Consider the following 144,179-nt stretch of genomic DNA (forward strand, 5'->3'; position numbering starts at 1 on the left):
TCAAGTTCTGATTCAGTCCCTTATTCTACTGATGTGCTATGCAGTGACTCATTCCTCTTTCACAAATGGAGAGTAACTACGCAGCAGGCGTTTCGAGAATGACGATGATTCGATTATCTAGGGAAACATTTCCTAATTGCAGACTCTGCAACCGAAGTCGCGGTCAGGGCATCCATCTCTGGGGAAAAATGAGTCGCATTGGATATGTAAAGAAGGACTAGCACCATAGCCATCACCAACTTTCATGATCGCTGCTTGATTTGTAAAACGGGAATGTCAGGTTGAGGGTCGAAAAAAGTCGACTTTATTTTATTACGGAATTCGCATGTACGAGTATACACACTTTGAAGAATTATTACCAAGAGTATTATGGGCGGTCTCCAAAAAGTAACGACTCTCTGAGCGTTTGAAGCCGAGTGTGCACAACACAAAACGCCATTTCCAGAAGTCGCTATCGATGCCATCACCCCTATTCATACCGCTTTTTAGTAAACTTGATTTGCTGGAGTGTTATTTGTGCGGTTTTACTCAAAATGTTAACGAAAGTTTCAATAGTCGCATTTGGAGATACGCTGCAAAAATAACATCCAGCCGAAGCGAAATTGCCAACATTCCTTCAAATTTGGACGTATGTGAATTCAGTGTAGGCCAGACTGCATTAATGTACGTGGCAAACGCCCTTTAAATCAAAATCGACGATGACACGCTCCAATTCTGTGATGGTAGAGGCGCCAGCGGCGATGCGGTCAGTTACGAAAAGGGCTTTGAGGACGAAAATGAGGGCTTATCAGGTCAAAGTAGCAGACAGTGGCCATCCACTAGCAGGGGCGATAGTTATTATGGACCAGGGGTCAATGATTTCCCGTAAGTTTCAAGCTTTGTCCCTTTCTTATATGATAAATACATGTCACACTTTAAACACGTTTTTCTCAAAACCAGTTTTGCGGCATAGTTGTCGTCGGCCACGCTGCAAATTTTCATACGGTTTCAATGGATTTTGGTCTCCTATGAAGCAAATGTAATTCTCATCAATTAATTGTAGCCGACGTTTTTTACGTTGGTATTCAGCACTTTTTCGACCAAAAAGGAGGGGTCCAGTATCTATAATTTCGCCAAACATTTTTCTTTTTTTTTCCAAACCTCTACGTCGAACTAAAATTACATTTGTAAGGATCAGGGTGATATGATAATTTCATGTTTCAGATAACCACAACAGTAGTCTACCTCCATTCAGTACTGCCTCTGGAAAATCGCAATTACACAGTGAAGATATTAATATTTTTTGATAAAAAATGCCCATAAAAACTTCAATGTATGCTTTATTCATTGCAGAAAATCCCATTTGTCTGCTTTAGTCCTGTAGGGAGAAAAGAAATCCTGAATTTGCGCAATGTTTTCGTCCGTCACCGTGTCGTCCCCCCTTAAAGGTAATGGTTGAGATTTAATACTATTGTCATATTTCTAAGTACGCCGTATGACATAGATTGACTCTTACATACAAGGTTACTACAACCAGCCAATTGTTACAATGCTGTTTATTTATTTAAACAGCGCCGTTACCGGTTTCGAACCGACAGGTTCATCTTCAGACGGCCAGTCAACGTTTTACATTAGCTTTCGCCTTCTGTTTCCCCAACAGACGAAAGTTCCTTCAGGTGGCGGTGGTGCCCTACAACCGAACCAAGATGTGAGGCAATGTCTTTGTAACTGTAATTGTGCCTCACAACGATTTTAAGTGATGGAAACAAATTGTTAAACATGTCCCCTTTAATAATTATTAAACATCTTCCCTTTAACAATTTGTTTACATGACTTAAAATCGTTGTGAGGTACAATTACAGTTAAAAAGACATTATCTCACATCTTCTTTTGGTTGTAGGACACCACCACCTCAAGGAAATTTCGTCGACTGGTAAAGCAAAAGGCGAAAGCTAATGTAAAGCGTGAAATAGCCGTCTGAAGATGAACCTGTTTAAATAAATAAATACGAGGCGTGTTTTTAAGTAAGTACCGTTTTGAAATTAAAGAAAGACGTACTAATATATCTCAGTAATTTTATTTTTACATGAAAGCCTGTACCTTAATCTACGCACTGACGCCATTACAGTCTAATTCTTCTTTGTTTACATTGTGTACTGAGTGTTTAAGATGCCTCCAATAATCGTGAGTCCCGCCGACTGTGAAGTACCGACTGTTATAAGATTTCTTAGTGCTAAAGGCCTAAAAGCGATCGATATTCATCGTGAGATCTGTGCAGTTTACGGAAAAAACATTATGAGTGATGGAATGGTAAGAAAGTGCGTGAGAGCATTTAAAGATGGCCGCACAAATGTGAATGATGAACAACGGAGTGGGCGTCCTTCAGTCGTTAAGGAATGTTTGGTGCAGGAAGTGGACAATAAGGTGAGAGAAAACAGACGCTTTACGATTTCCTCCTTGCGGGATGACTTTCCTAAAGTTTCTCGTAGTGTTTTGTATGGCATTGTGACCGAGCATTTGAATTACCGAAAATTGTGCACCCGTTGGGTACCGAAAATGTTGACGGATGTGCCCAAAACCAAACGTTTAGACAGTGCATTGACTTTCCTTGAGCGCTACCACAACGACGGTGATGATTTCTTAAGCCAAATTGTTACGGGCGATTAAACATGGATGGCCTACGTCACTTCAGAATCAAAGCAACAGTCCATGGAAGTTGAGCAAGGGCATCGTTTTGCTGCAAGACAATGCCCGTCCGCATTTGGCGAATCAGACCATAGATCTCATCACATGTTTTCGATTGGAAACTCTAGTTCATCCTACGAACAGCCCCGATGTAGCGCCCAGTGACTACCATCTGTTCCTGCACTTGAAGAAACACCTGGGCGGTCAGCGTCTTCAACACGATGACGAAGTCAAAACAGTGGTGATACAGTGGTTAACAAGTCAGGCGGCAGACTTCTATGAGGAGGGTATTCAAAAACTGGTACAACGTTATGACAAGTGCCTCAATATTGACGGAAATTATGTAGAAAAGTAGTTTAAGGTACAGGCTTTCATGTAAACATAAAATTATTGAGATATCTTAGCAAATCTTTTTTTTAAATTTCAAAACGATACTTATTTAAAAAACATGCCTCGTAGCATTATAAAAAGTGGCTGGTTCCTGTAATCTTCTGTGTAAGTCAACCTGGTGAAAGGGTACAGTACCGCCCGACATTGAAAATAGGTACAACATTCTTCGTTATTCTTGTCAGAACGACATATTTTTTGTAATAATAACTCAGTTTCACTTAATACACCGAAGCCGGATACCAGTGTAGGAGAGAAGGACAATTTATTTATTTAATTGATCACATGTGCACTCCCAAAAAATAAATCCCTACATCCAATTTGGTGAGATCTGTGAAATGAATGAATGAATGGTCGTCTGATAACCGCAGATAGTGAATGTGCAATATATGATCATCTTTGAGACGGTCCAGCAGAGAGATGAAATTTACCTGAGCTTTAAGCGCCTGAAATGTTGCTGGCCAATACGGTAACATGGTGGTCCCCCACATTGAGGGAGGTGCGAGATGACCTGAAGAACGGCCATGTTTCAGCACTCTGGCGCTGGATCTTGTGTTGGTAAGACCTGTCTTAGGTGTGCTCCGTAAAGACAAAAGAGTAGAGAAAATGGTATGCATGTGAAATACTTAAGAGTAGTTTGGAATAATTATTTCTCTATTTCAGTAACTTTTGGGAGGAGAATTAAATGACAGGCAGGTAATATTAAGGGGATCGTAGTAATCTTCGGAACTGACCAACGGTCACAATGAAACAACGTCTAGCAATAAGTTGAAATACTTGCGAGTGCTAGTGCTAAGTTGAAATACTTCCGAGTGCTAAAGTTAAGCTGAATTACTGGCGTGTGTACTAGAAGTTGGAAATATTTACGAAATGGCGTGTGCAGGACTTGAAATTAGAGACGAGCACTTCCACGTGGTGAGTACTGTGTGAGTCTCAATCTGTGTATGAGACAAAGGATAAAGAGAAGTACTGGTCCAAGGTATCAGTTGAGGAATCGCGTGTGTGACGAATATGATCTTAATATTACTTTGCGTGTTACGTTTCCATGTGACGCTAGATTCAAACTCTAATACTCTGAGAGTGAAGCAAGGTGAGTCAGCCGTCTATCCAGCAACGCCACTTGGCTTGCATTGCACAGGAAGACGTGCATATATCCTCCAGAGTTCGTAGTAGGAAAGAAAAGTTACGAAGTGGGGCAGTGTCGTGTGAAACTGGCATGAATACTAACTGAAGTGAGAAAGCTGAATGTGAAGTGATTCTAACGTTGTGACTATTCTTTGTGATGTATTGTATGTTGCCAGTGGATGTATTTCATGTAATTTAAGTATGTTTGCATGGGAGAGTAGCAAGATAGGTTCAGAGGCAGTGAGTTATGCATGTTCCTTTTTGTACCGCTCGGTCTATCCGCGCCGTCTATCCAGCAACGCCACTTGGCTTGCACTGCACAGGAAGACGTGCATATATCCTCCAGAGTTCGTAGTAGGAAAGAAAAGTTACGACGTGGGGCAGTGTCGTGTGAAACTGGGATGAATACTAATTGAAGAGGGAAAGCTGAAAGTGAAGTGATTCTAACGTTGTGACTATTCTTTGTGGTGTATTGTATGTTGCCAGTGTGATGTATTTCACGTAATTTAAGTATGTGTGGTTTGCATGGGAGAGTAGCAAGATAGGTCCAGAGGCAGTGGGTTATGCATGTTCCTTTTTGTACCGCTCGGTCTGGAGTAAATTTGCGTGATGATGGGTGTGAGAGTCGAAGTGTGAGACGTAGCAAAAGATCCACCATCCTATCCAGAAAGTGCACTCTAGTGTTAGATAATTACGAGACCATAAGATAGAGAATCACCAATGTAAAGCCATGCCCACTGGGCGGAGTTTCTCATGTGTAACTGTTGCATAAAATGTAATGGTGTGTTTAGTTTATCTTTGAATCATAATAGAATTTATCTTAATAAAAAAGATAGTGAAAAGAAATAGATTGGTGGTGTGTAGTCATGATATCCAGAATTTATAATATGTGCGCCATTCATATTCAGTGCGATGGCCACGTGTTGATCAAAGCCGTTGGGTAAGAAAGAAAATGTGTTATTGCCAGTGCGTAGTGAACAATCAGAATTGTGTAAATTACTAATAGTCAGATGTGCGTTATCCGTTTCCATTGCGTAATATTCAAACAGGAGAATAATTTGTAGCTTAATTGTGGGTACTAGAGCTCATAATCAGTCACTGATGTAACTCGATCGAGAAATAAGAATGAATCCACTCGCTTGGCAGACCACTCATCTTGCAGGCCTGACTGCTCGATGCCACAGTATGAGCAAGGCATGTTGGTGCCTCTCACTATATTTTGTACACAGCCACGGAATCAGTTTTTGACAAAATAGCACGCAGTGTGATATTAGATAAATCAGACAACTTGGGCTGTACGACGGTTGGAACTGGTATATCCTGATGAAACATGTTGAGTGCCTTCAGCAGCAGACCACTCCAAAAAGTAACGAAAACAGTGGGCCACATATCGTCTGCCAATTGAGCCCAAGTTAATCGTTGGTATGCTAGATCTGGCCCAGTGTTACAGGGAAACGGCCAGAGCGACGGAGACAAAAGCGAGAGAACGGAGCGCCCGTGTACTCACTGCAGAACTGGATGAGCAGCATGAGGGCGAAGCCGAAGGCGATGGCGGCCAGCTGGAGGATGCCGGCGTTGTCGGAGGAGCGCTCTCGCTGCAGCACCTCGAAGAAGACGACGTAGAGCAGCGTGCCGCCCGCCATGGCCTGCAGGATGGCGGCGGCCGGCGTGGTGACGCTGCCCTGGCCCAGCTGCTCCAGCAGCAGCCCCAGCCCCACGCCGAACGGCGTCACCGCCGCGAACACCGCCATGTACAGCAGCACGAGCGGGCCGCGCGTCTCCGCCGCCACCAGCTTCACGCCCACGCAGAACGTGATCACCAGCTTGTGCATCGCCACCGCCGACACCAGGATCCACATGTCGCCCACCTGCAACCGACACCCACCGCCCTCTTAGCTGACCCACTTCCCTCCACTGCCGCGTGCATACCAGGTCTATTCAAACAAATTCGGAACCTTGCCCACAACATCTTTCTACGCTTATCTTTTACTAATTGTGCATCGCCTCCTTCTAAATACTCTCCCGCACAACTGATACACGGCTCCCAAGCCGCTTCCACTTCCGGAAGCAGTCTTGGTACGCCTCTTGCTAGATCGTGCGGATTGCCGTCTGCGAATCTTCTTTTATCTCGTCTATTGCTGCAGATCTTCGTCCTCCCATGTTCGTTATCGAGTATCAGTCCCGCATGGTAAATATTTTATGAACCAGTTCGATTTAGGCGACTCTGTATTTGGCCGCAACCGTACAGGGGACTCGTCTTGTAAAGACTGGATACAAAATTCATTGCCACAAAATCAAAATGAGCTTCAGACATACAACACATATCCATAGCAAAAAAAATCCATCTCGAAATACACAAAACTCAGATACTACGAGATACCCGCCAGAGAGTCTTTACAACACACATTTTAAACAGAAAGAGGGACATTGGAGAAATCCAAAAAAAAAGGACGAAAAGTAATCAGGAAAATTTTGGATCCGAAATATAATGAAGTTGGAACATGCAGACTACGAGCAAATAGAGAACTTCATGTCTGCTAAAGTGTATTTCTATAAAGCATTGGTCTTAATTTTCGGCAGAAATTTCTGAGAATAGAAAATACATTTCCTTTAACTAGACGGGCACTAAATTATTATACACATTTTAATTTTTTTTAAACACAATCACTGTTTTGTCACACAATCGTAGTTGGTTTTGGTTGCAATAGCCATCTTCAGATTTTGTAAAGACAAGCTCGTTCGTAGTCAACCTTAACGCTTCGACACGTGTTAACCGCTAGCCGCGGTGGCCGAGCGGTTCTACGCACTTCACTCCGGAACTGAGCGACTGCTAGGTTCAAATCCTGCATCGGGCATGGATGTATGTGATGTCCTTACGTTAGTTACGTTTAAGTTGTTCTAAATTCTAGGGGACTGATGACCTCAGATGTTAAGTCCCATAGTGCTCAGAGCCATTTGAACCATTCTGAACACGTGTTAACCAAATCCGTCTTTTAGGATCTGAAGATGGCCGTTGTGGCGGAAATCAGTTATGACTGTGTCACAAAATGTTATTGTGTCATAAAAAAATAGTTTTCTGAGATTGAGCATCTGCAGAACAGAAATGTAGGCAAGTGAAGCATGAACTGTGAGGAAACCCGAGAATATGACAACTGAAACGTTTAAGACATGGAGTTATAGAACGATGCTGAAAATTAGGTGTACAGATAAGATAAGGAGGTTATGAGCAGAACAGGGCGAGGACAAAAATATGTAGAAAGTACTGACAAGAAGAAGGGACAGGATGGTAGGACATATGTAAGACATCAGGAAGTAGCTTCAGTAGTACTAGAGAGCCCAAGCTTGGAATACATCCAAAAAATAATTGAGGACATCGAATGAAAGTGCTACTCTGAGATGAAAAAGTTGGCACAAGAACAGAATTTGTGGCGGTCTCCATCAGATCAGTCAGTAGACTAATGCCACAAAAAAAGTATACCAATATTTATTTGGATACGAAATAACTCATGCTAAAGTTCTATGGCTATATTAAAAGATTGTAATCAATCAGATCAACTTGGCAAGTTGTGGAATTTTCAAAAGCAACAGTAAAGCTAAAATTGAAATAATAAAATGGAATGATGCAGTAAAAAAAGACCCACAGGAAGTAGAAATAATAAAATTTGGTGAAGATGAAGTGCAAAGATCGATTAGTAGGCGCCGGGTCAAGTGCGTCTATCACGAGAGAGGCTAGAGACACACCCACAAGCAACACGCTGCCAACGCCCTCTCGACATCATGTATTTAGACTGGCGCCGCTGACTGGAGGGTCTCACTCAATCATCCAGTTTTTCGTCTATCAGTTTACTTGCAGATCGGGTTTAGTTTGTCACAGGCTACGACAGAACATAGCGACCAGATTATTGACCATAGTGGGACTGGTTTACCTCAATCAGAATTGTTCTTTAGTAGCAGTGAGAGAATAAAATTTGTAATAGCAAGATTACCGATTTTGACACTACATCATCTGACAAGAGGACTATTACTGATGAGCTTGTACAAAAAAACAATGACTCTCTTCAAGTTAAGTAAATGTTTCCGGTTCATGTAAATAAAGAACCGTATTAATCCGCGTGTGCATTTGTGTTGCAGAAAGAGGATATCGGCTGCCCATAACAACATTGTCTCCCTTGCTTCCTTGCGGTACAAGGAGCATCACTGGTACATTAGAATGTAACAATTTTAGGCAGAAACTTCGTCACTGGACATTTGGCCTTATAAAGAAACTCGAGAAGAGCAGAAGAATTTTGTCGAAAGGACCAGATTCTAAGGGAATGTAATTAATACGGGCACAGAGAACAAACAAGAGAAAGATTCCAGAAATGCCCCTTGTTGTACACCGTGCAGTTCTGTAGGGCTGAAACGTGAATAATAAAAATAATCTAAGGCCACTGCCGCAGGCTGCGCCACAGTGGCCCCCCTCTCTGTTAAGTCTGCTTACACCGCCGGACGCTGATACCTACACTACTGGCCATTAAAATTGATACACCACGAAGATGACGTGCTACAGACGCGAAATTTAACCGACAGGAAGAAGATGCTGTATTATGCAAATGATTAGCTTTTCAGAGCATTCACACAAGGTTGGCGCCGGTGGCGACACCTACAACGAGCTGACATGAGGAAAGTTTCCAATCGATTTCTCATACACAAACAGCAGTTGGCCGGCCTTGCCTGGTGAAACGTTGTTGTGATGCCTCGTGTAAGGAGGAGAAATGCGTACCATCACGTTTCCGACTTTGATAAAGGTCGGATTGTAGCCTATCGCGATTGCGGTTTATCGAATCGCGACATTGCTGCTCGCGTTCGTCGAGGTCCAATGACTGTTAGCAGAATATGGAATCTGTGAGTTCAGGAGGGTAATACGGAACGCCGTGCTGGATCCCAATGGCCTCGTATCACTAGCAGTCGAGATGACAGGCATCTTATCCGCATGGCTGTAACGGATCGTACAGCCACGTCTCGATCTCTTAGTCAACAGATGGGGACGTTTGCAAGACAACAAACATCTCCACGAACAGTTATACGACGTTTGCAGCAGCATGGACTATCAACTCGGAGACCATGGCTGCGGTTATCCTTGACGCTGCATCACAGACAGGAGCGCCTGCGATGGTGTACTCAGCGGCGAACCTGGGTGCACGAATGGCAAAACGTCATTTTTTCAGATGAATCCAGGTTCTTTTTACAGCATCATGACGGTGGCATCCGTGTTTGGCGACATCGTGGCGAATGCACATTGGAAGCGTGTATTCGTCATCGCCATACTGGCGTATCACCCAGCGTGATGGTATGGAGTGCCATTGGTAACCCGTCTCGGTCACCTCTTGTTCGCATTGACCGCACTTTGAACAGTGGACGTTACATTTCAGATGTGTTACGACCCGTGGCTCTACCCTTCATTCGATCCCTGCGAAACCCTACATTTCAGCAGGATAATGCACGACCGCATGTTGCAGGTCCTGTACGGGCCTTTCTGGATACAGAGAATGTTCGACTGCTGCCCCGGCCAGCACATTCTCCAGATGTCGCACCAAATTGGTCAATGGTGGCCGAGCAACTGGCTCGTCACAGTACGCCAGTCACTACTCTTAATGAACTGTGGTATCGTGTTGAAGCTGCATGGGTAGCTGTACCTGTACACGCCATCCAAGCTCTGTTTGACTCAACGCCCACCCGTATCAAGGCCGTTATTAAGGCCAGAGGTGGTTGTTCTGGGCACTGATTTCTCAGGATGTATGCACCCAAATTGCGTGAAAATGTAATCACATGTCAGTCATAGTATAATATATTTGTCCAATGAATACCCGTTTATCATCTGCACTTCTTCTTGGTGTAGCAATTTTATTGGCCAGTAAAGTATGTTGTTACGACGGTCACTGTAGTATGTCACAGCGCTATCACTCACCCCCTTCTCGAGGCCGACGGCGAGGCCCTCGAATATGGCGTGGAAAGAGAGGGCGACGATGGTGAAGAGCCAGCGCAGCGAGCACGACGAGCTGGCGCGCCGCCGGCCAGGCGTGCCGGGCAGCCCGTCCCCGGGGGCGGCGCCCGGGGGCGGCATCGGCCCGCCTCCCTGCGCCCCCAGGCCGGCCGGCGGCCCGAACGGGAACGCGCTGTTGACGCGCACGCCCGCGTCCAGCAGCGACGACTGCTTGTCCGTGATACCTGCCGACAAGGAGCGCCGGTCCGTCAGCGGGCAAAGCCTGGGGCGACGGCCTACAGCAGGGGTTCACAACAAAAATTCGCACAAACAGAGGATAAACCACATGAAAACCAGATCGGCCGCACACTGCCAGAACAATCTCTTAAAACAGAAACGGGGTGAAAATGTAGCATAGTGGTCAATCTCAATTACTACAATACTGAAAATATGTCATGAGGAAATCAGTTCAGTCCTATGATAACCATTTTGGCAATACTATCTAAAACTGAAACTTTCTTCACCTCCTTCTGCATCTTTCCAAAGTAGTTAACTGCTGCTAACAAAATGCTTTCAATTTCCCCGGGGGTTAAAATAACAAAAATTGTTCTCTCTCAACTGCAAATTCTGCACAAAGTTCTATAAAACGCAGTAATATGGCCTGGATATTTTTCGACCACATATCTAAAATTACATGTAACTAGTTACCCACAGCGGTTGTGCTCTCGCTGCTCTCACAGCCATCGAAAGTTAAAATCCTGCAATGTTCACTCGGTAAGGCAGCTTCGAGGAACACTTCCAACTCATAAACCAGTGGTAGATATTGAAATATATTGTACCACGAACTCAAAACATGGGTCACACTGTTCGGTCTTGAACTGTCATATAATTGTCTCAATCATTGGTTGTGACTCTCCCACCTATACCATGTGATCAAAAGTATCCGGACACCTGGCTGGAAAGTTCGTGGCACAATCCATCGATAATGCTGCAATTCAGTATGGTGTTGGCCCACCTTTAGCCTTCAAGCAAGCTTAAACTCTTGCAGGCTTACGTTCAATCAGTTTCTGGAAGGTTTCTTGGTCAATGGCAGCCCATTCGTCACGGAGTGCTGCACTGAGGAGAGGTATCGATGTCGGTCGGTGGGGCATGGCACGAAGTCGTCGTTCGAAAACATCCCAAAGGTGTTCTGTAGGATTCAGGTCAGGACTCTGTGCAGGCCACTCCATTACAGGGATGTTATTGTCGTGTAACCACTCCGCCACAGGCTGTGTATTACGAACAGGTGCTCGATCGTGTTGAAATATCAATCGCCATCCCCTAATTGCTCTTCAACAGTGGGAAGAAAGAAGGTGCTTAAAACATCAGTGTCGGCCTGTGCTGCGATAGCGCTACGCAAAACAACAAGGGGTGCAAGCTCCCTCCATAAAAAATGCGACCACACCATAACACCACCACCTCCTAATTTTACTGATGGCACTACACACGCTGGGAGATGACGTTCACCGGGCATTCGCCATACCCACAACCTGGCATCGGATCGCCACATTGTATACCGTGATTCGTCACTCCACACAACGCTTTTCCAATGTTCAATCATCCAATGTTTACGCTACTTTCACCAAGCGAGGCGTCGTTTGGCATTTACTGGCGTGATGTGTGGCTCTTGAAATCCAAGTTTTCTCACCTCCCGCCTAACTTAGTACTTGCAGTGGATCCCGATGTAGTTTGGAATTCCTGTGTCATGATCTGGATAGATGTCAGCCTATTACACATTACGAGCCTCTTCAACTGCCGGCGGTCTCTGTCAGTCAATAGACGAGGTCGGCCTGTACGGTTTCGTGCTGTACGTGTCCCTTCACGTTTCCACTTCACTGTCACATCGCAAACAGTCGACCTAGGGATGTTTAGGAGTGTGGAAATCTCGCGTGAAGACGTATGACACAAGTGACATCCAATCACCTGACCACGTTCGAAGTCGGGAGTTCCGCGGAGCGCCACATTCCGCTCTCTCACGATGTCTAATGACTACTAAGGTCGCTGATATGGAGTACCTGGCAATAGGTGGCAGCACAATGCACCTAATAAAAAAAAAACGTATGTTTTTGGGGGTGTCCAGATGCTTTTGATCAGTTAGTGTAGTCTGTTGAAGTCATGGACATATACTGTCAGAGTAGTAATTACTGAATTGAGTTACTTGGAGCATAAAGATGTAAAATTCACCGTAAAAAGAGGCTGCTAAACTTTACACATGTGGTCAGTTTCTTTCAGTTAATATTAATCCATCCTAATAGTATTACCGATTATTCTCTCGAGCATATTATAGTTGATAGCTGATGGTTGGAGAGATAACATCACAGTTACAGGTAGTCTGCGTAAATCAGTTATGTTGGCCACTGATTAATCGTGTATGAGGATGGTGTTAACCCGTTCAGCATCAGCTAAGGCCTGAAGATGGTGCACTGAAGGACCGAAACTGGTAACCGTACAATAAATGACATGGTAAGGACGGCTGTAGGTGTTTCATTTTATTACAACAGTGAGCGGCCGTAGTCCCTCATACTTCCCGTGACAAGAATGGACATAGAAAAACAGATGACATTTAGTCAGTCTGATTATATGTCCCTCTTCACTTAGAATGTTCTGTCAGGCTTAACCAAGCCCATGTTATTTGTCCCATAATCGTAGAAATAACTCACTTACACCGGACTGTCAACTTCGACGTTGTATACGCGACTGCGCCGGCTACGGTCGCAGTTTCGAATCCTGCCTCGGGCATGGATGTGTGTGATGTCCTTAGGTTAGATAGGTGTAACTAGTTCTAAGTTCTAGGGGACTAATGACCTCAGAAGTTGAGACCCATAGTGCTCAGAGGCATTTGAACCATATACGCGACTTCCGTGGTACAAAGTCTAATTAATTCATCAAAACATCTCAAATCGCAGTTTTGCAACCACGGCGTGGGCACTGCATCTGACACGCACGACGTAAGCTAACTGCGACTGCTCTACAATGGCGTTCTCGCTGGCAACAGAGGCAACTATTGATACTGCGTCAGTACAGTGCACTGGTTAGCAATGTTTTCACCCTGCTTCTGTATTCTCTACATTGCGCTATTAGAACAGTAAGTGGTTTTTGCAACCTATTCAATCCCGGATTAGTGGGATTTCTGTTTCCTAGTTTGCCTCCTCCAATACACAATCTAATGATATTTCATAAAATCGCACATGTATGAATACCAAGAACGTTCTCTGCATCTACAGTGCATAAAGTCTGCACGCTATGCGGAAAAAGACAGCGACGAGGATGCTCGTAGCGTGCAGGTCGGCGGTCACAGTCGTCTAACTTCGGAACAATGGGCGCTCGCGACGTGAAATCGATTCCCCATACGGGCCAAGTTATATTTAGATGCCTTTAATTTGTCTGCAAGGGATCAGTGGAAATTTATGGATGTCAGAAATCGTGGAGACAGTAGGTTTAGCCAGTCCGCTGCAGGGAGCTGTGTCTATGTCACGTGACCGCCGGCAGCGAAGGTCGATTGCGTTCGAAAATGGCCGTAATAATAGTATTCAGAACAGGCAGAAGTCAGTTCTCTTCAGACAGCCACTCATTCGCTACGCCACCGTCTCCTGACCACCGCTTCCAGGAGTGCTAGTCCAGATAGGTATGCAAAAGAACCTCTGTGAAGTTTGATATGTAAGAGAACTGGTACAGGCAGAAGTAAGGCTGTGACAGCGGGTCAGTGGATCACTTACGGCGAAAAGCGAAGTCCCCGTCCTCGGCTCCTGATAGGGCACAAGTTTTAACCTCCAGGAAGTTTGCCATCAGCGCACGCTCCACGACTTAGTGAAAGGAGGAGGAGGAGATTAGTGTTTAACGTCCCGTCGACAACGAGGTCATTAGAGACTGAGCGCAAGCTCGGGTTAGGGAATGACGGGGAAGGAAATCGGCCGTGCCCTTTCAAAGGAACCATCCCGGCATTTGCATGAAAGGATTTAGGGAAATCACGGAAAACCTAAATCAGGATGGCCGGAGACGGGATTGAACCGTCGTCCTCCCGAATGCGAGTCCAGTGTGCTAACCACTGCGCCACCTCGCTCGGTCACTTAGTGAAAATTCATTCTGAATACGTGAACAGTATTGTAGAAACACGCATCCCTTCAATGTCGATGTCTTACTTGATGGTACAGGCATCTTTCAACAGGATAACTGTTCGTGACACAAGGCTAGAATCGTACTGAAGGATAATAATACACTCTCTTTGATAACCTGGGCAGCAAAATTCACTTTGTCTATACCTGATGGAACACATCTAGGACATTATCGGGCGCCGGATCTGCGCCCGCTATTCAGCTGCTTCTCGTAATTCACGAGAATTGCATGATTTTTTCGCGGATATCGGGTGCCACATACAGGGCGCTGAGAGAAAACTATGCAAACACCAAAAGCACAACGAATTTCTACGCTTAATACGGTTGAGGAAACCCGTTGGCATTCAAAATAGCTTCCAGACGTCTCGTAATTGATAAATACAGGTCCTGTATGGTTTTCAAGGGAATTTTATACCATTCTTACTGCAAGATATCTACATCTACATACATACTCCACAATCCACCATACGGTGCGTGGCGGAGGGTACCTCGTACCACAACTAGCATCTTCTCTCTCTGTTCCACTCCCAAACAGAACGAGGGAAAAATGACTGCCTATATGCCTCTGTACGAGCCCTAATCTCTCTTATCTTATCTTTGTGGTCTTTCCGCGAAATATAAGTTGGCGGCAGTAAAATTGTACTGCAGTGAGGCTCATATGCTGGTTCTCTAAATTTCCTCAGTAGCGATTCATGAAAAGAACGCCACCTTTCCTCTAGAGACTCCCACCCGAGTTCCTGAAGCATTTACGTAACACTCGCGTGATGATCAAACCTACCAGTAACAAATCTAGCAGCCCGCCTCTAAATTGCTTCTATATCCTCCCTCAATCCGACCTGATAGGGATCCCAAACCCTCGAGCAGTACTCAAGAATAGGTCGTATTAGTGTTTTATAAGCGGTCTCGTTTATAGATGAACCACATCTTCCCAAAATTCTACCAATGAACCGAAGACGACTATACGCCTTCCCCACAACTGCCATTACGTGCTTGTCCCACTTCACATCGCTCTGCAATGTTACGCCCAAATATTTAATCGACGTGACTGTGTCAAGCGCTACACTAACAATTGAGTATTCAAATATTACGGGATTCTTTTTCCTATTCTTCTGCATTAATTTACATTTACCTATATTTAGAGTCAGCTGCCATTCTTTACAACAATCACAAATCCTGTCCAAGTCATCTTGTATCCTCCTACAGTCACTCAACGACGACACCTTCCCGTACACCACAGCATCATCAGCAAACAGCCGCACATTGCTATCCACCCTATCCAAAACATCATTTATGTAGATAGAAAACAACAGCGGACCTACCACACTTCCCCGGGGCACTCCAGATGATACCCTCTCCTCCGATGGACACTCACCATCGAGGACAACGTACTGGATAGTGGCAAGTTCAGGTAACGATGATGGTTATGGCCAGCGATCAAACACCTTTCTGTCCAACGTAGACCACAAGGGCTCAAAAATATTGAGATCTGGTGACTGTGGCGGCCAAGGGTGATGCACCAGTTCATCCTCTTGTTTCAGGTATCCATCAAAGTCCGTATGTGCTCCGTCCGAAGGCTGTTCCTTCGTTGTCAAATATAAAGCTCTTAACCTGGCGATAGAGTCATTCCGGACTTCCCACCGTCATTCGGATACCTGACAGGCTTTCTACATCTACATCTACAACTACGTGATTACTCTGCTATTCACAATAAAGTGCCTGGCAGAGGGTTCAACAAACCACCTTCATGCTGTCTCTCTAGCGTTCCACTCTCGAACGGCACGCGTGAAAAACGAGCACTTAAATTTTTCAGTGCGAGCCCTGATTTCTATTGTTTTATTGTGATGATCATTTCTCCCTATGTAGGTGGGTGCCAACAGAATGTTTTCGCAATCGGAGGAGAAAAGTGGTGATTGAAATTTCATGAGAAGATCCCGTCGCAACGAGAAACACCTTTGTTTTAATGATTGCCTCTCCAATTCACCTACCATGTCTGTGACACAATCTCCCCTATTTCGCGATAATACAAAACGAGCTGCCCTTCTTCGTACTTTTTCGATGTCATTCGTCAGTCCCACCTGATGCGGATCTCACACCGCACAGCAATACTCCAAAATAGGGCGGACAAGCGTGGTGTAATCAGTCTCTTTAGTAGACCTGTTGCACCTTCTAAGTGTTCTGCCAATGAATCGTAGTCTTTGGTTTGTTATACCCACAATATTATCTATGTGATCGTTCCTATTTAGGTTATCTGTAATTGTAATCCTTAAGTATTTAGTTGAATTTACAGCCTTCAGATTTGTGTAACTTATCGCGTAATCGAAATTTAGCTGATTTCTTTTAGTACTCATGTGAATAACTTCGCACTTTTCTTTATTCAGGGTCAATTGCCACTTTTCGCACCCTACAAATCATTTTGCAAGTCGTTTTGATCATCTGATGACTTTACAAGACGGTAAATGACAGAATCATCTGCAAACAATCTAAGACGACTACTCAGATTGTCTCCTATGTCGTTAATATAGATCAGGAACAATAGAGGGCCTATAACACTTCCTTGGGGAGCGCCGGATATGACTTCTCTTTTACTCGATGACTTTCGGTTTATTACTACGAACTGTGACCTTTCTGACAGGAAATCACGAATCCAGTCGCACAACTGAGGCGATACTCCGTAGGCACGCAGTTTGATTAGAAGAAGCTTGTGAGGAACGGTGTCGAAAGCCTTCTGGAAATCTAAAAATATGGAATCAATTTGACATCCCCTGTCGATAGCACTTATTACTTCATGAGTATAAGGAACTAGTTGTGTTTCACAAGAACGATATTTTCTGAATCCGTGCTGATTACATGTCAATAAATCGTTTTCTTCGAGGTTCAAATGGTTCAAATGGCTCTGAGCACTATGGGACTCAACTGCTGAGGTCATTAGTCCCCTAGAACTTAGAACTAGTTAAACCTAACTAACCTAAGGACATCACAAACATCCATGCCCGAGGCAGGATTCGAACCTGCGACCGTAGCGGTCTTGCGGTTCCAGACTGCAGCGCCTTTAACCGCACGGCCACTTCGGCCGGCTTTCTTCGAGGTACTTCACAATGTTTGAATACAGTATATGTTCTAAAACCCTAATGGAAATCGACGTTAGTGATATAAGCCTGTAATTCAGCGCATTACTCCCACTTCCTTTTTTGGATATTGGTGTGACTTGAGCACTTTTCCAACCTTTAGGTACGGATCTTTCTGTGAGCTAGTGGTTGTATATAATTGCTAAATATCGAGCTATTTTATCAGTATACTGTAAGAGGAACCTGACTGGTGCATAAATTATCACTCTATCAGCGTTTAAGTCAACATTTTTAGTCTTAGTGGCTATTTCGCTTGCTTTAGCGCAATGAATGTCTCACAGCCTTAAGTTACCTACGGTTTTTTTCGGTGTCTCTAGAGACCAGTGAAGGAGATTCTTCGGAATGTGCCTTAAGTAAATAAACGCTCTATGAACTAAGTATAAATAGAGAGCGCGTAACAATTCTCTCTTAAAAGTTCTGCAGAGAACAGGTTACCATGGACTTTCTAAAGCCGTTCTGGCTGAGAAAAACTTCAGGGACACATTACCATGCTGCTAACCTTTTGCGGTGTGGGTAATTAAAATGCAACGTGAATGAAAGGAGAGCTAGCCTTGGAAATTAAGCTGTACGCAGCTCATAATAGGTTTAGGAAATTTTTTCCACACAAATTCAGACATCACTTATTCTTCTATCTCATCTTGAAACTATAACACTTTGTTCTCAGACTATTATGAAACCCGCACGTATGTAATATGCTGCGATTTGCCGGGAAAAACATGTATGCTGCAAGATAAAAAAAAGACGCACCCTGAAAGAATAATCTGATCACGTGCACAGACAAACAAATGATTACATTTTCAGACTAATTGAATGATTTATTCAAAAGAAAGAGCGTCACAAATTGAGCAAGTCAGTAGCGTGTTGGTTCAGCATTTATTCGGCTTGGCATTGATTGACAGAGTTGTTAGATTTCCTTCTGAGGAATATCGTGCCAAATTCTCTGCAATTGGTGCGTCAGATCGTCGAAATCCTGAGCTTGTGGGAGGGCCCTGAGTATAATGCTCCAAACGTTCTCAATTGTGGTTAGATCCGGCATATTTCTGGCCAAGATGGAGGTTGGCAAGACGAACACAAACAATAGAAAAATTCTCCCCGTCTGCGGGCGGATATTATCTTGCTGAAATGTAATCCAAGGATGGCTTGCCATCAAGGGAAACAACATGGGGAGTAGAATATCATGGACTTACCACTGTGCTGGAAGGGTGCTGCGGATGACAACCAAAGGGGTCCTGTAATGAAATAAAATGGCACCCCATATCATCAATCATGGTTGTTGGGGCCCCATAACCGGCGATAATCAGGCTGGTATCCCACCGTTATCCAGACCCTCTCCAGGCACTTTTTCAGTGATCATCGGGACTCAATTCAAAGTGGGACTCAACCTGAAAGCAATTCTACTCCAGTCAATGAGATTCCAGGCCAAAGATGTGTCTGGAGACGCTCCAGACAGCGGTGGGATTCCAACCGGCTGTAGCCCAACATATGGTCCGAAAATCAGGAGTAATGTTCTGAGGTGCCATTCCTTTTACAGTGGCACCCCTTCGGTTGTCGACCGCGCCACTTTTACAGCACACCCTTATGTCGACATTCCACGCCTCGTTTTGTTGCTTTTCATGGCAAGCAGTCCTGGGATTACATTTGTGCAAGATAACGCTCGCTCGAACAGGCAAAAATTTCTGCTGATTGCCTTCGTGCTTGGCATGCCCTACCTTGACCAGCAAAGTCGGTGGGTTTCTCCCCAACTGAGATTGTTTGGAGTATTAGGGACAAGACCGTCCAGCCAGCTCGGGATTTTGACGAACTAACGTGCCCGTTGGACAGAACTTGGCACGATATCCCTCAGAAGGACTTCCAAAACTCAATCAATCAATACCAAGTTTGCACAAGTGCCAGAGCTGGACCAACGCGTTACAGACTTGCTCAATTTTCATGAAAATGTAAGCATATGTTTGTCTGTACATCTACAGAACATCTACTGATTTCCGTCCCACTCGGGTAACTCCTTAACTCCTTCGTGGTGTGTTGTCTTTTTTTTTTTTTTTTTCTTGCAGTGGTATACACTACTGGCCATTAAAATTGCTACACCACGAAGATGACGTGCTACAGACGTGAAATTTAACCGACAGGAAGAAGATGCTGTGATATGCAAATGATTAACTTTTCAGAGCATTCACACAAGGTTGGCACCGGTGGCGACACCTACAACTTGCTGACATGAAGAAAGTTTCCAACCGATTTCTCATACACAAACAGCAGATGACCGGCGTTGCCTGGTGAAACGTTGTTGTGATGACTCGTGTAAGGAGGAGCAATGCGTACCATCACGTTTCCGACTTTGATAAAGGTCGGATTGTAGCCTATCGCGATTGCGGTTTATCGTATCGCGACATTGCTTCTCGCGTTGGTCGAGATCCAATGACTGTTAGCAGAATATGGAATCGGTGGATTCAGGAGGGTCATATGGAACGCCGTGACGCATCCAACGGCCTCGTATCACTAGCAATCGAGATGACAGGCATCTTATCCGCATGGATGTAACGCATCGTGCAGCCACGTCTCGATCCCCGAGTCAACAGATGGGACGTTTGCAAGACAACAACCATCTGCACGAACAGTTCGAAGACGTTTGCAGCAGCATGGACTATCAGCTCGGAGACCATGGCTGCGGATACCCTTGACGCTGCATCACAGACAGGAGCGCCTGCGATGGTGTACTCAACGACGAACCCGGATACACGAATGGCAAAACGTCATTTTTTCGGATGTATCCAGGTTCTGTTTACAGCATCATGATGGTCGCATTCGTGTTTGGCGACATCGCGGTGAACGCACATTGGAAGCGTGTATTCGTCATCGCCATACTAACGTATCAGCCGGCGTGATGGTATGGAGTGCCATTGGTTACACGTTTGGGTCACCTCTTGTTCGCATTGACGGCAGTTTGAACAGTGGACGTTAAATTGCAGATGTGTTACGACTCGTGGCTCTACCCTTCATTCGATCTCTGCGAAACCCTACATTTCAGGAGGATAATGCAAAACCGCATGTTGCAGGTCCTGTACGGGCCTTTCTGGATACAGAAAATGTTCGACTGCTGCCCTAGCCAGCACATTCTCCAGATGTCTCACCAATTGTAAACGTCTGGTCAATGGTAGCCGAGCAACTGGCTCCTCACAATATACCAGTGACTATCCCTGATAATCAGTGGTATCGTGTTGAAGCTGCATGGGCAGCTGTTCCTGTACACGCCATCCAAGCTGTGTTTGACGCAGTGCCCAGGCGTATAAAGGCCGTTATTACGGCCAGAGGTGGTTGTTCTGGGTACTGATTTCTCAGGATCTGTGCACCCATATTGCGTGAAAATATAATCACATGTCAGCTGAAAGTTTTCGAATGAGGGATCTAGTTATTTCAATTTACCTTTACAGTTCACGACGTATACTTCGTGGGAACAGATGCTATACTACTAGTTCCTTTCAAACTGGAACAAACGATCCATCCTGCAGACTTTCTCAGCGAAAATGGTTGTTATATGTTTTTGACTTTGCTGAGTCGTCACTGAGAACTGAAAATGTCCTGGACACCTGATAACGACAACTAGATAAGTCGTCAAAATATCGTGTACAGATAAAGTGACAACTCGGATGAAAACCAAAAATTTGCATGTATTGCCGACAAACATGTGGCCTTAACTGACGATATAAATGTTAACGCAGTTCGCACAGGTTGGGTGACACTTCAAGAATGCCGCAACCACCGGTCCAGCAATACGATTCACCACCTCAAGAAGTAATCAGACTCATGGATGGAAGAAGGGGAACCAAGAATGCTGTGTAGTAGATCTGTAGAATTGTTGGTTTCCCTTCTTCCAACTTTGAGTTTGATTGTTTCTTGTGATAACGAGTCGTGTTGCTGGACCGATCGTTGCGGCAGCTGCCTGGTACTGGAATACTGCTGGCAAAGCGCGCTGCAGGGCCACAGTCCGTCGCAGAGGTGGGCTGAATTTCCACAAGACGTTGTACAACGCTGTGCTTCCATGGTCAACTGCTTGACCAGAGGGGCTACACTGTCACGACATAGCTGTGCACAGCGACTATAAATAATCGCCACTCGGCCATTAGCATTCACACGACGACTGCTTCCAGACTTCAGACTACAGCTGATTCTGTCTCCACGGTCCTACGTGCGGGCCAAGCAGCTATGTAGCTCCAGCTTCAACTACCAGCGTCATCAGCCAGCTGTCACTAGACCTCATGGCTTCCGATCTCAAGCAAGTGGCGCCAAGGTGTCTTGATCTGGCACTACGAGCTTCTCCGAGCACCCAGAAGAGTTGTCGCCAGTGGTGGCATTGGTGGAGAAACCCCCAGAGGAGGTTCAGGGGCGTCTTGTCGTCGGGTCTTGGTTTTACCTTTCTGTTCCCTCCACTGCCTCCACTACTTTCGCATCAGTGAATTCATGAGTGGGTGGAATTGACAGGCAGCACCAGGACCCCACTTCCGGGCCCCGCCAAAGCTGCCCCCGCTACCTCATTACAGGCCATTACATTTCCTCTGGAGCACACTACTGGCTCACCTTCGCAGTGGAATCTAAGGTCCAGAAGCTATAAAGGAACAAATTCGACACGATCCCAACACCTCGCGTGAAAACGACAAGTAGGAAACCAGTCGAAACGTTGTATCAACGGGATGCCGTGACTCATAACCCGAGAAGATTGTATCAGAGTAAGATCATTGTCCATGAACGGCAAAATTTCTGGTTTATATAACATAGTCGTTCGGGACCTTTGTCAATAAAGTTATAGGTGAAAGAAGTAAGTCATCGATCCACTAGTTTGCTAGACATGCACAGATGTGCACAGTGTGCAGACTGCAGGATCTTGCACTGTATAGGCACGAATCACACCTACACACAGCAGTTTTACACTAACACTTCATGTATCCCAAAGCGAATGAACACGTCTGCCGTTAGGGAGAAATCCCACCACTACCGCTGTCCCCTCCCATGTCTGAGTAGCTACGGGACAAGTTATTTCGTGCACACTGTATCTGGCAGCCGGCGCTGCGAGTGGAGACTCACCTATAGCGGACTCGGTGCGGATGAGCCCCTGGGTGGAGACGTTGCTGCCGCTGCCGCTGCCCGCGGTGGCGCTGGCGGCGGCGGTGGGCGGCAGCTGCAGCTGCAGCGGCACGGGCAGCGGCGACGGCGGCTCGCGCGCCGCGGGCGCCGGCGTGGGCGGCACCGTGCCGTCGCCGCCGCTCCCGCCCCCGCCGCCCACGGCGCGGGCGGGCCGGCCGCCGCGGCGCGAGCAGCGCAGGCTCATGGTGCGCGTGAGCACCGCCTCGTCCGCCTCCTCCTCCTCGTCGTCCTCGGCGGCGGCGGCGAAGTCTGCGATGGCGCCGCTGTCGTGCGCCGAGCACTCGGCGCTCTGCTGGTGCTGCTGGCGGCGCTGGCGCTTGCGGTCCTGCCGGCTGTCCAGCAGCAGGTGCACCATCTCCTCCACCAGGTACACCGTGAAGAAGCCGGCGCAGAACGCCAGGTCCGCCAGCGGCAGGCCCTCGCGGCTCTCCCACAGGTAGCCGCAGCTCTCCAGGTCCCTGAAGCTGTCGCGCACCTGCCCAACGCACACCTTTCGCTTACTATCTCACATGTCATTATTTGTCAATAAAACCACTGATCAACATAACAGTATTCAATATCCAGATCTGCAAAGTGTTGCAGCATCCCGATACGACGGCTAGGTGTGTTGCTACTGTCACTGCTCTTGTATCGATTGTAAAGGCACCTCTGACGTGCAAATGAAACTGTAACATTCCAGAGACGTTTTTCAAGTCTCAAACATCATGTAGACTGCAGCGACTAAATAAAATTTGAGCGAGGGTCACGATTCGAACCCAACTCACGAGGCATATGCGCTAGCCACTAGGCCATCCTAGCACACACTTCTAGCATGCCTTGCTCCTCAGTCGACATTCCCATGCACGCCACAGCCTCAAGGATAGTCCACGCAGTCGGACGAAGCCCTGCGCCAGGGTGCCATAGTGGAGATCTGGGTTCAAATCCCGGCCTTGATACAAATTTTCATTCGTTGCTGCAGGATGACTTCACCGTTTGGTCCTGTCCTTCAAATCAATCTCTCTTTCTCTCAATTACTTTGACACAAAATGTATATAATATATAATTGACACAAAATGTATAATTGACAGAAATGGGGATTTGAAACCTGAAATTTTTCGTCGAATTAAACTGGGTTGGAGGGCATACGGTAGGAATGCAACAGTTTTCAAATTTAACGTGCCAGTCTGCATAAAGAAGAGAGTTTTTGATCAGTGCGTCCTACCGGTTTTAACGTACAGGTGTGAAACTTGGACTTTAAATGAATTTTTCAAAAGGAAACTTAGAACTGCTCAGAGAGCTAAGGAAAGGTCAATGTTAGGTCTCACTAAGAAAGATCGACAGAAAAGTGAGGACATTCGAGCAATAAGAGGAGTAAAAGACATTATAGAACGGGTTAAGACTCTAAAATGGCAGTGGGCAGGAGTACCAAAGGAAAAAGAAGACCACCAGAGAGACCACTTGATCGCTCAGATAAGGAACTCAGGAAAGTTGCGGGCTTCAACTGGCAGAAGATAGCAGCGGACAGAGATGCATGGAAAAAGCTCTTAAATATGTATTTAATAACTTAAAGAGGCTACATCGTGAATAAGCTGAATTAGCTGAACAATAAATAAATAAATATATACAATTCTTGAGACGTAAAAGGTCTCCTGAGCAATGTACTGTCATTTGATTATCGATAATTTAAGAAAATTTAAGGCTGAAATTTGAAATAAACACTGAAAACTAATTATTAATATTTCACATAAAATGGAGGCACAGAACCTTTGAACTATGTCTTGTAAATGTACCTACGCAAACCGGCATGTGAAAATTGTGGTGTGAGTACCAAATGTTGGTTTTTAAGAATGCGATTAAAATAATTTAAAACTCGAATCCTAATTGAGGTATGGACTTCAAAACTTGGGTGTTCCTACAATTTTTGATAATATACATTATTTTAAAACTTGGTTGCTATGGGCAAAGGAGAAGATAAATTAAATTTCTGGTTGGAGTCTTCCCTCTAACAACGCGTCGTGTAACTGTATGTCGTATCTAAGGCTAGGCGCAAATTGAGAAGCGTATAGCACGTGTAACGTGACACGACACTACAGCGCGACACGCACGTGCCGCACGGGTCGCGCGGGTGCAGCGCATATCGCGACGCGTACAAAATACTTCTGCGCTGACTGAACCGAAGCGCGAGCAACCTCTTATCTTTCTCAAACGATTTTACAGAAACTATTCTCTGAAAATATTTGATTCTTGCCTTACTTGTAGCGTTATATGTCACCTTCGTGACGAAGAGCCCATCACCTCGCTAATGACCATTCTAATTGTGATGTACACATTTTAGTAAGACACTACGGAAAACTCAAAAAGTTTGCAACGAAAATTAGGGGTCGCTATGATTTTGCGTTTGACGCGTGTTACAACATATGTTGCTGCGTATGAAATTTAGCTAACATGCTCAATTTTTGTTTAGACGTGGGAGGAGATCTCTATCTGCCTCCGATCTCGAGAAAATGGATTCCATGTAGCGCGCTCACTTCCGATCTCACGCCCCCGAGAATGAAATACTCGCAACATTTCTCGTATCTCCTAAACCGCTCGAGACATCGAAACGAAAGTTTGGCGAATGATAGCACACAAGGAGGAGAGTGTTTTGCCAGTTATTAAACACACGGAACTTTCTTATCTATGGCGATTTACCACTACTTATACTTCTTTTTTTATTTATTTCACTCCAGTGACTGTAATTTTTTAAGAGTTATCGACAGCTAGCGAAACAAGAGCTTCCTAGTATGAAAATAAACATGAAGTTTCTTCTTTTATGTTACTGCAAACCGATACTACGAGGTTTTTCGTAAGCTATTGAGCTCTGTGATTGCCAATTAGTTGTTTAATGAGGCCCTCCGTTTCGGAATTCTGTCTCAATAGCTGATGCGAGATGATTTGGCAAATGACATTGTGACAAAGGAAGTACAATTAAACCAGTCACCAAGAGAAATATGGCCTTTACTCATAAATGGTGATGCTTCTTCGAATGAGAAAAGGTTAACAACTCACACAAAAACAGATTGGCAATTCTGTTGGAATTTTGGTGGAATCCCCGTAACCCATCGTATTTTTAACACGTAGCGACTGGACTGGATACTTACTAAAGGATTTTATTCCTTCTCTTGATCTGAGCAGTATTAAAATAATGACGAGCGTTCCTTCAGGCGGAATGATAGGCACATGCCAGATACTGTTTACTCACCTAGTGCTTGCCAAACTGACAATGCGTGATCGCGAATAAAATAGTTGTTATTGAGAAAAATAAACAATTGATTTGTCGCACAACACAATGGTCAGTGTATTGTCAGCAGCGAAGGATAATGCGCGCGACAGGAATGCACAAGTTAGCGATGTGTGCCTTGTGAGATGGAGTTCGAAAAACGTTGTCATGAAAGTAGATCTGCCTTCGTCAGCAGCACATTTCAACAAATTAAATATATCTAATCATAACACTCTTTTAGGATATCCCTACTTTCGTAATAATACCGACCATTTTCTTCATTTGTGTAGCCTGTTGTTGTATAATTAGTTTATTAATTCTGATAATGTCCATGCAACAATTGAAATGCTTTTTCTCATCACGGTGAACTAATTAAAACATTGTTATTTGTGACTGCTTTTCGACTGTTTCTAGCTTGCAGTGGAAATATGTTGTTCACATGATTGTAGTACAGTGTGTCGTATTACATTATTACATCCATATCAGAGTAATCACAGTGAAACGTCTATACTTCAGATCTTGGACGCTTTTTACCAGATGCACAAAGGGATTACACCTGTGGAGATTATCCCTTTTTAAATTTTTGTAACAGATCGTACAGATACGCTAGCTTACTAGGCAGCGAGAAGATAACCTTGCTTTACTTTCCTGCCTTGATTCTTAATCACATGATTTTATAATATTCCTTGCTTCCTTATTCACTACCCTCTGTCCCTTCTAGCGATCTGAAAACATCTCGGAGGCATATGGTGCAATTCCAGCATCCAATGGCTCATCAGTTACTGAAGTATACATTTTTCTTGACAGAAGAAAAACAAAACAAAACTATGCACATATATATAACAGAAAAGTATAACGTGGTAACGAAGAAAGCTGGAGCGTTTAAGTGGCAAAAAACGAAACACTACCCAAAGGCAATAAAATTCAGTACACAGTAAGGCAAAATTTATCGTATGGGCAGTATTACCACTGCTCATATGCGCCGTTCCGATGTGAGCATATGGCCGGGCTACTTTTCCGCTCCCTGCCTCAGATTTCCCACGGTGCTAGCGAGGCAAGTGCTACGTGCGGCGTAAGAAACTGTGCCTCAACCACAACGCCGCGCGACCTGGCGCAGGCGCGTGTCGCGTCCCAGTCGCGTCGCGTCGCTATTTGAGCGCAGCGCGTGTTTTTGTAACATCACAGGTTCAAATGGGACCGCGCAAATTGCGACGCGGCGCGACTGGGACGCGACACGCGCCTGCGCCAGGTCGCGCGGCGTTGTGATTGAGGCAGAGTTTCTCGCGCCGCGCGTAGCGCTTGCCTCGCTAGCACCGTGGGAAATTTGAGGCGGGGAGCGGAAAAGTAGCCCGGCCATATGCTCAGATCGGAACGGCGCATATCAGCAGTGGTAGTATTGCCAATACGATCAATTTTGCCTTACTGTGTACTGAATTTTACTGCCTTTTGGTACTGTTTCGTTTTTCACCATTTAAACGATCCAGCTTTCTTCGTTAGCACGTTATACTTTTCTGTTATTTATATCTGCATAGTTTTGTTTTCAAAAATGGTTCAAATGGCTCTGAGCACTATGGGACTTAACATCTTAGGTTGGTTGGTTGGTTGGTTTGGGGAAGGAGACCAGACAGCGAGGTCATCGGTCTCATCGGATTAGGGAAGGACGGGGAAGGAAGTCGGCCGTGCCCTTTGAAAGGAACCATCCCGGCATTTGCCTGGAGCGATTTAGGGAAATCACGGAAAACCTAAATGAGGATGGCCGGGCGCGGGATTGAACCGTCGTCCTCCCGAATGCGAGTCCAGTGTCTAACCAACATCTTAGGTCATCAGTCCCCTAGAACTTAGAACTACTTAAACCTAACTAACCTAAGGACATCACACACATCCATGCCCGAGGCAGGATTCGAACCTGCGACCGTAGCAGTCGCGCGGTTCTGGACTGCGCGCCTAGAACCGCGAGACCACCGCGGCCGACCAGTTTTGTATTGTTTTTCTTCTGTCAAGAAAAATGTATACTTCAGTAACTGATGAGCCATTGGTTGCTGGAATTGCACCATATGCCTCCGCGATGTTTTCAGATCGCAAGAAGGGACAGAGGTTTGAATAAGGAAGCAAGGAATATTATAAAATCATGTGATTAAGAATCAAGGCAGGGAAGTTAGGCAAGGTTATATTCTCGCTGCCTAGTAAGCTAGCGTATCTGTACTATCTGTTACAAAAATTTATAAAGGGATAATCTCCACAGGTGTGATCTCTTTGTGCTTGTGGTAAAAAGAGTCCATAATCTGAAGTATAGAAGTTTCACTGTGATTACTCTAATATGGATGTAATAATGTAATACGACACACTGTACACACTAGCCTAAGGCTAGGCGCAAATTGAGAAGCGTATAGCACGTGTGACGTAACACGACACTACAGCGCGACACGCACGTGCCGCACGGGTCACACGGGTCCAGCGCATATTGCGACGCGTACACCATACTTCGCACGCGCCGACTGGCGACGCTCTGCGCTGACTGAACGGAAGTGCGCTCAACCTCTCATCTTTCTCAAACGATTTTACAGAAACTATTCTCTGAAAATATATGATTTTTGCCTTACTTGTAGCGTTATATGTCAGCTTCGTGCCCATCACCTCGCTAATGACCATTCTTATTGTGATGTACGCATTTTAGTAAGACACTACGCAAACTTCAAAAAGTTTGCAACGAAAATTAGGGGTAGCTATGATTTTGCGTTTGGTACGTATTACACCATATGTTGCTGCGTATGAAATTTAGCTAACATGCTGAATTTTTGTTTAGACTTGGGAGGAGATCTCTATCTGCCTCCGATCTCGAGAAAATGGATCCCATGTAGCGCGCTCACTTCCGATCTCACGCCCGCGAGAATAAAATACTCGCAACATCTCTCGTATCTCCTAAACCGCTCGAGACATCGAAACGAAAGTTTGGCGAATGATAGCATACAAGGAGAAGAGACTTTTGCCAATTATTAAACACACGGAACTTTCTTATCTATGGCGATATATCACTACTTATACTTCTTTTTTTATTTATTTCACTCCAGTGACTGTAATTTTTTAAGAGTTATCGACAGCTAGCGAAACAAGAGCTTCCTAGTATGAAAATAAACATGAAGTTTCTTCTTTTATGTTACTGCAAACCGATACTATGAGGTTTTTCGTAAGCTATTGAGCTCTGTAATTGTCAATCACTTGTTTAATGAGGCCCTACGTTTCGGAATTGTCTCAATAGCTGCTGTGAGATGAGTTTGGCAAATAACATTGTGACAAAGAAAGTACAATTAAACCAGTCACCAAGAGAAATATGGCCTTTACTCATAAATGGTGATGCTTCTTCGAATGAGAATAGGGTTAACAACTCACACAAAACAGATTGGCAATTGGTTCAAAATGGCTCTGAGCACTATGGGACTCAACATCTTAGGTCATAAGTCCCCTAGAACTTAGAACTACTTAAACCTAACTAACCTAAGGACATCACACACACCCATGCCCGAGGCAGGATTCGAACCTGCGACCGTAGCAGTCCCGCGGTTCCGGACTACAGCGCCAGAACCGTTAGACCACCGTGGCCGGCGATTGGCAATTCTGTTGGAATTTTGGTGGAATCCCAGTAACCCATCGTATTTTTAACACTGAGCGACGGGAATGGAAAGTTACCAAAGGATTTTATTCCTTCTCTTGATCTGAGCAGTATTAAAATAATGACAAGCGTTCCTTCAGGCGGAATGATAGGCACATGCCAGATACTGTTTACTCACCTAGGGCTTGGCAAACTGACAATGCGAGATCGCGAATAAAATAGTTGTTATTGAGAAAAATAAACAATTGATCTGTCGCACAACACAATGGTCAGTGTGTTGTCAGCAGCGAAGGATAATGCGCCCGATAGGAATGCACAAGCTAGCCATCTGTGCCTTGTGAGATGGAGTTCGAAAAACATTGTCATGAAAGTAGATCTGCCTTTGTCAGCAGCACATTTCAACAAATTAAATATATCTAATCATAACACTCTTTCAGGATATTCCTACTTTCGTAATAATACCGACCATTTTCTTCATTTGTGTAGCCTGTTGTTGTATAATTAGTTTATTAATGCTGATAATGTCCATGCAACAATTAAAATGCTTTTTCTCATCACGGCGAACCAATTAAAACGTCATTTGTGACTGCTTTTCGACTGTTTCTAGCTTGCAGTGGAAATATGTTGTTCAAATGCATGTAGTACAGTGTGTCGTATTACATTTTTACATACATATCAGAGTAATCACAGTGAAACTTCTATACTTCAGATCTTGGACGCCTTTTCCCACAAGAACAAAGGAATCACACCTGTGGAGATTATCCCTTTCTAAATTTTTGTAACAGATCTTACAGATACGCTAGCTTACTAGGCAGCGAGAAGATAACCTTGCTTTACTTTCCTGCCTTGTTTCTTAATCACATGATTTTATAATATTCCTTGCTTCCTTATTCACTACCCTCTGTCCCTTCTTGTGATCTGAAAACATCACGGAGGCATATGGTGCAAATTCCAGCAGCCAATGGCTCATCAGTTACTGAAGTATACATTTTTCTTGACAGAAGAAAAACAAAACAAAACGATGCAGATATAAATAACAGAGAAGTATAACGTGCTAACGAACAAAGCTGGAGCGTTTAAATGGTGAAAAACGAAACGCTACCCATAGGCAATAAAATTCAGTACACAGTAAGGCAAAATTTATGGTATTGGCAATACTACCACTGCTGATATGCGCCGTTCCGATGTGAGCATATGGCTGGGCTACTTTTCCGCTCCCCTCCTCAAATTTCGTACGTGGCAAGCGCGACGCGCGGCGCGAGAAACTGTGCCTCAACCACAACGCCGCGCGACCTGGCGTAGGCGCGTGTCGCGTCCCAGTCGCGTCGCGTCGCAATTTGCGCGGTCCCATTTGAACCTGTGATGTTACAAAAACGCGCGCTGCGCTGCGTCGCGCCACACGCGCTATACGCGTCTCAATTTGCGCCTAGCCTAAGGCTGCGCCGAACCTAATTACGGTCATCCCTCTGGAGGCAACACGTTGTCTGCACTTCTCCTGCGCTAACAGTCGGCAGTGCTGAGCTACGTAACGACGTCTGACCGACCCATTTTACCGCGAGCGCTCACAACCCACGGGTCTGGTGAAGTTGGCACCTGCCTTTTGAGAAATACAGGGTGAGTCACCTAACATTACCGCTGGATATATTTCGTAAACCACATCAAATACAGACGAATCGATTCCACAGACCGAACGTGAGGAGAGGGTCTAGTGTAATTGGTTAATACAAACCATAAAAAAATTCACGGAAGTATGTTTTTTAACACAAACCTATGTTTTTTAAATGGAACACCGTTAGTTTTGTTAGCACATCTGAACATATAAACAAATAAGTAATCAGTGCCGTTCGTTGCATTGTAAAATGTTAATTACATCCGGAGATATTGTAACCTAAAGTTGACGCTTGAGTACCACTCCTCCGCTGTTCGATCGTGTGTATCGGAGAGCACCGAATTACGAAGGGATGCAAAGGGAACGGTGATGGACCTTAGGTACAGAAGAGACTGGAACAGCACATTACGTCCACATGCTAACACCTCTTTGTTGGTCTTTTTCACTGACGCACATGTACATTACCATGAGGGGTGAGGAACACGTTCGACCAAGAACTCTGGAAAAAAACTGTATTTCTGGAAAGCCAGGTAACAGCTTCACGCAAGTGTGCAAATGGGTTCCTCATTATTGCAGTTATCTCAGAGTATTATCTGCACCAAAAAAATTTCCGTGCGATTCTCTGTAGAGCTCTTGCAGCGCTATTCACAATTGCGGTTATTATTTTTTCCACAAATGTAGCAATTATTTTTTCTACAAGATAAAATTTTACCCAGATTTTTTTCATAACTACTCAAAATTTATGCATAGGACTCTAGAACTGTGGTACACTTACCAAGAACTCAGAAGAATTTTTTTTGAAGGTCGGGTGCCAGCTTCGTATGCCTGAACGCAGACGGCGAACAAGCGTGAGCGCTGTTGCTCGCCTAGCCACATTCTCAACAGGCCTGCTGTAGTCACCAGTTTCTAGGAATTAGTTTTAATACAGGTTGAAAGGTTGCAAAACTGCGACCAGTCACTTCTCATGACATTTTACGTTATCTTTACCAGTTTCATGCTGGTTTGCTTATCTTCTAGCGGAGGGAAAATGTATGGATTTAATGGCTTGTCATTTGCCTACGCTCCCGCTACAAATATTTTGTATTCGGTGTCTGTCCACACAGATTTTATTTCGAAGAACCTCTCAAGGTGGATGCTGCGATTATTCCTTACAAAAGGTTTGGCTTCTGAAATCGCCTCCACAATCTTCATTAAAGAATATTTTAGAAATTTCAAAAGACATTTCACCGACTTTGTGTCGTTTCCAGGGAACACCACGAGAAGGTCGACTGTTTCCGTCCCCCACTAAATTTATTTACAATATTTGCAAGATTGTCAATGATTACATTACACTACTTTTCAACATTATAAAATGATTCTGACGTTTTAGTCGTCTACGTAACTTCCGTGCGTAGACCACACAAGTCAGAAATGACTTTAAGGTTCCATCAGTTCGAAGTTTCTTTAAAGCCTTTTCAACCCTTTCGTCAGTCTTCACTGCTGACTTATTTCTTCAATTCCCATCAAAGTTTAAAATTAGCTGGTCAGACTGGTGTCCGTGGTTTTCTGCACCTTCTCGGAAATTTGTCGCTGATGAGTAATCATTCCGATGAACATTTTATATTAATGTATTTGTTCTACGGTTTCATCCATCTGAGACGTTATCAATGCGATGGCCCCTTCCACAGCACTTTTATATCTCTCTTGGCACGTGTTCGTTGTCGAGCCACTGGTCCACTAAATACACATAGAAGTCCCGATACTTTGGGTTTTCAGGCGTGTTCTCCTGAGTACACAGTCAACCATCACCCAACATTTCCGGGGGAAGATGTGCTAGAGCAGAAAACACTGTTATGTGACTGTGTATTTCCTCGGTTTCCTTGTAGACTGTAATGAGACCGCAATATTGAACTTGTTTCCACAAACACTCATTAAAATTATAACGGCAACCAGTAACGTCTGTTCCAGGAAACAAACTGTTAGCTGCTTGGACGATGGTAATTTCGAAGTCCATCACCAGAGATGCGTGGTTACATCCAGGCACGTTAGTTTTAATAGCTTTAAAAAATAAGAATAAAAACGTCCATATGTTTCTCACTTTTTATTTGGCAGCAAAGCGTAAACAACCGGAATGGTTTTTGTTTCCTCCCAAGAACTATAAAGGCCGGCGTGGAGTGCAAACAACCGTCCAAACTGCTTGCTCGAAGTCTTCAACGTTCCATCCACAAATTCGCAATTTTATAAACACGCTTGTCCCTTTTCGGTGGCAAACACTGGTATTCTGTCATTCAGTGTCCTGTTAATACCTGCAAGTAAAATATTGCTCGCATCATTCATTACTAAATTATTTTCTTGGAAGAATATTCCTCCAGAATAGGTGGGACCTTGTGCAGTTCCCATATATTTTCGCCTAATGCGATGTAACGTTTGTTTCGCACTTCTGCGTGACGATAACGATCTTATCAAGTCGTATCCTCGATTGAAGAGCCACCCTACTTCTTCAACGTATACTGATGAAACTGTAGCGTCCGTTTCTTTTCTTCGCTTCTTTGCGCTGACAAAATGTTTTCGCACTACATTTGCTGCTTCTTCAGGAATGAAAACATGGGTACATTGACCTAAAACTGTGTTACTTTTTGTGGATGATTTTCCTTTGCATTTATTGTTTTTGAAGTTTAAAGAACGCCAGTAAGTCACTTCTCGTTTGTTTGTACAGCCCATTAAATACCAATTCCTCTTGTAAATCAGCAAATGCTTCGCTTAGGTCGTCTCAGTGAACTCCATTATCTCAGCACTAAAACACGGAACACTACTTGCCAGTCAGAGGTCAGCTGCAGTACTGAACTCTGGGAGAAAGCCACGCACACTACCTGTTGCGGAGACAAGGAATTGTGTGCAGGAAATGGGCTGTGGCCTCCTCCAGAACACGTCACAGGTCGCGGCGGACAGACCGGTGTATCCTACTTCTGGAACATCCTGTCCACTACCTACAGTGTCCTTGGCTTTACAAGTGTCGCTCCGTACAAGTGTTGCAAATTCTTATAAAGTAGCTTCACCTGGTGAACTCCAAAGGGGACGGAATCCGCACGCACTACCACTGCTCCGTCACGGCGTTACACATCCAATAATGATACCACCAGCATATTGCTCCAGAGTATCTATTAATGAGTGATCGATTAAATTCCGGAGATTAAAAAAAATAGAGATGCAGGAAATGTGTTAGCAGTTGCAAATACAGGCGACCTTCGCCGTATAACAGAATAACGACAATGAAAATTTGTGCCGCACAAGGACTCGCTTCACGCGAGCGGTCGCTTTAACCACTTTGGCTATCCGTGCAAGACTCTCACCCAGACCCAAACTTGCATATGTCGTCATTCATGAGTTACAACCTGCACGCGTACACACGTTGTATACGGGGCGGGGGGGGGGGCGGCGGCGGGGGGAGGGGTAGTACTTTAATTGAAAGTCGCTGCTTGGTATAGGCAGATGAATGGGATATTGCAGTGTCTATGTCGTGTTAAGAAGTACAATGCAATGTACTTCTTAACAACGCAGGCACTGCCGGCCGGTGTGGCCGAGCGGTTCTAGGCGCTCCAGTCCGGAACCGCACTGCTGCTACGGTCGTAGGTTCGAATCCTGCCTCGGGCATGGATGTGTGTTATGTCCTTAGTTTTAAGTAGTTGTAAGTCTAGATGACCTCAGATGTTGAGTCCCATAGTGCTCAGAACAATTTGAACCATTTGAACACAGGCACTGCGATGTCGTACGGCAAAAAAATAGATGGATCTCAACTTGCCCTCCTCCAGCAGTAGCAGTGTCTGCCTGAATAACAAAAACACCAAGGAAACTACGAGAAGCGGCAATAGGAAACAACAACAGCAACAATAATGAATTCAGTTTCTGCAGAGACAACGAGGCCCAGCAACCTAGCTCCGTTCGATGTCGTTGGTGGAAAATGGTTCAAATGGCTCTCACCACTATGGAACTTAACTTCTGAGGTCATCAGTCCCATAGAACTTAGAACTACTTAAACCTAACCAACCTAATGACATCACACACATCCATGCCCGAGGCAGGATTCGAACCTACGACCGTAGCGGTCGCGCGGTTCCAGACTGTAGTGCCTAGAGCCGCTCGGCCACTCCGGCCGACTCGTTGGTGGAGAGGGTCAGACATATCTACACTGATTGCGACTGCATTTAGGATTATTGCGACTACCCTTATCGTTTCTGTCTTAGGCTACTACTGAAATTTTCCCCCTACCACAATTTTCCCCTCTGTGTGTCCCAATAGTTTCATCTGATTTGGAAATTTGTGAGCTTTTGGTGTTCTGCTCTCAGAAATGTTAAGCTGTAGCCCCTAGACTGGATAGGAACCCGTCTAATATTTTTAGTAGTATTACTGAAAAACAAGGCGACAGTAGAAAACTCGATTAATTACTAGAAAGTACAACGGTATTAAAGTGGGTAAAAGAAGGTAGAGGGATACGTGTTGATACTTCATTCCTGAACAACCATTCGTTTTCAAATAACTTCCGGGAATTCAGCCAGGTAACACTTTCAGCGACCGCCGATATTTCGGCGGGAGAACACCCCGCCATTTTCAAGACAAACTGCAACGGACAGGCGGCGTACATGCAAATTTAAAGCCTCGGTTCTCGGACTGAAGCAGGAGAGATAACACACACACTGAACACTAGTGCCACCAAAGATGACCAACGTCAGAGCTATCGATAGTGAGACTACGATCTCGCAGGTGAGGTAGCATTGACTCTGTCCCTCTGTTTTTTCACAAGAGAGAGAGCCGGTTTCCAAACAGAGTTTAAACAAAACCTTCCATCCCTGTTAACGAGGCTGCTCGCTAATTTAATCTCAACTGCCTCCTTAATAAAACTGTCCCAATAGCTGGACGTGCATGTCAATATCTCGGTGTTATTATACAACATGGGGTGACCAGTATCCAAGCAATGTTCGGCAATAGCAGATCTACTTGGTTGCTGTAATCGTGTGTGCCGTTTATGCTCAGTACATCGGTCATCCACGGTCCTGATAATTTGACCAATATATGCCATGACGCAGCTACAAGGAATACGATATATATCCGCCTTACGCAGACCAAGACCATCTTTAACAGAACTCAAAAGCGCTCTAATTTTAGATGGAGGTCGGAAAACACATTTCACATCGTATTTCCGTAAAATACGACCGATCTTGTTGGAAGTGTTTCCTACGTAAGGCGAAAAGGCAGTAGACTTAGGTGTCGACTCAGAATTACCATCGATCACCCGATGTACAGTTGGTCGATAGCGCAACGAACGTTCAATCTGTCTATCACTATAACCATTTTGACGAAATGTAACCTCAAGATGGGACAGCTCAGCTGGCAAAGTCTCAGCGTCAGAAACGACACGCGCCCTGTGTACCAAGGTACGAAGTACCCCTTCACGCTGAGCCGGATGGTGACAACTATTAGCCTGTAAGCACAAGTCGGTGTGAGTGCGTTTCCTGTAGACTGCATGTCCCAATGATCTGTTAAAGATGATCTTGGTCTTCGAAATACTTGTAATGCTAGTTGTATGTACTGTGTGTGTATGTAAATAGCATCGAAAATTTCGTGTACAAAACAACACGAGAAAGCGTTCTAGCAATCCAGCACTGTCTTATTTGAATATGCCAATGACGATGGTACCCTACACTTGGCAAACATTAAGAGTGGTGCGCAACACGATTGGAAACGAGGACAAGGAGAGACGAATAGAATATGTGAAAGAATAGACCTTATCCGTCGAAGCAGAAGGACACATGGAGAGTTGTTGTTGTTGTGGTCTTCAGTCCTGAGACTGGTTTGATGCAGCTCTCCATGCTACTCTATCCTGTGCAAGCTTCTTCATCTCCCAGTACTTACTGCAACCTACATGCTTCTGAATCTGCTTAGTGTATTCATCTCTTGGTCTCCCTCTACGATTTTTACCCTCCACGCTGCCCTCCAATACTAAATTGGTGATCCCTTGATGCCTCAGAACATGTCCTACCAACCGATCCCTTCTTCTGGTCAAGTTGTGCCACAAACTCCTCTTCTCCCCAATCCTATTCAGTACCTCCTCATTAGTTATGTGATCTACCCATCTAATCTTCAGCATTCTTCTGTAGCACCACATTTCGAAAGCTTCTATTCTCTTCTTGTCCAAACTATGTACCGTCCATGTTTCACTTCCATACATGGCTACACTCCATACAAATACTTTCAGAAATGACTTCCTGACACTTAAATCTATATTCGATGTTAACAAATTTCTCTTCTTCAGAAACGCTTTCCTTGCCATTGCCAGTCTACATTTTATATCCTCTCTACTTCTACCATCATCAGTTATTTTGCTCCCCAAATAGCAAAACTCCTTTACTACTTTAAGTGTCTCATTTCCTAATCTAATACCCTCAACATCACCCGACTTAATTCGACTACATTCCATTATCCTCGTTTGTAGAGTATGAAAGATTATTCCTGAAAACAAAAGAAGACTGGGAAGACAATGCAACAGATGGGTTCTGCGAAAGGTTGTTGTGTTACTCCTGAAGTAAATGTGAGAAGGAGGAGAAGAAGAAGAAGAAGAAGAAGAAGAAGTTAAGCGAGGAAGTAGAAAGGAAGAAAAAGAAGTTTTTCATGCATCTCTTCAATTTCCATCCCATTATAGGCAAGAATTTCTTTATCTGGTCCACGCAGAAGTGCATTGTATTCTTACTCAAGTAACGATTGAAAATCTTGTGTGATAAGGTTATAATAATTTCGTGTCCTCTGTGGGCCTGAGCAAGTCTTTCAGTTACAATCCACTTCGTCTAGTTGGGTGTCCCCTAATTTACCCCAGTATCTAGCCAGGGACGAAGACACATAGTTTTATTGTGGAGTACGAACCACTCTTCAAAGCATTGAGAGCTGAAGGCTAGATCAAAAGCAGACGGAAAATGTCCGTAATCCGACCTGTGTTCGATCCCTCCAACTCTCACTTACCATACACGCCCTTTGCCGCTAGACAACGAGATACAATGTTATGAAGTTAGAGACTATCAATTTTGTGTAATCATTGTCCTGTAGTTGAAATAAAACTTTCAAGTCCTTAGTCCGATTTCGCAAATGTGTGTTCGTTACTACCACGGGAATGTGCTAGAAAACATCTGGGTTAATTGATTACAAACGACTCAAATTAGTTTATATGCTCTGATACAAGTAATGTCGTTACAGGGCCAAACAGAAACAGATGGGAACTGAGAATAATTACCGAACGGTATTGGTATTAACGTATTTTTACTTTATCGTCCTCTATAAATACTCACGAAAGCACTGGCTTAATTTAGAATCGGATTTAGTTCGATGTATTTAGGCACGCTACACTTCAGGCGGAAGGCTTCTCTCAGGAGAGTACGATCTATTGCATGCCGTTCTGAGCGGTGGAGTTCCATATTTAGCGTTGCCCGCGTGGCAGGTGGCGGATCGGCGTCAGCCGAACAAGAAAATATAGAAACGGTTTTGGAAAGAAGTCTAAGAAAATTATTGCGCCATTTTTCATTTGAAACTAGTGTGGCAGTTTGATCGGAGAGCAGTGCACAGCCGGACGATGTGGCCGAGCGGTTCTAGGCGCTTCAGTCCAGAACCGCGCTGCTGCTACGGTCGCAGGTTCGAATCCTGCCTCGGGTATGGATGAGTGTGTTGTCCTTAGGTTAGCTAGGTTTAAGTAGTTCTAACTCTACGGGACTAATGACCTCAGATGATAAGTCCCATAGTGCTTAGAGCCATTTGAACCATTTGAAGCAGTGCAAAAACTCCAGCTGCAGTGCAGTGACTGACCTATTCAGACACTTTTGCCCGACTTTCGTACGACTACTGTCTACTGCAGTCTGCGTATGACTGAAAAGCGTCATGAAATGTTAAATGGTCTTTCTTGTCGAAGTTTGGATTTCAGTTAAGAACTACGCAAGAGCACGCACCACCAAAAGTGTCTATGAAAATATACCTGTTGAAGAGGCAGAATTCAGACCAAACCACATCCGCAGGAATCAAGATTCTCCCAGCACTCTTCGTTGAAGCTGGTTTTCAGAAATGACAGAAGCCAGGGGTCGTATTCGTTGATCTGATGGCTGCGAATGATGCTGTTAGGTGGCAACGTGTCATACTGGAGTCATCCCAAGAGTAAAAATTGGCAGTCTCGTCAATAAAACGCTGAATGACCAATGTTTCTAAATACTAACGCGCAATAAAATAACTTCGCATATGAAGCTAAACAGTGGACTGTCACAAGGATCTGTTCCGACCCCTCTCCTGTTCAGTTTGTACACATCATATACGTCTGAAACCATGTCAAGAACGTTTGGGTGTGGTGACTGCTGAGCATTCGCAATGAGATATAAAGATCTTGAAGTTACCGAGCCTGTTGATCAATAATTTACCAACTACTGCTGAATATTTCCGCAATTGGCGGTTGCAGCCGTGAAGCTAAGACAGAAGCCTCAACGTTTTACCTAAACAACAAGCTGGCCAACAAAGAGCTCACAGGCTACATTGAAGGAAGGTTACTCAGACATAGCAAGACCCCCAAGTGTCCAGGGAATCACCCTTAACAAATGATCCAAATGGCTCTGAGCACTATGCGACTTAACTTCTAAGGTCATCAGTCGCCTAGAACTTAGAACTACTTAAACCTAACTAACCTAAAGGCATCACATACATCCATGCCCGAGGCAGGATTCGAACCTGCGACCGTAGCGGTCGCTCGGCTCCAGACTGCAGCGCGTAGAACCGCACGGTCACTCTGGTCGGCTCACTCTTAACAGACCGCTCAGCTACAAACAACAACTATTAAGAACAGCTACCAAAATAAAAACCCGATATAACGTTCTCCAGAAGCTACGTGGCGCATCATCTGCATCGCCCCGCAGCATTTCAGCTCTGACGTTGGTGACACTGTTGCGGGATTTTGCTCCCCTGTCTCGATGTATACTAGTCACATATGACTTGTTGACACACAACTGAACCATACCACACGTCTCATAACTGGCACTAATTGATTTACTTCTACTTACTGCCTACTCAAATTGAGCCTCCCTCTCTGTGGCAGGTAAGTGCACGTCTTTTTCTAAAAATTTTTTTTGTCATAAGTCTTCTGATTGGTTTGATGCGGACCGCCACGAATTCCTCTCCTGTGCCAACCTCTTCATCCCTGAGTAACACTTGCAACCTACGACCTCAATTATCAGCTAGATGTAATGCAGTCTCTGTTTTCCTGTACAGTTTTTGCCCTCTAATACCATGAAAGTCATTCGCTGATGTCTCAACAGATGGCCTATTATCTTGTCCCTTCTCCTTATCAGTGTTTTCCACATACTCCTTTCCTCTCCGATTCTGCGCAGAACCTCCTCATTCCTTACCTAATCAGCCCACCTAATTTTCAATATTCGTCTGCAGCACCACATCTCAACTGCTTCGATTCTCTTCTGTTACGATTTTTCGACATTCCATGTTTCACTGATACACAATGCTTACCTCCAAACGTACATTATCAGAAATTTCTTCCTCAAATTAAGGGCTATATTTGATAACAGTAGATTTCCTTTGGCTAGGAATGTCCCTTTTGCCAGTGCTAGTCTGCTTTTGATATCCTCCTTGCTCCGTCCGTAATGGGTTATTTTGCTGCCTAGGTAGAAGAATTATTTAACTTCATCTACTTCGTGACCATCAATCCTGATGTTAAGTTTCTCGCTGCTCTCATTTCTGCTGTTTCTCATTATTTTCGTCTATCTTCGATTTACTCTCAGTCCATATTCTGTACTCATTAAACTGTCCATTTTATTCAGAAGATCATGTAATTATTCTTCACTTTCGCTCAGGATAGTAATGTCATCAGGGAATCGCATCGTAGTTCTCCCTTCACCTTGAATTTTAATTCCACTCTTGAACCTGTATTTTATTTCTATCATTGCTTCTTCGATGTACAGATTTACCACTAGAAGCGAAAGACTACATCCCTGTCTTGCATCCTTTTTAAACCGAGCATTTCGTTCTTGGTCGTCCACTCTTATTATTCCGTCTTGACCCTTGTACATATTGTATATTACTCGTCTCTCCCTATAGCTTATCCCTATCTTTCTCAGAATTTCGAACATCTTGACCCATTTTTCACTGTCTAACGCTTCTTCTAGGTCGTCAAATCCTATGAACGAGTCTTGATATTTTATTAGTCTTGCTTCCATTGTCAACCGAAAGGTCAGAAATCCCTCTCTTGTGCCTTTACCTTTCCTAAAGCCAAACTGATCGTCATCTAACATATCCTCAGTTTTCTTTTCCGTTCTCCTGTATATTATTCCTCTCAGCAGCTTGGGTGCATGAGCTGTTAAGCTGATTCTGCGATAATTCTCGCACTTGTCAGCTCTTCCTGTCTTCTGAATTCTGTAGATGATATTTTTCCGAATTTAAGATGGGATGTCGCCAGACTCATACATTCTACACACCAACGTGAATAGTCATTTTGTTGCCACTTCTCCCAATGATTTTAAAAATTCTGATTGAATGTTATCCATCCCTTTTGCCTTATTTGATCTTAAGTCCTCAAAAGCTGTCTTAAATTCTGGTTCTAATACTGGATCCCCTATCTCTTCTAAATCGAATCCTGTTTCTTCTTCTATCACATCAGGCAAATCTTCCCCCTCATAGAGCCCTTCAATGTACCCTTCCCAACTATCCACACTCTCGTCTACATTTAACAGTGGAATTCCCATTGCACTCTTAATGTTACCACCCTTACTTTTAGTGTCACTGGAGCTTGTTGTGACTTTTCTGTATGCAGAGTCAGTCCTTCCGACAATCACATCTTTTTCGATTTCCTAACTTTTTGGTGCAGCCATATCGTCTTAGCTTCCCTGCACTTCCTATTTATTTCATTTCTCAGCGACGTGTATTTCTGTACTCCTGAGTTTCCCGGGACATTTTTGTGCTTTCTTCTTTCGTCGATGAACTGAAGTATTTCTTCCGTTGCCCATGTTCTCTTCACAGTTACCTTGCTTGTATCTGTTTTTCTTTCCATAGTATGTGATTTACGTTTTTAGAGACGTCCATTCTTCTTCAGCTGTAATACCTACTGAGCTTTTCCTCATTGCGGTATCTACAGCCGTCGAGAACTTGAAGAGTGTCTCGTCATCATTTCGTACTTCCGCATCTCACTTCTTTGTGTATTAATTCTTCCTGACTAATCTCTTGGACTTCAGCCTACTCTTCATCACTACTACATTGTGATCTGAGTCTATATCTGCTCCTGGGTACGTCTTACAATCAAGTATCTGATTTCGGAATCTCTGTCTAACCATGAGGTAATGTAAATGAAATTTTCCCGTATCATCCGGCCTTTTCCAAGTATACCACCTCCTCTTGTGATTCTTGAACAGAGTATTCGGTTTTACTAGGTGAAATTTATTACAGAACTCAATTAGTCTTTTCATTCCTTGTTCCAAACCCATATCCTCCTGTAACCTTTTCTTCTACTCCTTCCCCTACAATTGCATTCCAGCTCCCCATGACTATTACACTTGCATCTCCCTTTATGTTCTGGATTACTCTTTCAATATCCTCATACACTTTCTCTGTCTCTTCATCTTCAGCTTGCGACGTCGGCATGTATACCTGAAGTATCGTTGTCGGTGTCGGTTTGCCGTCGATTCTGATAAGAATGACCCTGTCGCTGAACTGTTCATACAAACGCACTCTCTGCCGTACCTTCCTATTCATAACGAATCGTACTCCTGTTTACCATTTTCTGCTGCTGTTGATCTTACACTATACTCATCTGATCATAAATCCTTGTCTTCTTTCCATTTCACTTCACTGATCGCTACTATATCTAGACTGAGCTTTTCCATTTCCCTTTTCAGATTTTCTAGCTGCCCTAGCACTTTCAAGCTTCTGACATTCCAAGCCCCGACTCTTAGGACGATATACTTTCGTTGATTGTTCAGTCTTTTTCTCATGGTAATTTCCCCCTTGGCTGTCCCCTCTCGGAGATCCGAATGGGGTCTATTCCGGAATCTTTTGCCAATGGAGAAATCATCATGACACGTTTTAAATTACAGGCCACAAGTCCAAAAGATACACATTATGTGTCTTTAATATGCAGTGGTACCCCTACAGAGCTGAATAGGATGCAGACTGTGTCGCGGCTTCTGAGTACCTCTGTATTCAACTAGCAGATAAGAAGTTACAACTGCCTGTCCAGTGGTCCGCAATTTAGATAAATTTACAAAGAATTGGGCAGCGTGAACCCACTTATCAGTATGGGATTTGCACACACTGTGGCGTGGATGCATGCACTGGTTCGGTAGCGACGGGGGACATAGAGCCAGCGTATTCTCCTCAGAGACAGTCTGACCGACAATTCTTGTAACAGATCCTCGGATTTTGGCACTGGGACGGATTTGATCTCGAAAATCGTCCCAGGCATTCTACTGCGGCCATATGATGATATTACTGGCCACGGGAATACCTCAGCATAACGCAGACAGTTCATAGAGATACGTTGCACGTCTGGACGAGCACTGTGCTGTGAAACTTCACCGTAGATAACCATCAGCTGTTTATTTTTATGCTTAGTGCTACCATTATCAGTCTGTCAGCTGTAAAGCCCCACCTCATCACAAATATGAGCATTGTGCTAATGAAAACAGGTACCACGTTACTCTGGCGTGAGAGGTACCGCTTAAGGACGCAGGGTGTCTGTGATGGGCCGACGGGCCGTCTGAGTTTCCTCAGCCACTACCACCGCGCCACACCTGACGACTCCGGATACCATGAGGCCAGCAGTGACACAGCTATCCTGTCCCAAAACGGTGAAAGAATGCAATCTGTCCCCAAGTCATCACCACACCTTCCCGACTACGGTCACCTGCGGTAGTGCAGAACTGCGGTTCACCATTGTATGTGATGCTACATTTTTCATCAGCAGTCCAGCCTTTTCCAGTGCCCTCTCTAGACGCAGCCGTTTGTGTTGTGGCATTCACGGCAGCCTACACACGGGGCAGTAATTGCGTAGTCCGCCTGCTGCCAGTCTCCCACCAGACGTGTGGCATGACACAGAACGTTGCAGGGAATCAATTAGTTCTCGCATGTTGTTGTTGTTGTTGTTGTGGTCTTCAGTCCTGAGACTGGTTTGATGCAGCTCTCCATGCTACTCTATCCTGTGCAAGCTTCTTCATCTCCCAGTACCTACTGCAACCTACATCCTTCTGAATCTGCTTAGTGTATTCATCTCTTGGTCTCCCCCTACGATTTTTACCCTCCACGCTGCCCTCCAATACTAAATTGGTGATCCCTTGATGCCTCAGAACATGTCCTACCAACCGATCCCTTCTTCTGGCCAAGTTGTTCCACAAACTCCTCTTCTCCCCAATCCTATTCAGTACCTCCTCATTAGTTATGTGATCTACCCATCTAATCTTCAGCATTCTTCTGTAGCACCACATTTCGAAAGCTTCTATTCTCTTCTTGTCCAAACTATTTACCGTCCATGTTTCACTTCCATACATGGCTACACTCCATACAAATACTTTCAGAAATGACTTCCTGACACTTAAATCTATACTCGATGTTAACAAATTTCTCTTCTTCAGAAACGCTTTCCTTGCCATTGCCAGTCTACATTTTATATCCTCTCTACTTCGACCATCATCAGTTATTTTGCTCCCCAAATAGCAAAACTCCTTTACTACTTTAAGTGTCTCGTTTCCTAATCTAATACCCTCAACATCACCCGACTTAATTCGACTACATTCCATTATCCTCGTTTTGCTTTTGTTGATGTTCATCTTATATCCTCCCTTCAAGACACCATCCATTCCGTTCAACTGCTCTTCCAAGTCCTTTGCTGTCTCTGACAGAATTACAATGTCATCGGCGAACCTCAAAGTTTTTGTTTCTTCTCCATGGATTTTAATACCTACTCCGAATTTTTCTTTTATTTCCTTTACTGCTTGCTCAATATACAGATTGAATAACATCGGGGAGAGGCTACAACCCTGTCTCACTCCTTTCCCAACCACTGCTTCCCCTTCATGCCCCTCGACTCTTATAACTGCCATCTGCTTTCTGTACAAATTGTAAATAGCCTTTCGCTCCCTGTATTTTACCCCTGCCACCTTCAGAATTTGAAAGAGAGTATTCCAGTCAACATTGTCAAAAGCTTTCTCTATGTCTACAAATATGTCTCGCATAGCAGGCCCAAATGTGAAGCGGTTACGATGCTCTTGGGGCGCAGTACGGCGATCCACCCTTGTGGTGGTCAGACACGTTCGTGCGGAAACTTGATGACGAGTATGACTGCTCTCACGTTCCCACGCTGTCCAACATCGGGCACTGTCACATCTGAACGCCCCACAAACTTGTCACTTTGAGACTATATCACATGGTGGTAGCGCTACGTCTACATCTACATCTACACAAATACTCCCCAATCTGTCATACTATGGAAGGTAGACCGTACCACTAGTAGTCATCTCGTTTCCTGTTCCACTCGAAAGCAAGGTGAGGAAAAAACGGCAGTCTACATGCCTCCGTATGAGCCCTAATTTCTGTCATCTGATCTTCGTGGTCCTTACGCGCGATGTATGTTGGCGGCAATAGAACCGTTCGGCAGTCACCTTCGGATGCCGGTTCCCAAAATTTTGTCAATGGTGTTCTTCGAAAAGAATGTCGCCTTCGCTCCAAGGATTCCCATTTGAGTTCCTAAAGAATCTACGTAACATTTACATGTTGATCGAACCTATTGAAGCCGGTCGTGGTGGTCTAGCGGTTCTAGGCGCGCAGTCCGGAACCGCGCAACTTCTACGGTCGCATGTTCGAATCCTGCCTCGGGCATGGATGTGTGTGATGTCCTTTAGTTAGGTTTAAATAGTTCTAAGTTCTAGGGGACTGAAGACCTCAGATGTTAAGTCCCATAGTGCTCAGAGCCATTTGAACCATTCGGACCTACCGCTGACAAATCTAGCAACCCGCCTTTGAACTGCTGAAACGTCCCCTTTAAACAATTATACAAGACTATGCTTAAACTGACACAATATTTTTAGCGCAACGCAATCTGACTCTCAATAATCCCTACAAAAGAATGGCCCTGACTAACATTAACCTATACCTTTCACAAATCACTTACCTCACAAAAATCTTACAAATATCAAAACTCCGCCATTTCTCTCCCCACATCCACCACTGCTGGCGGCTCACCTCCAACTGCGCAACGCTACGCGCTGTTCACACCCAGCTGCCGCTGCCCAACACTACAATGGCAGACAACAATGCAAACTAGCCACAGACTGCACACAGCACAGCCAGTGATTTTCATACAGAGCGCTACGTAACTTTGCCAATAAGGAAACATAAAACAGCACAGCCAGTGATTTTCATACAGAGCGCTACGTAACGTTGCCAATAAGAAAACATAAAACAGCACAGCCAGTGATTTTCATACAGAGCGCTACGTAACGTTGCCAATAAGAAAACATAAACAGCCTACTTACACTGCTTCGACATCCTCCTTCAATCAGACCTCGTACGGATCCCAAACACTTGAGAAGTATGCAAGAATAGGGAGTTCCAGAGTCCTATATGGGGTCTCCTTTACAGACGAACTAAAATTCTCCAGAATTCTCCCACTAAAACGATGTCGGCCATCCGCCTTTCCTATACAGTTCTCACACGCTCGTTCCGTTTCATATCGCTTTGCAAAGCTACGCCCAGATATTTAAACTACGTGACTGTGGTAAGCAGTACAATACTACTGCTGTACTCGGATATTACAGTTTTATTTTTCCGGCTGATTTGTATTCACTAACATTTTACCACATTTAGAGCTATCTGCCATGCATTACACCAACAAGAAATATTGTCTAAGTCGTCTTGTATCTTCCTACAGTCACTCAGCTTCGACACCTTACCGTAGACCACAGCATCATCAACAAACAACCACAGACTGTTGCCCACCCAATCCGTTAAACCATTTATGTATATACAGGGTGTTTCCGTGGGAGCGTGCAAAAATGTAACAGGACGTAGAGAATGCTCCACCGAACCATTTGAGGTAGGGAATCTGGGGTCGGAGAAGCCAGCTTAAAGAGATATGGAAGTAAACTTGCCTACCGCTTTGTCCAGCATTACTGTTTTCCAGCTTATTTACAACTAACTTGCTTACATGTTTATGTGTACTGCGCAGTTTATTTACACGTACATTATTTCCTTCCTACAAGGAAATAAGGAATACGAACCTGTTTACTAGGAAGTCATGATATGCAGGTTTTCTTTACTTTACTTGTCCATAAGGTGGGTCTGTTGTATCGAATTTATATTGTCCCATGACCGACCGTGCTATGAATCATCGATAGACCCATTCATTAGTGAGTGTTATTCAAAGACAGGCAGTACAATACGATGGAGGAGTACAGTACAGTTTCGCAGAACTCAATGACATGCATCTTGTGGATGGGGAATTACGATTCAATGCTCTCAATGCTGATAGGCTGTACAGGGAACGATGTCCTAAAAGGCATCATGCATCACGACGAGTTTATTTCTCTTGATCGACGAATGCGGTAGACTGGCTCACTGGAGAGTAGAAACGAGGACGTGGCAACGTGAGGACCGCTCGCACACCCGATTTTGAAGAGGAGGTGCTGCACGTTTTGCAGCGGACCCCACTACAAGTACTCGTCGTATTGCAAGTGAAATGGGTCCTGCACATACTAGCATGTGGCGAGTACTCCGCGAATAACAATTATACCCACATCATCCACAATGAGTCCATGTAGTGTTTGTGACTAACTTTGCATCAAGGGTCGCATTGTGTCTGTGCTTGCAGGATTCTTCGACAAGACTTCCTGCAAATCGTGCTATTTACTGCCGAGGCCTCATTTGATCGTGATGATATTTCGAACAGGAAGAATAGCCATATATGGGATGAGTAAAAGCCCCACGCCGTAGTTGAGTCACGCTATCAAGTACGTTTTGCTATGAATATCTGGCCCGGCATTGTAGGTGAGGATGTCATGGGGCCATACCTTCTACTCGGCCGTCTAAATGGCCACCTGTACTTGACATTTGTACAAAGAGTTCTACCTGAGTTGTTGGAGAAAATACCCTTGGCTGTTCGTGAGAGGATGTGGGTACAACTTGACGGTGCACCGCCTCACTTCAGTGTGGATGTCCGCAACCATCTCAATGCGGTATTTCCTGGCCGTTGGATAGAAAGGGAAGATCCTATTTAATTGCCTGTAAGGACACCTGACCTAAATCCCCTTGATTATTTCCTATGTGGATACCTAAAGTCACTCGTGAATTAGACCCCATTGGATAAGGAGATGGAATTAGTTGCCAGAATTCTGGCTGCCTGTGATGTGATTCGAAACAAACCAGGGATATTTGTCAAGGTGCGTCAGGATTTTGTTCGCCAATGTCGTGCTTGCGTTGCGGTTGACAACAAATTCGGAGTTGGCGTGGCCGCACGCGCCGCTTGGCGGGCGCGGACCGCTCCGAAGGCCGACCACGTGGTGCCGGACGTTGGCCGAAGCAAGAAGGGTCCAGCCACGTGGCTGGGAATTCCATGTTGACGCTATGTTGATGAAGGAGACATGCCGGGAGTGCCAAAGATGGCGGGCTTCGTGAAACCTTAATGGCAGACATTTCACAGTTCGTACAGAAATTAACAGTAGCCAGATGAATCATGATGCCTCAAAAAGAAAAATGTACATTACCATTATTTGCACGACGATTCTGATGGTGTAATCAGATTTTCAATATCTTTATTAGTTTAAAGTTTAGTAGCTGATGGTAAATTATACAAGCAAATTTTCAAATCTAAACGGGTCATCCGATTTCGTCGATCTACGTGTATTTAGAAAGCTATTAGTGTAAACCTGAATTGGTATCAATTGCAGGCATGTAACTTAAATAGTACATGAGTTATTGGAGGTCAAAGTGGCCGATTACTATCGATCGCGTCAGGCCATAAGTACTCCACAGTTAACACGAAAAAACGGTAGCAGCATGCTTGTAAATATACAGGGTGATTCAAAAAGAATACCACAACTTTAGGAATTTAAAACTCTGCAACGACAAAAGGCAGAGCTAAGCACTATCTGTCGGCGAATTAAGGGAGCTATAAAGTTTCATTTAGTTGTACATTTGTTCGCTTGAGGCGCTGTTGACTAGGCGTCAGCGTCAGTTGATGCTAAGATGGCGACCGCTCAACAGAAAGCTTTTTGTGTTATTGAGTACGGCAGAAGTGAATCGACGACAGTTGTTCAGCGTGCATTTCGAACGAAGTATGGTGTTAAACCTTCTGATAGGTGGTGTATTAAACGTTGGTATAAACAGTTTACAGAGAATGGGTGTTTGTGCAAAGGGAAAAGTTCTGGACGGCCGAGAACGAGTGATGAAAATGTAGCACGCATCCAGCAAGCATTTGTTCGCAGCCCAGGAAAATCGACTCGCAGAGCTAGCAGAGAGCTGCAAATTCCACAATCAACTGTATGGAGAGTCCTACGAAAAAGGTTAGTTATGAAACCTGAACGTCAACCACCCGAGGCGATGGATCGGCCGCCAGGCAGCCCGTGCCAGAGCACTTCATCACTGGCCTCCAAGAAGCCCTGACCTTACCGCTTGCGATTTTTTCTTATGTGGGTATGTTAAGGATATGGTGTTTCGGCCACCTCTCCCAGCCACCATTGATGATTTGAAACGAGAAATAACAGCAGCTATCCAAACTGTTACGCCTGATATGCTACAGAGAGTGTGGAACGAGTTGGAGTATCGGGTTGATATTGCTCGAGTGTCTGGAGGGGGCCATATTGAACATCTCTGAACTTGTTTTTGAGTGAAAAAAAACCTTTTTAAATACTCTTTGTAATGATGTATAACAGAAGGTTATATTATGTTTCTTTCATTAAATACACATTTTTAAAGTTGTGGTATTCTTTTTGAATCACCCTGTATTTTATTCGTATATGTCTTTGTTTATATCCGATATATACTATTCATGAAGAAATTGGTTAAATATTTACTGTGTGTTAGAAAGCACAGAGACCTTAGGCTCCTGGCGTACCTTTTGCTTCTTTTCTTTTGATAAATGTTTATTTAACTGTTTATGTATTTAATAATGTGAGTTAGAGCGTGTTGATGGTGCAGTTGTGGGAATATTTATTTAATTTCAAGTTATCTAAATGTAAATCCAGAATTTTGAATGTGTTTCATTATGTTTGTGAGTGGGCGTTGGTTTGAAGACAGGGCGGCAGCGCTATAGCCAATCACAGCGATCGTCTCCGGGGAGGACACGAGGCAGTTATGAGCTGTGCGGTAGTTCGGGGGAGGACGACACACGACACGGGAAGTGCTGGACGCGACGGCGACGGACGCGGAGTCGGCGGAAGGACTTGGAGAGTGGAGCGGTTTGCGCGTGGTCGCGAGACATAGAAAGGTACTTCTGAGTGCCGACTTGTGCACTTGTGAGATTCCCGTGGTTTCTACAGTGAAGACGTAGTACGCGTTCGGAAGTGAATATCTCGCGAGCTATGTTGTTGTTCAAATGGTTCAAATGGCTCTGAGCACTATGGGACTGAACATCTGTGGTCATCAGTCCCCTAGAACTTAGAACTACTTAAACCTAACTAACCTAAGGACATCACACACATCCATGCCCGAGGCAGGATTTGAACCTGCGACCGTAGCAGTCGCGCTGTTCCTGACTGCGCGCCTAGAACCGCTAGACCACCGCGGCCGGCTGTTGTTGTTCATAACTAATTATGTGAAGTAGGAATGTATTGTTTCCCTGTTATTCAGCTTATATTTTATTTAATTGCTGGACCACCGACACCAGTAAGAGTTTTCCAGAAATATACCGCATTCTCAGAAGTACTTCTACTATCGCACTCATAATTTAAAGTCGTTAAGATAATACCTGCAGATTTTATGTAATTGCAATCTGTCATTTATAAATTTATGTGTTACATTCATAACTCGCAATTGCACATTCGACTCATGTGTGTATTCCTACCGCGTACTGTAGACTCAGCAGTATTTGTCCTGTAATGCGGCTACTACGCATCCCAGCCCCTAGACAACGAAACCAACCAAAACTTTTAATATTGCAACGTTGAGTCGGAGGGTGCGTAGTTATTAGAAAGCCCGCAAGTTTCAGCATATTTCGTAAGATACAGTACAAATGCCTGGTTTATTGCATCAGTGATGGTATTTGCAGTTAACTATAACTAATGTAAAAAAAAAAGGTAACCAGTAGTGTGATTTTATTGCCATTATCCCCTTCGGCGATCCCATGTTTCCTACTTCAAATTGTTAAATGGAGCATCCTCTATGTCTCCCTAAATGTCACGCTCTCACGGAAGCACCCCGTAGAGAACAACGGCGGTTCTGTCGCACTTCCCTGGGGCACTCCTGACGATATACTTGTCTCTGATGGACACTCGCCGTCGAAGTCAACATAGTGGGTTCTATTTCTAAGAGGTCTTCGAGCCACTCACATATCTGTGAAGTTATTCCACATGCTCGTACTCTCGTTAACGCTCACACGAGGACTCGGCATCTCCACGGCCTTTATAGTGATCACCCAACATCTGACGCTATTCAGGCCTCTTATATACATATACAACAGCGTGTCCGTGCGTGTACGGATTTACATTGACTTCCTGTCGTTTCTTATTGTGCTTCACTTTTTTTTTTTTTTTAAATTGAGAAGCGTATTTAGTTAAGACAACGTCAAAAGTACCCTCGGCCGCTCACTGAACATCGATCTGCACGATACAGTCTTCGCAGGTGCAGTCCATCCGCCAGCTCCGTTCACCACTTACGGGTCCGCCATTGTCCGCGCATTCGACGGCAGCTCGAATCGGACTTTCGGACTGGCGATTAATTCATGCCACGTCTGCAGTAATTTTGCCCCCGACTGCCGGCCCGTCTGCTCGGTCCTTTGTTCACCTTCCATCTGCTTCCTTCATTATTTTACTGCAGGGAGAATGCTAAATCAGACAGTTGCTCTAACGGCTGCGGTGAATTTCATTCCAGTTTCGCTTTGTTTCCTTAAAATGAGCTGTATCTGACTAGCCCAGTATTATGCAGGCCAATTTTATCTAAAACTATGCATTTAAAAATTAATTTTCTTTCCTTGCTTTTTAGTTTCATAAATTTACAAGCTTCTCAAGTACAGAAATCTACATTACGTTGACGGACAATCACAAATTGTAACAGAACGGCGGAAATAGGAAGTAATACATCATGAAGTTTATTTCAGACTGAACGTCCTGCTAGAGGTAGGCAACCATCACGACAACTATATAAAAATGACTAAAAATGCTTGTTGGTTGTTGAAAAACTCTCGTAGCCTTTTTTGGTGATCTTTTATTTCCACAATCACAACATGTTTCGTGCCCAGCCCATCATCTGGCAACCTATCAGTAATCAAAATTTGCGATTAAAAACTCTTCCCGTAATACAAATGCAAGTATACACAATAGCGAGGTTAAAAAACGTACAAAAATAATAAAAAATAGAAGTTGTCGAAACAGGCAAAAAATGTATGTATCATGCACAGTTGCAAAAGCTCACGAGGCAGCTATAAATGCCGCACATCAAGAAATGCGTGTGGTGTATCAGGTGCAATAACCATTCACTCGCACGTACAGAAGCAAAATGTACCAGCGACAGAGTGGCAGGTAATGTGTGCCGTCGCCGTTAGCCTGGGCTAGCAGAGTGCCAGATGGCGGAACCGCCGGTATCATACGAAAATTTAAGAAAAGTTGTGTATCAAGAGTAGTAAGAAGAAAGTAAAGCCCAAAGACATAAACGTGTGCATGATACGGCAGCAACTGTTACTGTACATATTTGAAAATTACAGCATATTAAAAGAATAAACTCCAGATTCCGGCAAACGTCACCGAACGTTTGGTGTATTAAACAGTGGCCGCGAAGAGCGCACCGGTTTTACTTCCAATGGGAATTGAAGAAATTATCAGAATTGTGAAAAAACCGATCTCTTGTTCCACTGACCTGCTCATTAAGTAATCGGTCATGGAAGCACCGTCCATGTACGAAAATTTCTAGGTCTTAAAAAAAAATGTTACAGGCTCGTGAAGGGGCCGCAGGAAAGAACGAAGAAGTTAGAGATGCTGCTATGATGTATGTTGGGCCACCCTCTCTGAAGATAAGTAATGAGTTTAAAAGCATAAACACCTTTATTCCTACAATGAAGAAACCGTAAATTGTTTTACATATCACAGAGCTAATGGTTGCACTAACGTAAATAAGCTCCTAATGCACTACAACAGCCAAGATAACCGTGTTCTCTGTATTGCGTTCTGAACTCCATCCCAGTGTGTCCGATGTTAAACTTGTCACAAGCTTCACACTTAATCTTATAGACCCCCTCCCCCCTAATCGGCTGCTCTGTACTATGACTGAGAGGCTTCCCTAATTTGGTAACAGCGTTAAAACCTACCACCACGTTATGCATTTTAAACTCATTACTAATCTTAAGAGAGGGTGGGCCAACATACTTCACAAGCAGCATATCTAACTTCTTTGTTCTCTACTCCGAGCCCTTCATGAGTCTGCGACAAAATTTTTTCAGCCATTTCCCTAATATCACTTTCTCTGAGTCCATTTCCAATCCCTGTCTGTACAGTGGTGGCTATTTAGCTAGCGGTGGCCTTCTGGTCAAGCGCAAATTCTTTTAACCTGTGGAACATTAAAGGCAAAAAGGCTTTCTTCTGCGATGGGGGTTGATTAGAATTCGCAGCAATAATGACATCTGCTGTTGTCGTCTTACGAAAAACCTCGTATTCTAAACACTAGGCATTCCTACTTATCCATAAATACAAAAAGTTAAGAGAACCCTTACTTCAAACTCCATAGTGTAGTTTAAATTATGGTGTAAAGAGTTAAAAATTCCTTGTAGCCTGAGTTTCTCGTCCTTAGTCCCGCTAAAAGCGACGATTATATCGTTGTTATAATATTTTTGTAGTACAGTTTTATTAACTAGCTCATTCTGCTTTGTTAGGAAAACAAGATTATTCCGAACCAGCTCTAAAGCTTCTGTTGTCTGATAGTGTATTAATCATTGATATCCAAGGACAACAAAATACACTCACTCGGTAGCCAAAGGTCATTAACGTAATGTTTTTTAAGTAATGGACAGTGTCCAATGTACATAGTTCTTCAATTTTATTTTGACTGAAGCTGTTGCTAACCACCGGGCGGATACATTTTTCTTTTTTATGTAACTTAACCAGTGGCGTTAAAGTAGGCATTTTGGGACTCATCATTAGCACACTACTCTTCTCTCTTTTGGTTTTCAACAAAACGTCGGCATTATTAACTACAGATATCATCACACTTATGAATTTAGGTAGCGGATTTTTAACAACCTCCAAAATACCATTATCATTAAAGGAGTTCAAAGTCTTGCTGTTACTAATGTAATGATTAGTCGACCGAAACTGATTGTTCAGCTAAAGATTCTTTGACCAGCTCAAAGCGGTAATCATGACATTTTTCAAATATGAGGTGAGTTAATTTTTCAGACTAACAAATGGGAGGTTTCAATACCCAAAACATCGTCCATGTTGTCGAATTCAGTGTGTGAAGTAATCATACATTCTGAAATAATGTGTACTTATTATGTGTAGTGTGTGTAGTGACTAGAAGTTGCGATATGGATGAAAGCGAGTTCGAGTCTCGGTCCGTCACACAGTTTTAATCTGCCAGGAAGTTTCAAATCAGCGCACACTCCGCTGCAGAGTGAAAATTTCATTCTGTAGCATTAGCCTTTTATATTATGAAGTAACTTCTTTCTAAAACAACATTGTATACTTGGGATAAACCGAATATGGCCATCCTCATTTAAATTTTCCTCGGTTTCTCTAAATTACTTCAGACAAGCGCCGGGACTGTTCCTACTCCTACTATAAGAGCATGTAGAGTGAAGCTACAGATACAGTACAGTAAAGCAGTTTTGTTTCAGACAAGGTTTAACAACCGACAATTTTTTATTGTCTTTTCTCTGTAAGGCACTGTCGTATTAAACAGAAAGTTGCGAACACAAGGTGTCTTCAGTGATTTAGCTAAAGTGTTTGATTATTGATTATTAGAATGGTTGTGTTTTTAAAATGTCTGTACCTTTCATTACAATGTCCTTCAGATATGGATGCATGTCTGTAGGGACTGAAACTGTTTTGACGATTACAGCTGTTGTAAATATTACTAAATGGATTCGCAAATTGCGAATACGCTGTACAGTTTATTGGTGACAGATGAAAATTTCTGCCAGACCACGACTCGGATTTTCCGCTTATCACGAGCTGTCGCGTTAATCACTTCGGCTACCCGTGCACGCCTCCCAAGCCCACCCTAATCTCCACATGTCACGTTGTCCATATAAGCTCCGTGCGTGAATGGAACGGTTAATAAAAAGCCTAATCACAGGCACAGTGTGGCGTATCCTCTGCCACACACTTCGCAGACTACAGAGGTAGATGTAAATGTTATATCGTTGATTAATACTAACTTATACTCCCAGCTTGTCGTCCGCATAGGATTCGTGTACGTTTTATTTTATCTATTGTTACAGTTCTGACGTTAATTTCACGAACTAAATCGTTCCATGACCATGGAGATTCGCTCCCCCATTTGGCTCCACTGAACTGGAGAAAAAATAAAGAAAAACAAAAGAGAGATGGACAACTGTGAGAAAAGATGAGGAGAACCTAGACGACGGGAAGAGTGTAGGGTTACTGGACGAATTCTGACCAACAGTCGAAAGGCAACAGCTCGGATCTGGGAAGGGGTTACAGGCAGAGCCTCGCCACGGCCCCGTCAGTAACAGATTACTGGAAACTGAATTTAATTCTCGACTTTCCCTACGTCATTTACCCGTGACAGTATACCACAGACAACAGAGACGTCCATGATACAGAGCCAGTTGGGACAATGGGCGGCCTTCCGTGGCGTCCAACGGTGACTCTGTCTTCTGTCTGTGGTGACCAGATCATCACCGACGTAGACCAGGCGGAAGGTCACAGGAATTAGCCATTATCGAGACTTGTATCTCTCCAAGTCCTGCAATCACTATCTAGGGAACTAAGGTATATGACGAAAGGACTGCTTTGGTAACTGATAAAGGGAGACTAAATCCTGATCAGCATATGTCGAGAATGGAAAGCTTCTATGCCGTAATTTCTACGACCAGGATACCAATTGGCATTTTCCAGTACAATACTGCAAGACTCTACATTGGAGTATCATTCATCCGAAAAAAATCACTTTTACAAGAATACTGGACATGTCGTGGTATTACAATTTAAGTACAATAGAAATGACGTAATTCGTATATACAGTGTATAGAAGAAGATCTTACAGGCCAAGCAGGTCAAGTTTGACAAGGATGGGGCACTCATCTACTACTACTACTACTACTACTACTACTACGTGATCAGGCCCAGTCGACCGCACGCATCTACAAGTTTCCTCAAAAATGGTTCAAATGGCTCTGAGCACTATGGGACTTAACGTCTAAGGTCATCAGTCTCCTAGAACTTAGAACTACTTAAACCTAACTAACCTAAGAACATCACACACATCCATGCCCGAGGCAGGATTCGAACCTGCGACCGTAGCGGTCACGCGGTTCCGGACTGTAGCGCCTTTAACCGCTTGGCCACACCGGCCGGCTACAAGTTTCCTCCTCCACTGTATTCTGTCCATTGCTGCTATCCGCCATCCATTCACATCTATTGACACTTGGTTTAAATCTTCATGGAGTCCATCCCTCCAACGCTTCTTCGGTCTCCCTGGCGGTCTCTTTCCTGTAGGTGTGAAATCCAGGAGCTTCCGAGGCCATCTGTGATCCTCCATCCGGGCCACATGTCCGGCCCACTGCATTCGTTTGGCTTTGACAGTTCCTGCTATGTTGGGCTGCTGGTACAGCTCCTCAAGCTCTCGGTTGCATCTTATCCTCCATTCCTCTGTATCTGCATCCAGAATGGGAGCGAAGATCTTCCGAAGCACTTTTCTCTTAAAAACAAGGAGCATATGGAAGTCCTGTTTCCGAATACTCCATGTCTCGCAGCCATATAGAATTATATGCTGGGTCAGGTTTTTGTACAGTCGAATCTTGAACTGTCTGGAGAGCTATCTGGACTCATCAGCGATGCAAATGTCCATAAGAGACAAACGTGGTGCCAAAGCCCTAAAACCTAGACTATCGAGTAAGTGAAGAAAGTCATACGGTCGGATAAATCATGCTTCACACAGTTTCCAACTTCTGGTCGAGCTTATCTCTCAAGAGTGAAACAAGGCGGGGTTCAGTGATGATTTCGACAGCCACATCGTGGTATTCCATGAGCCCCAATGTATCTCCGCAAGGATGCATTTCTACTAAGGATTATACGGCCATTTGCCCGATAAGGACAATTCTGACACAACTTTCGTCTCCGAATGGTGACGCTGTGTTCCAAGGATACAGAGGCCCGGTTCATACAGTTCGCATCGTCCAGAACTGGTTTTTTGAGCACGAGGATGAATTTAGCATCTCCCCTGGCCACCATATTCACGAGACCTTGTGGTCTACTTTGGAGAGAATGTTACGTGTCCACTAAGCACCTCCATCATCCTTACCTGAACTTGAAGCTATATTGAAAGAAGAATGTTATTACATTCTCTTGAAAATCGTACAAGACCTGTATGTATACATTCTGAGACAATTGGGAGCTATTTCGAGCGCAAGAGGGTTGCTTACACCGTATTTAGTGTCTCGTTTTTTGGTTTTTCCATGTTTTGTCCAGTCCTCTGTATTACACTACTGGCCATTAAAATTTCTACACCAAGAAGAAATGCAGATGATAAACGGGTATTCATTGGAAAAATATACTGGAACTGACATGTAATTACATTTTCACGCAATTTGGGTGCATAGATCCTGAGCAATAAGTACCCAGAAAAAACCACCTCTGACCGTAATAACGGCCTTGATACGCCTGGGCATTGAGTCAAACAGAGCTTAGATGGTGTGTACAGGTACAGCTGCCCATGCAGCTTCAACACGATACCACAGTTCATCTAGAGTAGTGACTGGCGTATTGTGACGAGCCAGTTGCTCGGCCACCAGTGACCAAATTTTTTCAATTGGTGAGAGATCTGGAGAATGTGCTGGCCAGGGCAGCAGTCGGACATTTTCTGATCCAGAAACTCCCTTACAGGACCTGAAACATGCGGTCGTGCATTATCCTGCTGAAATGTAGGGTTTCGCAGGGATCGAATGAAGTATAGAGCCACGGTTCCTAACACATCTAAAATGCAACGTCCACTGTTCAACGTGCCGTCAATGCGAACAAGAGGTGACCGAGACGTGTAACCAATGGCACCCCATACCACCACGCCGGGTGATACGCCAGTATGGCGATGACGAATACACGTTTCCAATGTGCGTTCATCGCGATGTCGCCAAACACGGATGCGACCATCATGATGCTGTGAAGAGAACCTAGATTCATCCGAAAAAATGACGTTTTGCCGTTCGTGCACCCAGATTCGTCGTTGAGTATACTATCGCAGGCGCTCCTGTCTGTGATGCAGCGTCAAGGTTGACCACAGCCATGGGCTCCGAGCTGCTAGTCCATGCTGCTGCAAAGGGCGCCGAACTGTTCGTGCAGATGGTTGTTGTCTTGCAAACGTCCCCATCTGTTGACTCAGGGATCGAGACGTGGCTGCACGATCCGTTACAGCCACGCGGATAAGATGCCTGTCATCTCGATTGTTAGTGATACGAGGCCGTTGGGATCCAGCACGGCGTTCCGTATTACCCTCCTGAACCCAACGATTCCATATTCTGCTAACAGTCATTGGATCACGATCAACGCGAGCAGCAATGTTGCGATACGATAAACCGCAATCGCGATAGGCTACAATCCGACCTTTATCAAAGTCGGAAATGTGATGGTACGCATTCCTCCTCCTTACACGAGGCATCACAACAACGTGTCTCCAGGCAACGCCAGTCAACTGCTGTTTGTGTATGAGAAATCGGTTGGAAACTTTCCTCATGTCAGCACGAAATGGTTCAAATGGCTCTGAGCACTATGGGACTCAACTTCTCAGGTCATTAGTCCCCTAGAACTTAGAACTACTTAAACTTAACTAACCTAAGGACATCACAAACATCCATGCCCGAGGCAGGATTCAAACCTGCGACCGTAGCAGCCTCACGGTTCCGGACTGCGCGCCTAGAACCGCGAGACCACCGCGGCCGGCTATGTCAGCACGTTGTAGTTGTCACCACCGGCGCCAACCTTGTGTGAATGCTCTGAAAAGCTAATCAGTTGCATATCACAGCATCTTCTTCCTGTCGGTTAAATTTCAGGTCTGTAGCACGTCATCTTGGTGGTGTAGCAATTTTAATGGCCAGTAGTGTACTTAGCGACTATCTCGATACCCAGACCAGTTGCAGGTTGCCTACCTAACAGACTCAAGGGGCAACAAAAATTTGATATTCAGTATTCCACACAAATAGTGACCACATTTTAAAATTTAAAATGCTGATATAATTTACCGATTAAGAGGTATTACGTGAAGGGTTCAATACAGCAAGACAATATTACAATTGTGAACTGTGTATATGTATTGAGGTAGTGTAACTCATTGCACGCAAATGTCCAGACTGTAATCATACGTTATTAGAGAATGAGAACAGTTAGTGACCTGCTAACAATCTTTACACATAATTTCAGATCCGTGCGAAAATTTTCTCGCTGACAGCACCCACAAAACGATGGCAGAAAAAAAGTTTGTGTCTTAGTAGATTTTCACTGTTATGCAGTAACATTTCAGCATCAGGTATGACATTTTAATTTTTACTCGTTTACCAGTAACTGCATTCGCAAAATATTTTGCAGACACTGTCCACATCCATAGCCAAACGTATCTGTAAAATTATGTAGTGGTGCGACATATGTTCCAGGAGATATGACCCAAAAAATATTGAGATGCGTGGAAAACTGCCAGTAGATCAGGAACAGCAGAGGGCCTATAACACTTTCTTGCGGAACGCCAGAATTAATTCTCTTTTAGTCGACGAATTTCCGTCAGTTACTACGAACTGTGACCTTTTTGGCAAAAAAACGCCTATTCAGTCGCATAACTGCTACGATACTGCTTAGAAACGCAATTTGATTAGAAGGTGCTTGTGAGGGATGGTGTCAAAAGCCTTCTGGTAACCTAGAAATATGGGATCAATTTGAGATATATTTGTCGATAACACTTATTACTTCGTCTAAATAAAGAGCTAGTTGCGTTTCACGAGAACGATATTTCCTGAATCTGTGCTGATTATGCTTCACTAGATCGTTTTCTTCGAGGTAATTCTTAATGTTCGACACACAGTATATGTAACGAACTCCTACTGCAAATCGACATCAGTGATACAGCAAACGTAGGCTTCTGCGGCCGTTGTCAGATTCAATATAATTCTTCTGGGTTTGAGGCCACATTGTCAACTATAAAATTCCGACGTTGCAAGGCACCTTCCGCAGGCTGAGCAGTACAACCATGAGGAAGGCGTCTTGCAGCAGTCGCCGAAACGTCGTAATTTTATAGTTGACAATGCTGCATCAAACCCAGAAGAATTTGATTGAATTAGTGATACAGGTCTATATATTCAGTGGATGTGAAGTTGCATCGTGGTCCGGAATCCGTCTCTAAGTGTAGTCTCCCGTATAACTGGCTGCATAAGTAAGTTCGAAGTTAGGAGGGGGGGTACCGTCTCCTAGTAAAGAACTGTGGTGTCCGAGAAACTTTCTGATTCAGGACAACCACACCTTTTATTTATTCTGAAATTTAGCTTAGACAATGTTTGAAATTTGGTCAGAGTCATCTCTGAAGAAAGCCCTATCGAGGAAAATTGTTTACCTAGAGCCGAGGATTACGTCCACACGTATGACTAATCCTCTAATACAGACGGAATGAATATAACGCAAAAGCTAGATGGCTGTCAGAGGCAATTGCAACTGGCAGTAGCCCTTTCAGAGAATTACCTCTGGGGTAAAATGGTAGTTTGGACGGACAGCAAGCTGACGCATTCGGATTAACACACTGAGCGAGCAGCAATCTCGTATACAGGCATGAAGTACAGTCGAGAGAAAAACAATTTCGATGCTGTCGTCACGTCATCTTCAATACAACGTTACAGGATATGTTTTATAGACAATGTCATGGCGCCGTCACATACTCGGAAATTTCCAGTGTATTTATATCAGTACAAAGCTTTGAACCAGCATACTGTTAATGACCATACCGAAAGCGTTTCATACTTGTTGCCCTTCTTTGTTTCTTGTTGTTTGTATTAAAATTGTTTATAAAAACATACAAAATATGTAGTCCATCACCGTCTACAGGTTTATCATGGACCATGTACACTTTGTTTATTATGACGGTCTCATAACATTCTCATTACAGTTTCCCGTTCAGGCTGTACATGGCTATCATTAATATGCAGAACGAGAGCACTATTTTGTCCAGTGCGTGTCGTAAAAACGTAAGATAATAGGAGTATGAACCTGTTTCGTATTAGATTTTAAAGTAACCAGCCAAATAGTTGTGGTGCTTGGGGAAACGGCTTCAGCATAAGTAGAATGGACACATCGTTACGCATTCGAGAGAGAAGCTGCAGTAAAACAGTCACAGGTGACCGTTTGTGATTGGGTGTTGATACATCTTTGATACGTATTTGTAATATTGGGTAAGAACGAAATATGACAAATAAATATTCGTCAATTGATATATACTCATTTTGACGGTAGTAATTAACTGTGCATAAAGAACGTGTAAATACCTAAAGCAATTATGAAGTATACTGTATTGAAGACGTAGTATATGATTTGACAGGAACTGTGGCCTGTAACTAAAACTTTGTCACGATGTTCTCTCTTTAACAAAAGATTTCGTAGTCCTCCATTCGGATCTCCGGGAAGGGACTAGAAAGACGGATCTGAGCATAAGAAAAAGAGTGAAGCACCAACGAAAGGGTACCATTATACAAAATCTGAAGAGGGAAATGCAAAAGCTGAAACTGTATCTAACAGAGGTCAGTGAAGTGAAATGGATTTGAGATTTATGATCAAATCAAAATAAGGAACTACCAAAAACATTAGAGAATGATATAAGAGGAGTAGCATTCGTTATTAATATGAAAGTAGTGTAAATAATGAGTTAGTGTGAACAGATTAGCGAGAAGACTATTCTCATCAGAAACCAAATCAACGCCATCAACTGTAGTTCTGTTATACATGCTGACGCCACAAGCAAATGCTGTTGGTACACCGTTCAAGAATTACAGCAGGAGAAAGGGCACTTGGAAAAGACCAAGAATCACGGACTGATATCAGTAGAATTACGTCATAGTACAACAGAGGTTTCGAAAATCATATATTGGATGTAGGTATCATAATAAAGGTAAGTGCGAAGAAACTGCGGATAACGGAAGGAATATTTCAATTAGTCGACGACAGAAAGTAAAACAAAACTGTTCAGAAAGAGAAAGTACGCAATAATATAAGTGAATTAGAAATGCAATCAACGGGGCAAAAATGAAATAGTAGCAGGAAAAATTTAACGATATTAAAAAAAAAAATTATTGCTGGAATGGCACATTTTGCAAACAGAAAGATCAAATTTCTTTCGTAGAATTTAAAAGCATATCCACCAACCTTGTGGTTCAAAAAGTTTCTACTGTAAATGCAGAGAGGAGAGCAGATAAGTGGAAAGAGTGCATAAGAGACTCTAACAGAAGAAGGAAATGTTTGCTAACGTAATAGGAGAAGAAGTGGGTGTCGATATGGAGGACTCACTTGATCCAGTATCGAAGTATGACATAGCTTTGGAAGACTTGTGATCAAACAAGATAGGGTAGTATTTCGTTAAAAATTTCTGAAATAACTGGGGAAAGTGGGAACCAGTCGACCTAGAAAACGATTTGGACAGTGTAAGTGGTGCAAGATGCTAGTAATCATCGGAGAGGTAAAGATTGGTAACGTGCAATGTGTACATAGCCGCAGAGGGCATAATAAAAATGTAAGTCCAAGAGTAAAGTGCTCGGAATAAAAAGAAGGTAAGGCACTTTACAGATTAGGCTAGCCTCTGATCTGCACATTCCGTAATGAGACACGGACGTCCAGCACTTTGTCGCTTGTTTGTGCTTTCATTGTGCTTCAGCCATTTTCCATAGATGATCAAGACTGCGAACAGCGAACTAGCTTCGCCGATTACACGACACACGTTGCCAGCGGACGCGCGTAACACTCTGCCTTTGGTCAAAGTTACTGTGTCTGTTTTTTCCCCAGTAGCGGTGTATCGTCGCTAGAGGTGGGCTATTCGACTCTCCTCCACTTACATATTCTCCCTGCCGTGTTGCCACATCAGGGAGTTCAACTTTCGTTTGTTGGGTATGGGCTTGGCGAAGTAGCATTTCCTGAGCTGGTCCTTCGTCACTGCAAGCTGTGGCCGTGCTTCAGCGACCACCATGCGGCGCGGCGATAGAAAGTTGTGCGTCACATGGAACAAGGATCTTGACGTCATTGTCCGGATCGCAAGGGTGGTAAAAAAATAGAAAATTTAAAAAAAACTCTGCATCAAGATGTGCTGCGCGCCGCTGAGACTCAAGGCAGTTGAGGAGGAACAGTCGTTAGCGGGCATTCTCTGGGGAACCTGCCATACCTTACTTACTTCCCCAGCTGCTCATGAAACTTTCACGAAACCTTAATCTCTTTCTTGAACTCCCAGATTTTCGGATTGTGCATTGGGTGGTATTAACATCCAGACCCAAAAACGACATCATGTGGCTAGTCCACGTGAGACGCCTGTCTGTGAGTCAGGAAGGCAGTCAAGATGATAAACCATACTGTGTGGTAAATTATGTATTCATTGTTGTTAAATGTGTAGAGGGTCCGTCTGAGAAATTGTCGTCTTTCTATACTCAAAAGGCTCTAGAAGGCGAGTTAAATCTGTCAAAAGGCTGAGTGTTGGACAGCTGATCGAGACACTGAAAGCTACCCAAATAAACAAGTTGTTAATGCCAAAATACTTGGAGAATATTCTATCAACATTGTGCAGCACACTGGGCCAAACTGTAGTAAAGGAGTTGTGAACTGCCAGCCATTATGGATATAATAGATACTAAGGAAATCCAGAAGGAATGGAAAAACGAATGTGCCACTAAAGTTCAGAATCTCGTGGAAAGAACCAACTGTGAGCTCCTGAAGCCACCATAATTCATACTGACATTCAGTCTACCGAAGTTGCCTGGTGTAGTGCGGTGGACATTCTCGCATTAAAGTTAGGCCCTCTGCACCTAACCCTTGTAACATCAACGATAAAATTAGTTAATTTTTTGTGTCCAAAGACTGATTTTCAAATAAAACAACATGTATACGATTTGTACGTAATCACTGCAGGAATTTCGTTTCTCATTTATGTCTCTCAATGTTGGTATCACTCTGGCTTCAGTTCCTTCTTCTTATGTTTTCCTCTGAAGAACCAAAGAAACCGGTACACCTGCCTAATATCGTGTAGAGCTCCCGCGATCACGCAGAAGTGCTGCAACACGACATGGCATGGACGCGACTAATGTCTGAAGTAGTACTGGAGGGAACTGACATCATGAATCCTGGAGGGCTGTCCATAAACCCGTAAGAGTACGAGGGGGTGGAGATCTCTTCTGAAAAACACGTTGCAGGGCATCTCAGATACGCTCAATAATGTTCATGTCTGGGGAGTTCGGTGGCCAGCGGAAGCCTTATACTCAGAGGAGTGTTCCTGGAGCCGCTCTGCAGTTGTGGACGTGGGGGTGTCGCATTATCTTGCTGGAATTTCCGAAGTCCATCGGAATGCTCAATGGAGATGAATGGATGCAGATGATCAGACAGGACGCTTACTTACGTGTCTGCTGTAAGAGTCGTATCTAGACGAATCAAGGATCCCATATAAGTCCAACTGCACACGCCTCACACCATTACAGAGACTTCACCGGCTTGAACAGTCTCCTGCTGACATGCAGGGTTCATGGATTCATCAAGTTGTCTCCATACTCGTACACGTTCATCCGCTCGACACACTTTGAAACGAGACTCGTCCGAACAGGCAACATGTATCCAGTCATCAACAGTCCAATGATGGTTTTGACGGGCCCAGGCGCGGCGTAAAAATTTGTGTCGTGCCGTCATCAAGGTACACGAGTGAGCCTTCGTTCCCGAAAGCCCATATCGATCATGTTTCCCTGGCACTTGTTGATGGCCCAGCATTGAAATCTGCAGCAACTTACGTAAGGGTTGCACTTCTGTCACGTTGAACGATTCTCTTCAGTCGTCGTTAGTCCCGTTCTTTTCGGCCGCAGAGATATCGCAGATTTGACGTTTTACCGGACTCCTGATATTCACGGTACACTCGTGAAATGGTCATACGGGAAAATCCCCACCTCATCGCTACCTCGGAGATGCTGTGTCACAAAGCTCGTGCGCCGACTATAACACCACGTTCATACCCACTTAAATCTTGATAACGTGCCATTGTAGCAGCAGTAACCGATCTAACAACTGCGCCTCACACTTGTTGTCTGATACAGGGTGTTACAAAAAGGTACGGCCAAACTTTCAGGAAACATTCCTCACACACAAGGAAAGAAAATATGTTATGTGGACATGTGTCCAGAAACGCTTACTTTCCATGTTAGAGCTCATTTTGTTACTTCTCTTCAAATCATATTAATCATGGAATGGAAACACACAGCAACAGAACGTACCAGCGTGACTTCAAACTGTTACAGGAAATGTTCAAAATGTCCTCCGTTAGTGAGGATACATGCATCCACCCTCCGTCGCATGGAATCCCTGATGTGCTGATGCAGCCCTGGGGAATGGCGTATTGTATCACAGCCGTCCGCAATAAGAGCACGAAGAGTCTCTACATTTGGTACCGGGATTGCGTAGACAAGAGCTTTCAAATCCCCCCATAAATGAAAGTCAAGAGGGTTGAGGTCAAGAGAGCGTGGAGGCCATGGAATTGGTCCGCCTCTACCAATCCATCGGTCACCGAATCTGTTGTTGAGAAGCGTACGAACACTTCGACTGAAATGTGCAGGAGCTCCATCGTGCATGAACCACATGTTGTGTCGTACTTGTAAAGGCACATGTTCTACCAGCACAGGTAGAGTATCCCGTATGAAATCATGGCGGTAAATCGAGGAAGTACAGTACATACTGACGAAACTAAAATGAGCTCTAACATGGAAATTAAGCGTTTCCGGACACATGTCCACATAACATCTTTTCTTTATTTGTGTGTGAAGAATGTTTCCTGAAAGTTTGGCCGTACCTTTTTATAACACCCTGTATAGGCGTTGCCTACCGCAGCGCCGTATTCTGTCTGTTTACATCTGTGTATTTGAATACGCATTCCTATACCAGTTTCTTTGACACTTCAGTGTATCTGCATGTACGAGAATGTAATCCGAGTCGCTGTATGGGTAGGTCACGAACACAGGTACTAATGTAAAATAAGTCAATACATAACGCAATACATTCTGAGAAGCAAGATTAAAGAACGAGGGGAAAAATCTTTCTGTACAGCTGATGTTTACGTAGATAATACCTGAATATGCACTGACCAGTTTGGTACCTGATTTGACTCTTCAAGATTCCATGTTGTTGTTTGATTCGTACCAATGAAATAAAGTGTAGACATCCAGAAACATTGTCAGGAAACATAAACCACCGTGATGTCACATTTTTGACTGTTATAATTGTAGAGAGCCTGATATACAGTATTCGGTGAGGCCAATATTTGTTATGAGAATTAAAGCCTTTATTTAATAACAAACTCTTTGCAATTTAACTTAACGTTATAAACATGACATCATTTAATTAATGCATTGTTATTACTGTACAGCCTTGGGCAAACCGAATTTTAATTTAGAAAATTTTATCTTATTTATTTACACGAACGCTACATCCTATGCGCTGCTTTACGTGTCGACGCTTCGGCCAAGCCCTCTTGGCTTGCAACCTTGGGCTATGTTTGGACGATAAGACACCATAGTCCACGAACTTACTATTCAGTGAGAGTGGCTTTCACGTTCTACCAGTTTGGAACAAACAATGTCCTATTTTCGCAGAAAAAAAGAAAATTCAGGAGATTAACGTCGTCCAGCGCATTTCGCACTCTGGCGAAAAGAAGGCTCTTGAGGCCACACAGCTACCCACTTCCGCGCAGTCTCTTATGTCAGCATCGAGGCACCCCCTACAGAAGGGTAAAGTTGGCACCCAGACTTCGACATCAGAGCCGAGCACTTCAGCCTGCACCTGAAAATGTGGGTGCTTCCGAACTGCACAACTAGTCCCACAACCGTGGTTTCCTACCACTGAAATAACAGCGGAAGCGGAACCTAACGCCCACAGTAGGAGAGCACTAACAAGATATTTCTGTTAGATCAACCCCTCGCCCCCTTGCTTACAGTCACCCCACCGCAGGGGAACAATTCAGGAAAACCTCACCATTCAAATGGCTTCCATACTTTAGTGGAACTTGAGTAGGCTCATGACACGTGTGGAAGAACTCCGTCTTTCTACAGGGTAGACCAATGTGATTATGTCTGCAGCAGACACATTTCAAATTCCCTGTCGCCGCTGAACTACGAGGCTACATTTTCAGATATAAGAGGACCTCCGCAGAGAGAAGGTGGCTGTGTTAGTAAACAACGCCTTCCACTCGTCACTTCCCTCCATCACAACTGGCCAACAAGCAGTCGTTGTATCAGAGCACGTGTGTCACATATTGACCATATGTTCCCTCTACCTGCGCCCCATACGATGTGCTGCACCAATGGCAGTCAACCTGGTTCCCACTGCTCACTAGTAGGGGTTCCAGATTGCATGGTGCGCGGCCGGTGTTAGGCTAGGCGCAAATTGAGAAGCGTATAGCACGTGTGACGTGACACGACACTATAGCGCTACACGCACTCGCCGCACGGGTCGCGCGGGTCCAGCGCATATTGCGACGCGTACACCATACTTCGTACACGGCGACTGGCGACGCTCTGCACTGACTGAACCGAAGCGCGCAACCTCTTATCTTTCTCAAACGATTTTACTGAAACTATTCTCTGAAAATATATGATTTTTGCCTTACTTGTAGCGTTATATGTCAGCTTCGTGACGAAGTGCCCATCACCTCGCTAATGACCATTCTTATTGTGATGTACACATTTTAGTAAGACACTACGCAAAACTCAAAAAGTTTGCAACGAAAATTAGGGGTCACTATGATTTTGCTTTTCGTGCGTGTTACACCATATGTTGCTGCGTATGAAATTTAGCTAACAAGCTGAATTTTTGTTTAGACGTGGGAGGAGATCTCTGTCTGCCTCCTATCTCGAGAAAATGGATCCCATGTAGTGCGCTCACTTCCGATCTCACGCCCGCGAGAATGAAATACTCGCAACATCTCTCGTATCTCCTAAACCGCTCGAGACATCGAAACGAAAGTTTGGCGAATGATAGCACACAAGGAGGAGAGTGTTTTTCCAATTATTAAACACACGGAACTTTCTTATCTATGGCGATATATCACTACTTATACTTCTTTTTTATTTATTTCACTCCAGTGACTGTAATTTTTTAAGAGTTATCGACAGCTAGCGAAATAAGAGCTTCCCAGTATGAAAATAAACATGAAATTTCTTCTTTTATGTTACTGCAAACCGATACTATCAGGTTTTTCGTAAGCAATTGAGCTCTGTCATTGCCAATTACTTGTTTAATGAGGCCCTCCGTTTCGGAATTCTGTCTCAATATCTGCTGTGAGATGAGTTTGGCAAATTACATTGTGACAAAGGAGGTACAATTAAACCAGTCACCAAGAAAAAATGTGGCCTTTACTCATAAATGGTGATGCTTCTTCGAATGATAAAAGGTTAACAACTCACACAAAAACAGATTGGCAATTCTGTTGGAATTATGGTGGAATCCCCGTAACCCATCTTATTTTTAACACTGAGCGACTGGAATGGAAACTTACCGAAGGATTTTATTCCTTCTCTTGATCTGAGCAGTATTAAAATAATGACGATCGTTCCTTCAGGCGGAATGATAGGCACATGCCAGATACTGTTTACTCACCTAGGGCTTGCCAAACTGACAATCCGTGATCGCGAATAAAATAGTTGTTATTGAGAAAAATAAACAATTGATTTGTCGCACAACACAATGGTCAGTGTATTGTCAGCAGCGAAGGATAATGCGCGCGACAGGAATGCACAAGTTAGCCATGTGTGCCTTGTGAGATGGAGTTCGAAAAACGTTGTCATGAAAGTAGATCTGCCTTCGTCAGCAGCACATTTCAACTAATTAAATATATCTAATCATAACACTCTTTTAGGATATTCCTACTTTAGTAATAATACCGACCATTTTCTTCATTTGTGTAGCCTGTTGTTGTATAATTAGTTTATAAATGCTGATAATGTCCATGCAACAATTGAAATGCTTTTTCTCATCACGGCGAACCAATTAAAACGTTGTTATTTGTGACTGCTTTTCGACTGTTTCTAGCTTGAAGTGGAAATATGTTGTTCACATGCATGTAGTACAGTGTGTCGTATTACTTTATTACATCCATATCAGAGTAATCGCCGTGAAACTTCTATACTTCAGATCTTGGACGCTTTTTACCACAAGCACAAGGGGATCACACCTGTGGAGATTATCCCTTTCTAAATTTTTGTAACAGATCGTACAGATACGCTAGCTTACTAGGCAGCGAGAATATAACCTTGCTTTACTTTCCTGCCTTGATTCTTAATCACATGATTTTATAATATTCCTTGCTTTGTTATTCACTACCCTCTGTCCCTTCTTGCGATCTGAAAACATCACGGAGGCATATGGTGCAATTCCAGCGGCCAATGGCTCATCAGTTCAGTGAAGTATACATTTTTCTTGACAGAAGAAAAACAAAACAAAACTATGCAGATATAAATAACAGAAAGGTATAACGTGCTAACGAAGAAAGCTGGAGCGTTTAAATAGCGAAAAACGAAAAACAACCCAAAGGCAATAAAGTTCAGTACACAGTAAGGCAAAATTTATCGTATTGGCAATACTACCACTGCTGATATGCGCCGTTCCGATGTGAGCATATGGCCGGGCTACTTCTCCGCTCCCCGCCTCAAATTTCCCACGGTGCTAGCGAGGCAAGCGCGACGCGCGGCGCGGGAAATTGTGCCTCAACCACAACGCCGCGCAGCCTGGCGCAGGCGCGTGTCGCTTCCCAGTCGCGTCGCGTCGCAATTTGCGCGGTCCCATTTGAACCTGTGATGTTACAAAAACGCGCGCTGCGCTGCGTCGCGCCACACGCGCTATACGCGTCTCGATTTGCGCCTAGCCTTAGTGGTCATGTCAACTAGATTTTAGTAAAATTTTGACACAGTATTTGACAAGTGATTATTATTATATGGTTTAACTTTCATTAACTCTACTTTATTAATTTACAAGGGTTGCGCAGACAATATGCACCCAATTTTTTTCTCCGCTGAAAACAATGCTACTAATGCGAAACGTTACGTATGTTTATTTGAAGTCTCCGGGGAGTGAGCGCACCAAGTTTCCGTCACTTCCGATAGATAGCGTAACTGCAGGACAGTTTCAAAATGGCGTCTTTGGGTTACGTACGTTACAAGCAATTGAACTTCTCATTGCAGAGAAAAGAACGGTGGGGAACATTCACAAACGCTTGTGCAAAGTCTGTGGAGCATCTGCCGTCGACAAAAGTACAGTTAGTCGCTGGGCACGGAGGGTGAGGTCATCAGAAGGCGGCTCGACGGAGCTCCACGATTTGCAGCGGTCGGGGAGACCATCCATGGCTATCACACCTGACATGTTGCAGAGAGCTGATGTTGTCATTCGCGAGGACAGACGCAATATGACTCGGCAGATGGCGTTGCGTCTGTCCATCAGCAAAGGAAGTGTGGGTGCAGTTATCCGCACTCTTGGATATTCAAAATTGTGTGCAAAATGGGTCCCGCGTTGTCTAACGTTGGATCAAAAAGCACAGAAAAAACATTTGCTTGTTTTGTTACAACGTTTTGAAGCTGAGGGCGAGACATTCTTGTCCCGTATTGCGACAGGTGATGAAACCTGGATTCACCATTTTTGAGCCCGAAACATAACGACAGTCGATGGAATGGCTCCATTTCCGCTTCCCACAGAAGAAAAAACTCCAAGTGACTGCTACCAAAAATGTTGAAATGGCTCGAAGCACTATAGGAATTAACATCTGAGGTCATCAGCCCCTTTGACTTAGAACTACTTAAACCTAACTAACCTAAGGACATCACATACGTCCATGCCCGAGGCAGGATTCGAACCTTCGACAGTAGCAGCAATGTGGTTCTGGACTGAAGGCCCTAGAACCGCTCGGCCACAGCGGCCGGCGACTGCTTCCACCGGTAAGGTCATGATCACCGTGTTCTGGGACTGTGAAGGTGTGATTCTCATTGATCTGATTCCAAGAGGCAGTACCATTAATTCACAAGCATATGTCAACACATTAACAAAATCAAGACGCGCTTCCGGCGACTTTGGCGCCACAGCAACCCAGGAGATATTTTTCTGCAGCACGATAACACTCGGCCCCACACAAGTCTGAGGACTGGTGAACCCACTGCAAGATGGGGTTGGACAGTGTTGTCCTATCCACCTTACAGTCCTGACATGGCCCCCTCGGCCCATACATGGGCCATTAAAGGATGCCATTCGTGAAGGACATTTTGAAGACGATGAGAAGATGGTTCACAAGGCCAAGGGCTGGTCTTGTTTCACGTTATAGGAAAGTCGTAAAACGGGATGGAGATTGCGTGGGAAAAAGGGGTGTGTAGATAAAATACCATTCTTTGTCCAATCCAGCTGTGCCATACAGAAAACCAGTGCTTCACAGTATTGGTTGAAAACAGTCTTGATTGCAATTTTAGTTTTTTATTTTTCAACTACGCGTATCACCTTATTTAGGCATCTTGATGTGGATCTACATAGAAAACAGAGAACAAATACATCTGTTTAAGAATCGCGATCGCCTTGTGCAGACTTGGATAACCTAAAGGCATGTATAAAAAGACAGATACTGAAAGGGGGATCACCAATTTAGTATCGGAGGGCAGCGTGGAGGCTAAAAATCGTAGAGGGAGACCAAGAGATGAATACACTAAACAGGTTCAGAAGGATGTGGGTTGCAGTGGGTACCGGGAGATGAAGAAGCTTGCACAGGATAGAGTAGCATGGAGAGCTGCATCAAACCAGTCTCAGGACTGAAGACCACAACAACAACACTGAAAGAGCAAATACCTTATTTTGGTAATTCTTAGAACGATCCTTTAGACAGTGTAGCCAAAGGGCATCGTCGAATACATCAGGCCAACACCGCCTTCGTTGAACTCAGTAAAAACTAGAAATATAGAATAGTAAAAACAGATAAGAGAATTCACCAGTGATCGGACACTCAGAAATGCAAATCGGACACTCAGAAATGCAATCATATTGCCGAAGCCTTATGATAAGGCCTTACCTTCCTAGATGGACGCGAGTGAGTCCAATTCCCGCATAACGCGTTCCCGTTCACAGGAGATAGTAACAGAACAAGCTGGGGCTCAGGTAATAAGCATTATGCACCACAGCGTTGTGTGCTAGTACTTGTGACGGTACGTCACATAAATAGACATTTGAAGGGGAAAAGAAGTTTTTGTTGTGAGACGTGTGAATTATAAATTATTTGAAGACTGTGTACGTGTGCGTGATGTATAACAAATAGTACAGAACGTAAGTTATTACTATGAAAACACAAATATCGATGTAATTAACAAAACACAATTTTTTTGGTATAATCTCTGTGTAACATAGGCCATGAAGATCAGAGACAGTGCTTTGACTGAACGAGCTCTCCTATTTTGTTTCGTCTAGCGGTAGGCCGCCATTGTATTGCTGTCTGATAATTAACGTAAGTTTTACCTGTATTTTTGAAAAATATAATAAAAATTGTTATTAGAAAGTGTGTATTATTGACTTAGTTGTCACCTCTCATGACTGCAACCATTAATTATAATTAACAAAATTTTTACAGAACTTCGTAGTGGGGGGAATTCATCTCCCCTAGCAGGATTTAGTCGGCCATTACGCTGATTGTATTATTTAATTAAAATTTCAAGTCATGATATTAAATGTAAATGCGAGAGACTTCTCAGTTTTGATCTTTCATTAATTTCGAAGTTAAAATTAATTTCAGTTACCAAAATTCACAGCACTGAATGAGTTCAGTATGTTTCATTTTGGCCGGCTAACGGCAGACGAGATTCTCTCCAGTTTTGCCTTGCAAATAGTGAACAAGAAATATTGAAAAGCATTACATTCCGCAATATCTCAGTTAATCTTTGTGTAATTTGGTACATAAACAACCAGTAGCCCCTGAGACCCATATTAATAATTACAGTTTGCGTAAGAATGCGCATATTTTCTTTTCTAAATAGCAGCGCTCACACAACTCACACAAACTATTTATTAGATGGCGGTGAGTCTCGCGGTGTGTTTAAAGAATATTATATCGTACGTACTTCAGGGCAGCCGATGTCCGTACGAGTGTTATCGCGGTATACGTTAGTTAAAAGTCTCATGCTGTCCCACAATATTTAAAGCCACTCCAACCAAAATCATAAAATATAGAATTATAAAAATAAAAATGTACACTTACACCGTGATATACTGTCACCTAATACAGAATCACCTGAATAGATGGCGCTGCCTCTTTCTAGTTATATATGATACGTAAAATCTGTTTAGGTAGTACATCTGTACATTACATTTATAAAGTTTTAGTGGCTATGTATATCCAGTTTACGATCTCTCATTCGTACCGCAACTGCGCAGCAGCGCCACCTATTGAGGTGATTCTGTATTTGGTGCCAGTACTAGCACACGACGCTGTGGTGCATTATGCTTACTACTTAAGCCCCATCTTATCCTATTACTCGCTCCTGTGAACGGAAACGCGTTATGCAGATCTTGGAGTCACTCACGTCCATCTCGGAAGGTAAGGCCTTATCATAAGGCTTCGGCAATATGATTGTATTTATGAGTGTCCGATCACTGGTGATTTCTCTTATCTGTTTTTACTATTTTATATTTCTATTTTTTACTGAGTTTAACGAAGTCGGTGTTGCGGTGTTGGCCTGATGTATTCGACGATTCCCTTTGGCTACACTGTCTAAAGGATCGTTCTAAGAAATATCAAAATAAGGTAGTTGCTCTTTCAGTATCTGTCTGTTTATACATGCTTTTAGGTTATCCAAGTCTGCACAAGATGTATTTGTTCTCTGTTTTCTATGTATATCAACCTGAAGATGCCTGAATAAGGTGAGACGCGTAGTTGAAAAATAGAAGACTAAAATTGCAACCAAGACTGTATTCAACCAATACCATTCTTTTGTTTGTGTAGTTCTCATTGTGTTCAATAAAGAATTGTTGAAGAAAAAAATGCGGTGCATTACTTTCTGGGCAACCCTCGTAATTAAGTAAAGTTTCTCCCTACTTTATAAATCACCATTACTATGAAACCGGTGGGCGGTTAGAAAATTTTACAGAGATACAAAAGTGGACGGTGAGTAAAGAAAGGATGACTACCCCCGTGCTACAAGTAGAGGCTCTCTGTGACTTCCTTACTCAGATCCTCCGCCCCTTCCTCATCTACGGTGATTGTAATGCACGCAGTGTGTTTTTCGGCTCTGCAATCATCTACCGCAAGAGTAGAACAGCTGAGAGCCTTCTCATGACCGTGTTTGTTGAACACGGCGCACAGCACGCACTCCCGCAGTGTAACAGGATCGTCCGCCGCTATCGACCTCTCGGTGTGCTTTCTCGAACACACCGGTCCATGGGGAAGGGTCAGTGGCGTCCACTCAAGTGATCACTTACCGATCTGGATTCATCTGACGGAGTGGTGCCCGAGTCCCGAAAGGAAGCCGTCACGGTGGGTGGTCAGTATGCAGAACGGACGCTCACCGTAAACCGTGCTGTCTTTGAACAGCGACGGCGTTCAGGAGTGGACGGGTCATGTTCCCGAAATACACTACTGGCCATTAAAATTGCTGCACCAAGAAGAAATGCAGATGATAAACGGGTATTCATTGGACAAATATATTATACTAGAACTGACATGTGACTGGATTGTCAAGCAATTTGGGTGCATATATCTTGAGAAATCAGTACCCAGAACAACCACCTCTGGCCGTAATAACGGCAATGATACGCCTGGGCACTGAGTCAAACAGAGTTTGGATGGCGTGTACAGATGCAGCTGCCCATGCAGCTTCAACACGATACCACAGTTCATCAAGAGTAGTGACTGGCGTATTGTGACGAGCCAGTTGCTCGGCCACCATTGACAAGACGTTTTCAATTGGTGAGAGATCTGGAGAATGTGCTGACCAGGGCAGCAGTCGAACATTTTCTGTATCCAGAAAGGCCCGTACAGGACCTGCAACATGCGGTCGTGCATTATCCTGCTGAAATGTAGGGTTTCGCAGGGATCGAATGAAGGGTAGAGCCACGGGTCGTAACACATCTGAAATGTAACGTCCACTGTTCAAAGTGCCGTCAATGCGAACAAGAGGTGACCCAGACGTGTAACCAATGCACCCCATACCATCACGCCGTGTGATACGCCAGTATGGCGATGACGAATACACGCTTCCAATGTGCGTTCACCGCGATGTCGCCAACACGAATGTGACCATCATGATGATGTAAACAAAACCTGGATTCATCCGAAAAAATGACGTTTTGCCATTCGTGCGCCCAGGTACGTCGTTGAGTTCACCATCGCAGGCGCTCTTGTCTGTGATGCAGCGTCAAGGGTAACCGCAGCCATGGTCTCCGAGCTGATAGTCCGTGCTGGTGCAAAGGTCGTCGAACTGTTCGTGCAGGTGGTTGTTGTCTTGGAAACGTCCGCATCTGTTGACTCAGGGATCGAGACGTGCCTGCACGATCCGTTAAAGCCATGCGGATAATATGCCTGTCATCTCGACTGCTAGCGATACGAGGCCGTTGGGATCCAGCACGGCGTTCCGTATTACCCTCCTGAACCCACCGATTCCATATTCTGCTAACAGTCATTGGATCTCGACCAACGCGAGCAGCAATGTCGCGATACGATAAACCGCAATCGCTATAGGCTACAATCCGACCTTTATCAAAGTCGGAAACGTGATGGTACGCATTTCTCCTCCTTACACGAGGCATGACAACAACGTTTCAGCAGGCAACGCCGGTGAACTGCTGTTTGTGTATGAGAAATCGGTTGGAAACTTTCCTCATGTCAGCACGTGGTAGGTATCGCCACCGGCGCCAACCTTGTGTGAATGCTCTGAAAAGCTAATCATTTGCATAACACAGCATCTCCATCCTGTCGGTTAAATTTCGCGTCTGTAGCACGTCATCCTCATGGTGTAGCAATTTTAATGGCCTGTAGTGTAATCCTCCACACCAATGGAGCACCCGCTCTACCGTCTTCGAGCCAGCTGCAGAAGGCAGCCTGTCCCTTGATGGTGCGACGAATACTGCTGCGCAGCGAGCAGCACCTGGACAGCTCTGCGTGGGTTCAAGCGTCGACCAACTGATGGTAATCTCGCTGACTTTCGGGTAGCGAGGACGAAGTGCCGCCGAATTACTAGAGACTGCAGAAACAGATAGTGGCAACAGTTCCTGACCACCATTCCACAAAACTTACATACACTTATACACTACCGACATCGTCGGCGCGGGGGCGACCTGTAGTATTATGAACACTGAATAAATTTCGAGCAATCAAGATCGCTAAAATCTTTTATTCATATAGATTACCGGTTTTGGTAACTACCTGTTGCCATCTTCGGATCTGCCAAAGGAGAGACCAAAATTCTAGTGCACAGCAATTAACATAGCAGCACACATGATAATTATATCCATGATTTTCAGTACAAGGAATAACAATATGCCTATGTTTACATCATTACACAATTTTATCCTTCATTGCAGTTAGTGGTGTTATAATGTATGTCCATGTTGGTATCGTGAGCTATACTTGAAGTCAGCATGTCAATTTTAAAATACCAGCGATGTACACATACGTTACTGCGCCATTACAAGTGCTCACATTCATCGCCATTTTACAACTGACATATAGCAGGGTAAATATTCTTAATGATACATAAAAATATCAGATGGCGCAACTGTACCACTAATCGATATTATCATCATTGGAGTAAGGCATGGGTCTACTATTCCACATAATTACATATCCCTAAATTATTGTCGTACAATAACATTTACTGTAAGCCAAATCAGTGTTCTACATTTTTACAAAACTGTCCGTAAAATCCTTTGCAACATCCATACAACATAATTTAGACAAAAAGCTTTTTATATCATTTTAGAAAATTGTTAGAAAACTATTTTAGAGTTTTTTATTAACATTTTATAAAAATTCTTAAAAAAATTGTACCAAATTTATCTTTACACAAAATCATTGACAATATGACAACCTATAACGACTTAAAAGCTCTATGTACTTCTAGTTGTAACATATGTGTGATAATGACACCATTAAATGAACACAGAAAGTGTTTAAGTGGTTATATGTTGTCGTATTGTATATGATTTTGCGTAAAGAACAATTTGGTAAAGAATTTGTAAACATTTCCTTACGTTTTTACAAAAAAATCAAAAAATTCTAAAATGAAAAAAGTTCAAAGAATTTTATGTATAAATTATGTTTTATGAATTTTGCACATTATTTTTTTATAATAATAATAATTTAGGCTAGCCATAATCCAATGTGAGATTAAAATATCGATTCGTACTACCACTGCTGGGATCTGTTGGTTGTGAAGTATTGATGAATGGCAGCACTTGTAATCGACATAATAGCATGTGTGTACATAGCTGTTATGTTAAAACTGACATGTCGACTTCTGGTATAGCTCACGATGGACATACATTGTACAGAACCACTTGCTGTACTGAAGGAGAAGATTCCATAATGATGTAAACACAGGTATGTTGTTACTTCCTGTATTGAAAATCATGGATATAATTTGTGTGCTGTTTTGTTAGCTGCTGTAACCTAGCTTTTCGGTCTCATCTTTTACAGATCCGAAGATGGCAACAGAGGATTACCGAAAACGGTAATCTGCCTGAGTAAGTGATTTTACCGATCTTGGCAGTCGAAAATTTATTCATTGCTGACTAAAATTACAATCTTATGGGAGACCGTCGGGAGGATTTCTGGGAGAGAAGGATGGTGCCCAGTGACTGCTGTAATAGAGAAACGCAGTCCCCACGCAAAAACCACGTGACATTGCGTAGACTATAGAGGCCTATTTTATGACAAATATCATCATGTCAGGATTCACCTATCCGGCGCTACGTCAGTGCTACAAAAGCGCTTCGCAATTAACTACTGCGGATTGAAGTCAACTGTATATGATTGATCAAAATTTGTACCACACCGGGACTCGAAACAGGATTTCTTTCTTGTCGAGGGCGGTCGGCCTGAGCCCTTCGGCTATCTCCAAGGGCGCCTCCGGGACCGACGCAAACTTCCAAATATCACGCGGTTCACAACCCCTACACTCGTACATTGCGTGATTCCCGCATACGGAGAGACGAATATTTTGATAACATTAACTGAATTTTCCGTCCGTGCTTGGTAGAACATGGTAATAATATTATAAAGGGAAACTCTTCCTAACGTTCTGCAAAATTATGTTTATTTGGTCACTAACAGACTTTCGGCTTCTCAGGTCACCTTTAGGCGTCGCGAACACAGATAAACATTATCTGCGACTTACATAGAATTTGTTAATACAGAAGATACAAAAACGACAGCGTTTACACAGGAAAACATTACAATAACTACAGTAACTAAAAAATGGGTAATCAAATTTTTTATGTGGCTTTACATTTAACGGATGATGAAAACAAAGATGAATTTACAATTTGAATCTGGTATTTGTAACGAAAACTTAATTTAACAAGGAGGAAAATAGAAAGGAACATTTAACACTAGATGGGCATTCTGTATCGTATATTTGTTGTTTTCCATTATTTCCAGGAGGGTCATCTTTCTGCTTTCCTTGACACAACGTAAAACTTCACATTTTACATCAGATAAATAACTTTCTGCCAAAAGATGATCAGCAAAGGTTAAACGATTCTTCCATAACCGCCATCTTCTCTCATGTTCACGTAGCCCGATTGCCACAGCTCAGCTTGACTGACCAACACACACTGTTTCATATTGTTTGCAATTAATTTTTTGCACAGCATTCCGTTCCAAGGGTTACACTACGTCTTTACTATTGAATAAAAATTATGAAACGTTATCAGTATTGTAAAATGCAGGTCTGTAGTTGTGATACCTTAACGTTTTGCAAGATTGTCTGAAATGTTACCAATATATGGAATTCTGCACCAGGTTTTGTAACTACTGAGTTATTGCTGTTAGCCAAAGTATAGAAGTGGTGTAATTTTATTTATTCCCTTTTTTCCTAGAATATTAGGAATCAAGGCAGAGCTATAGCCATAGCTATAAACGATTTATTTGATGGTTTGTAGTTCTGTTTGAAAGGCTGATTTGGATAATGGAACAGATTTGAGGCGATGCACCATTCAGTGGAAAGCTACATTTTTGTAGCTGTTTGGATGCTGGAAGCTAGCTAAGTTTTTTCTTTAAATGTTAAATATGTGTTTTCTTATACCAATATCAATATTGAGGTCCAAGAAATTTATAGAAGAGCCTCCCAGGTCCATTGAGAACTGAATTTTCTTATGCTGTGAGATTAAATGTTGCAGTGATGTATTTAATTGTCTATCTATATCTGTTCCATTATCTGACTCAGGCTTTCAGATTCATTAATAATATCCTGAGAAAAAAGAAAATTAATAAAATTACACCGCTTCTGTACGCTGGCCAACAGCACTCAGTAGTTACAAAACCTGGTGCATATTGTCAACATTTCAGACAATCTTGCAAAAAAGTTGAGGTCTCTCAACTACAGTCCGGTATTTTATAGTGTCAGTAACATATCAGTTTTATTCAGTAATAAAGACAAATTGCAGACCTGGGCACAGAGTGTAATGTAATTATTGTAATGGTTTCCTATGCAAACACTGTCATTTTTGTATCTTCTGTACAAATAAGATCTGTGTAAATCGCGCACCATGTTTCTAAAGATATTCGTCTGTATAAAGTGATTGTCAATTTTGTTAAGAGTAAAGGGAAAATTCTCTAGGATTCATATTTTTTTTATCTGTATCAGTTATTATTAAATTTAAGAAGTAGTATGAATTGATTACATAAATATATCTAGTTTACTTATCAGTCTGCTTTTTAAACGTTTGTTGTGGTAAAAGCTTGAGATTTCCATTCTGTAAATATGCATTTTTGTATTTTCTTTGTACAGTTATGTATTTTGTGTAAACATGTGTACTCGATGGCTGAACAGAGTACAGTCTGTGGAGGCAAATTTAAAAAAAAAAAAACCAAACAAACAAAAGTCTTGTTTATCAGTGTTCGTGATATTCAGTTATCACCTGACGATGGACTGAGAATCCCAAAGCCGGTTCTTGACCAAATAAATATAATTTTGCAGAACATTAGGAAGTTTTATCTTTTCTAGTATTATTAAATATTTTTACCGTCATTTCGGCCGCCGAGGCTTGGATACATCACTGACTGTTACAATGCCTCTCTTTATGCAGTGCCCGTCTCCTCACATTACAATGACCTTTAGACACGCGTGCGTGTCTGGAGGAACAGATACAGGTTTGTGGACCCCGTGACACATGAAAGTTTGGGTCGGTCATGGAGCCGTGCTCAACAGAAGAGCTTTGAGCGACCGCTCGAGATGAGCGGGAAATCTGGGTCCGAGTGCTGGCCCAGCACAGACTTTCATTTGTCAGTAACAGGTGACATCAATCCGGATTCGCAAAATGAGTATCAATTTTTTAGCGTTTACCACAGCTTTAATCGTCAGAACAGTATCTGAACCTTCATACATGCACGCATATCTGAAAGACATTGTAACGCGAAAATTACAATAAGAACACATGTAAAAGAAGTACAGATTTTATTCATATTTACTGTGATATTACAACAGCTGTTCGATTAGGCAACCACCATGTTCTGTGCACACAGTGTATCTGCGACGTAAGTTCACACAAACCCTGTCCAACCTGCGTGGTGCATGGTTAATCACTTCTGCCGCAGCCATGATCCGTGCAACCAGATCTACCTCTGACTGGATAGAGGATTCGTAAACAAGAATCTTCATGTGGCCTCTCAAGAAAAAGTCCAAAGGGGTTAAATCTGAGGATCTTGGTGGCCACCTGTCCACGTAGACTATGTTCAGATGGATTCGGACGCAGGCTGCAAAATGTACTGCCGTTATATCATGTTGTTGTTGTTGTTGTGGTCTTCACTCCTGAGACTGGTTTGATGCAGTTCTCCATGCTATTCTATCCTGCGCAAGCTTCTTCATCTCCCAGTACGTACTGCAGCCTACATCCCTCTGAATCTGCTTAGTATATTCATCGCTTGGTCTCCCTCTACGATTTTTACCCTCCACGCTGCCATCCAATGCTAAATTTGTGATCCCTTGATGCCTCAGAACATGTCCTACCAACCGATCCCTTCTTCTAGTCAAGTTGTGCCACGAACACCTCTTCTCCCCAATCCTATTCATTACCTCCTCATTAGTTATATGATCTACCCATCTAATCTTCAGCATTCTTCTGTAGCACCACATTTCGAAAGCTTCTATTCTCTTCTTGTCCAAACTAGTTATCGTCCATGTTTCACTCCCATACAAGGCTACACTCCATACATCGACTTTCAGAAACGACTTCCTGATACTTAAATCTATACTCGATGTTAACACATTTCTCTTCTTCAGAAACGCTTTCCTTGTCATTGCCAGTCTACATTTTATATCCTCTCTACTTCGACCATCATCAGTTAGTTTGCTCCCCAAATAGCAAAACTCCTTTACTATTTTATGTGTCTCATTTCCAAATCTAACTCCCTCAGCATCACCCGACTTAATTCGACTACATTCCATTATCCTCGTTTTGCTTTTGTTGATGTTCATCTTATATCCTCCTTTCAAGAAACTGTCCATTCCGTTCAGCTGCTCTTCCAGGTCCTTTGCTGTCTCTGATAGAATTACAATGTCAGCGGCGAACCTCAAAGTTTTTATCTCTTCTCCATGGATTTTAATACCTACTCCGAATTTTTCTTTTGTTTCCTTTACTGCTTGCTCAATATACAGATTGAATAACATCGGGGAGAGGCTACAACCCTGTCTCACTCCTTTCCCATCCACTGCTTCCCTTTCATGCCCCTCGACTCTTATAACTGCCGTCTGGTTTCTGTACAAATTGTAAATAGCCTTTTGCTCCCTGTATTTTACCCCTGCCACCTTCAGAATTTGAAAGAGAGAATTCCAGTCAACATTGTCAAAAGCTTTCCCTAAGTCTACAAATACTAGAAACGTAGGTTTGCCTTTTCTTAATCTAGCTTCTAAAATAAGTCGTAGGGTCAGTATTGCCTCACGTGTTCCCATATTTCTACGGAATCCAAACTGATCTTCCCCAAGGTCGGCTTCTATCAGTTTTTCCATTCGTATGTAAAGAATTCGCGTTAGTATTTGGAGCCGTGACTTATTAAACTGATAGTTCGGTAATTTTCACATCTGTCAACACCTGCTTTCTTTGGGATTGGAATTATTATATTCTTCTTGACGTCTGAGGGTATTTCGCCTGTCTCATACATTGTGCTCACCAGATGATAGAGTTTTGCCAGGACTGGCTCTCCCGAGGCTGTCATTAGTTCTGATGGAATGTTGTCTACTTCCGGGGCCTTGTTTCGACTTAGGTCTTTCAGTGCTCTACAAAACTCTTCACGCAGTATCATATCTCCCATTTCATCTTCATCTACCTCCTCTTCCATTTCTATAACATTGCCCTTAAGTACATCGCCCTTGTATAGACCCTCTATATACTCCTTCCACCTTTCTGCTTTCCCTTCTTTGATTACAACTGGGTTCCCATCTGAGCTCTTGATATTCATACAAGTCGCTCTCTTTTCTCCAAAGGTCTCTTTAATTTTACGGTAGGCAGTATCTATCTTACCCCTAGTGAGATAAGCCTCTACATCCTTACATTTGTCCTCTAGCCATGCCCGCTTAGCCATTTTGCACTTCCTGTCGATCTCATTTTTGAGACGTTTGTATTCCTTTTTGCCTGCTTCATTTACTGCATTTTTATATTTTCTCCTTTCGTCAATTAAATTCAATATTTCTTCTGTTACCCAAGGATTTCTACTAGCCCTCGTCTTTTTACCTACTTGATCCTCTGCTGCCTTCACTACTTCATCCCTCAAAGCTACCCATTCTTCTTCTACTGTATTTCTTTCCCCCATTCCTGTCAATTGTTCCCTTATGCTCTCCCTGAAACTCTGTAAAACCTCTAGTTTAGTCAGTTCATCCACATCCCACCTCCTTAAATTCCCACCTTTTTGCAGTTTCTTCAGTTTTAATCTACAGTTCATAACCAATAGATTGTGGTCAGAGTCCACATCTGCCCCTGGAAATAATCTGTCTGAAACCTGTCAGTATGGTTCCATCATGCTGGAACCACAATTCGTGCCGAATGTCCAATGGCACATCTTCCTAAAACTCCGCCAGCGCTTGCTGCAGAAATATCAAGTAAGTGGCACTCGTTAGGTGGGGAGGATGGATGTATGGCCCTGTCACACGACCATCGTCGGATATTTAAGCCGAAGGTGTCCTGAAATTTTCGTGTACATGTGGCTTTTGGGTTTTTCTTGATCCCAAATGTGGCTACTTAGAGTGTTCGAAGCACTTTCCCCGTTGAAATGCGCTTCGTCGACGAAAAAACTCAGCTTAGAAACTGAGGAAAATCCAGGCAACGGTTTAAAAATCAAGTACAGAAATTGACACGTGCACAAAATCCCCCCGGGAGCATGGCATGTAGATACATGAGGATGATATGGGTGGAGCTGCTGTTCATGCCGCTCACGCCAGGCAGCCGAATGAGACACATGTGACTCACGCGCAATGACTCGAGTACTCGTTGGTGGGTGTTCTTCAAGTGGATGAAGTTCGTCTTCAACTACAACAGTGCGCTACCTTCTTGGACCACCATAGTTTGCAACATCAGTTGTGAACTTCCTACTTCCCTGCAGCCACTGTTCTACTCCCTCCAACATGGGATGAGGAAAGTACTCGTGACATAGATGTTGAGCTTCTCATCTATGACGGTGAACTTCACCGCAAATTAAGCACGTATCGGTGTACTTTGCGAACGTGTACTCAGGCATCCTGTTGCTGCAGTACTAGTCACCGTAATGTCAGCTGACGCATCACGAGGAAGCATGAAATCGAGGAAAATGGAAACAGAGGACATTACGTGACGTCACCTCATCGTACCGTTCATGAATGTGGATAGGCGAACTGCGTAAGAAACATATATAGCGCGACTGAGTAGTTTCCTTGTAACAAGGAAACGAATCGTTTGCGGACACGGTTCCGATGTATAACTTGATCTATTAACTCCCCTACATAACCTCTAGAAGTTTGTAACATGAACTGTGAAACATCCTCTATATGATGAACACTAAAGGCTGTACACAACCTCTTAAGGTATTCCCGAAGTAACTTTTACATCCGACAATTACACACAGATAAGAAATACATGGAAGTCCTGAGTCTAATCACAAAACTGTTCCGATACCCCGTAAGTTCGTATTTTGTCCACTACGTGACAGTACGTAGCTCCATCAACTGCATTCCGAGAGCCGAGATATAAGGCATAAATTGGGGCACATTTAATCGCTGTTGTCCAGGTCTTCCGGTCGAATAAGGCACGAATAACCAATTTTAGAAAGCAACTGGAATCCTAAACCTATGTCACTTAACAGGAATCTGAACATCCGTTCTCGCCTATAACATGATTCAAGCATATTACTAATGGATCATCTCATTCAGTAAGTGTTCACCTAACTACGCTCCACAAGAATTGTTTGAGGAACCCACATTCATTCCTATAACACAGATTTTCGTCTAATCGTGCATAATACTTATACCAAAATAGTACAACAGATTGAAGTAAATGACGTAGGCCTGTAATTACGTATTGTATGGTCAACAAACCCTCTGGAAAAGAGAACCACAGCTGTCATTCTGCATTTTCTGGCATACTTTCCAGTCTTACGTCACTTTTTCAATGACGGAAAAAATCATAACACCAAAAAGTAATTGGTCTAGAGTACTGACATTTCCGGAATACATTTGTCTACGTAACATATGGCCCACTCCAAGATCACAGGTTAACGTAAGGGTGAAATAAGCTAATGCAGATGTGAAATGCTGATACATTAATAACCGGTGTTTCCGACAGAATGTAAGCATGCAAGCAAACGTTCATGCATTGCGTTGCGCAGGTGCCGTATGTTAGGTTGTACTTCGTCGGTCAATACATGTACCGTTAATGCTGTTTGTGGATGACGCTGAAGTTGTCGTCCGATGACGTCCCATAATGGAAACCGATCTGGTGATCGAGCAGGACAAGGCAACACGTCGACACTCTGCAGAGAATGTTGGTTTACAACAGCGGTTTATGGGCAAGCGTTATCCTGTTGAAAAACACCCCCTGCAATGTTGTCCGTGAATGGCAGTACAATAGGTCGAATTGATGTAGAGATTTGTGGACAGGATGCGCGGGATTACGACCAGAGTGCTCCTACTGTCACGAAGTCGCACCCCAGACCATAACTCCAAGTGTACGTCCAATGTGTCTAGTACCTATACAGGTTGGTTGCAGGCCCTGAGCTGGACTCCTCCTAACCAATCTACGGCCGTCACTGGCACCGAAGAAGAACTGGCTTTCATCAGAAAACACGGCAGGCCTCCACCCTGCAATCCAATGAGCCCGCATCTCGTGGTCGTGCGGTAGCGTTCTCGCTTCCCACGCCCGGGTTCCCGGGTTCGATTCCCGGCGGGGTCAGGGATTTTCTCTGCCTCGTGATGGCTGGGTGTTGTGTGTGATGTCCTTAGGTTAGTTAGGTTTAAGTAGCTCTAAGTTCTAGGAGACTGATGACCTCAGAAGTTAAGTCCCATAGTGCTCAGAGCCATTTGAACCATTTTTGCAATCCAATGACCTCTCGCCTTATACCACTGAAGTCGGAAATGGCGGTGGTTTGGGCTCAGTGGAATGCAAGGTAAAATGCTTCTGGCTGCAAGCTATCCTTGAAGTAACCGATTTGTAACGGTTCACTGTGTCACTGTAGTGCCAACTGCTGCTGAAATTGCTGCTGTAGATGCAGTACCATGCGCCAGACCCGTATGCCGAACACAATGGTCTTCCATCTTGGTAGTTCCACGTGGGCCTATAACACGACCTCGTTCAAACTCAGTAATGTGTTGATAATGGCGGATTTATCGCCTTAAAGAAATTTCTCGCTAACAACAACCCATCGCGTCCCATCTCAAATGTGATTAACACTCACGACCGTCACAGCGTGTATTTAAAGTGAATATGATTTGCATCCTCATATGCGACTGACACGAAATGTGAATGACATCAAATTTCAAATATAGAAACAACGCCTGCCACCTTTCTTTGATGTCGCACAACTCCCTCTTGGTGTTGTCATTCTTTTCCGCCATTGTATATCAAGTGTAGGGCACCGCCATGTTCAAGCAATTTGCTTTACTTTTTTGGATTTAAGAAGCTGAAGACACTTTCTTTTGAAATTTCACGTTGTTCCCCCTCGCGATAAAAAACGATGCAGGTAACTTGACGTTTCAGGTGTTAAGTAGGAGGGAGGTAATAGCTTTGCGCGTTAAGCAGGTGAAAAACGTCGTAATTTTTTTCGCGAGCGGCGCAATAGCTTGCGACTTTCCGCCGCTCTTGTTGCAGCGGAACTCACGCGAGACACTGCTAGGGACCGCATTGCAGCGGTTCCATCACTGCAGTCAGCGACAGATGAAATATTTCTCGATAACTCCACGCCGCCGCTGACAACACAAATCGTCATTTTCTGCTAAAAAAGGAATGTGTGCACGCCGTCTCCTCTTATTTGCATCTACATATATCTCTGCTACACCCTGAGTAGTACAATCCACACACTCTTCTGTTCCAAGCACGTATGGACAGAGGGGGAAATGACTGTCTATGCTCATGTATGCGTCCTCTCTCATCCTACTGCCGTGGTTGTGTGACTGTGGCAGCAGAATTATTGATTCCTCTATGTTGGCTACCGATTCTATATTGAGCTTTCACGAGAACAACGTTGTCGCTATTCATGATGTTCGTAAACTGACATACAGCCGGGAGAGCGGTGTGCCCCTCCACATCCGCATCCAGTGACACCTGTGAGGTGAGGATGACACGGCGACTGGTCGATACCGTTGGACCATCCAAGACCTGTCCGGACGAAATTGGGTAGCATAATGAGACGATTCCTCAATAACTTTAACAGATGTGATACAGCGAAGGAAACTCGTGCATTCCTGGTATCGTCCTCTGGATTTGCGAAATATGTTTTATCTGTATCGACGCGCAGTTCCTTTCAAACTTTTACATTTTTTCAACCCGTGTCATATGTCACAGCTACAGCATTTATTCCCGATTCCTCTACTGTCTTAATGATAATCTGAAGCAAAATACTAATCATAACATTGTCGAAGTCGTAATAAACCGGTTGCTTCCACAACTTACACAACCAACGGGTCATTCAAACTTGAACGCTGAATTGTGGACCGGCTGCTACACTATGTCCTTCGACGTATCGTAACATATGCTAACATCACCATTCATTTCGTCAAATGTCAAAACTGCTAGTGTCTCTTGGGTAGTAAAAGGTTTTGACCTAGCCTTCAATAAACATAGAATATCTTCGAGCGCATGTGGTCTGCATTTAAATTCCTTTGTCCATTTCTGAAATGCTGCACAACAAAGGTACTTTTCGCTTTTGCAAACAAGGTTTTGGCGATTGAGATCTTGGAATAATGAATGGACAATGTTCTCTGAATTCCACTTTGCCTTTTTGCTTCCGTTCAACAGACATTTTGTCAACACATTGCTCACACTTCTGTGTAATTTGGTTCTTTTCCTCAGCGTCAGATGACCTTTTTGCCCACTTTAATGACAGAACACGGTGAAGAGCATTTGCTTCACTACGTAAGACTAAGTTAAATCTGGACCCTCAGTTCCTTAAGTTCTAAATCCTTAATAACTGTTTTACTGAGTTCATGAACGGGATCATCAGATGTGTGTGGTCTGGTCGACTTTCATTCTTTTTCGGTAACGCATTTTGTAAAGTCGTCAAAGCTCGATTTTGCAAATTTCTTGCTTCGCAGTGTTGTTGTCCATGATTTCCAGATCTCTAAGGCATGAATTTTATTTCCTCATTATTAATCAAATAAATAATAGAAAAAGTGATATAAGTGACACAAATCGTAGCAATAGCTTACTCCAATACAGTTTAAAGATAAATTTGCCACTAATGGAGAGGTTTTGATCTGACAGCCTTCAGCCTGTCAAGGACAGATCTTATCAAGTATTATTCTTAATTACTTAGAATAGCACGTGAAATGTACAGATTTAAGAGCTCAGTTGCTAGTTGTACTATATTCTTACATTGAAATAGTTAACACTTCTTGAGAACACGGAAAAAATATCGGCTAATTACACGAGAAATGAAGTATTCGGTAGCAACAGCTAATAAACCTGAGCAATATAATTTAGTTACTTCCTACACGATGTAACGAGTCATTCACTAACGCTCCGTAATCCAATTCCGCGTGAAAAAGTATTAAATTTATATGAATTAATTTATTTTAAGGTGGTTTTTTGTTATAACTATTCTGAGTGTTATCTACGTACTGACTTCTTGTCTTTCCGCTTACATCTCTGCTATCTGTAATGTCTTCCAAACTCCAGTTCGTAATGTTTACGCTGGAGACTGCTGTGGGTAGTAACTTTTTTCTTGAAGGTAACCCTAGAAGTTCGTTTCTCAAATCTCGTTCACAGTCTTCGGAACGAAAACGAAATGAACACACACGTGCAGTATTCATATTCACTTTCCGCGCTTTTGCCTCGAACTATCCATTCATGTTGCAAGTACTCATCTTTGGAAAAACCATCTCAGATAACAATTATAGGAAGGCGTGGTGTCTGTTCTTTGAGTCATGTCCGAAAGGACAGACACCACGTTTTCATATAACTGACTGATTTTCCTAGCTGGGAAATGGATTCACCTCCATCATTGCGGATGTACAAATACGTTCGACTTCCTATATCGATCTGAGAGTAGCGAAGCTGCGCCGGGTAGCCGCGTGGTCTTCGGCTCCTTGTCACGGACCACGCGGCTCCCTCTCACGGAGGTTCGAGTCCTCCCTCGTGAGGGGTGTGTGTGTTGTCCTTAGCGTAAGTTAGTCTAAGTTAAATTAAGCAGTGTGTAAGCTTGGGGACCGATGACCTCAGCAGTTTGGTCCCATAAGATCTTACCAGAAATTAACAAACTCAGAGTAGCGAACATGGAGAGAATGAATAGGGACAGCGGGATGGCAATGTGGATCGGCCGTCAGACGTGGCGAGATAGTCCGCGCAGTTGGGATACCACGGTGTCCCGGGTGGCGCAGTGGTAAACGCACCTGCCTAGTAAGCAGGAGATCCCAAGTTCGAATTCCGGTCCGGTACATCTTTTCGTTCGTCGTTGCTGATTCCGTGTGATGTTCGCACTGACGGCACTTTGAACAGTGGACGTTACATCTGAGATGTGTTACGACCCGTGGCTCTACCCTTCATTCGATCCCTGCGAAACTCTACATTTCGGCAGGATAATGCACGACCGCATGTTGTAGGTCCTGTACGGGCCTTTCTGGATACAGAAAATTTTCAACTGCTGCCCTGGCCAGCACATTCTCCAGATCTCTCACCAACTGAAAACGTCTGGTCAATGGTGGCCGAGCAACTGGCTCGTCACAATACGCCAGTCACTACTCTTGATGAACTGTGGTATCGTGTTGAAGCTCCATGGGCAGCTGTACCTGTACACGCCATCCAAGCTCTGTTTGACTTAATGCCCAGGCGTATCAAGGCCGTTATTACGGCCAGAGGTGGTTGTTCTGGGTACTGATTTCTCAGGATCTATGCACTCAAATTGCGTGAAAATGTAATCACATGTCAGTTCTAGTATAATATAACTGTCCAATGAATACCCGTTTATCATCTGTATTTCTTCTTGGTTTAGCAATTTTAATGGCCAATAGTGTACAAAGTAATGTATGTTCTGTTTAGACATTGCCCTTTAACTAATAACACCATGTTGAATATCAAATATTGTTTTTGTAAGAAGAGTGTTAACAGGGTGTTTGAAAATGGTATATGATCGAAGTAGTGCTTCATTGCGAAAAAGAACTAAAAATTATCAGTTGTAGGCTACATGGTGTTATTTAAGAAATTCACGAATCTTAGTTCAAAGAAAACAGAGTTTTCCGTGTGCCTGAACTGCCTAGACGTCTAGGCAGTTGAGATACACGCAAAACTCTGTTCCCTGCCACCTACGCTCACCAGTAAAACTGCAGCGATGTGAACAACTCGCATTACGTGGGTGCGTCCTCCCTATCGAGCGCCACAACAACGCACCACCGCCAACTGACCTAGGCCACAGAGTGCAGCGCGCCATCTGATACGCATATCGAACACCACTAATGCATGTCCCCAGCTTCGCGCAGCTGCCGGCTGGTAATGGCCGGCTCAATCGACTGCGTCCTAAAAGTCCTGCGGACCGTAAGCCGTTTAAACTGAGTGATTTACTTGTTTGCCCGACTGAGCGCAGAATACGCCGCAGGACGCTTGGCTGCGGCTTTGTGTTTCCATTAACAGAATGTACGTTGTGTGGCCCACAACCTGGTAACAGGGCTTTCGTCTTCAATGGCCTTCGGCGTCTTGCGCCTCAGTTCGTTGGTTTCTTATTCTGGCGGCTTACTCTTTTTGCGTTTAAGTGACGAATATGCGCTTGTTGAAAGAAAAACGAATGGGATGATTTTCTAGGATAAATGATATTAGCGATAAAATTATCAAAATTACGTAGTACTTGGGTGACCAGATGCAATTGTTTAAAAAGGAGGACAAACAGCTTCAAAAAGGAGGACAAAGGAAGAAAAAAGAGGACACATCAAACGGGTCACCTGCAGTTGACGATACCACCCGTTAGCTTTGGACAAGTCACGTGACTGCCGGGCATTACCGGTAAAACTAGTAGTTGATTGTTCCTGATGGTCAGCTGGTGGTTAAATGAGCAATATAAAAAAAATTAAAAACATTCATTGTGGTGACAGTGTGGCGTCAATTGTTTTGTTATGTCAGCAACACGGAATTGTTTACAAAGCGAAAACCGTAAGACCATTTACCTCCCTTCATTCGACGCACCGCTACCAACATCTACAATTCAAGCAGCAGCTGACGACATGTAAACTGCACTTTAACCTTCCGAATACAAATAAATTGAATGACTATGAAACAATGAAATAAAAGCGTGACAGTTAATCTGTCGAGTTATTTCTTACCTTTATTGTCCACTGAGACGTACGAATCAGCTCCACATATCTTACATTCCGCTTCAAATTCATTTCTCCCTTTCTTAAAGCCGGATATTTGCAGGAAAGGACATCGGAAAATGTACTCTTTCGTTTAGGCATAGCCAAATATTTTACGTAACTCACTCGGTTAAAAATTACACTCACAAATCACACTTGCACTACAGGAAGCCAAGCCAATACAAAGCGAAGATACGGAACGAAAATTTTAAATAATCGATATTTGCATTCGCTTACAGGTAGATCAACGGTAACATCGACGATCCTGGTGCCACCTACTAACACCGCATTCGCGCGTGTTTATCGCGAAATCTGTGCCAATACTTAAAATATTTAAAAAAAGAGCAATAGAACGGGACGAATTGTAAATTTAACTGTATTACGCTCAACTTTCCGAAAAAGCCGGACACTGTAAAACTCCGCCCGGACCCCGGACAAAGAGCTAAAAAGGAGGACATGTCCGGATTAATCCGGACCTCTGGTCACCCTACGTAGTACGAAATTGACAAAATGATGGAATTATACTACCTTGGAAGCAAAGCAACGCATGATAGACTAGCGAAGGCTGAGACAGCATTCCTCACTAAAAGAATTGTACTAGTATCAACCGTAAGCCTCGACTTACGGAAAATTTTTTGAGAACATATATTTGGACTGTGAGAAATCCGGAAAACGAGAAACTAAAAGAGTTTAAAGCGCAGTGCTACAGAAGGCTGGTGAAAAGTAGGTGGAATGATAAGAAATGAGAAGGAAATACATTGGGAACACTGACTAGAAGAAGAGAAAGGACGGCTGGACATACCGGGTGATCAAAAAGTCAGTATAAATTTGAAAACTTAATAAATCACGGAATAATGCAGATAGAAAGGTAAAAATTGACACACATGCTTGGAATGACATAGGATTTTATTAGAACCAAAAAAAATCACCCCATATTGCTAGACGCGTGAAAGATCTCTTGCGCGCGTCGTTTGGTGATGATCGTGTACTCAGCAGCCAATTTCGTCATGCTTGGCCTCCCAGGTCCCCAGACCTCAGTCCGTGCGATTATTGGATTTGGGGTTACCTGAAGTCGCAAGTGTATCGTAATCGACCGACATCTCTAGGGATGCTGAAAGACAACATCCAACGCCAATGCCTCACCATAACTCCGGACATGCTTTACAGTTCTGTTCACAACACTATTCGTCGACTACAGCTATTGTTGAGGAATGATGGTGGACATATTGAGCATTTCCTGTAAAGAATATGATCTTTGCTTTGTCTTACTTTGTTATGCTAATTATTGCTATTCTGATCAGATGGAGCGCCATCTGTCGGGCTTTTTTGAACGTTTTTATTTATTTATTTTTTTGTTCTAATAAAACTCCATGTCATTCCAAGCACGTGTGTCAATTTGTACCTCTCTATCTACATTATTCCGTGATTTATTCAGTTTTCAAATTTATACAGACTTTTTGATCACCCGGTACTTTAAGACGTCAGGGGATAACTTCCGTGGTACAAGAAGGAACCATAGAAGAAAAAATAAATGGGGGAAGAGAGGGATTGTAATATATCTGGCAAATAATCGAGAACATTGGGTAGTTGACAGAGAAGCTGGAATTAGTGTAGGGTCAGTACACAAGATACGTCATATTTCCCGCTTCTCGTATGTCAAAGACAGTTCGAAGGAAGCAGCACATGTATTACGCGACGAAAATGTTTAGAATGTGCACGGGTAAGGGAGATGAGACTTCAGCCATCTGATCGCAGTGGAAGATTGTTGGATTCACTATTATTTCCGGTTCAAATGGTTCAAATGGCTCTGAGCACTATGGGACTTAACATCTGTGGTCATCAGTCCCCTAGAACTTAGAACTACTTAAACCTAACTAGCCTAAGGACATCACACACATCCATGCCCGAGGCAGGATTCGAACCTGCGACCGTAGCGGTCACGCGGTTCCAAACTGAAGCGCCTAGACCCGCACGGCCACACCGGCCGGCTTACTTCCGGGAAACGGACCTTACACGTAGATTCATTTCCCTTCAACAATGAAGCACTACTGTTCTGTGAAGGCTATACTGACTTTATTTTTAGATTGTCCTTATCAATTTCTTCCACCCCGTTTGAAATCTGAGATTAAGCAAAGAGGCGACGAAAGACTTCGAAAGTAATGCGACGAATGCATGCGTCCGATCGCAATGCTCAAGGCACCTTGTCCTTTTTCTTCACTTCCAGGATTCAAAACCTCGCCGTATCTTCCTTACTCGCCAGATCTAGAGTCTAGCGTTTTCAAGCTTTTTCGAAAAGCTTACGAACCTCTGCGTGGACAACACCACTGACGGATAGATGATTCTACGGTGGAGGAGGTTTTCCAGAGCCAAAGGGAAGACGCATTCAGCAGGTTGTGATTCGATGGGGAAATCGGAAAAAAAGAGAATCGAAGAGTTTAAGATGTGGAGCCACAGAGGGAGAGTGAAAATTAAGTGGACTGATGATAGAAGAAAAGAGGTGCTGCGTAGATTCCTCGAGGAAAGATATTAGTGGAAAACACCGGCTAGAATAAAGGGACAGGATGATAGGTTAGGTGTTGAAACATCATGGAACTGATTCCACTGTACTGGAGAGAACCGTAGACTATAAAAAATGAAGGGGAAGATTGGAATACATCCAACAAATGATTGAAGTGTTTAAGTGTAAGTGTTACACAAGAGACGAAGAGGCTGACACAGGAAATTGTGGCGAGCCGCATCAATGTAGTCAGAAGACAGACGAAAAAGCTGTTTTTCTCACAAGGCTGAATGGATGCCTTTCGAGAATTTCCCAATACACAGAATTTTGTAGCGTTTACCCAAAATCATCAGGAAGAAATCCAAGTAACGGGAAAGCAAAGTATCTTCTTCGGACTTTCTGAAATCCATTTAACCATGGTCTGTAGTTGCCACCAACTTTTAAATGACAACGGCTGCAACTGTTAGGGTTTTTAGTAGCGGAAACACCTTTGGTCATGGGCTTGTTCATAAAATAACTTTTTTTCGGTGCTTAGGGGTAGTAAAAGATATGTTTAACACGGGAGGTAAAGCACAGCTAACATCTCTGCTGAATATCCATGACCTTGTCGGTGGTTGTTATAGTTCCTGTATTGTTACTGTACAGGAGTTTCATCATATTTTTTTAAAAGGTCACAACCAAAGCGCATGTGCGGAGCTCTATACGGGGAACACATTCCTGTGTTGACGAAAGATGAATTTTAAGAAGATAACACATACTGTAATGTGCGAAGGCAGGTCATACCTTGCATCGTGCAATGCACTGCTGTAGTGACATTGACTTTGACATTAAATAGAGTGCATCCTACGCAACAATGGTTACTGTACAGGTATTGCTACGGGTAGAAATACGTATGTCAGGCTGATGGAATGTCAATAACGCCTCGTTTCTGGGAATATTACAGTTACAAAAGTCTTGGAAAAACAGGGGTAAACTATATGGAGAGATGGGTAATACACCCATCGAGTAAAACAGAAGTGATTTCAGGCGTTCCCAAAGATAGTGTTATAGGCCCTTTTCTGTTCCTCATCTATATAAACGATTCGGGAGACAATCTGAGCAGCCGTCTTCGGTTGTCTGCAGATGACGCTGTCGTTTATCGACTAATAAAGTCATCAGAAGATCAAAACAAACTGCAAAATGATTTAGAAAAAATATCTGAATGGTGCGAAAAGTGGCAGCTGCCCCTAAATAACGAAAAGTGTGAGGTCATCCACATGAGTGCTAAAAGGAACTCGTTAAACTTCGGTTGCACGATAAATCAGACTAATCTAAAAGCCGTAAATTCAACTAAATACCTAGGTATTACAATTACGAACAACTTAAATTGGAAGGAACACATGGAAAATGTTGTGGGGAAGGCTAACCAAAGGCTGCGTTTTATTGGCAGGACACTTAGAAAATGTAACAGACCTACTAAGGAGACTGCCTACACTACGCTTGTCCGTCGTCTTTTAGAATACTGCTGCGTGGTTTGGGATCCTTGCCAGATAGGACTGACGGAGTACATCGAAAAAGTTCAAATAAAGGCAGCACGTTTTGTATTGTCGCGAAATATGGGAGAGAGTGTCAAAGAAATAAAACAGGATTTGGGCTGAAAATCATTAAAAGAAGACGTTTTTCGTTGCGACGGAATCTTCTCACGAAATTCCAATCACCAACTCTCTCCTCCGAATGCGAAAATATTTTGTTGACACCGACCTACTTAGGGCGGAACGATCACCACGATAAAAGAAGGGAAATCAAAGCACTTACGGAAAGATAGAGGTGTTCATTCTTTCCGCGCGCTATTCGAGATTGGAATAATAGAGAATTGTGAAGTTGGTTCGATGAACCCTTTGCCAGGCACTTAAATGTGATTTTCAGAGTATCCACGTAGATGTAGATGTAGATACAATACGTACAAGAGCCAAGAAGGAATAATAAGAGTGGACGACCAAGAACGAAGTGTTCGAAACAAAAAGGGTGTAAGACAGGGGAGTAGCCTTTCGCCCCTACCGTTCAATCTGTACATCGAGGCAGCAATGATGGAAATAAAAGAAATGCTCAGGAGTGGAATTAAAATTCAAGTTGAAAGGATATCAGTGATACGATACACTGATGACATTGCTATCCTGAGTGATGGTGAAGAAGAATCACATGATCTGCTCAATGGAATGAATAGTCTAATGAGTACAGATTATGGACTGAGAGTATATCGAAGAAAGACGAAAGTAATGAGAAGTAGCAGAAATGAGAACAGTTAGAAAATTAACATCAGGATTGATTGCCACGAAGTAGATGAAGTTCACGAATTCTACGATCTAGGCCGTAAAATAACCAGTGACGGACGGATCAAGGAGGACATCAAAAGCAGACTAGCAATGGCAAAAACGTCATTCACGGCCAAGAGAAGTCTCCTAGTATCAAATATTGGCCTTAATTTGAGGTAGAAATGTCTGAGACTGTACGTCTGGAGCACAGTATTGTATGATAGTGAAATATGGACTGTGGGAAAACCGGAACAGAATAGAATCGAAGCATTTGGGATGTAGGGCTACAGACGATTGTTTAAAATTAGGTGGACTGATCATGCGAGGAATGAGGAGGTTCTGCGCAGAGTCGGAAAATAAGGTATTTGCGGAAAACACTGACGAGGAGAAGGGACAGGATAAAAGGATCCGTTAAGACATCAGAGAATGACTTCCATGGTTCTAGAGGGAGCTGTAAAGGGCAAAAACTGTAGAAGTAGACAGAATTGGAATACATCCAGCAAATAATTGAGGACGTATGTTGCAAGTGCTACCCTGTGATGAAGAGGTCGACACAGGAGAGGAATTCGAGGAGGGCCGCTTCAAACCAGTCAGAAGACAGATGACGCAAAAAAAAAAAAGTAAAAGACTGGTTACATATGGCGTCCACTGCACACATTTTCGTCTCTGGAGGTGTTTTTCAGTGCATAGGCAAGTAGCGACAGGTCATACGATGGATCGTCAATCTGTATTTCCAATGCTGCTGGGCGCGCGTGGAAGGCGTTTTAATTCTGTCATTTCACTCGTGCCTGCTGCTGGCGGTGACTTCTCAGATGCGAGCGTTTGCCCGTCGTGAACACCCGAGCGCGTTTGTTCTAAATAAAGCGCGTGTCTCTCCTATTCCTTTTGTGCTGGCAGTAGTACAATAGGTGTGGGATATTCCTGTAATTCAGTGATGTTCAGTTTGTGTACATACTCGTACAAGTCTGCAGAAACGTTCCGGCTTGGACTTTATTTCCTGCCATTGTGCACTACTGCCGTGTGGTTAAAATTAAACAGTGTTACGAGTGCTGCAGTACGGGCTGTATACATCGCAGGACGCTGAAACATCGTACATATGTTCGTTAATCGGAGAGCTCACGGTGTATGCTGAAAAAATGATATTTCCACTTTGTGACACCAGGCGAAAATAGGCGATGTGATCAGTGAGAATGCGGCGTAAAGTGCAGGAGAAGGGAAGGAACGACCAAACACTGGAAAATTGCTCACACCGATACCCAAAAAGGGAAGTAGGAGTAATCCGCTGAATTACAGGCCTATACCACTAACGTCAATTTGCAGTAGGGTTTTGGAACATATGCTGTATTCGAACACTATAAAGTACCTCGAAGAAAACGATTTATTGACATATAGTCAGCAAGGATTCAGAAAATATCGTTCTTTTGAAACACAACTAGCTCTTTATACTCATGAAGTAATGAGTGATATCGACAGGGGATGTCAAATTGATTGCATATTTTTAGATTTCCAGAAGGCTTTCGACACCCTTCCTCACAAGCGTCTTCTAACCAAACTGCGTGCCTACGGAGTATCGCCTCAGTTGTGCGACTGGATTCGTGATTTCCTGTCGGAAAGGCCACAGTTCGTAGAAATAGACGGAAAGTCATCGAGTAAAACACAAGTAATATCCGGCGTTCCCCAAGGAAGTGTTAAAGGCCCTCTATTGTTCCTGGTCTATATTAACGACATAGGAGACAATCTGAGTAGCCGTCCTAGATTGTTTGCAGATGATGCTGTCATTTACCGTCTTGTAAAGTCATCAGATGATCAAAACGACTTGCAAAATGATTTAGATAAGATATCTGCATGGTGCGAAAAGTGTCAATTGATTCTGAATAAAGAAAAGTGTGAAGTTATTCACATGAGTACTAAAGGAAATCAGCTAAATTTCGATTACGTGATAAGTTACACAAATCTGAAGGCTGTAAATTCAACTAAATACTTAAGGATTACAATTACAGATAACCTAAATAGGAACGATCACATAGATAATATTGTGGGTAGAGCAAACCAAAGACTGCGATTCATTGGCAGAACACTTAGAAGGTGCAACAGGTCTACTAAAGAGACTGATTACACCACGCTTGTCCGCCCTATTCTGGAGTATTGCTGTGCGGTGTGAGATCCGCATCAGGTGGGACTGACGAATGACATCGAAAAAGTACAAAGAAGGGCAGCTCGTTTTATAGGGGAGATAGTGTCACAGACATTAGTAGGTGAATTGGAGAGGCAATCATTAAAACAAAGGCGTTTTTCGTTGCGACGGGATCTTCTCATGAAATTTCAATCACCAGTTTTCTTCTCCGACTGCGAAAACATTCTGTTGCCACCCACCTACATAGGGAGCAATGATCATCACAATTAAATTTAGAGAAAGCAAGGCTCGCACAAAAAAATTTAAGTGCTTGTTTTTCTCGCGCACCGTTCGAGAGTGGAACGGTAGAGAGACAGCTTTAAAGCGGTTCAAATGGCTCTGAGCACTATGGGACTTAACTGCTGAGGTCATCAGTCCCCTAGAACTTAGAACTACTTAAACCTAACAAAAGTTAAGAATATTAAACACAGAAGTACATACGCATCGGCGTACTATCAACTGCCGAAAATTACAACTCCGTGAACCGAAATCACGAAATAAGAAGGGTATCTAAGCGACAGCTGCTGCAGAAGCCTTCACTCGCTTGATTTTCAAACTGATCACTGGCTTATCTTTCATCACGTATAGTATCTTTCGATAGAGTTATGAAAAGGATTACCTGACACATTTTATATATTTATTACACGATACCAACAAGCTCAAAATATTATTTCAAGTTTAGTACAGTTTTAATAATGTGTATAATATGTGTTTTATTTTTTTAAATAACCTGATTATTTATCATATATTACATTTATTTTGAAATGTATTTAATGTTATTTCCATTTGAAGTCATCAACATTACAAAATTGATACTCATAAACTTTGAAAATAAGTCCAAAAAGATCATTAATAAGTAAGTCATTCGTTAGGTGACAAATTTTCGTTGGTTTGTACACGATTTTCATTCTTCTTGGTGGGTAATCGCAAATCATATGATGTTGGCGAGCGTGAGAAGTAGTTGTTGGTACAAGCTGCCATGTTGAACAGTTGCAATTACATTGTATGCTTGGAAATTACTTCAACTTATTCTATCTGATGAAATTTGTGAGTTTACGCATTGATTTACTGTTTCCCTTGTGTAAACATTATTTTTGAAGAGAAAATAAGATTGTGATCTGTGGAAAAGTTGTGACCGACTATAATGAAAAAGTTATAAGTTTGAAGGCAATGTCGAAACATCAAAAGTTTGGTATGTGAAGGCAACAAATCAGCAAGTGAATATGTTTTAACCACTCACTGTTCTTAGCTGAAATCGAAACCGGGATCACATTAACTAGACGCAAAATTATTCTTTCCACGAGCTACGTGTTCGTCGAGGAGTCACAACAAATAGATGAGCAGTATTTTTTTTATTTTACAACCTTCTTTCTTACTCATTATGTTTGCACTACCCAAACACTGTTATTGCTAAAAAAAGTGGACTTTTTTAAACAATAACTAAGGAAATTTCTCAAACTGCAAATTTAAATGTTTTGTGCAATAATAGAGGGAAGGGTCTCAGCAGGGTGTGGGGTCGTTGTGAATTTCCTGAGGGAAGTCGTTTTCCTATGTAGGCTGTTATTACATTTCGAAATAAACATTTTATTTCCTAATTTAGCGATTAGCTAACTACGAACCCTTGGTCATTATCATGTTGCATCACAGCAAGAATTATACGGCAAATAGGAACTTGGGATGGTATCCTTAACAAGGATTTCGCACAAATATAGTTGGTAAGGGAACAACTATTTCAGACGTGATGTCCACAAGTAAAATAGGAAAAAAAGCAACCTTGTGCAGGTTTTGTCACTACGCCAGCATACAGTGCATAGTGAAACGTTGGTGTAACTATATCTGTTCCCATTTTAATAGTTAGGCTAACACACGTTTGTAGTTAGTATTTGTAGATGCTACTTCAGTTGTGATTTATCACGCAGATAAGAAAAAAATACCATATTTCGCAAATGAATATTCTATTTGTGTCTATCAAATGTGTATTGCCCACCCATGCTAGACTTTTTCAGTGGCTTATGATATAAAGGAAATATTTATACATATTTTGATATGAGATCTGTATCAGTTCTTTGCAGCTATCATAACTTTTCATAAACACACACACACACACACACACACACACACACACATAGTGCCCCATCAACCAACCTCCTATGATAAAATGTGATCTATGTATCGAAAATCTGTACTGGGTTCACGTAGTACATACAGTGAGACACAGAAATACATGAAAACGACATAAAATGAATATAAGTGTAAAAAAAACACTATCAAATGCAGGGTGTCCCAGGAGAAATGTTTAATATTCAGGGATGTGAGAAAAACGCTAATTTGAAGTAGAAAGCTTCATATGGACAAGTTCCCAGTTCCGAATATTTTCCGAGACAGAATACATTTAACATGTATTTGTTTTTGAGCTAGTGGTGCGCACGTATATGTCTTACCCACCCAACCTCTTTGAGGTTTTATTCTAGCCCAACATACCTCATTGCTTTCAGCCTCTTTGCTCTGGATGTCTTTGTTTATGGGTTTGTGTGAACTATGGCGTGTGCAAACGAAAGGTGAATACGCGAGACGAATGCACGATCGCGCCATGGGCGCTCCTGCCCTCATTAGTGAACATGTACAAACACTCAGACAACCAACACAACATGTTCTCCCAAGAGTGCACAAGTGCACTGCAGTTGACAGTGGGATATTCGAATATCTATTGTGAACTGTAGAACAGCTGTAATGTGACGTGTCCGATTTTGTTTAGTGGTGAATGCATTAAAAATACGTGTTTTTCAACTGATAGTTTGTAAAACAAATGTTGTTATGTTTACTAAAAGCTATAGATGTGTACAGGTGTGTAAGTCAGGCAACGTATTGAATAATACAGAAAATAAATGACAATATGCATTAAATGTGTTCTATCTCGGAAACCATTTGTACGGGGCATATTCCATATGAAGTTTTTGTTTCAAATGATGGTTTCTGTCATATCCTCGAATACTGACGAATTCTCCTAGGATACCCTGTATTCGCAAACAGATAATTAAATAGTTAGTCAAGCATCACTATAGATACCCTAGCAAAATAAGTATAATTAAATAATTTCATTTATATTACAGACCAGTGAAAGTGCCTAACAGGAACAGGCGATACATATTTGGTACATGCAGTTAAAGCCTTCAGTTGCAAAAGATAGGACTTTTCTAATCTATATGATAAAGCATAATTGAGGCATCTTTATGTCTTGTATTCTGGTACAGAGACAAAACCCTCTTAAGGATTGCAGTTTTGTTTTCCATTTTTCATATGCACTTCTAGTATATGATAGTTGTGGTTATGCGAAGCCCTTATTACAGACATGACTTGTTGCTACAGACACCATAATTTTTGGTGTGATGTAGCTTTACAATGCCCAAGCGGGATAAATTCGATACTTGCTAAACCGTAAATTAAAGGGTTCATTTTAAAAAATCACTTTACATCGAAAAATGACTTGCCTCAAGAAACGGAAACTGTTTATTAGAATACATTGTATTGTTAGTAGTCAGTACAGTATCACTACTTGTGAGAGGTGTTTATTCTGAATTCGTGCAGGGGTTGATACCTCTGGCTGCAGGTAGCCATTTAACTATATGCCATTTAACCTTCGTCTGTGCTAATCCGCACAGGTTGCCCGAACTCTCAAGGGAATCGTCACCTTAGTGGGAGCGAGTAATGAGTTGATGAGGAAAGTATCTATTAGGAATATTACGTATGTAGATTGTAGACAGTTGGGAATGTGGATCTCCCGGGAAGCGTGCAAGGGATAAGTCCCTGCAGACGCGTTATTCATCTGTGTCCTCGGTGGCTCAGATGAGTAGAGCGTCTGCCATGTAATAAGATCCCAGGTTCGAGTCCCGGTCGGTGCACACATTTTCAGCTGTCCCCATCGAGGTATGTCAAGAACACCTGTCGGCAGCTGAGGGTTTCAATTAATTATCATTTATTGTAAAGAAGCTGCAGGCTCATCAATGGTATTTGTTCTTTCGAGAACAGTTATTATCTTCATATATAATAGTAATGGTTGCGAGAGATGTTTATTTAGATGTCATGCACCTCTGGCTGCAGGTGTATGAAGGTGGCAGTGAAGAGAAGGACGCTGTATAATAGGAGCGGTAGTGAGAGATGTTTATTTGGAAGTTGCCCAGGTGTCGGTGCCTCTGGCTGTAGGTGTATGAAGCTCGTGAAGAGGAAGACTCAGTATAATAGCTGTGGTAGTGAGACATCTTTATTTTGAAGTTGTGCAGGTGTTGATATCTCTGGCTGGAAGAGTATGGAGGTAGTGATGAGGAGGACGCAGTATATTAGCAACCTGTAGTGAGGGATGTTTATTTGAAATTGCGCAGCTGTTGGTACTTCTGGCTGCAGGTGTATGAACGTGGCGATGAGGGGGGGGGCGCAGTATAATAGCATTGGTGGTGAGAGGTTAATTATGAAGTTTGCAGGTGTTGGTACCTCTGGCTGCAGGTGTATGAACGTAGCGATGATGGGGACGTAGTATAATAGCACTGGAGTGAAAAGTTAATTATGGAGTTGTGCAGGTGTTGGTACCTCTGGCTGCAGGTGAATGAAGGTGGTGAAGAGTAGGACGCCGCCGCCGAAGCAGAGCAGCAGCGAGACGAGCAGCTCCTCGTTGCGGGCGCAGAAGCCCAGCCCCTTGGCCGGCTGCAGCTGCGGGGGCGGCGCCACCGTGGCGCGCAGCAGCTGCGGCAGCACCCCCGCCAGAAACGAGCCCAGCCAGAGGCCCAGCATCGCCGTCAGCTTGCCGCCCCACAGCGAGCCGTCCCCAGCCGCCGCCGCCGCCGCCCCCGCCGCCCCTGCCGCCGCCGCCGCCGCCGTCGACGCCACCTCCGTCAAGTTCTCTCCCAGGAAGGCCATCGCGTGCCACACACTGCGCTCGTCAGGGTACCGACCCCAGCATCACCCACGACCGCGATCCCGTCCGACTCCACTGCCGGTCCGTGTGCTATAACTCTTCGACGAGCGTTCTACAGTTACTCAGTTCGGCACAGCGCGCCACTCGACAAACGGAACTGCTCTTCGTCGCGCCAATAGTGCAGCGAGAGAATTTTGCTGCGGTCATACCCATGCACAGCACCTGTACACGCGAAGCGCCCAGGTAAAATTGGCCCCGAAACTCAACCCTGTGGAAGGTGTTTAAACGAATTAAGTGACGCTAATACGTACACTTTGCCTATTTAGTTCAGAGGGCTGCGGTGAAAAACTTCAGTGAAGAAATGAAGTCTGGCCAGACTTCTTGCACCACACTTAGCGACTTTGTCAGTGGCTCGGTCACGTAAGACTCAGCGTCAACTACAGATGTCAGTTCTTCTTTACATCCGCATTCAAAATTTGAGCACTTATGTTCGATTCAGGTTCTACAATTGAAATGTTGCCACCGTGGTGCTTATCGAATGCAGAAGCACCCAGTCGTTGGCACCTGTTGATTCACTCAGCAGTTAGTAATTCACGCTGTGTACAATCGTGATTGTGATAGATGCAAAGCAGAGTCTGTCCGCAGTTTTATCATAATGCTATAGAATCGTGTAGTAGTTACTAGTAAGACCACTAGGGGATCACTGTGAAATCAAGCAATGATAAGAATTCTTCGTAACACTTGTTTTGGTGTCGTCGTAGCGACGTAATGTCGGAGTCTGTTCGAGCTGTCCTCCAAGAATAAGGAACGCCGTCCAAGACTTGAACTGTGGCATCTGTCACAGGGATGCCTGTTCGCTACCGGTGCGACTTCACCGGAATGGTACTGACGAATCCTCCAGTAACCTTTAACCGTATCTGCTGCACCGGTCTGCAGCAGGTGTCCGAACGCGTCGACGCTGGAGGAGCGGTGGTGTCCGCGCGCGCGCGAGTACGAGTGTTGTCCCGTGTGGACCGCGAGGGACTGGCGATAAACGGGAGCTAGCGGCTAACTAGGACGCGCCCGAGCCGCGGTGACTTTCGCAGCGTCACGTCGGGCCGGCGGGGGAGGCGCGACTTTCGCGGAGGACGGACTGCTGCGAGCGCAGTGGTCGCCGCCGGAACGCAGCCGGGCCGGCCGGCGCGCATGCGCAGTGCCGCGCTCCCCCACAGTAGCCGCCCTTGGCCCCGCTGGGCTACCTGGCCGCCGCCGACAGTTTCCGCGTCGCTACAGACACTGTAAACACGCCCAGTCAGCACACTCCTCTCGATAGAAAACTTACTGGCAGATCGACACCGGGATTCGAACCTGGTACCTTGCTAGTCACGAGCAATACACTTCTCGACCGACTTATTCAGGCACGACGAACGAAGGTTTGGTTCTTTTGCTAATACGTTTTTGACAACAATCACTTATTTTCCCTTTTAATTCACTTTTCGCTCTGCTGCGAGTAAGTGCACTACGCACGAATCACTTTTTCCTGTCCTTCACTGGCATTTCTTCTGTATAAACCATATCCCATAGACTCTGAACATCAAATACCGACCTGCGTGGACGCTCACATTCCGAATCTGCCTTACAGCATATTTCTTTGAAGTAATAATAATAATAATAATAATAATGGCGTGTGACGAGGGCCTCCCGTCGGGTAGACCGCTGGCCCGGTGCTAGTCTTTCGATTTGACGCCACTTCGGTGACTTGCACGTCGATGGGGATGAAATGATGATTATGACAACACAACACCCAGTCCCTGAGCGGAGAAAATCTCCGACCCAGCCGGGAATCGAACCCGGGTCCTTAGGATTGACAGTCTGTCGCGCTGATCACTCAGCTACCGGGGGCGGACTTTTCTTTAAAGTGTACCACACTTTACGATTATCGTCAGTGACTCTTGACACATTCACAGGTTTTCGAAGCCCCAGTTTATATGAGTGAACCCTGCGACAGGACAGAGTGCTGTTTTCTAATCGGCAGTTTTACTACGCTCTCATTATTGCTAAGTGAGAGTTACATCGAATTCCCTTGAAGAATTTTGTGTCAGGCAATACCACTTCCACTGGCTAAGCCGAACTCACCATCCAATGGACAGTTTCCCAGCACACTCGACTGCAAAAGTGGCAGCTTTGAGCGAACGAGCATCTTTCCAGCCAGTTTCGTACTTTGACATTGGACCACAATTCTAAACGTATAATCTAAATGAAAAACACACAGAACAGATTCCTTAGCTTCTTGACAACGTCTTCTCTTAGTGAATAGTTCTCGTCGCTGGAAACGAACTCTCATTAACTATGATGCAGAATAAACGCATTGCTGCAGTTACGGAAAACATACACTAAGTTTCTCACTGCATTGATTCCGGTAGTTTGCTAAGACGCGCGTCTCAGTAGGCCAGTAGTTTCTTGTTTATCCCACCCTGACAGAGACTTCGCAAATTTTATGACTGTGACGACTTCCTTGAAATTGAAAGGCACTGCCCCCAGTCATCACACGACTTTATTGATGTCAGCGAATAGAGTTCCCATAAAAAGGTACATGTACAATTAATCTTCCAAGCCTAATGAATTTAGAAGGAAAGTGGTTATTCAGTATCGATAATTAACATCACTTGCTTCTTCTTTTGTTCATCTGAATCCTACATGAAGCCCAATATTGGTTGAATATTGTTGCATTTATTAAAAGGGGTGTGTGCTTATTTATGGCGAAATTAATGAATTTTTGACATTAAGTATAGGGCGAAAAATTCGAAGCACTGCACTGCATTTCAGAGGATACTACGGAACCACGTGTGCGCACGTGTCCCGGCCGTGCCTGTCCTGTCCACCGAACGCGGCGCGGAAGGCCGCTTCGCCTCGCCACGTATCCCCTCGCCCGCGAGCAACTTCGGCTCGACCTCCCCGCTCGGCGGCCGGCGCGCGACTGCGGCCGATTCGCTTGTCGGGGTCCCGCTGCCCCCACCACCGGCGCCTCGCGTCCTCCCCTCCACCGCAGACGGGCACACGGCGTCTCCCAGCACAGCAGCCTGTAACCACCCTTCAAATCAAATCAACAAGATGTAATATAAGTAATAAAAGCACTGAAGAACAAGAACAAGAAAGCAGCAGGACCCGGTAATATATACAGGGTGTAAACGGTATAAGGCGTCAGAATTATACAGATAGTACATCTCGGTGTGCTTGACAAAAAAGTCTAATGACATTTTCTTGTATCATGTACTTTATTTTTGTATTATTAAAACCTAATGTTCGTAGGATAGATAGTATACGCATTTCTGTTTACGTAGTCAACCGACATTACACGGCGTACCGAGCTTATTGCCTACAATGACGGGGCGGCCAGAGAAAGGCAACGAACCGACCAGAGGATTGAAATCATTAGACGTGTACGACGATCTGGTGTGATAATCAGGTGGTACCGAAAAAAGGAATGTAAACGGTTTTTGGGTTGTCAAGAATGTGTAATTCGCTTTACGTGAATTGAATACAATCAGTCTGTTTCTCAACAAGTCGATAACGAAGGTCGTAGTAGTAATGACAAGCTAATATCAAATACAATGTATTTCCATTAGTACAAATTCAGTCAATCACCAAGTAGATAGTTGTGCATTAATTACAATCAACTGTTTCACCTTTTTACGGCAATGCCATAACGAAAACTAAATTCACATTATTTCTCTTCTGTACAACAACATCGTAACGAAAAGAAAACCCATTACTTCGTTTCCTCTTACACCAATACTACAATAAATGTTCGAAATGACCACCATTCGCTTCTATACATGCTTCATTACGGCGAACCCAGTTTCGTCGCTCTCGTTCACACACATGCACATTGGCCTTTATGGTATTGGCAGCATTTAAAATCTTCGGCGTCAATTCGTCCACATTATTTACGGACTCAGCATAAACAAGTTCCTTCATATGGCCCCAAAAGCAAAAATCCAGTGGATTTAAATCAGGGCTGCGTGCTGGCCATCGACGTGGACCCGAACGCCCGGTCCATCGTCCTGGAAATCGACTATCCAAAAATCTGCGTACTCTGTGACCAAAGTGGGGTGGAGCACCATCGTGGAGGAACCACATGTTATGACGTATGCCTAACGGAATGTCTTCTAACAACGTTGGTAACAATGTTTCCTCTAGAAACGTTCGGTAATAGTTACCAGTCAAACGTGCAGGTAAAACATAGGGCCCAATAATGTAATTATCGAGCATACCCGCCCACACATTTACGGAAAATCGTCACTGAAAATGTGTTGCCACTACGTGGCGAGGATTGTGTACACTCCACGTGTGCATGTTATGGAAATTAGTTATTCCGTCGCGAGTGAAACACGCTTCGTCTCTGACGAGTATTTTGTTGACAAAATCATGCTGCGCACTGTGTAACAAAAACCACTCTGAGAATTCACGTCGTGGAGTGAAATCTTGTTCTTCCAATGCTTGTACGCGTTGAATGTGGTAAGGCCGCAGACGCTCCTCTTGCAAAGTCCGATGAACGACAGTGCGCGATATACCCACGTGGCGGGCGATGCTTCTAGTACTCTGACAAGGGAACCTCCCCATCGCACCCCCCACAGATTTAGTTATAAGTTGGCACAGTGGATAGGCCTTGAAAAACTGAACACAGATCAATCGAGAAAACAGGAAGAAGTTGTGTGTAACTGTGAAAAAAATTAGTAAAATATACAAACTGAGTAGTCCATGCGTAAGATGAGCAACGTCAATAAGAATTTGAGCTCAGGAGCTCCGTGGTCCCGTGGTTAGCGCGAGTAGCTGCGGAACGAGAGGTCCATGGTGCAAGTCTTCCCTCGACTGAATATTTTACTTTCTTGATTTTCGTAAAGTTATGATCTGTCCGTTCGTTCATTGACGTCTCTGTTCACTGTAATAAGTTTAGTGTCTGTGTTTTGCGACCGCACCGCAAAACCGTGCGATTAGTAGACGAAAGGACATGCCTCTCCAACGGGAACCAAAAATATTTGATCGCAAGGTCATAGGTCAACCGATTCCTCCATAGGAAAACACATCTGATATATTCTATACGACACTGGTGACGGCATGTGCGTCACATGACAGGAATATGTTGTCGACCCACCTAACTTGTACACTTAGCGAATAGGTAAAAAGATTCTTCTACCTTGCCCTTGCCTTTCTTGTGGATGTGATAATCACTCCCAAAAAAGTGACGAAAACATAAGAGTTTGTCACATAAAGTGAAAATAAAAAATTAAACTTTTCACTCGAGGGAAGACTTGAACCTAGGACCTCTCGTTCCGTAGTGCTCTTGCTAACCACGGGACCACGGCGCTCCTGGACTGGCACTGTCCTTGATGTTCCCTATCTTCGTATGAATTACTCAGTTTGTATATTTTACTAATGTTTTTCATAGTTCCACACAACTTCTTCCTGTTTTCTCGATTGATCTGTGTTCAGTTTTTCAAGGCCTATCCATGGTGCCAACTTATAACTAAATCTGAGGGGGGTGTGATGGGGAGGTTCCCTTGTGAGAAGGATCCTCCTGGATGCGGTCCAGAATTCTTTCCTCAGCTTCCAATGTACGATCGGCGCGTTGTGGGCCTCCGCCTTCTGCGCGGGGCAGTAAAGAGCCAGTATCTCCCAATCTAAGGAAATTAAATACGTACTCGTCAGTTGTATTCTGTCATGATGTAACAAAAACGGAAAGCGTATAAGAACAGAAGATACGTTTCACATACGGACCAAAATTTACAAAGGTGCAGATAACTACTGTACTTTATTAAGATGTAAATGCATAATAAACCGCATTCAAGTAGAGAATTACAATGACACAAACCTTTGGTGCACGGCAGCAAATGTCTTTCGTGCAGGAAGTCGTAGTTGTGGGAAGCGTTCTCGATAAATTCGACAGCTGCCCTCGCAACACCTTTTGCCTCGCCACAAATTAAATGCATACCGCATAGTTCAGCTATAGTAAATCTCCTTTCCATCCTAACAGTTAACAGAGTTGCAATAACATCTGCACAGGTTACTCGCCTACTGTCGTCGCTCGGTGTATTACAATGACGCAGCCACTCAGGCCGCAGTTACGTATGTGTTTACGATTTACGCTCGCGATGTCAATACGCGCAGCGGGCAATAACAGGAACCGATTGCTTACGTACGTGCACGGCCAAGTATCTACTTTTCCAAAACCATTATCCTGAGACGAACTGGTTTTTTCTGAGACAACCGTAGGAAATACGCAAACATGTTACTAGACTTTTTTGTCAAGCATTACGAGATGTGCCATCTGTATAATTTTGGCGCCTTATACCGTTCACACCCTGTATAATGAACATAGAAAAGATGCCAAAGAGACCCTCCAACGTGTATGGATCAAACTATTCAACAAACGCTTGGAACTTAGAAGGATTCCGACCCAATGGAGACACTCGAGAATAAAAGTTCTTTACAAAAGTAGAGGAGACCCAACGGACACAAGCCGGCCGCGATTGCCGTGCGGTTCTAGGCGCTCCAGTCCGGAGCCACGCTGCTGCTACCGTCGCAGGTTCGAATCCTGCCTCGGGCATGGGTGTGTGTGATGTCCTTAGGTTAGTTAGGTTTAAGTAGTTCTAAATTCTAGGGGACTGATGACCACAGCAGTTGAGTCCCATAGCGCTCAGAGCCATTTGAACCATTTTTTTTAACCAACGGACACAAACAAGTACAGAGGCATAGCACTCGAAAATACTCAGTTCAAGATCTTTTCAGACATAATTACACAAAAAAACAAAGCCTGTGTGGACAGTCATCTCCCAGAACAACAAATGGGCTTCAGATCTGGAGGATCAACACTTACGGCAATCAGGTTTCTTCTAAACGACATCGACGAAGCACTACAAAAGAAACAAATGTTCTACACAGTGTTCATAGACTTTACCAAAGCCTTTGACCTACTGGAAAGAGATGTCATTGTCCGAAAACTGGAAAACACAATGGGAGAAGATAGCGTATTGACAAGAATAATCAAGCCAATTCTGGAATACATCTTAATCACAATATCAGACAACCTCTCTTTTCCGAACCTCATTCAGCAAACGAACGGAGTCTTACAGGGTGACCCGATGAGCACTTTGCTGTAAATTCTTGCCACTGAAGAAGTATTGCGAATTGGAGAAAATGAAGATGTACGCGTGTATACATATGCTGACGACATAGCCGTAGGTTCAACAGATACACAGAAGCTGCAGAAAACCACTGAGAAAATAGACAAATGGTGCAGTGAACACAAACTAAACATAAACATAACAAGGACAGAAATGGTGATTCTCAGAAAAAGGAGGCAAAACACCCAAGAATGCGGAAATCAACATCAGAGGACAAGAAATAAAAATCTCATCAGACTTTAAATACCTAGGGGTGACATTTCAACCAACAGTCAAATGCTTCACAATACATACAACAGAGCGTACAGCCCAAGCAATAATAGCAATACAGGACATCAAAAACATCCGCCTACTCAGTCTAGAAACGGCCATGAAATTATTCAACGCAAAAATCTTGCCAATCCTGGCCTATGGGATCGAGGTTATATGGGACCACCTGACAGAAAAAAATCTAGAAACATTAGAAAAGGTAAAATCGACTTACCTGAAGAGAGCACTAGTTCTCTCAAACACAACAAGATCTAGACAAGTGTACCTGCTAGCGAGAGAGACATTCGCAGTTGAAGACATCGAACTTCGATATATGATGCCACACACCAGGGCTTCCAGAAATCAACCGAAGATCATGGAGGACAAACGAGAAAAAGTATGGCCAGTGTTCTATGGCACCGAAGCAATGACGAACCGCTCATGGACAGCACCAAACTTTGAACTGTGACATGTCATAACTAGATTTTCTATTCACGGCTTTCATCACCTAATCTGCAAAAACAAAACTTGTCACGACCCAATCACAACATGTGTATGTGAACTGTATAACGAAGCCTGTGAACGATATCACATAGAACTGTGCAGTAAAAGAGTGAAATCGATAAATTAATATGCAAAAGTGTAAAATGTTAAGCAAAGTAACTGTATGTGGCTATTTGGCTGCAATTTTATTAAATAAAAAATAAATCAACTAGCGCGCACAAGCTGGAAATGTTGATTGACTGCCATATCATACAATGTTGCATGCGAAGGCCAAATCAGAATGAAAAAAATTAGAAACACTGTCGTAGAGGAACACAGTCATCGTCTTTTAATTTAATTTGTTTATTTATTTATTACTATACAGGGTGATTCAGAAAAGTTAATCCAATTTACCAAGACTAAATTTGCTACATGAATGGCGAAATGCATTTATGAAAAACTTACAAATGCAACTAGCTTCGCATGGTGTTTCATTGCCATAGCTTGATGAAACTCGAAACGTACATAGGAAGAACTGCTACACTATAGTATTGTGCACGCAGGAAACCCTGACTGCTAGATGCACAGCCGGCAGGGCACCTGTGGGGAGGGCGGTAGTGGTGGGGGCTGCGGGCAGGCGCTGTAGGGGAAATGCCGAGAGCTAGAGGGGATGCGCCTTTCCAAACTGGAGCCTACACTCACATTTTCTGTAAATATTAGGCGGGGCCCCATCAAGCCCACACCTGCATGGCGACCATTCACAAAGATCTGTCACCTCTTCTTTGGTAGGTGTTGTTGTTGTTGTGGTCTTCAGTCCAGAGATTGGTTGGATGCATCTCTCCATGCTACTCTATCCTGTGCAAGCTTCTTCATCTCCCAGTACTTACTGCAACACACAGCCTTCTGAATCTGCTTAGTGTACTCATCTCTTGGTCTCCCTCTACGATTTTTACCCTCCACGCTTCCCTCCAATTCTAAATTGGTGATCCCTTGATGCCTCAGAACATGTCCTACCAACCGATCCCTTCTTCTAGTCAAGTTGTGCCACAAACCTCTATTCTCCCCAATCCTATGCAATACCTCCTCATTAGTTATATGATCTACCCATCTAATCTTCAGCATTCTTCTGTAGCACCACATTTCGAAAGCTTCTATTCTCTTTTTGTCCAAACTATTTCTTTTCCATGTTTCACTTCCATACATGGCTACGCTCCATACAAATACTTTCAGAAACGAATTCCTGACACTTAAATCTATACTCAATGTTAACAAATTTCTCTTCTTAAGAAACGCTTTCCTTGACATTGCCAATCTACATTTCATATCCTCCCTACATCGACCATCATCAGTTATTTTGCTCTCCAAATAGCAAAACTCATCTAATACTTTAAGTGTCTCATTTCCTAATCTAATTCCCGCAGCATCACCTGATTTAATTCGACTACATTCCATTATCCTCGTTTTGCTTTTGTTGATGTTCATCTTATATCCTCCTTTCAAGACACTGTCCGTCCGTTCAGCCGCTCTTCCAGGTCCTTTGCTGTCTCTGACAGAATTACAATGTCACGGTCGAACCTCAAAGTTTTTGTTTCATCTCCATGGATTTTAATTCCTGCTCCGAATTTTTCTGTTGTTTCCATTACTACTTGCTCAATATACAGATTGAATAACATTGGGGATATGTCTCACTCCCTCCCCAACCACTGCTTCTCTTTCATGCCACTCGACTCCTTTAACTGCCATCTGGTTTCCGCACAAATTATACATAGACTTCGGCTCCCTTTTTTTACCCCTGCCACCTACTGAATTTGAAAGAGAGAATTCCAGTCAACATTGTCAAAAGCTTTCTCTAAGTCTACAAATGCTAGAAACGTACGTTTGCCTTTCCTTAATCTGTCTTCTAAGATAAGTCGTAGGGTCAGGTGTTCCAACATTTCTACGAACTCCAAGCTGATTTTCACCGAGGTCGGCTTCTACCAATTTTTCCATTACTCTGTAAAGAATTCGCGTTAGTATTTTGGAGCTGTGACTTATTAAACTGATAGTTTGGTAATATTCACATCTGTCAACACCTGTTTTCTTTGGGATTGGAATTATTATATTCTTCTTGAAGACTGACGGTATTTCGCCTGTCTCATACATCTTGCTCACTAGATCGTAGAGTTTTGTCAGGGCTGGCTCTCCCAAGGCTGTCAGTTGTTATAATGGAATGTTGTCTACTCCTGCGGCCTTGTTTCGGCTTAGATCATTCAGTGCTCTGTCAAACTCTTCACGTAGTATCATATCTCACATTTCATCTTCATCTACATCCTCTTCCGTTTCCATAATATTATCCTCAAGTGCATCGCCCTAGTATAGACCCTTTATATACTCCTTCCAGCTTTCTGCTTTCTATTCTTAGCTTAGAACTGGGTTTCCATTTGAGCACTTGATATTCATACACGTGGTTCTCTTTTCTCCAAAGGTCTCTTTAATTTTCCTGTAGGCAGTATCTATCTTACCCCTAGTGACATATGCCTCCTCATCCTTACATTTGTCCTCTAGCCATCCCTGCTTAGCCATTTTGCACTTCCTGTCGATCTCATTTTTGAGACGTTTGTATTCCTTTTTGCCTGCTTCATTTGCTGCATTTTTATATTTTCTCCTTTCATCAATTAAATTCAATATATCTTCTGTTAACCAAGGATTTTTAGTAGCCCTCGTCTTTTTATCTGCCTGATCCTCTGCTGCTTCACTATTTCATCCCTCAAAGCTACCCATTCTTCTTTTAATGCATTTCTTTCCCCCATTCCTGTGAATCGTTCCCTAATGCTCTCCCTGAAACTCTCTACTACCTCTGGTTCTGTCAGTTTACCCAGGTCCCATCTCCTTAAATTCCCACCTTTCTGCAGTTTCTTCAATTTTAATCTACAGTTCATAACCAATAGATTGTGGTCAGAGTCCACATCTGCCCCTGGAAATGTCTTACAATTTTAAACGTGGTTTCCTATATCTCTGTCTTACGGTTATATAATCTATCTGAAACCTTCCAGTAACTCCAGGTCTTTTCCATGTATACAACCTTCTTTCATGATTCTTGAACCAAGTGTTAGCTTTGATTAAGTTGTGCTCTGTGCAAAATTCTACCAGGCGGCTTCCTCTTTCATTTTTTACCCCCATTCCATATTCGCCTACTAGGTTTCCTTCTCTTCCTTTTTCCTGCTATCGAATTCCAGTCACCCATGACTATAAAATTTTCGTATGCGTTCACTATCTGTATAATTTCTTTTATCTCATCATACATTTCATCAATCTCTTCGTCATCTGCGGAGCTAGTTGACATATAAACTTGTACTACTGTAGTAGGCGTGGGCTTCCTGTTTATCTTGGCCACAATAATGCGTTCACTATGCTGTTTGTAGTAGCTTACCAACACTCCTGTTTTTTTTTAATTCATTTTCCCGCGCCCGGGTTCCCGGGTTCGATTCCCGGCGGGGTCAGGGATTTTCTCTGCCTCGTGATGACTGGGTGTTGTGTGATGTCCTTAGGTTAGTTAGGTTTAAGTAGTTCTAAGCTCTAGGGGACTGATGACCATAGATGTTAAGTCCCATAGTGCTCAGAGCCATTTTTTAATTCATTATTAAACCTACTCCTACATTACCCCTATTTGATTTTGTATTTATAACCCTGTATTCACCTCACCAGAAGTCTTGTTCCTCCTGCCACCGAACTTCATTAATTCCCACTATATCTAACTTTAATCTATCCATTTCCCTTTTTAAATTTTCTATCCTACCTGCCCGATTAAGGGATCTGAAATTCCAGGCTCCGATCCGTAGAACGCCAGTTTTCTTTCTCCTGATAACGACGTACTCTTGACTAGTCCCCGCCCGGAGATCCGAATGGGGGACTATTTTACCTCCGGAATATTTTACCCAAGAGGACACCATCATCGTTTAATCATACAGTAGAGCTGCATGCCCTCGGTAAAAATTACGGCTGCAGTATCCCCTTGCTTTCAGCCGTTCGCAGTACCAGCACAGAAAGTCCGTTTTGGTTAGTGTTACAGGGCCAGATCAGTCAATCATCCAGACTGTTGCCCCTGCACCTACTGAAAAGGCTGCTGCCCCTCTTCAGGAACCACATGTTCGTTTGGGCTCTCAACAAATACCCCTCCGTTGAGGTTGCACCTACGGTACGGCTATCTGTATCGCTGAGGCACGCAAGCCTCCCCACCAACGGCAAGGTCCGTGGTTCATGGCGGAGGCTTTGGTTAGTATCTAAAAAGAATTAGTATCTGAAAGGAATTCTGCGGAAGATGCAGAGATTTATTTTCGCCTGGTTTTATTACACATTTGTAAATTACAGAGTAGTGCCACGAGTGGGCAATTTTTAATAAAACCTACACATTTCTCTTGTTGCCTTGTTAAAATGTGCTTCTTTTGCGAAAACTAAGTGGAGTTTACACAGTCTCACCTCATTAACATGTTGTGCAGACACAATCGCGAGAGAATTCTGAAACAGTGGTTTATTAATTTTTTAAAGTGAGGAACCAGATAAAAGTAAGGTCAGCATCTTATGAAAGAGCACATCCTCGGTGCAAAATACAGATGTAATGACTTCACTGACGTTGTTCAAAAACGCCTAGCATTTCTCGTTTCACCAGCTATCGATGGCCATTGAAAATTAAGGTTCTTTCTTTATCGGAAAAGTCTTGTGTTACTGGAATAACACGGTAGATAATGAAGTTGAGCATAATAACCATACAGCAAAATACTCTCTTCTTTGTGTGCTATCATTTGCCAGAATCTCATTTCCATTTCAGAAACAGTTTATGAAATATGAAGAATGTTGTGGATGTTTCACTCTGGCTTTATCGCTGGCGTGGTGCGATCCCAAATGAGCGCACTATGTCAGATCAATTTTCTCGAGATTTGTGACAGATAGACATCTCTACCCAATGTTAGAGGAAAATTAAGTATGTTAACTAAATTTCATATCCAGCCACTCATACATATTACGTAATATGTACCAAACGCAAAATGATAGCGACCCCTTTTCATTGCAAACTTTTTCGAGTTTCTTGCAGTGTCTTACTTCCAGATATGTATCACAATAACTACGACCATTAACGAAATGATGGGCACACCGTAATGAACCTGACGTATAAAGCTACAAGTTTTTTTTTTTTTTTTTTACCGAATAGTTTCTGTAAAATCGTTTCAGAAAGACTGCAGGGCGTGTGCATCGATTCTGTCATCGCCGACTGGCCGAAAGGTGGCAAAGGTTTGTCGGCCTCCCCTTGCGAACAAACGAATAAACTCTTCCTGCTCTTTGGGCGAGAACTGGTCACTGTGCATTGACCACCGTGTCCTGTTCATCCTATACTGAAGTGCAAGTAAAACGATGCGAGTTCGACAGAAATGACACTTTTATTCGAAGACAATAATAACACTTACCTAATCTATGATGGTCTACAGCACTTTATAAAAGGCCGGACGTGGTTCTTAACAGGGTCTGTCACCACCATGGGCAGCAGTGCATGCTCTGCAATGCGCTGCCACGCTGGCCACGAGGTGCGTAAGGAGTTCATGTGGCAGGGCGTCTCATACCTCCATCAACACGGTTGGCAACTACTGTACGGTCATCGGTGCATGCGGACGAGCCGCAATACGTGTCCGTCATGGACCCCACGCGTGCTCAATGGCATTTATGCCGGAAAACGGGCAGGCCAGTCCATTCACCGAATATCCATGCACTCCAAGAGCTCCTCAACCTGCATTGTTTAATGCAGGGCTTCACAACATACGTGCTCGCGGAGCAAGCTGTGAGCAGCAAGGCGCGAGCACGGAGCAGCGCGAGCACGCTACCCCCACTACCGGACCAGAGCGGAGAGTGGGGAAGTCACGTGGGGCACACAACAGCTGCCGCCAGTCAATGTAAATCCGCGGCCACCTGCAGGGATATCACTCACAAATTATTACTGCGACAAATGAAACAAATAAAGGAGAATGTACATGTGCCACATAATTTTATTAGCTTAGTGTATGCCTCTACATTCGCATAAATTTGTGAACTGTTACGCAATAAAAGGTGTCACTGAAGTGTGGGATTCTCGGTTATCTTGTTTGCGTCTATGTTCGGAGTAATTGTTCTTGTGCATTTTAGGCGCAGCGTGCAGTTTAAATTTCGATCAGACAATGCGTTTCTCAGGCGCGTCTTGTTACGTTTCTTTGCAGAGAACTGTTGTTCACAAACATACGTGGAACAGAACACTGATATTATTGTAGCCGCCAGTTTGTGCAAACGAGGAAATCTACCCTGAGGGAAGTGTCTGTAGAATTCCAAAACGTTTTTCTTGTTCTGAAATTTGTCTCTGTATTCTCTATCAGACTGCAGGTCAATAATTTCTTGCTGCAGCTCAGGACGAATCTCTTAAATATTTGCTGAATATGGAGAAAACACATCAAAATCACTGTCTAGTGCTGTCAGATCTTGAAAGCGCTGATCAACTAAACTATGTGAATAACGTTCACAGTCTTTGTGAACATCTTGCATGGATGATAATTTAGGAAAATGAGCTATGTTTCCTGTTTCCAGCTGATTCACCCAAAGTGTCAATTTCATTTTAAAAGCTCGTATTCGATCTATGAAATGAGTAATTAGCAGATCTTTACCTTGTAGTTAGTAAAATGTTCAAAGCATTCAGATGGCTAGTTAAATCTGCTAAGAACGCGAGACCACATTCAAACGTGCGCGCGCATTTCCCCTCCCTCCCTACTTCGCGACCTTGCACCTGCTCGCGAGCACGTGCCTGAGCAGACGCGAGTACTCGCGCTCAAAACCGGCCAGTTGTTAAGCCCTGGTTTAATGCGATCCCACGTTGTCATCCACAAAAATGAAGTCAGGAGGAAATCCACCTCTGCAAAGACCCACCGGGGGAGAAGAGTAATGTCAGAATAAGGTTGACCAGTGAGTGTACCGTACTCAAAGATATGGTGGTCAGTGCGCCCATGCAACATTATGAGTCCCGACACCATAACGCCTGCACCACCAAAACGATCACGTTCGGCCATGTTCCGCGTGCGTTACGTGTTCCCATCTTTCGCCGTTTTAGAGCACTTCGAGAAAAACTACCGAGATAGAGTCTTGCCTCACTCAAGAAGAGCACGCTACCCCACTCCTCATTTGTGCACTTCCAGCGCTCTCACAAGGGAACCTCCCCATCGCACCCTCCTCGGATAGTTATAAGTTGGCACAGTGGATAGGCCTTGAAAAACTAAACACAGGTCAATCGAGAAAACAGGAAGAAGTTGTGTGAGACTATGAAAAAAATAAGCGAAATATACAAACTGAGTAGTCCATGCGCAACATAGGCAACATCAAGGACTATATGACCTCAGGAGCGCCGTGGTCCCGTGGTTAGCGTGAGCAGCTACAGAACGAGAGGTCTTTGGTTCAAGTCTTCCCTCGAGTGAAAAAATTTAATTTTTTTTTCAGACAATTATTATCTGTCCGTCCGTCCGATGCGAGGTAACTGCGCCGTAATATGGGGACGCTACACCTAAACACTTCTTTGGGAGTGATTATCACATCCACACGAAAACCTAAATCGGGGAAGGTAGAGGAATCTTTTTACCCATTCGGCAAGTGTACAAGTTAGGTGGGTCGACAACATATTCCTGTTCTGTGACGCACATGTCTCACCAGTGTCGTATAGAATATATCAAACGTGTTTTCCTGTGGAGGAATCGGTTGACCTATGACCTTGCGATGAAATGTTTTCGTTTCCCATTAGAAAGGCACGTCCTTTCGTCTACTAATCGGACGGTTTTGCGGTGCGGTCGCAAAACACAGACACTAAACTTACTACAGTGAACAGAGACGCCAATGACCGAACGGACAAATAATAAATTTGTGAAAATAAAGGAAGTAAACTTTTCACTCCATGAAAGACTTGAATCAAGGACCTCACGTTCCGCAGCCGCTCACGCTAACCACGGGACCACGAGGCTCCTGAGCTCAGAATGCCCTTGATGTTGCCTATCTTGCACATGGAGTACTTAGTTTGTATATTTTGCTTATTTTTTTGATAGTTCCACACAACTTCTTCCTGTTTTCTCGATTGATCTGTGTTCAGTTTTTCAAGGCCTATTCACTGTGCCAACTAGTAACTAAATCTGAGGGGGGTGCGATGGGGAGGTTCCCTTGTCAGCAGCGTCACAAACAGAGCGCTGATGTGCGGTTGTCAACGGAACGCAGCGTACTGGTCGTCGGACAAAAAAACCACCCCCATGCAGTCGCTGTACCACTGTGAAGGATGAGACTGTGTCTCTTGCGTTCCTGTTAAATGCGGTTGCAGTGGCACCTGCTGCTTTACGTCCGTGCCCTCTCGCCTGTTGTACAATGCAGCAGCCGTCCACTGCTTTAGTTGACCGTGGTCGACCATCGCCTCTCCTTCGGGCAGCAATGTCTGTGGTTCTGAACTCTCCGTCGGCCGATGTGGCCGAGCTTTTCTAGGCACTTCAGTCCGGAACCGCGCGACCACTGCGGTCGCAGTTTCGAATCCTGCCTCGGGCATGGATGTGTGTGATGTCCTTAGGTTTAATTAGTTCTAAGCCTAGGGGACTGATGACCTCAGATATTAAGTCCCATAGTGCTGAGAGACATTTTGAACGCTCTCCATGCACGTGAGATCAGGCTGTGAGCAATAGCAACCTCTTGGGCCGCACTTGCCACATTTCGTCCCTCTTCCAGTTTCCTGATGGCTCTTTCCCAAGTCAATTCATCCAAGAGTTGTCTCCGGGCTATGTTGAAATGAAGGACACCACCACACTGCACCGTAGCTGCTTGATGACTGACACACACCGTCTTTTCTCGTTTCTTCAACTGCTTCGTGTTGCGGGGCCAGCTCCATTTGGCAGTATAATCATGGCGACCTCGCAGCATGTGACGTCCAACTTCCTGTGCACTTTCATTTATGTCCACCAAGTACTCACAATCAACATCGATTTAGAAAACATCATTCTTGTGTAACACAACTAGCTGTTTACCCACATGTCGTGTTGAGTGCTATTGAAAGGGATTTCAAATTGATTCCGTGCTCCTATATTTACAAAAGCCTTTTGACACTGTACAAAACAAGCGGCTTATAGTCAAATTGAGTGCCGATGGACTATCGTCTCAGTTATGTGAGTGGATTCCTCGTTTACTGTCACAGAGTTCGTAGTGATTGACGGAAAGTTATCTAGTAAAACAAAAATGATTCCTCGCGTTCCCCAGGGTAGTGTTATAGACCCTCTGCTGTTCCTTATCTATATAAACGATTTAGGAGACACTTTGAGCAGCCGTCTTAGCTTATTCGCACATGAAGCTGTCGTTTATTGTCTAGTAAAGTCATCAGAAGATCTAAACAAACTGCAAAACGATTTAGAAAAGATATGTGTATCGCGCAAAAATTGGAAATTGAACCCAGATAATGAAAAGTGTGAAGTCATCCACATGAACCGTAAAAAGGAATCCGTTGAACTTCGGTTATGAGACAAATCAATCAAATCTAAAGATCGTAAATTCAGCTAAATACCTAGGAATTACAATTACGAACAACTTAAATTGAAAAGTACGCATAAAAATGTTGTGGGGAAGGCAAACAAAAGATTATGTTTTATTGACAAAACACCTAGAAAATGTAACAGATCTAGTAAAGATACTGCCTACACTACGCTTGCCCGTTCTCTTTCTGAGCACTGCTCCACGACGTGGGTTACTTACCAGATAGGATTGACGGAGTACACCGAGAAAAATAAAAAAAAAGACGGAATGTCACGGACATGATACAGCATTCTGGGTGGACATCAGTAAAACAAAGGCGTTTCTCTTTGCTGCGCGATCTTCTCACGAAATTTCAATCAGCAACTTTCTCCTGCGAATGCGAAAATATTTTGCTGTCGCCGACCTCCATATCGACAAACGATCATCGTGATAAAGTAAGGGAAATCAGAGATCGCACGGAAGGGTAAAGGTGTTCATTTTAACCGACCGCTGTTCGAGAGTGGAATAATAGAGAATTATTGTCAAGTTGGTTCGATGAACCCTCTGCCAGGCACTTAAGCGTGATTTGCAGAGTATCCATGTAGATGTAGATACACTTATTATCTTTTGTTAATATGTCTAATACGTCTCCGTAGCTGAGTGGTTACCGCGGATGAGTGTAATGTGGAGAACTCAGGTTGCATACCCGTTACAATCAGGATTTTTCATTGGTTGGAGGACGGGTACAGGGCGAGGCCAACTGAGGAGCTACCCGACCGATTAGTCCGGTTTCCAAGGTCACAGGACAGGAAGAGCGGTGTCTGACCCCATGCTCCTCCACACCGCATCCGATGACGCCATTGTTCGAGGATGACACGGCCCGATTAGCCTGTGTAGGGCCAGAACGCGGGACTTTACCTTTTACCTTACTTTAACTATCTCGCTCTTGAGTTTTGCAGAGCGGTGTAACTTGTCTGCACCCTAACCTTATGTGGAAGTGGATCTGGGATGCTCAAGGATACAAACAAGGATAGCTTAATGAACGTGGGGTTATAGAAGAACGCCAAGATTAGATGGGAGGTCGGATAACTATTGAAGAATTGGGAAAGAACGAAATTTATGCCACAAACTAGCTAAATGAGTAAATTCGACTAGCAACGAACGTGAACACGTGGTCCGTCTACCGTTGCAAAAGTCTTTCAAATAGTGGTTTAAGGTGACATAGTACGTGAATTTCGTTGAAATTTGACATTTTCTGTTTGCTGCTCCATAATGTACTTTGGACTTTCCTGAACATTTTGGTATATAATACATTAAAATCAGACAATCGTGAGACTTCAAATAATATTTTGAATGTTGACGTGTGACTCAAATTTCGCGGCTACACATACGAGGTGTGGCTAGAAAAAAAACGGACTAGTACTGGTGAAACAATAAAACGAATGCAATAAGGCTGAAAGTCGCGTGGCCTGTCACGTGACTCTCGCTCCGCCTACTGCTCGAGTTTCATCTGCCTCCTGCACTCAGTCTGCCCGTGGCGTCTGTTTTAAGTAGTTGACGTTTTGTCTGTGCGTCGGAAAATGTTGAGTGTACAGAAAGAACAGCGTGTTAACATCAAATTTTGTTTCAAACTAGGAAAATCTGCAAGTGAAACGTTTGTAATGTTACAACAAGTGTACGGCGATGATTTTTTATCGCGAACACAAGTGTTTGAGTGGTTTAAACGATTTAAAGATGGCCGCGAAGACACCAGTGAGGACACACGCACTGGCAGACCATTGTCAGCAAAAACTGATGCAAACATTGAAAAAATCGGTAAACTTGTTCGACAAGATCGCCGTTTAACAATCAGAGCAGTGTCTGAGTTAACAGGAGTTGACAAGGAAAGTGTCGAACAAGTTTACCGATTTTTTCAATGTTTGCATCAGTTTTTGCTGACAATGGTCTGCCAGTGCGAGTGTCATCACTGGTGTCTTCGCGGCCATCTTTAAATCGTTTAAACCACTCAAACACTTGTGTTCGCGATAAACAATCATCGCCGTACACTTGTTGTAACATTACAAACGTTTCACTTGCAGATTTTCCTAGTTTGAAACAAAATTTGATGTTAACACGCTGTTCTTTCTGTACACTCAACATTTTCCGACGCACAGACAAAACGTCAACTACTTAACACAGACGCCACGGGCAGACTGAGTGCAGGAGGCAGATGAAACTCGAGCAGTAGGCGGAGCGAGAGTCACGTGACAGGCCACGCGACTTTCAGCCTTATTGCATTCGTTTTATTGTTTCACCAGTACTAGTCCGGTTTTTTTCTAGCCACACCTCGTATACTGCCACAGTTGAGCAGTGTTGGCCATATCAAGCAAGGTTGCTCGTAGTTACTGACTATTGCAAATACTCAAAGAGAATTCCTGCTTCCGTACATAACGCTGCTACACGGAAGTCCGTACCATTGATACAAGTGAAAGGGTGCTGCAGTCCCCTTTCATTATCATTTAATTGCTTTCCAGTGATACAGAACTCTCTGGCATGCGTGAGTGAATGAATGTGGGTGTGTTTCATTTTGCTCTATAGTGGTTTAGTCTGCTGCAGAGAATCAGCGGTAGTCGTACAGAATGGCCAACCCCTGTAGTTTTCAGGTGGGGAAAGAGGTTTGCTCCCCTTGTGTGAAAATTACCGGTGTTAGGTTAGTGGTGGAAGCCATGTCTGTTGGTTTTCCTGGCCACGGGGTCGCGTGGGAGACGTTGGAGAGTATGAGGGAGTCAGTCTGCTTCCAGCTTGCCGAGGGTCTGCAGCCGAAGTCTCTTCGAAGAAGGGTGACTAGATTTAACCGCGTGGCGCGTTGTCTCTTAGCAAGAGAGCAGCTGTCAGGTTTTGGCCTCGCGTTTCAACTTATAAAGATTATTTTGCTGCATCGCAGTAAGGTGTGCAAGGCTTTTGCACACTTTGAGTTTGATTCCTAATGCAGACTTGACTTTGATCCATAAGAAGAACGTAGCACAAAGGTGTTGTTTATGTTGAAGAGCCCTCGGTTCAGTGTGAATGTTTGTGTGCCTGCAACTGCGTGTGTATACATTCTAATCTTTCTGAGTCTTGGCAATTTTTGCCTCTTTGTGAATTTTCTTTGTCTCATTACTCTATGTCCGTTGGAAACCACCCACATGGGTTAATATTAGAGTTTTTTGGCTCTCTGCCATTATCCTTTGTCTATTGAAATGTGTCCTCTGTAGAATGTTAATTGTTCGCGAGCGCGTGGTTTGATGTTACTAAAATTTGTTTCCGCCAACCACTTGGGCACACGAGGCTGTTGTGGTACGTATAGCGTTTCACGAGCAATTGTTACCAGGCAGCAACAGTTGTATAGATCCCTTACATCAATTTTTAATGAATAAATAATTTTACTTCCAATATTATCCAGTGTACCGATATTACGTCTCTGTTACCTACGCCATTTACCTTGTAATTTCCTTGTTTGCCCATCCATAGCGTTTCCACGCGCACAGGTTCAACAATTAGTATTCCCTTTTTATTCAAACAAATGCTTTAGAATAGATCTTGTTTTCAGGGATGTTGTTGCTAGCTGCTCTTATGCACAGTGTTCGCGAACTCCTTACTTAATGTTAATATTTGATTAACGTAAACAATGCCTGGATCATGTTAATAACTACATCCCATTCTTTATGAATGACTTTATAATGAATGTTCTTTTATCAGTTTTTCTTATGAATAAATTAAGTAATTTTCCGACTCAGCCGAACCTCGTATTTCTCGTGTGGCTAGAGTTGGTGGCGACCCAATCTTTTACGTTGACTTCAATGTCAGATCGAATTTTCTTATCCAAAGTGTGTTTCACGCACCTTATACATTGCTTACATTTATTCACTCTACTTACACAAGAAGCACTCCAAAAATTCCTCAGCCCTCACTAACAACAGTATTTCTTCCAGTGAACGCCAGATTAAAAATCTGCCAAATGAAACTGCTGATGTCCTTCCTACAGAAACTACCGACTTATGTGAATTTAGCGAAACTGGCGAATCTAATACTAAAGATCATATAGAATCAGGCGCAGCACCTACTACCGACCCACTACCTGCATCTGGCGCTACACAACAACACGACGACACGATAGACACGGAATCCGAATGTGGTTCGTCAGTATCACATTCCTCGGTGACAGGTGCGCCACTGGCGGAAGATATTCATTAAGATTACTTCACGTCTTCAAAAGAATTCAAAGCCTTATAGAAAGCGACAAGGAATCGGAAAATAATACTTCCGATTGCAAAACAGTACACTAAATATTTTGTAGCTGTGGAACAATTAATTGATAAACAACTTACAAAAGACCAAAGCAATGGGCGAACGTCTTCACCTGCAGCGATTGTTAAGTGAGATTAAAAAGGAAACGGCGACTAAATGAGATACGTGTTCGCCACCTCTGTGTTCGAGAAAGTACAATGCAGTAGCGTTGATACGTCCGAAATAAATAGTGCATAAAGCAAACAGAACTCTGGTTATCACTATTGGCAAAATCAAATACAAGTCAAACTACTTGTTCTCTTCAAAAGCCAATCAAGTGCATATAAATAAATCTACAGTGCTCCAGAGCTGCAACAGCTAACCTAATGCAGATCATTGTGCAATATTAGATTGGCATTGCTTTCATACAAGAACCAAACCGTAGGTGCCATCACTAGAGGATACAAGATAATTAGCGCAGGTGACACAAGGAAAAGGGCAGCAATACTGATATCCAAAGAAGATATTGATTCCGTAATGATCAGCCACTTGTTCGGCGAAGATGCAGTATTTGCAGAGACAGTAAAAGTAAACTTGCGATTTTTCATATCTAGAGTGTCCTTAGATATCACGACAACACTGCTGTTCTATCACTGAAATAGCTGTTTGCTAGGTTATATAACTTTGTACGACATTCCGATTCTAGTAGCGCTTTAAGGACACTGGTCCACCACGCTGCGCCAAAAGCTCCCTGGACATCACGACTAACCGATATTACACACTGTCCTTGTGATATGCTTTCCTCTACGAAGTTCTTAACAGCCAACAATGCACTGACTGTCCCATTCTGTGGAGTAAATCGGTACTGATTGTTGTATAGGACATTCTTAGAGAGGACATGATGCATAATTCTGTTAATAAATAGTTTTTCCAGTACTTTTCCCTCTATATACAGAAGGTTGATGGGACGAAATTTGGACACTTCCTAAGAAAAACTGACGAAGTGATACCATACAATAAAAGAGTTGGTTTAGTAATTACTATGGAAGGCGATGCAAGATCAAGGATGTGACAAGATATAGTAACAAGCTCCAGAGGAGAGGAGACGGAAGAATTAATCTGTACCTACTGAACGAGGAGAACCACGGACCAACTTTTGAAAACAGTAAAGGAAAGAGCAATATTGATTTAACTATTGTCACCTCTTATCTATGCCAATGGACGTGTGCTGAAGAAGAGTGTTGCTCCAACCATGAAACTATCACTTTTAGCGAAGGAGTGTGCTCAACAGCATACGCTGGAAGCTAAATTCAAACTAAAACATTTATTGTTAGAGACGAAAACCTGAGAGACTTTGATGGGTACTTGTTGGAAGATCTTACCCAGAAATATTTACCAAACACGGACTTACACAACTTGAAAGAAACAGACCAGAATTTGGTAACAAAAGTTCAAGCGGAAACAAATACTGAAACTCTTGTCACAGAATTTGAAGAAGTTACAGATACTTCTTGGAGTAAAGTGTTCAAGATACAACATGAGCTGAAGTACAGAAGTGGAAGAAAAAGTTGTGGACATTTGAATTAGCTACAGAGCGAAAAAGACCAACTCGTTAAGGTGAATTCATCAAAGGACAAAGAACAGCGAACAGATGAGAGAGCTTCGAAGCCAACAATATTGTAAAGAGAAGGAATACAACACAGCTATACAGAAATACTGCAGCTTAATCCCAACAAATAACACTTGGAACGCAGTCTATCGAATCGCATCAGAGAGCGGTTCTAGGCGCTTCAGTCTGGAACCGCGCGACCGCTACGGTCGCAGGTTCGAATGCTGCCTCGGGCATGGATGTGTGTGATGTCCTTAGGTTAGTTAGGTTTAAGTAGTTCTAAGTTCTAGGCGACTGATGACCACAGAAGTTAAGTCCCATAGTGCTCAGAGCCATTTGAACCATTTTTCAGATGCCACTACGCTCAGTAACTCGGTACGGGCTTTTGTTGAAGTTTCGAGAACATACCTTCACCGAGGAGTCAAGCAGTATATTGCCCCCTCCTACGTATATCTCGCGAAGGGACCATGAGGATAAAATCAGAGAGATTAGAGCCCACACAGAGGCATACCGACAATCCTTATTTACACAAACAATACGAGACTGGAATAGAAGGGAGAACCGATAGAGGTACTCAAGGTAACCTCCGCCACACTCCGTCTGGTGGCTTGCGGAGTATGGATGTAGATGTAGATGTAGGTGTAGATGGAATGATAAAGGATGTAGCTTTGACACAAATAGAAGAAATAATAACGAACTTGCCTGAAAAAAAAAAGACTCCTGATGAGAATGGTGTTACTAGTAAGATTCTATGTCGATCGTGTAGCGTTTTTCCCAACTATCTTACCGCTTTGTATAACAGTTGCCTTGGGAACGGTTGCTTTCCGAGATTGTGAAAAAGAGCTAAAATAGTACCAATTCTCAGACCTGGTAAAGAAAACAGCATGGAAGTGTCCAAATTTCGTCCCGTTCCTGACAAGTCTTTCTGGATATCGTGAATACCATTAGATCGCCCGTGAAACAGCAGTTGTTTAGGGACATGATATACGCGTCGGATGTGGATATACTAATGGTGCAGGAAATTTACATTCCTGAGTTCCAGGAAGTAGATGGATACATCTCCTACACCTCGCCGCACTCGCACTGAACTTTCGGATCAGTTAAATAATTTATCTACGAAGGTAGATGATGATATGAATGACACAAAACCGGTAGTCTTTAATGACACAGAAGAGTGCTAACAAATTAGGAAATTCAAACAAAATCAGAATCAAATTAATACGCAAAGCCAAAGAGAAATCCGGGAAGTACAAGATCAGCTGACACAGGTAATACAAGAATTACGTATTTCAGAGGACACTCGCGCTCCAATACGGGAAGAGGGACATAGAAATACGGAACAGCCACAAAATAAAAACACGGGGTACTTCGGAAATTATGAAAGAAATTGGCAAGGTACACCGAATTTTGAGATGGAACCCATTGCTTCCCTCCTCAGGAGAGGCAGTGTAATATTAGTAATGTTCTCCTCACAAAGATTAGTATACGCTCAATAGTAAATGCTTGATTGCCTGAAGTTATCAAACAATTGAAATTCCTGCATGGCGTCCGTAAATCTCTATATACACATATCGATTAATGATACATAAAATATAGAATAATAGAGACTATGGCAACTGTGAAATTCATACCAATCAGTCACAAAGTAAACATATCTTAAATGCAAAACTATGTATCTCCTTACACGTATCAACATGATAAATAATGTAGGCTAGTTACTGACTGGAAAGTCTCATTGCATAGACAAAGAATTTCAAACTATATTATCTATATATACACTCCTGGAAATTGAAATAAGAACACCGTGAATTCATTGTCCCAGGAAGGGGAAACTTTATTGACACATTCCTGGGGTCAGATACATCACATGATCACACTGACACAACCACAGGCACATAGACACAGGCAACAGAGCATGCACAATGTCGGCACTAGTACAGTGTATATCCACCTTTCGCAGCAATGCAGGCTGCTATTCTCCCATGGAGACGATCGTAGAGATGCTGGATGTAGTCCTGTGGAACGGCTTGCCATGCCATTTCCACCTGGCGCCTCAGTTGGACCAGCGTTCGTGCTGGACGTGCAGACCGCGTGAGACGACGCTTCATCCAGTCCCAAACATGCTCAATGGGGGACAGATCCGGAGATCTTGCTGGCCAGGCTAGTTGACTTACACCTTCTAGAGCACGTTGGGTGGCACGGGATACATGCGGACGTGCATTGTCCTGTTGGAACAGCAAGTTCCCTTGCCGGTCTAGGAATGGTAGAACGATGGGTTCGATGACGGTTTGGATGTACCGTGCACTATTCAGTGTCCCCTCGACGATCACCAGTGGTGTACGGCCAGTGTAGGAGATCGCTCCCCACACCATGATGCCGGGTGTTGGCCCTGTGTGCCTCGGTCGTATGCAGTCCTGATTGTGGCGCTCACCTGCACGGCGCCAAACACGCATACGACCATCATTGGCACCAAGGCAGAAGCGACTCTCATCGCTGAAGACGACACGTCTCCATTCGTCCCTCCATTCACGCCTGTCGCGACACCACTGGAGGCGGGCTGCACGATATTGGGGCGTTAGCGGAAGACGGCCTAACGGTGTGCGGGACCGTAGCCCAGCTTCATGGAGACGGTTGCGAATGGTCCTCGCCGATACCCCAGGAGCAACAATGTCCCTAATTTGCTGGGAAGTGGCGGTGCGGTCCCCTACGGCACTGCGTAGGATCCTACGGTCTTGGCGTGCATCCGTGCGTCGCTGCGGTCCGGTCCCAGGTCGACGGGCACGTGCACCTTCCGCCGACCACTGGCGACAACATCGATGTACTGTGGAGACCTCACGCCCCACGTGTTGAGCAATTCGGCGGTACGTCCACCCGGCCTCCCGCATGCCCACTATACGCCCTCGCTCAAAGTCCGTCAACTGCACATACGGTTCACGTCCACGCTGTCGCGGCATGCTATCAGTATTAAAGACTGCGATGGAGCTCCGTATGCCACGGCAAACTGGCTGACACTGGCGGCGGAGGTGCACAAATGCTGCGCAGCTAGCGCCATTCGACGGCCAACACCGCGGGTCCTGGTGTGTCCGCTGTGCCGTGCGTGTGATCATTGCTTGTACAGCCCTCTCGCAGTGTCCGGAGCAAGTATGGTGGGTCTGACACACCGGTGTCAATGTGTTCTTTTTTCCATTTCCAGGAGTGTATATTACATTATCTATATCTATATTATCCTGTCTGTCTGTGGCAGCTCAATGAACAATGCACAATGATCTGAAATACATAGATCTAGACAAAATTTATGGCTCTGAGCACTGTGGGACTCAACATCTGTGGTCATCAGTCCCCTAGAACTTAGAACTACTTAAACCTAACTAACCTAAGGACATCACACACATCCATGCCTGAGGCAGGATTCGAACCTGCGACCGTAGCAGTCGCGCGGCTCCAGACTGAGCGCCTAGAACCGCTAGACCACCGCGGCCGGCAGACAAAATTTATAGACATCTTCATATACATAGTAGTAGATAGGAAATGTATGTTCTACCCCAATTACTAAAATCAGCTATTTAAACCCTATTTTATGCTATTTTTAGACCATTTTACATCGAAATCAGCTATTATTCATATTTTTACTATGATACAACCACAAAATTAGGGAAATGCATAAAGTGTCTCTTTTAGATAGTACTATATACGTTTATACAACATTTATAATGGTGTTGAATAATAAAAATATATACAATTATAGATGGTGTTGGTTATTCTAAATATTTACTTATATACAATTGCTAATAATGATGTTTATATAGTAAATACATATATACAATGAATGATGATGAAACAATAATCTAAATATATACAATACATACATTAATAAATATAATATATACAACATATATACATATATACAATTAGTGATTATAGACAATATTTACAATAAACTATAATGTCCAAGTGGTAATGTATTTATTCCATCATTCATAATGTGTCTTTTATCATCATTTGCACTTAGTGCTATTTTATTTAATTTCACTGTATATATTTCATGTTTATAGCTCTTAATTAAATTCATTGATCTATATAATTCACTATTATTGAATAAGCAGTCTTTATAGTCATCCATTGATATTTTATTCATTACTACTGATTTCTTAACACCTTTAGATTTTTTATTTTCTTTTTCACCAACACAATATGCATACATTTTAGCTCTCAAACCAACAAATTCAGTCATTATTTTACCATTACATTCATCTTTCATTTTACCTAATACCTTTTTGTTCATTTGTGGTATATTGTACACATTATTTGTTGCATAATCACTTGTATCAAAATGTTCAATCATATTTTTCATATCTTCATAAAAGTCATCTGTTTTTATATTGTATATATATAACTATCAGTATCTTGATAACATAACTCAATATTTGTACCATATTTAGGTTTCATTACATCATAATGGAAACTATACATTAATTCTTTTGATAAATCTAATATACTCATTCCAACATAAATTGGTTTATTAAATTTAATTTCAGTTTTATTCATATGAATAACTACCAGATTTTCATTAAATATTGTTCTATGTTTGAAATTTGGTTTAGCTATTAATTTATCACATTTTTTACCATCTGATACTAATTTTATATTAACTCTGTTTCTTATATTTTCCATTGTTTTTCCAAACACACTATTGTTCATCAGTTTAAAGAAATCTTTTTCAAAATCATTTTTAGCTTTTGTTCTCATTGCTGTATTTAAGTCTATATACTTTTTCAACCAATCACTTTGTCTGAATTTTAGAGCACGATGTATTTTTGTTAATTTCAATCCTAATTTTATACATTGTTTTAGGTTTCTATAATGTACAACATATTTATATTTATTGTTTAATGTTGTTAATAATTTATGTCCATTTTCTGGTGCTAATGGTAAATCTTTATGTTTATCATGTAATTCAATTGGATATTGTAAATCAACTTCTAATATATATCCATATTCAGATTTATCTGGAATGTTCATTACATCAATATTTAAATTATTTTCCCATTCAAATCCACCATATGGTAAATATTGTGACATTGCATATCCATATAAATTATTAGCATCTAAATACATTAAATAATTTGATTCTTTATTTTTATTGTAATCTTTCATGTATTTATTATTTGCTTTAACATATCTTTTACAACATTGTGCTATACCACCTCTAATGCCTTTTTCAACCATTAATATCATATCATAATCATGTAATAATTCAAGTGGTTGTTTAGTCATTTTTAACATTGCATCCCATGATAAACCAGGTGCTGTATAATACCATCCTGGATCTAAATCATATGATTTCATACATGTGTCTCTAAAGTTCTCAAATACATCAGCTAACAATAACACATCTTTTTTCAAATATAAATCATGGTATTCACCCATATTTTTTATATTAAATTTATTCCATACTAATTGAGCATGCTCATAATCATCATCACTTATATTACATTCATTGATCTTACTATAGAATTCATTTTTAGGTGGTAATTGTGTTTCATTAAATCTATTCCAATCATCCATATAATCATATGGGTACACACCTTTTCTAATAACTAGATCTACTTTATCTTTTTGAAAGAATAATTCAATATTTTTCATTTTATCTTTTGATAAATTAGATGATAGTTTATCTAATGATGATGCCATGAATCTAAATGTATCAATAAATCTCATTTTTAAGTTATTTGTTTGCTTACCAAAACTTATATATTTTCCTTCATTATTTGGAATCAATTCAATTTCTTTTTCATCATAACCAAGTTCTTTAATAAACAAATGTGAATCATAACCAGTTAGATTGTGTAAGAATATAGGCACAAATGTTGGTTGTTGAAGTTTAAGATTACATTCATTACATAATGGTGCTATATAATTACCAGTTAAATGATAATGATGATGTACTTTTTTATTATTTGGTGTATATGGTGATTCACATAATGTACATCTTTTAGATTGGTTATGTATTTTTATTTGTTCATGTGTTAACTGTTTCATTGGTTCTATTTGTGAATATATATGTCCTATTTGTTCAACTTCATTTTTAATTATCTCAATAAATTTAGTTTTAGCATTTGGTCCTCTATAAACAACAGGATCTTTATAATGATTATGAATGTATTTCACATAGTAACAAAATCCAGATGGTTCATGTTTTTGATATTTCATTGTGTATGATTCATTTGGATTTGGTTCACATGTGTCCATTTTCAATAATAAGCTTTCAAAATCAGCATATATAACAAATGGAACAGGCATTGTATGTTTATAATTCTTAAATGTTATGTATTCACCTTCATTTGGTACTCTAATTTTAACTGATTCATTTTTAGAACAATCTTCTTTATGTACATTTAGTTTACTTTCTGAATTAAAGTGTTGTAGACACATTTTACATAGATGAATATTTTCAGTATGTTTTGTACACTGAGATCTAATTAATCGAGATAGATTTTTAATCCAACAATAATGTGAATTATTATTATTTTTCATGTATAATAAATCAATATGTGTTGATTTTTCATCTTTAGTTATCTTTAATGGATATATTTCATATTTCTCATCATATGCACACACATTAATCGATATATTAAGTTTACATTCATATTTAGGTATATTATCAATTTTAACTGGATATTCTATTTAACCAATTTTAGTTTCTAATTGTTTGACACATTCTATATAGTTACTAGTTCTGTCTGGGTTTTTACATTTTGTAGGGTCAACTGGATTTAATGCTGATGCTATAGACCACAAGAAACATTTTTCATCATTATTCTTAACATTTATACATGCTTTTTTATCTTTTATTGTTTTTGGTAGTTCAATATATGATGAACCATTAAGTGGTGTATATTTGTTAATTCCTAATTGCAAACCAATTACACTATTTAACATCCAGCCTGATCCTCTATCTTGAAAATTTTGCATGTATGTTAATATTTGTTGTTTACCTTTTGTATAAAATTTATTTAGATCTTTTTCATTTGTGATTGTATAGTTGTATGTTGAGAATCTAAATTCTTTTATTTCATTAGTAGTATTCAATTTGAATTCACAGTACAATATTAGATTAACTTTTAATCCATTGTATATTTTAAGATTATCTTTTATTAACTGACATACAATAGGTTTTGCTGATGTCATAATGTGTTGTGGATCTTTAATTTTTAAGTTGTTTTCAATATTGTATGTTTGTAATCTATTTTGGAATGCTTTTTCAATTGAATGATAAATATGAATTTTTCGTTCATTAGGATGTTCAAATATATCTGTAGCAAATGGAAATAGTGTTTGAGTATTTTGAATCAACTGTAACAAATCACTTTTACATAATTTAGAATATCCACTAAGATTTAAATGTTTAGCTAATGTTTTAAGTTCATTAACATTCATTTTTGATGGATCTTTATCTTCTATATTAGCAATAGATACATTTTTAGGTGTTCTTTTTCTTTTATTAGATTCCTTACCAATATCAATTGTATGTGGAAATAATAAATCCATTAATTCACTTTTACGCATTTTAGAGTAACCTTTAATCTTTATGCTTTTAGCTATTGCTCTAAGTTCATTCATCTTCATCTCCATTATGATAGCTCTATTTATTAAGGAAGAAAACTATTATTTTTGTTGTCTGTATTTGTTGTCTATTTACTTATGTAATTATTATTCAGAATATTTGATAACTGTATTTTTACAAATAGATACAGATATATCTATTTATTAGGGATAAAAAGTAAACTAATTGTTGTCTGTATGTGTTGTCTCTTTTGTGTTTTTTTTATATTACATAACTGATATTTATTAGCCTTATTTTGATAATTAGATACAGTTAGATGTATCTATTTACTTATATAATTATTATTCAGAATATTATACTCTATACAAAATATGGTTATATAATTTGATAAAAAATATATTATAAGAATTAGTAGATATTTATAGATTCTTTTTCTTTTATAAGATCAGAATGAATTAATGATTTTTCATGCTGTTTAAGTTTACATCTAGCTACAATTCTACCACATTCACATGCTACCTTTTCAAATAATTTATCTTTGTTTGCTTCATAATATCTTTTAGTATAATAACATGCACACTGGTTACATACTCTACGGTGTCCATCTTTTACAAATTTATCAAAATGAAATTCATTAATATTTTTATCTTCTTTACATCTACAACATTTCTTAGTTGTATCCATTTATTACACTTAAAAACTCTATTGTTGTCTAAATTCTAATACATGTACCTTTTTATCTGATCTGTCAATCATTCCTTTATATACAATATTACAACCAATTATAGTTGTACAATCATCCCAACCAATCATTTTTGCATATCTATCTGGTAATATTATATTAAATTCATTATTAAGTTCAATAAATGTTTTAAAACCTAATTTAGTATTTTTGATTTCTACATTTGTAATATGATACACTTTATCCACTTCAATGTCACATAATTTCACCAATGGTGTATTTTTATTAACACTATTAAGTCTAGTTAATAGTTCCATTTATATAGAAGAAAAATGTTTTAATTGTTGGATTGTATTGTTTAGTACAATTATTAGTTCTGATATTAACGAAGATGATTTAATACAATCTATACCAAATAGTGATAAATCAAATATACCATACTTTACTACTTTTTTGGTAAATTCATTATATTCATAAAAGGCATCATCTCTAAAAAAGTACAACATACCATTAATGTACCTAAATACTGAATTTATACCAGTTGGTAATCCACAATATTCTCTACTTATAATACCACGTACTTTATATTTAAAATTACATTCATCTATTTCAGCATAGAAAAAGTCATTGAAGAAAATAAATGTTCTACCAGAATAAGTGTTCACTATACCATTTAATTTGAAATTATTGCGTAAACCTGTACTAGATATTGGTTTTGGATATCCTGATATCAATTGTAATGTATGTAAATGTATCATATATATCATATTATTGGAAAATATAACAAGTTCACCACTAGGTCTCTGATATATACCATCTATACGGTTTACATCATTTGGTAAAAATGTTAACCAATCAGTTATTAATTGTGATTTTGGTATTGTATTTTTAATTATCCACACCCATTTCTGATAAAAAACATATAAAATCCCATTCATCATTAATATGTGATCAATATGTTTAGTTTGACATAATGATATAGGTTCTGATTGTATAGGTGGTGAAATTGGTTTAATTGGTAATTGTGTTGGTGGTGTTGATTGTTTACCATATAAACTTTGAATAGCATCAATATCATCTTGAGATAATTCTAAATGCGATCCATTATAGTATGCATACATTATTGAACCATAATCATCTGAATGACGTAGACCTAATGAATGACCAATCTCATGTATTAATACTTCAAATAGATTTGTTTGTCCTTTTGGTGTATTAGTATTCATCTCTAAATACCATATTTCATCATCATCCATATGTATTTCTACAGGATTATTATTCATATCTGGAAAAAATGCATGACCTAAAACATTACCTTTACCATCTAAATCCTTTGAACAATGTATACTTTTATCAATTTCAAATTTATGTTTACGTCTTTTATTTGTAATTAAGATATCAGGATTATTGCTATCGTGTTTAAACTGAATATCTATTTTATCTTGCCATATTTTAAATGCTTCATCAGTTAATTGTAATACTTTTTTAGTAGCACCTTTATAATGCCATTTGATATGTTGCTTATTCCATTTATACAAACTAGTTCTATAGCTACCAAATTCATCTTTTACACCACATCTAGGCATGTTCATAAAATTTAAAGTATCATCACTTAATTCACCACTTATTTCAAGATTATATGTTAACTGAAATAACATTAATGCTTCTCTAAATGTATCATCACTAACATGAGTATTATCATTAACATTTGTAATATCTAAATATCCATAATCACTTAAATACTTTATTGCTTTACTCTTATCATTGGCATATATAATTTTAAACAACAATAAGAGTATTATTGTTTTCATTTATATAGACTTAAAAAATTCAATCTTAATATTCTCATTCTTATCACTAAAATATAAATCAATAATATGGTTATCTATAGTTGAAGAAAATTCCCAATCAGATGATGTAATTGATTCTTTAAAATTTAGAAATACCTTTTCATCATAATTATAAATAATAATTCTATAAGTCGTATACAACATTTTTTCACATTTAATATAACCAATTCTAAGATTATTATGTAAATAAAAATCAATGTTGAATTGTTCAAGTTTAGATATGACTTCTATCAGCCTCATTTATTATATAAGAAATAAACAGTTTGTTTCTTAAAATATTCATAAACAACACATATTTCCTCACCATTCAGATCATATACATAATTCAAAGATTCGTCATTTAACTGATTAATGAATATAGATACATCATCATCAGGATAACAGACAGATAGAAAAAACAGAAGTGCAAACTTCTTCATTTATATATATAAAAATTATTCACGTAATTATGTTGTCCTTACTAACCCAACTATTATGTGAATTATCAAATCCTAACCATTTAACATATACTTTATCACCTTTTGTTCTTAACACCTTTTCAATAAGATATACATCTGGATATTTTGTTTTCTGTATCTCATGTTCATAGAAATTACCTTTAATATCTTTTAATTTATATGTAATTGGATCTGAATAAATAACATCTTCAATTTCAAATAATTCTGTTGACCAATTAGCTGTATATCCTTTTTCAAATATTCCTTTTAATTTACTTATTCTAACTTGATCACCAATAGAATATTTAGCTTTATATGGATATATTACAGTAGCATTTGGTTTATAATTTTTATCATTAACATCTATTGGTTTCATATTTATTGTACTATGTTTAGTATTATTATAGTCATTTACTAGTTTTTGTAATATATCAACCCATTTATAGTTACCTTGAATATCAAATTGTTTCCACATTTTCTCTTTTAGTTTCTATTAAATCGTTCTACAACTGTTGCTTTAATTTCAGTAAATGTAGAATAGTGATTAACATTATATATTTTCATTAGTTTATTAAAATATTTATTATAAAATTCTTTTCCATTATCTGTTTGTAAATGTTTTGGTGATCTAATTTTAAATATATTATCAAATGCATTTGCTACATTTTCACCTGATTTATCCTTAATTGGAATAGCCCATGCATATTTAGAATATACATCAATAATAGTTAACATATATTTATATCCTTTATAAATTTTTGATATACCTTTTAAATTACCTGAATCCATTTCAACTAAATCAGCCTGCCATAAATCATCTATTCCAAATGATTCTACTTTTCTTCTATTATAATTTTTTCTCATTGGTTTATGTAGTTCATTTATTATATTTTCTCTACTTACAATTAAATTTTTTTTAAAAACTTACTCTTTTTTGTTTTACATACTGAACATATGCCTTCAATTCTATTACGTCCATTTTTAGTTATTGATGTATGTAGATCATGTGTATCTGTAAATGTTTTACACTTCAAACAATATATTTGATCATTCATTTATAAGGCTTAAAATTCTTCTTCATCTATTAATTCACCAAATATAATTAACTTAACATCAACTGGAACAGTTTTAACTGCATCATTTAATGTAACAGTTAGAAAATTTGATTTGTGTACAATTATTGATTGATTACCATTATTTACTTCATATAATTTATCAGCTACACTTACTGCAATATCAAAGTCATCAAATTTCAAATCTTTGTTTATATTCTTACCAACAACAACAATTCTTTTAAGTCTGAAATCATATTCAAAGTTGTGCATTTTTTGTTCATTTCCAGTCAGAAAGGTAAATTCAATTGTTTGTTTATCACAGATTTTATTTTCAAGATTATTTATTTTATTTATGTATGGTGATAAATCTGACTTTGAGAAATAATCTGAAAAAGCCTTTTCAATCTCCTTTTTTGTGAAGAAATTCTTAAAAGTGTTGTAGTTATCTTGATGAATCTGATTAATTTTTTCATTAAATTTTGTATTGGTAACATAGTTATTAAATTGTGTTAAAATAGACATGTATTCAGGTTTGGTAACATATTCTTTTTCTAAGTATCCTTTTGTAACAGCATCATAGTCATTAACTGGGTCATTTATATTTACTAACCGTTTACCTTTAAAACTAATATATTTTTTGGTAACCTCAAAAATCTCAATCAGTTCTTTTTCAAATTCATTAATTACATTTTGAATTTTTGAATCCAATATTGAGTTTAGTTTATTAATTTGTTTGTTTTTTATATTTTCTGATTTTATTTTATTTCCAAAAATGTCCATTTATTAGATTCAAAATATCACTGAATTTATAACCATCTGATAATAGCTTTAACACAAATATACATAAATGCCCACATATTACTTCATCATAATTTTGTATTCTCATTGCATTATAGTATAATTCATTTTCACCTAAATATTTAACTAGTTGATATGGTATATTGCCACCAAATGAATCAAACACAAATTTACCATCATTATTCTTATAATAACATATCCAATGTGTACCAACATGATCAGATGTGTCTAAATTTACTATTCCACATTCATTATTTTTAGGTTTATTAGATAACTCATCTATCATAAAAACACCTTTAAAATGTTTAATTTTTAGTTTTTTAGCTATATTTTCTAAATCAAAATTACTCAATGCTTGTGGATACATTTTCATTATTTTTTGCATCGTTTTTTTAACCCTGTACCTTTTTTCTCCATTTCCATATTATGCCTCTTTAATTCAGCTAATTCAGCATCATTTTTCTTTTTATTCATAACTGAACTAGCAACAGCTGCAGCACCACCTGCTAAAGATCCCAATGCTCCTAATGCTGCAAATAGTAAAGGTAGAAAACCACCTTCATGTTGTGTTAATCCACTACCTTCTTTCTTTTTCTGTAAATATTCAATAATCTTTTTCACAACTGGAATACCTAGTGTAATAAGTAAATTACCACCAATTTTTTTATCTCTTTTTCTTTTTTGAGCATTAGTTAAAAACTGATCAATACTATTTAGTTGATCATTATTGGCTTTAATTTTAAGTGCTTTTGGTTTAATTTTTCCACTAGGTAGTAAAGTATAGTCAATACTGAATGTATTCATTTATATAGATTAAGAATCCCATCTATCTCATCGAGATATAGTCCCATTCCTAATTTTCTTTTAGTATACATTATACCTCTAACAGCAGTAGAAGCTAATTTTTCACCTAATGATGCATCTGAACTATACATTCTCTCTTTTGCTACATTTTGTAATATTTTATCAGCTATATGTCTTTTTTCTATATCTTTATTATCCCTATATGCAATATCATGCTGTTTACATGCTTCATCTAATGGATTTATACCTTTATCACCTCTAGATAACCTTTCATCTAATTTTGTACCTGGTCCACAATAATTATAACCAGGTAGATGCATTTCAAATGGTAATTTATTAATTAATGTATTTATCAAGCCTTTACCATATTTTTCATTCTTCCAAAATGTATGTGGTATATTATTCAAGAACCTAATTAAATATGGAATACCTTTTGGATCATTAATTATAAAGTCATTAAATTTATTTGTTAACATTTTAGTTATTCCTACCTTTTCATTGTAATAATTATTATTACCAGCCATTTCCTCACCATGAATTACCATTAATCTATCAATTAGTTGTCTAACATCATTCATCCATATATATTCAACTGGTTTTTCACTATATTTTTTAACAAATCCTGTACCTGATTTGGTTGGGGACACATCTGAATAATCTGATGAATCTATAGTTTGTTTTCTTTTTTGGGGGAAATAAATATCAACAATTTCTTTTATCAAATTATTGTATTTAACACCTTTACTTGATTTTATTTTATTTGGATTTTTATCAGAATATAATGCATCTGATTTGTATAATATATCTGCATAATTTGATAGATCAACAGGATAAAATTCATCATTCAAATCATCCATAGAAATATGTTTTTTAGTTAAAAGGTTCATTAATCCATCTGTACCATCATATTCATGTCCACCAATGATTAGTTTATCCCCTTTGAATTCTACAGGTAATTTACCAATGTACTTAAACATTCCAACAGGTCTTAATCCAAAAACTGGATCCTCACTGTTATTGATATATTTTAACATTCTTTCACTTATATTTATAATTTTACCTTTGCTATCATCATTTTTATTAAGCATTTTTTTATTTTTTATTTCTTCATCATATTGAGTTAAAAAATCTCGTATTTCAGATTCACTTAATGTAAAATCATTAATTGGTGCTATGTCATGATGGTGATGATATGGAATTATTTGTTTTTCTACCCCTCTATTTTCTTCAATAGCTTTCAGAACATTATCACCTATTTCTTCAAACCCTTGTTTTAATTGTTCTATAGCATCAATAACAGGTTGATCCTCTTTTTTATATTTTTCATATTCTGTTCTTGGTTGTTTTTTCCATGTTTTAAATTGTTCTTTTAATTTTTCTACTTTTTTTCTATTACGTTTAGCTTGTTTAACTTCAGCTGAATCATATTTTGTAAACATTTATTTAGAATGAAAATGTGTTTATGTTGATGTTTGAGTTGACGTTTAACGTTTATGTTAACGTTTATGTTTATGTTTAACATTTATGTTTATGTTAACATTTATGTTTATGTTTATGTTTACGTTTATGTTCTTATGAAATGTTGTATTTTATTTCTATATTTTCCATCATTACATTTCCTTGTAATATCTATTGTAATAAAACCAAATTCATCATTCCAACATTTACTACATATTTCTTTAAATTCGTTAAATTTTAAATCACCACCAACAAATTCATTATAAACATGATGTAGATTTGTATCATCCTGTCTAAATATATTTAAGAAATTCAGATTATCTCTGACTAACTGTTTAGGTATTTTTGAGTATGTTTGAGCTAAATAAAAACAATCAATTCCTTTATGTCTACCTCTAGTAAAATATTCTCTTACTATATCTTGATTTTCTAGGATAAAATCATCAAATATTACAATTGAATTATCATCACAATCATCTAATGGTACAATGTCATCATTGCTACTAATAAATGATGCTAATGAATCACCTGTTATATCTTCAATTTTATTACATTTTTTAATTAGTTGTTGATATTTTGATTGATCTAAGCTTTTAGAATAAATATATACATGGTTTATTTTATCCCAATTTAACCAACCTGGTGCTAATAAATAGTTATCAATCATTAATGTTGTTTTACCACATCCACTAGGTCCAATTATAGCACATCTAATTGAATTAGGTAACAGTTTACCATGCTTATTTTTTACCTTTTTCTCTGGTATTCTAATTTTTGGTTCCCAATCAATTTTGTTCATTTAATTAATAATAAATGAGTAGATTATTTCAATTGAGTGGTAATTCATCAATACTTAAAAAAAGATTAAATGTACCTATTAGAGATAACTTTGATAGTGTAGCATTAGTTGGTTTTTATACAACATTTTTAACACCTAATATAACATCTAAAAATAATAAATTATATTGTGATGGTGAAACAATTGTATTTCCTATTGGTCAATATAATTTAAAAAATATAGAAAAATTTATTCATACAAAAACCCCTAATATAAATAGTAAAGCAGATGAAATTTTAAATAGAGTTGTTATTGAGAGTGATAAAAAAATATATATGGATATACAAAAAGAAGATAATATAGCACCTCTGTTAGGTTTTAGTAATCAAACAATTAATCCAAAACAAAGAACTGTTGCTAATGATGTACCTAAAATTATACCATTTGAATTAATTAATATTAATTTTAATTTAGCTGATGGTATGTATATAAAGCATAATGATGATTTTCATAGGGAAACTAATATTATTGCTTCTTTTAAACCAAATGTTGAATTTGGTGCACCAATAATATATGAACCATCTCATCCATTATTTGTTCCTATTCATGATAAAATATATGATTTAGAAGTAACTATAACTGATGACAATGATAATTTAATTGATTTCAATGGGGCACAAATAACAGTTATATTGGAGATGAAATGACACATTTTTCTTCTTAATAAATGAAGAAGATTGAAAGCTATCAATTTCAATCATTTCCAGTGAATGAAAAAACAAAAAATAACCTAAATATTCCCAATAAGGATACAGAAATTAATATACATGTTGGTGATGGATGGTTGCATCCTAATATGGCTCAATTGTACATGAATTTTAGTATTATTAAAACTGATGGAACTAATTATCCAACATATGATGGAAAATCCAATAAGATGCTAATTGATAACTATGTAGCAAAACTATTTGACTTTATAACCATAAGAAAGGGTAATCATGTTTTATCTAGAATTGAACATCCATTTATTTCATCATCAGTTTTGTTACATTTAACATCATGTGTTATTGATAAAATAAGTATGGAAGGACATATAGTTAACAATGGAAAATTAAGAAAGAAGAAAAATGAAGTATTATATCCATTGGAAATGTTAGGTGGATTTTTTAATGATTACCAAGAAATGATGTTTGAAGGTGATCTTACTGTATGTTTCACATGGTCATCAAGTGCAAATGATTGTATTTTGAGATGGGCTGATTATAATAATGCTGGAGTTGAAATTAAAGATACACTTCCAAGTGAAGGTAAAATCATAGTTGAGAATATGGAAATTCGTGTACCCGTTGTTAAATTTGAACCTAATTATGAACTTGAACTACGAGAAAATATACTGAAAAATCCAAAAATACCAATATCATTTTATGAATTACAAACAGTAGAAGTAGCTGGATTAAATGGTAAGGAAAAATTCGAATTAGACATCACAAATTATTATAACTCAATGGAATTTGATATGCCTTACTTTATATTTGTTGTATTTCAAACTAATCGTAAAAATAATCAATTGCTTGATTCATCATTATATGATCATGTTATGTTACAAAACCTATATCTGAAAAATGGGAGAAATGAATTATTTCCTCAAGAAATGTGGAATTTAGGTCCACCATACGATTATTTGAAAGCTTATGATTCATTTCGTGATTTTAAAAGGTTAAAACAAAATGGAGATGGAAATGTTGATGTTAATCCATATAATTATATAACAAATTATCCTATTTATGTAATCAATATGGCACATAGAAAAAATACAGTTGTTAC

The 144,179-nt window shown here is 41.8% G+C and overlaps 1 protein-coding gene across 1 annotated transcript; it reads right to left on the reverse strand.

The window, feature by feature from the left end:
* Positions 1–5,474: 5,474 nt before the first annotated feature.
* On the reverse strand, positions 5,475–103,546 carry LOC126198282 (uncharacterized). The gene is made up of 4 exons (XM_049935031.1): positions 103,346–103,546; positions 22,491–23,025; positions 10,124–10,434; positions 5,475–6,044 (listed from the first exon to the last, which is right to left on the reverse strand). The coding sequence occupies exons 1-4, from the start codon at positions 103,544–103,546 to the stop codon at positions 5,604–5,606; spliced, it is 1,488 nt and encodes a 495-aa protein (XP_049790988.1). The 3' UTR covers positions 5,475–5,603.
* Between the last annotated feature and the right edge of the window lie 40,633 nt (positions 103,547–144,179).

The sequence above is a fragment of the Schistocerca nitens genome, chromosome 1 (genome assembly GCF_023898315.1).
Source record: "Schistocerca nitens isolate TAMUIC-IGC-003100 chromosome 1, iqSchNite1.1, whole genome shotgun sequence".
Lineage (NCBI taxonomy): Eukaryota > Metazoa > Arthropoda > Insecta > Orthoptera > Acrididae > Schistocerca > Schistocerca nitens.

Bases quoted from the DNA above. Each gene is read 5' to 3' on its own strand.
- LOC126198282 (XM_049935031.1), bottom strand. From the start codon at position 103,546: ATGCTGGGCCTCTGGCTGGGCTCGTTTCTGGCGGGGGTGCTGCCGCAG. The intron at 23,026-103,345 runs GTACCAACACCT...TGCGTTGGGCAG, and splicing joins TCATTCACCTGCAGCCAGAG to GTGCGCGACAGCTTCAGGGA. The intron at 6,045-10,123 runs GTGAGTGATAGC...TGTCGGTTGCAG, and splicing joins CCGTCGGCCTCGAGAAGGGG to GTGGGCGACATGTGGATCCT.